Source organism: Salmo salar, chromosome 20, assembly GCF_965601325.2.
Source record: "Salmo salar chromosome 20, fSalSal1, whole genome shotgun sequence".
NCBI classification, from domain to species: domain Eukaryota; kingdom Metazoa; phylum Chordata; class Actinopteri; order Salmoniformes; family Salmonidae; genus Salmo; species Salmo salar.
The window spans coordinates 41,833,824-41,953,943 of record NC_138310.1 but is presented as its reverse complement, the minus strand read 5'-3'; the positions used below and the strand labels follow the sequence as shown (position 1 = coordinate 41,953,943).

General features: G+C 42.3%; 2 protein-coding genes and 1 pseudogene across 4 annotated transcripts; 2 read left to right on the top strand and 1 right to left on the bottom strand.

Moving 5' to 3' along the window:
* Positions 1–11,419: 11,419 nt before the first annotated feature.
* LOC106580628 (protein Niban 2) lies at positions 11,420–58,056 on the top strand. Of its 2 annotated transcripts, none has more exons than XM_082966426.1 (14): positions 11,420–11,885; positions 24,469–24,599; positions 26,001–26,129; positions 26,408–26,549; positions 27,144–27,311; positions 38,423–38,538; positions 39,194–39,298; positions 39,568–39,730; positions 40,878–41,065; positions 41,311–41,466; positions 42,443–42,556; positions 42,820–42,927; positions 43,650–43,761; positions 54,339–58,056. In XM_082966426.1, exons 1-14 carry the CDS (start codon positions 11,858–11,860, stop codon positions 55,562–55,564), a joined length of 2,886 nt encoding a protein of 961 aa, XP_082822552.1. In that variant the 5' UTR covers positions 11,420–11,857; the 3' UTR covers positions 55,565–58,056. The 2 variants fall into 2 exon arrangements, with proteins under 2 accessions (XP_082822552.1, XP_082822553.1); XM_082966427.1 differs by having other exon boundaries at positions 11,423–11,885; positions 26,408–26,513.
* A 3,881-nt stretch (positions 58,057–61,937) lies between these two features.
* LOC106580627 (neural proliferation differentiation and control protein 1) lies at positions 61,938–101,820 on the top strand. Of its 2 annotated transcripts, XM_045703332.2 has the most exons (9): positions 61,938–62,384; positions 89,098–89,259; positions 96,994–97,089; positions 97,288–97,512; positions 99,629–99,695; positions 99,891–99,975; positions 100,265–100,344; positions 100,735–100,834; positions 101,106–101,820. In XM_045703332.2, exons 1-9 carry the CDS (start codon positions 62,282–62,284, stop codon positions 101,175–101,177), a joined length of 990 nt encoding a protein of 329 aa, XP_045559288.2. In that variant the 5' UTR covers positions 61,938–62,281; the 3' UTR covers positions 101,178–101,820. The 2 variants fall into 2 exon arrangements, with proteins under 2 accessions (XP_045559288.2, XP_045559290.2); XM_045703334.2 differs by lacking the exon at positions 99,629–99,695.
* A 2,335-nt stretch (positions 101,821–104,155) lies between these two features.
* On the bottom strand, positions 104,156–106,837 carry LOC106580710 (alpha-(1,3)-fucosyltransferase 7 pseudogene; annotated as a pseudogene).
* Between the last annotated feature and the right edge of the window lie 13,283 nt (positions 106,838–120,120).

The window sequence follows — 120,120 nt, the reverse complement described above, 5'->3', positions numbered from 1 at the left end:
TAATTCAATGTATAAATATTAACTACATTATCAAACTACCTTGAGATGTCCACAGCGGGGCAGTAACGTCTAAGTAGACAAAGGTCTAGGTCTCATTTTGTGCTCGTGGCATTCAAACAGGTATGGGCACAGACTATCCATTATATTGACCAGATACTCAAGTGGCCAATTTAACAATGAAAATAAATGTATTCAAAAATGGAAAGCAGTCGGGAGGAGGCAAGATCAGGTGGGACCATTCTAGCTAATGAGAGGGCAGATACTCGTGAAGAACAGGCACAAAGTTGCCGGGATGTCACGTGGTCCTACTTATATCAGTACACTCCTAACAAGCTAAGGATTACGAAATGTATATTTGATCAGATTTTGGGTCCTGTTATCCCTTTCCCTTCGCCTCTTCCTCTCTTGTATGGTGTACCAAAGATTTTCTATTATAGTGACAAGATAGTCAAATGACCACTCTAAAAAATGTAAATACGTCCTCAAAGATGGAAGGCAGGCGAAATCAGGTGGGACCCAGTAGAGGCTGCTGAGGGGAGGACGGATCATATTAATTGCTTGAATGGAGCGAATGGAATGACTTCTATTCCATTCTATTATACCATTCCGCTCCAGCCATTACCAGGAGCCCGTTCTCCCCGATTTAGGTGCCACCAACCTCCTCTGGTGGGACCATACTAGCCAATGAGAGGGCAGGTATGCGTGTGAACAACCTGGTTAAAGCGTCGGGCCAGTAAGCAAAAGGTTGCTAGACCGAATCCCCGAGCTGACAAGGTAAAAATCTGTCATTCTACCCCTGGACAAGGCTGTTAACCCACTGTTCCTAGGCCGACATTGTAAATAAGAATTTGTTCTTTACTGACTTGCCTGGTTAAATAAATAAAAATTAAGATAGAGGACTTATCTTTGTATCTGTGCCATTATATTGCCTGTGACAGCATCTCCATTTTAAAGTAGTACATTTTCTTCTTCATTGTCTGATTGCACCTAACTCATAGGAATCCCCACCCAGTTGACTACTTTAAAATGGTGGAAGCGCTCAATGACAATGTCCATACTAAAATGGGTAATATCCATGTTGAGTCCTATCTCTATGAAAAAACAGGCAACTCCGATATGAAGTCAATTTTTTCAAAGTTGCTAAAATGCCACGTGTCTCCACTTAAAATCAGTGCACTCATAACAACCTAACCATTACAGGGAATGACAAACAGCTAGCTAGTCGTAGCTAGCTTCAGGGAAACAATGTTGCAAAGTAGGTGCGATGAAAGTGTAAGAATGGCGCTAAATTCAGACCTTCGTCTCCTGAATACAAACCAAGTAATCTTACCTTTAGGTTTTCTTGCTCTTTTCAGAATCTTGAGGATCTCGAAATGTAGTCAGTGGCAATGGCGAGACTGAGAACACCCTGTCACAGGAAGTTGGTGGAACCTTAATTGGGGAGTACAGCCTCATAGTAATGGCTGGAACGAAATAGATGGAATGGTATCAAACTCAAACACACGGTTGCCATGTTTTTGATACCATTCCATTCACTCCATTCTAGCCATTATTATGAGCTATCCTCCTCTCAGCAGCCTCCTGTGCTGTTTGTCTTATTGAGCTTTGACACAGAGTTTCTACCTGATAAGGTCAGGTTAGGTTATATTTGCTATTACGTGAGGGCCTATGTTCCCAAACCCGATACGGTGCTTTAGATGCCAAGGATTCTGACATGTTGTAGCAGTGTGTAGAAGGGAGATCCCATGATGTGAGAAATGCACAGGAGAGCATAGTCAGAGGGAGTGTACAGTTGGGATAGAGAAAGCACTGTGTGTCCCATGCAGACGGGGATCCAGAATCCCTGTGAGAGAGAGACAGGTTGAGATTGCCAGAGTTCAAGTGGGGCAGAAAGTTTCCTATGCTGAGACAGTCATGAGAGTAGAGGATAGCCCAAGGGTGAGTGATTCGACTGGGAGCCCCCCAGTGAGAAAGCCACACGAAGAAGAAGAACCTAACCAAAGAACCTTGACCAAATTTGACACTCACAAAATTGCTCAATTACACTGCTCAAAAAAATAAAGGGAACACTTAAACAACACAATGTAGCTCCAAGTCAATCACACTTCTGTGAAATCAAACTGTCCACTTAGGAAGCAACACTGATTGACAATACATTTCACATGCTGATGTGCAAATGGAATAGACAACAGGTGGAAATTATAGGCAATTAGCAAGACACCCCCAATAAAGGAGTGGTTCTGCAGGTGGGGACCACAGACCACTTCTCAGTTCCTATGCTTCCTGGCTGATGTTTTGGTCACTTTTGAATGCTGGCGGTGCTTTCACTCTAGTGGTAGCATGAGACAGAGTCTACAACCCACACAAGTGGCTCAGGTAGTGCAGCTCATCCAGGATGGCACATCAATGCGAGCTGTGGCAAGAAGCTTTGCTGTGTCTGTCAGCGTAGTGTCCAGAGCATGGAGGCGCTACCAGGAGACAAGCCAGTACATCAGGAGACGTGAAGGAGGCCGTAGGAGGGCAACAACCCAGCAGCAGGACCGCTACCTCCGCCTTTGTGCAAGGAGGAGCAGGAGGAGCACTGCCAGAGCCCTGCAAAATGACTTCCAGCAGGCCACAAATGTGCATGTGTCTTCTCAAACGGTCAGAAACAGACTCCATGAGGGTGGTATGAGGGCCCGACGTCCACAGGTGGGGGTTGTGCTTACAGCCCAACACCGTGCAGGACGTTTGGCATTTGCCAGAGAACACCAAGATTGGCAAATTCGCCACTGGCGCCCTGTGCTCTTCACAGATGAAAGCAGGTTCACACTGAGCACGTGACAGACGTGACAGAGTCTGGAGACGCCGTGGAGAACGTTCTGCTGCCTGCAACATCCTCCAGCATGACCGGTTTGGCGGTGGGTCAGTCATGGTGTGGGGTGGCATTTCTTTGGGGGGCCGCACAGCCCTCCATGTGCTCGCCAGAGGTAGCCTGACTGCCATTAGGTACCGAGATGAGATCCTCAGACCCCTTGTGAGACCATATGCTGGTGCGGTTGGCCCTGGGTTCCTCCTAATGCAAGACAATGCTAGACCTCATGTGGCTGGAGCGTGTCAGCAGTTCCTGCAAGAGGAAGGCATTGATGCTATGGACTGGCCCGCCCGTTCCCCAGACCTGAATCCAATTGAGCACATCTGGGACATCATGTCTCGCTCCATCCACCAACGCCACGTTGCACCACAGACTGTCCAGGAGTTGGCGGATGCTTTAGTCCAGGTCTGGGAGGAGATCCCTCAGGAGACCGTCCGCCACCTCATCAGGAGCATGCCCAGGCATTGTTGAGAGGTCATACAGGCACGTGGAGGCCACACACACTACTGAGCCTCATTTTGACTTGTTTTAAGGACATTACATCAAAGTTGGATCAGCCTGTAGTGTGGTTTTCCACTTTAATTTTGAGTGTGACTCCAAATCCAGACCTCCATGGGTTGATCAATTGGATTTCCATTGATTCTTTTTGTGTGATTTAGTTGTCAGCACATTCAACTATGTAAAGAAAAAAGTATTTAATAAGATTATTTTTTTCATTCAGATCTAGGATGTGTTGTTTAAGTGTTCCCTTTATTTTTTTTGAGCAGTATATTTTTGTGAACAGATTTTGGGCGGAGTAAAACCTCTCCCTTCGCCTCTTCCTCTCTGGGTTAACTGCATAGGTGGAGTGTCTGAAAGTGGGCGTTGTGATGTAACGGGGAGGATCAACACAAGTGGGTGTATAGAAACCAGTGGTGTAAAGTACTTAAGTAAAAATACTTTGAAGTACTACTTTTTTGGGGTATCTGTACTTTACTATTTATATTTGAGAACTTTTACTTCACTACATTCCTAAGGAAAATAGGTACTTTTTAATCCCATACAGACCCAAAAGTAGTCGTTACATTTGGAATACTCAGGAAGGACAGCAATATTGGCCAATTCACACCCATATCAATATAAACACATTGTCATCCCTACTGCCTCCGATCTGGCGGACTCACTAAACGCAAATACCGTGTTTGTAAATTATGTCTTGAGTGTTGGAGTGATCCCTTTTTCTGGCAGTAAATTTAAAAGCAAGAACATTTTGCCATTTGGTTTGCTTAATATAAGGAATTTGATGTATAACATTTACTTTTACTGAAGTATGACAATTGAGTACTTTTTTCACCACTGTACTTAAGTACATTTAAAACCAGATCATTTTATACTCTTACTCCAGTAGTGTTTCACTGGCTGACTTTTACTTGAGTCATTTTGTACTAAGGTATATTTAATTTTACTCAAGTATGACAATTGAGTACTTTTTCCACCACTGATGGAACAGCTAATTGGGCAGATTGGTTGCCACTCAAGACCGTTTTGTGTGGCTGCTTCCTTGTAGCATTTTAGCTAAGCAGGTTAGAAAGGTTAGGATAATTAACGTGGGAGGTTAGGAGAATTAACGCGGCAGGGTAGGAGCATTAACGCGGCAGGTTAGGAGCATTAACGCGGCAGGTTAGGAGCATTAACACGGCAGGTTAGGAGCATTAACGCGGCAGGTTAGGAGCATTAACTCGGCAGGTTAGGAGCATTAACGCTGCAGGTTAGGAGCATTAACGCTGCAGGTTAGGAGCATTAATCTCAGGGATCCGATCCCGTTAGCAGGATCAAAATTGACAACATCCGGTGAAGTTGGCGCCGCCAAATTCAAATGATAAAATAGTAGTATTTGTCACGATCGTCGTAGTAAATGGACCAAGGTGCAGCAGGTCGAGTGCTCATCTTAACTTTCTTAGTGAACACTTAAATAAACAAAACAAGAACCGAACTAACAGTCTTGCAGGCTAAATACAGCAGTGCTAAGAACAACCTCCCACAATACCCATAACAAACATACTCCTAAATGTAGGACCTTCAATCAGAGGCAACGATAACCAGCTGCCTCCAATTGAAGGCCCCAATCCCAATTACCTAAACATAGATCTAAATACCCTAGAACAGACATAGAACTATACAACATAGAACTAAACCAAAAACCCCGGAATACATAAATCAAACGCCCCTCTACATAAACACACACTCAAAACCATATAAAACAAATACCCCCTGCCACGTCCTGACCAAACTATAATAACAAATAACCCCTTTACTGGTCAGGACGTGACAGTATTAAACATTCATGAACAAACAAGTGTCCTACATCATTTAAAAGCTTAACTTCCTGTTAATCCAACCGCGTTGTCAGATTTCAAAAAGGCTTTACGGCGAAAGCATACCATGCAATTATCTGAGGAAAGCGCCCCACATCAAAATACTTTTTCAAACCAGCACAGGCGTCACAAAAATCACAAATAGCGATTAACTAAATCACTTACCTTTGAAGATCTTCCTCCGTTTGCAATCCCAAGGGTCCCAGATACACAATGAATGGTCATTTTGTTTGATAAAGTCCTTCTTTATATCCAAGAAAGTCTGTTTAGTTGGAACCATTGATTTCAGTAATCCACTCGTTCAACATGCATACAAACAAATCCAAAAGGTTACCAGTGAAGTTCGTCCACACAAGTCAAACGATGTTTCGAATTAATCCTCAAGTACTCTAATATCTAAATAAACAATAACATTTAAGATGGAGAATAGTATGTTCAATAGGGAAGATAAATAACAAAGAGACTACTTTTCTAATGAGGGACACCTTGGAAAAACTACAACTACTTGTTAATTTTTCAAGAAACAAGCCTGAAACACTTTCTAAAGACTGTTGACATCTAGTGGAAGCCATAGGAACTGCAATCTGGGTCCTTTTTATTTGTATATCCCATAGGCTAGCATTGAAATGGCCTGTGACCTCAAACAAATTTACGGATGGATTTTTCTCGGGTTTTCGCCTGCAATATCAGTTCTGTTATACTCACAGACATTATTTTAACCGTTTGAGTGTTTTCTATCCAATGCTACCAATTATATGCATATCCCAGCTTCTGGGCCTGAGTAACAGGCAGTTTACTTTGGGCACATCAGTCATCCGAACTTCCGAACACTGCCCCCTAGCCCTATGGCAGGTTAGGAGAATTACATGGAAGGTTAAGAGAACTAACGTGCTGCGTTAATGATCTTAACCTCCCCTCCCCAGACAACCCCGCAGGTAAAGAAGCCGGATGTGGAGGTCCTGGGATGGCATGGTTACATGTGGTCTGCAGTTATGAGGCAGGTTGGACATACTGCCGAATTCTTTAAAACAAAATTAGTGTCACGTCCTGACCAGCAGGTGGAGTAGGTGTATAAGTTTTGGTCAGGGCGTGGCAGAAGGAGTTGTGTTTTGTATGTTCTGTCTAGGTTGGGTTGTTCTATGTATAGTTAATTGGGGGTGGACTTCCAATTGAAGGCAGGTGTGTGGTGTTGCCTTTGATTGGGAGTCCTATGTTAGTTGGGTGTGTTTGTCTGTGTGTTTGTGGGGAATTGTTTGTGAGCACCTCGTTTATTGAGCCTGCTACACTGTCTAGTCGTGAGTACTGTTTATTGTTTTGTTTTTTCCCTGTGGATGCTTCGATTATTTTCATTAAAAGAATGAGTATCCACATACCCGCTGCATTTTGGTCTTCCCTTCAACACCACGACGAAATCCGTGACAGAATTCCCCACCAAACCAGGACCAAGCAGCGGAAGAATTCTGGCGAGGACTGGGGAAAACGACTGGGAAGGGAGCCGAGAGGCTCCCCCAATCATTTTTTAGGGGGGGGCACAAGGGCTGTTTGACGGGGCAAGACTGGAGACCCAGGCCAGCGCCCCGTACCCTTTTTAGAGGTAAACAGACTGGACAGGTCCCGTGCTTTGGGGTAGGTGCTATGATAAGGCCTGGTATTTTCAGGCCAGTATGCTCAGTACCAGCCCCCCGCATGTGCCAGGGGAAAGTGGGCATCGAGCCAGCAGGGGTGATGCCAACCCTGCGCTTTAGACCGCCAGTGCGCCTCTACGGTCCGGTGTTTCCCGTTACACGCACTAGCTTTGAGGTGCGTGTCTCCGGGCTGGCACGTCCAGTACCAGCTCCACGCACAAGGCTTCTAGTGCATCAGTCGCCAGAACAGTCCGTCAGTCAAGAGTCGCCAGAGCTGTCCGTCAGTCAAGAGTCGCCAGAGCCGCCCGTCAGTCAAGAGTCGCCAGAGCCGCCCGTCAGTCAAGAGTCGCCAGAGCCGCCCGTCAGTCAAGAGTCGCCAGAGCCGCCCGTCAGTCAAGAGTCGCCAGAGCCGCCCGTCAGTCAAGAGTCGCCAGAGCCGCCCGTCAGTCCTGAGTCGCCAGAGCCGCCCGTCAGTCAGGAGTCGCCAGAGCCGCCCGTCAGTCAGGAGCCGCCAGAGCCGCCCGCCAGTCAGGAGCCGCCAGTGCCGCCCTCTAGTCAGGAGCCGCCAGAGACAGTCTGCCCGGAGATGCCAGAGTGGCCAGTCTGCCCAGAGATGCCAGAGAGGCCAGTCTGCCCGGAGATGCCAGAGTGGCCAGTCTGCCCGGAGATGCCAGAGTGGCCAGTCTGCCCGGAGCTGCCAGAGTGGCCCGACTGCCCGGAGCTGCCAGAGGGGCCCGACTGCCCGGAGCTGCCAGAGGGGCCCGACTGCCCGGAGCTGCCAGAGGGGCCCGACTGCCCGGAGCTGCCAGAGGGTACCGTCGGCCAGGATCAGCCAGAGTGGCCCGTCGGCCAGGATCAGCCAGAGTGACCCGCCGGCCACAGTCAGAGACACCCGCCAGCCAGTCACGGCAAGAGTCGCCCGCCAGTCGGGCGAAGTCAGGTGCGCCTACTAGTCTTCCGGAGCAGCCAGGGGCGCTACCGAAGTGGGCAATGACGAGGGTGGAGCGAGGTCCACGTACCGCACCTGAGCCGCCTCCAACATAGGTGGGTTGGGGAGGGGGGGTGTAGCCCAGTGCCGTCAACGACGGCAGCCACCCTCCCTTCCCTCCCTGTAGTTAGGGGGAGTTAAGCACAGTTCCCGCTCAGCCCAGTCAAAACTGTTCGCTGCCCTGGCACCCCAATGGTGGAACAAGCTCCCTCACGACGCCAGGACAGCGGAGTCAATCACCACCTTCCGGAGACACCTGAAACCCCACCTCTTTAAGGAATACCTGGGATAGGATATAGTAATCCTTCTAACCCCCCCACAAAAAAAAAGATATAGATGTACTATTGTAAAGTGGTTGTTCCACAGGATATCATAAGGTGAATGCACCAATTTGTAAGTCGCTCTGGATAAGAGCGTCTGCTAAATGACGTAAATGTAAATGTAAATGTAGTGTTGTCTCTCTTGTCATGATGTGTGTTTTGTCATATATATATATATATATATATATACTGCTCAAACAAATAAAGGGAACACTTAAACAACACATCCTAGATCTGAATGAAAGAAATAATCTTATTAAATACTTTTTTCTTTACATATTTTAATGTGCTGACAACAAAATCACACAAAAATAATCAATGGAAATCCAATTTATCAACCCATGGAGGTCTGGATTTGGAGTCACTCTCAAAATTAAAGTGGAAAACCACACTACAGGCTGATCCAACTTTGATGTAATGTCCTTAAAACAAGTCAAAATGAGGCTCAGTAGTGTGTGTGGCCTCCAGGTGCCTGTATGACCTCCCTACAATGCCTGGGCATGCTCCTGATGAGGTGGCGGATGGTCTCCTGAGGGATCTCCTCCCAGACCTGGACTAAAGCATCCGCCAACTCCTGGACAGTCTGTGGTGCAACGTGGCGTTGGTGGATGGAGCGAGACATGATGTCCCAGATGTGCTCAATTGGATTCAGGTCTGGGGAACGGCGGGCCAGTCCATAGCATCAATGCCTTCCTCTTGCAGGAACTGCTGACACACTCCAGCCACATGAGGTCTAGCATTGTCTTGCATTAGGAGGAACCCAGGGCCAACCGCACCAGCATATGGTCTCACAGGGGGTCTGAGGATCTCATCTCGGTACCTAATGGCAGTCAGGCTACCTCTGGCGAGCACATGGAGGGCTGTGCGGCCCCCCAAAGAAATGCCACCCCACACCACAACTGACCCACCGCCAAACCGGTCATGCTGGAGGATGTTGCAGGCAGCAGAATGTTCTCCACGGCGTCTCCAGACTCTGTCACGTCTGTCACGTGCTCAGTGTGAACCTGCTTTCATCTGTGAAGAGCACAGGGCGCCAGTGGCGAATTTGCCAATCTTGGTGTTCTCTGGCAAATGCCAAACGTCCTGCACGGTGTTGGGCTGTAAGCACAACCCCCACCTGTGGACGTCAGGCCCTCATACCATCCTGCTGGAGGTCATTTTGCAGGGCTCTGGCAGTGCTTCTCCTGCTCCTCCTTGCACAACGGCGGAGGTAGCGGTCCTGCTGCTGGGTTGTTGCCCTCCTACGGCCTACTCCACATCTCCTGATGTACTGGCCTGTCTCCTGGTAGCACCTCCATGCTCTGGACACTACGCTGACAGACACAGCAAACCTTCTTGCCTCAGCTCGCATTGATGTGCCATCCTGGATGAGCTGCACTACCTGAGCCACTTGTGTGGGTTGTAGACTCCGTCTCATGCTACCACTAGAGTGAAAGCACCGCCAGCATTCAAAAGTGACCAAAACATCAGCCAGGATGCATAGGAACCGAGATGTGGTCTGTGGTCCCCACCTGCAGAACCACTCTTTTATTGGGGGTGTCTTGCTAATTGCCTATAATTTCCACCTGTTGTCTATTCCATTTGCACAACAGCATGTGCAATTTATTGTCAATCAGTGTTGCTTCCTAAGTGGACAGTTTGATTTCACAGAAGTGTGATTGACTTGGAGTTACATTGTGTTGTTTAAGTGTTCCCTTTATTTTTTTGAGCAGTGTATATATATACACACACATACATATAGTTATTTTTTTAATCCTGTCCCCGCAGGAGGCCTTTTGCCTTTTGGTAGGCCGTCATTGTAAATAAGAATTTATTATTAACTGACTTGCCTAGTTAAATAAAGGTTAAATAAAAAATAAATAAAAAGTATACATCCAAATAATTTTACTCATAAACTACAGTGTTGTGTGTGTACTTATATATATGTCCTATTTCAAGTAGGCAATTATACGCATGTGTGAATTGTCAATGTGTTTTTTTGTATATCCCATCTCCCCCTGCAGGGCCACGGTCAGCCATTGAGGAAATTCTATTAAACTGTCCCGAGCACCCGGGTAGGCGTGTTTTGCAGCGGGTGAAAGTTGATCGCATTTTTTTTGGAACTGAGCTGTCTCCCGGGCGTGAGCCATGTGCCCTATTCAAACCCATAGTGAAGTTGTCTCAAAACAAAAGGGACGTAATTAAGCACGTGGAGTTATGTAGCAGTCTGTGTTTTAACATAAAAAAGTGATTGCTTTTGATAAACACGCTTTATATGCCTTCTCAATGAAAACAAGTCAGACAATTCAAACATAGCCTATATTTAATGGTAAAGATAACTAACCGGCTATTTGGCAGGCAAACTCCAAAAATGTCGCGTTCAAAACAAATAGAAACTCGGAAATCTCCGACTTCCGAGTGTTCAAGACAACTGGGAACACGGAAAAAACGAGCTCCGACCTAGAAAAAAATATGTTTTAAACTGTTATCCAACTCGGAATCAAATGTTTTTGTATTAAAATAAGTGTAGGATTAATGTTAACTACAAATTTAGTAATGAATTTCACACAATGTAACACTTGTAAGAGGCTCAGCATAATGGAATCCCCCCATTATCGATGCCTAACTTGGAGCAGTTAGGGTTAAGTGCCTTGCTCAAAGGGCACATCGACCGATTGTTCACCTTGTCGGCTCGGGGATTCGAACCACCGACCTTTTCGTTAGCGGCCCAATCTAACCGCTAGGCTAAATTTGTGGTCATTTCTAATGTAGCATAATAACTAAGCACAGCAGTGTGGCTTATAGTTCAAACGCAGTTTAATTTCATACAAGCACTTTACATATCGTAAAACTATTATGGAAACTCTTTAGCTCCCTCTTCCAGCTAGAAATTCTGGAATAGGCGCTCGGCAAAGTTAAACAGATCATAGCGCGATCTCTTGACGCACCCTTGATAGTAACGAATTGACTCTATCAGTCATAGCTCTGTCGAAGCCACACCTTTGCTTGCCGAAAGAAATGAGACTGAGGGAGTTTGATTAAGTGTAGTAGGCTTTTTCCCGTGACGTGAACAAGAAAAATCGGCGAGGGAGGAGCGCCCCTCTCAAATTGAACAGCAGCGTATGCGCTACTGCTCGTCGTGTCTACAAGGCAGCAAGATGCATAGTTCAGAAATATACATCTCGTTTCCAAAAATATAGGCCTATGTTTGCATTATCAAACTAGTTTTAATTGGAAAGACTGATAAAGCCTTTTTATCTAAATAAAAAACTGAAAACAGAATCCTACCAATGATTTACATAATGTTATACTGACGTTACTCATTACTCTACGTGCTTAACCTAGCCATCACGCCCGGGAGGCAGAACTGTTCCAAAACGAATGGAATCAACGCTAACTCGGTTCACCCGGGGCATTAATCAAATCCCCTCACTGGCATATGAACTCACATTGAGGGTGTCTCCTTTACTCTCTCAATGCGAAATAATAGACGGCAGCCTTGTGCTCAGCTCAACGCTGCTCTTTCCCGCACGCACTCCAATCTCACTAATCACGTTATGTTGGCGGTTTAGGTAAGGGTGAGAAGGGGGCACCAGAGTTCAAAGTTGTTGCTGTATTCATTTGTTTCTGTGTTGGTAGATTTGTGTTTTCTATTTGCCTTTGAAACGAACGGGAGAGTTGTCATTGGATTAAGTTGTATTTGTCGCTATGGGAGCCGTGATTTCGAGCCACCTGGCATGAGGGCAAACGGGGAGATCATTACAGGTGAGTGGGTGGGTTGGGGGTTTTGTCAATGTTTGCCTTTACCACAGTAACGCGTGTGCGCGCGCGTGTGTGTGTTGGTGACGGATCCTAAATGGGTGAAACTGAACAGTAACCTTCAACGTCAATGTTGCCAACAATTTAATGTTGCACTGAAGGGAACACTAGTTCCCTGGTGTGCCCTCATGAAGAGCCAAAGGTAGCCTACACCACATTACTTTCTGTCATCTAGGATCATCTAGGAACTAATTCCATCTATTCAATTTCCAGTCCAGTTCCCACTATTTAGTATTATCACATATAGCCTATTCATAGTCCTGAACTGAACATTATTGGGGTAAAACAGAGGCATGGCTTAAAAGTTGTTACTTTTTTTCAAAAACGTTTTTGTTGTATTTGTCACATGCTTTGTAAACAACAGGTGTGGACTAACAGTAATAGTATTACGGGTCCTTCCCAACAATGCAGAGAGAGAGGAAATAGAGAAATAATAGAAAAGTAAAACGCATAATAATGAGTAACAATAACTTGGCTATATACAAAGGGTACCAGTACTGAGTTGATGTGCAGGGGTATGAGGTATTAACATGGCTATATACAAGGGTTACCAGTACTGAGTTGATGTGGAGGGGTATGAGGTATTAACATGGCTATATACAAGGGTTACCAGTACTGAGTTAATGTGCAGGGGTACGAGGTAATTGAGGTAGATATGTACATATAACTAGGGATAAAGAGACAGATAATAAACAGAAGAACAGTGTATACGGGGTACCAGTACTGAGTTGATGTGCAGGGGTATGAGGTAATTGAGGTAGATATGTACATATAACTAGGAATAAAGTGACAATGATGAACTGTAGCAGCAGTGTATTTGATGACTCCAAAAAGTGAGTTAAATAGTTAGCTAACTATTTAGCAATCTTATGGCTTAAGGGTAGAAGCTGTTCGGTGTCCTGTTGGTTTGAGACTTGGTGCATTGGTACCGTATGCCATGCGGTAGCAGAGATAACGGTCTATGACTTGGGTGGCTGGAATCTTTGACAATTTTTAGGGCCTTCCTATGACACTGCCTGGTATAGAGGTCCTGGATGGCAGGGAGCTCTGCCCTAGTGATGTACTGGGCCATACGCACTACCCATTGTAACGCCTTGCGGTCGGATGCCAAGCAGTTGCCATGCCAAGTGGTGATGCAGCCAGTCAGGATGCTTTCAATGGTGCAGCTGCTGAACTTTTTTGAGAATCTGATTGCCCATGACAAATCTTTTCAGGCTCCTGAGGGGGAAGAGATGTTGTGCCTTCTTCATGACTGTGTTGGTGTGTGTGGACCATGATGGATCCTTAGTGAGGTGGACACTGAGGAACTTGAAGATCTTTTTGTGACTTTAAAGGAGTTGTTCTTTAGCTGTGTGAAAACCATAGGCCAGGCTGTGGCCAGGATGAGCATAAGAACTGAGTTTTATCTGACTGTCTGATTAGGCTCTTGTGCAGCAGGCTGTATGACAGTTTCATGGATGTGCCTGTAGAAACGTGTCCAGTCTGGCAGCTGAGAGGATGGGCCTTGATCATAGTGGAATAAGACTTAGGGATTTAGGAGGGCGTGGTGGGCTATATGAGTGAATGTATGCTCCCAACATTGACATTCAGTATCATTGCTTAGCTTAACACATCAATGCGTATGTTTTTCATTGAGTATTTAAAGCATCTTCACCCTAAGAAGAACTTCACTGGTTTCAGGCACAGAGCATTTTACTGTCCGGTATCAAAATCAGTTCCAGCATTCCCATTCTTTGGACATTGCATAAACAAAGCTGCAGACAATATAAATCAATATGAAGATCTACCAGTGAAAATCTGAAGGATGGGGAAACCTTTGACTGAAGATGAAAGTCTTCCCCTATGCCTTGATCAGGGAAGCATATGAGGGAGTGGTCCTTGCCGATAAGAGGGAAACCAGGCAGCAATCTTCTAGGATTTGGAGTGATGCTTTTAATGTCTTGGCCAGCCAATCCAGAGACCTGTGTATCATAAGTGGAATTCCAGGAATGCATGAAAAAACGCATGTGTGCCTGTGACTGGGGAAACTCTGACTGGGCCTTGGGAAACTCTGACCTTGGGCTGCATGTAGTCTCCTAGGCTCTAAAGTACTGGGTGTCAAAAGCCTGAAGACGCCAAGGTATTCTTTCAAGCCCTGAAGTGTTCATTATGTGCCGTGTGTGTGTCTCTCCTGTCCTCTCTCTCTATATCCATGGCCCTGTTCAAGACTGAATGTCATGACTATTGTTGTCTTCAGTAGTCTCTCGAAAGAGGTCACCACTAACCATTCCTTTCCGGTTTTAGATTGGGTTCACTTTGTTTAGTTGGTGTCATGGTCAAGAGTATGTCCTTGTAAGTAACTTGTGAATCACCGGTCAGTGGGTGTGGGCTAGAATACCAGAAATGCTAATGTGCAATGTTTCCTTGTGGCAGAAAGAGGCAGGGTTGTTGTAGGGTTTCACTGTGGGGAGTGGTGGGCTGCTAAAAGGGTGGTTTTGCGTGGCCTGGCAAGGCGGGGCTCTCTCTCTCTCTCTCTCTCTCTCTCTCTAACTCTCTCTAACCCACACCCTTTTGAGGACAGAGGTCTGTTTGAAAGAACAGGTAGCAGAAACACCCATGGGTTAGCGATTATCTCGCTGGCAACATGGTCCAACACATCTAGGCTAATCCCATTAGGGCCCATTTACCCTGTTTATGCCATTACACACATTAAATCAAACATTAAAACACACTCTCTGCTTTGATGGCAGCAGAGCAGGGTGTAAGTGTGTGAGTCAGTCTATGGGACTATCCCATTGGAATGTTTTTCTAAAGCTCTGTGGTGACCTGAGAAAGATGGGATTCTATTTGTCTGGAAGACAAGAGTTCAAATTGTTATTTTTTTTTACTTGAATTCAATATTTCCCCACAGTTAGCTACATTACCGGTCAAAAGTTTTGGAACACCTACTCACTCAAGGGTTTTTATTTATTTTTCCTATTTTCTATGTTGTAGAATAATAGTGAAGACATCAAAACTATGAATAACGCATATGGAATCATGTAGTAACCAAAAAAGTGTTAAAAAAATCTATATTTGAGATTCTTTAAATAGCCATCCTTTGCCTTGATGACAGTTTTGCACACTCTTGGCATTGGCCCTTTTTGGTAAAAGACCAAGTCCATATTATGGCATGAACAGCTCAAATAAATGAAGAAAAACAAAAGTCCATCATTACTGTAAGACATGAAGGTCAGTCAATATGGAACATTTCAACAACTTTGACAGTTTCTTCAAGTGCAGTTGCAAAAACCATCAAGCGCTATGATGAAACTATCTCTCATGAGGACAGCCACAGGAAAGGATGACCCAGAGTTACCTCTGTTGCAGAGGATAAGTTCATTAGAGTTACCAGCCTCAGAAATTGCAGCCCAAATAAATGCTTCTCAAAGTTCAAGTAACAGGCACATCTCAACATCAACTGTTCAGAGGAGACAGTGTGAATCTGGCCTTCATTGTCAAATTGCTGTTTAGAAACCACTACTAAAGGACACCAATAAGAAGAAGAGACTTACTTGGACCAAGAAACACGAGCAATGGATATTAGACCGGTGGAATTTTGTCCTTTGGTCTGGAGTCCAAATTGAAGATTTTTGGTTCCATCCGCCGTGTCTTTGTGAGACGGGGTGTGGGTGAACGGATGATCTCTGCATGTGTATTTCCCACTGTAAAGCATGGAGGAGGAGGTGTTATGGTGTGGGGGTGCTTTGCTGGTGACACTGTCTGTGATTTATTTAGAATTTAAGGCACACTTAACCAGCATGGCTACCACAGAATTCTGCAGCGATACACCATCCCATCTGGTTTGCGCTTAGTGGGACTATCGTTTGTTTTTCAACAGGACAATTATACAACACACCTCCAGGCTGTGTAAGGGCTATTTGACCAAGAAGAGTGGAGGAGTTCTGCATCAGATGACCTGGCCTCCACAATCACCCGACCTCAAACAAATTGAGATGGTTTCGGATGAGTTGGACCACAGCGCGAAGGAAAAGCAGCCAACAAGTGCTCAGCATATGTGGTAACTCCTTCAAGACTGTTGGAAAAGCATTCCAGATGAAGTTGGTTGAGAGAGTGCCATGAGTGTGCAAAGCTGTCATCAAGGCAAAGGGTGGCGATTTGAAGAATTTCAAATATAACACATTTTGATATGTTTAACTATTTTGCTTACTATATGATTCCATATGTTATTTCATAGTTTTGATGTCTATATTATCACTCTACAATGTAGAAAATAGTAAAAATAAAGAACCTTTGAATGAGTAGGTGTTCTAAAACTTTTGACAGGTAGTGTGTAGAATTTTTCAACATGCACTTAACTAAAGAAGTTAGTGGATTTTATGTAAAGCTGTGGTTGCTAAAGAATTGTTCTGGTCTAAAGCAGTGTGGTGTGGGTGTGTGTCTATATATAGGGAACAGTGTCATTAGAGACAGCCTTCTCCAGTGAGGCATTGGAACAGGACAGGATGGTATGCAGAAACCCTTCTGTTAACCAGACTCAGCACTGTTGAGGCCCCCAAGACAATTATCCTAGGCTGGGACATGACAACACTCCAAATGAATGAACACCACAACACGGCGTCAGCTAGACTCACAGTAACGCAGCTTTGGCCCTATTCGGATGGGATACTTCCTAAGCAAATTACCTCAGACTCCTGTATCCTAAGTGAAAAAAATGATATTTGTGATGCTTTTAATGAGCATTTCATCTCTGCTGGTTTTTTATTTGAAAGGAAAAGTGGCCATTGTGGTACTGGCCAGTTAGTTGATTTTTCGTCTTGCTTTTCAACCGTTACTCTGTAAAATGGTAACCCTGTTTTTAGTTTCCAGAAAATAACCGAAGCAGAGGTTTTAGCTGCCCTGTGTGCCATTGATACTAAGACAATTTAGACCCGTACTTACTTAAGTGTGTGGCACCTATCATTGCTGGTTCAGTGACACACATTTTTTATCTAACATTAAGCACAGGAAATATCCCTAAGGTGTGGAAAGCAGCTTTTGTTCTGCCATTACATAAGGGAGGTGACGGTAGTGATTTGGATAACTATCGACCCATCTCTAGGCTCCCTTGTCTGGCAAAGATCCTAGAATCTACAGTTACATTCTTTTCTTTCTGCTAACAGTATTCTTAGCACCAATCAATCTGGTTTTAGATCTAAACACAGTACCACATCGGCCACTATTCTTGTTGTAAATGATATTGCAAATGCCTTAGATGATAGAAAGCACTGTGCTGCGTTGTTTGTAGATTTGTCAAAAGCTTTTGACACTGTAGACCATGCTATTCTTTTGAGTAAGCTGTCATCTATAGGACTGGGCATTGATGCCTGCCGATAGTCATAAAACCATCTTAAAGATAGAACTCAGGCCGTCATGGTCGACGGGGTAAAGTCTGACCCCTTACAGTTACTTAAAGGGGTCCCTCAGGGTTCAATAATTGGCCCACTATTGTTCTCACTTTATATAAACAACATTGGTGATGATGTCAGATATTGTAAATTCCATTTTATATGCAGATGACACAGTGATGTACTCTATTGCTCCAACAGCGGACCAAGCTTTAATGCAGTTGGAATCTGATTTTAGGAAACTACAGGGGTCTCTTTTACAGCTTAAACTTGTTTTAAATGCTAAGAAAACAAATGTCATGTTTTTTTTCTAGGTCTAAACTCTCAGTTAGAAACACTTTTGTAATCACTAGCTTGGATGGTACTGAAATCAAACAGGTCTCTGCATATACATACTTAGGGGTATGGTTAGGTGATAGGCTTTCTTTTAAAAAACATGTTACTGAATTGGGAAAAAAGCTCATTCAAGATAGGGTTCCTTTTACAGAAACAGAGCTTGTCTGTCCTCTGCAAATAGAAAACAAATTGTGCAGGCTACTTTTATGTCCGTTTTAGATTATGGTGATATTATCTATATGCATGCATCGGCAAACACATTAAAACCACTGGATGCTATTTACCATTGTGCACTCAGGTTTATCACGGGTGATAGTTACAAAACTCATCACTGTATCCTATATCAACATGTGGGTTGGGCCTCTCTATCTGTGAGGCAAGAGCAACATGCTCTCTTGTTTATTTATAAAGCACTTCTTTTAAAACTACCTCTATATATCATTCATTTCTACTAGATATACTAATTTTAAAACCAGATCACAGATGTGGATTACATTAGAGACTCCTGCGGTCTCCACAGAGTTGGGTAGGACTGCCTTTAGTTCCTTTGCACCTTATTTATGGAACAAACTGCAGATCCAACTTAAGTTAGACACTCTGGTGTCCCTTGCCCATTTCAAAAATGTTATGGAGGATCAATATGATGTTGTCTGTGATTGTTTCTGTTGAATTGTCTTTTGTTTTGTATGTTTGCAATGTTCTTGTCTGTATGCCTAAAACTGTACATGTCAACATGTTTACACAGGGCACAGCCGTAAAAGAGATCCAGGTCTCAGTCTGTTTTCCCTGTTAAAATAAAGATTAAAAAAAAAGTTTTACTGGGGGATAATCTGATAATACTTAACCTGTGTGAATAGTCATCCCTGTGTTTTTGAGTGACATTACATTTGGACAGGTGCTGCACTTAGTTTGGGTAAGAACATGTGAACAAATTGATGCTTAAACAAAGTGCTATGCACATAGCCTACAGATGAATGATCTGTTCTGTAATAGATCAACCTTCCTAGTGCCATTCTTCTCTTTTTAAAAGATGAAGTGGACCATATTGTGTCAATGAATTGATACATTGACAAATATGTCAGTTAATTAGATGTCTGCGTAGGTTACAGTTCACGGTTCTTATTGATATGCATTATTATTTGGACTTTCTCCGAACTGAAGGCCAATATTAGGATGTCCCTAGACATTAAATATCTTCACACCTAGAAGAGTTCCAGGCTTCTGTCATAATGGCCAATTGTGAATGAGGGAAAAAACGAATAATGGGCAGTTTGGTAAAACTTATTCTGTTGGAATCATCCACTGGAAAAACAGACCTGCTGGGGTAATAATGACATGACCGACATTCTATAGTAATGCTGGTGTCCTGTGCAGATAGAGCTTCAGATACTCACCTGTCTCTTCAGCTCTTCTATCAGTTCTTCTCCATCAAAGTGGAAGTAAGGGAACATAAAGGAGGCTAATAGGGCGATGACCTAATGACCCTCAGTGTTACTGCTTGACAGCGGTGTAGAGATCAATCTTGTAGTATACTATATACACAATATTGACATGGACTTCCTACCTAAAACAGGAAATAATGTATCCCCATTAACTCCCTATAGTAGCCAGGCTGTACACTTGCACTGAAGGATGGATTCTCTTCAGTCTGTGCACTAAAGCATATTGTATCTAACTGAATTATGTGTGATTTGAATTAAGGCCCACTTGATCCACTTCAATTGGTATTTTGTGCCTCCTAATTTGGTTAGTCGACAGTCCTGTATAATGCCGTTACAGAACCATATACTAGCCCTTTATACATCAAAAGCATTATAGCAATGTATGCTGACACGTGTATGTCACTCAAGCCCAAGCATGTCTTAACTCAAGCCCATTTACTCAGTGTATATACAATAGAACGTAGAAGACCGTACATTTAGAAGTAATCCTTTTTTCTATCGCTCTACCATCTACATCAGTAATGATGACAGTGAGTAAATGGATGTCCTGTACTGCTTCTGGTAGACTGGATTAGCTGGGTCTGATGAATCATCTCCTGTCAAACGGGGGGTGGGATTATTTTTGAAACAATGTTATAGCAATTATTTTTGTTGTTGTTGATAGGCAGCGTTATCTAGTGCTAGTCGGCTGTACCTGCACCAAAACTCTGGTATTTTTCATCCTATAGCTTGTTCTATATCTTTTCTTTAAAATTGTCAGCAAAACATGTTTTCAGTACTTTTATTTCCCTGACTGAAACTCATTTTCTCATGCTTTGTCTCTCTGCAAAATACATATAGTGAGCAATAAGTTTGGGACAAATTGAAATAAATATAGAATTGTAATAAATATTGTATCGATACCTAATTATCGTGAGGTCCCTGGCAATTCCCCTCCCTACTATATAGTGCACTATAAAGGCAATAGGGTGCCATTTTAGGACACAAGCCTGGATCTAGTGTTTTTGTGCGTGCTCTTTCAGCTCATTTTGTTCTTCCCTCGGTTCTTGAGAGCTGTTGCTGTCTTCCCCCACATGGCCCCTCATGCCCAGTCAGCAGCACCTGCCTTCCTCCCCTTCACCACTCTGACAGAGAGACACTCCCTCAGCCCACAGTCCTAACTACATGAAGAAGGAACCCTCACCCATCCTCCCACTGCAGAGAGAACGCACACAAACCCATCTGAACTTCACGTTTCCCCCACTCATGCTCCAGACCTCTAGGACACAGTGGAGTTGGGGATTATGAGACCGGTCTTGTCAACTCTGAGGCCCATGATACTGTATGCTAGTTTTCACACAACATGAGGCTGGGAAGTTTATTTTCCATTTTTGATTCTGCTGAAGTTTGGGAACAGCGTCAACAGACACAAGGTCGGCGTGTTGGCTGCTTCGTCAGAGAAGTTCTCAGTTGAACCAGACGTTCCTTCACAGAACATGAGTTGCAGGGAAGTTTATTCAAGTGTAGCCTAAAAGGCAGTTGAGGCCAGTTGAACAGGGACTGTATTATCTGCCAGTTCAGCTCCTTCATGCTGTCTACTAAGCATAATGGACTGAGATGAATACATGTTTTTTCTTTGCTCAAGAGGTCCATTGGTTCCTGTCACCATGTGATCATGCCTCACTTCAAAACAACAGAGTAACTCAAAGGACAGTGTTGGGAGTATGTCAACTGTGTCATGCCGCCAAACCAACCACTCACACCTCACTGTGAATCTCTGTAGTGTTTATCAAGTCTGCCAAAGTCATACAGAGTGCTCTTTGTTACCTTGTTACAATCATAATAGTCGGGGTAAACACTGCCTGTCTGTTCGTCTGATTTCATCAGGATATCTATTCTTGTGTCATGTTTGAGAAGAGTGGCACGTCTGTGTGACTCAATCAAGTGACGTACAAACACTTATCTTGTGGTTTGTACTCCTCAGGCCTGTCACAAGCTCTCAAAAGTGACTCTTTTCCACACTCCCAACATAAGACGAGTTGGATTGTCACACTGTCAGTGAGTGAAGGGTTTGCTCAGCCAACTTGATTCTCCTAATAACTGCTGTAGACTACATTGAGACCCAGGCCCCCTCTCTCTCCTAGCTCCCACTGCCTGGTTAAGTTTTTCATCAGGAACAGTTCAAACATCGCTAACCCTTTAATGGGACCATAACCATTGAACTCATTTCCAGGTTTTGTTCAATTAGTAGCACTGTGATGGAGACACTGGACTTTCTCTTTCCTCCCTGACTGAGCTTTCTTATTAATGGTTACATTCCACAGAGACTTCCTTCCAAGTCGGCCAGCTGGCCAGGCCCACCACAGCCAAGACATTCCTCAGACTTTCATCTTATTTCTGTCCAATATTACCACCACTGGCTTTTCAAGCCTCACAGACCACTCGATGCTTAATTGAACAACCTGTATTGACCTGTCTGTTTTATTCTTAGACTTAATTTTACTGTAGAAAAGTTGGTGCAGTAGACTCGCTACATAAAGGAGGTGAACTACGTGAGACTGAATAGCTGTCACAAACACAGATGCTGCAGAATCTGTGGGTGTTGAGTTCAGGGAAATTCCATGGTCATGGAAATGCGCTGAGACTCTTTTTTTTTTTTTTTTTTTTCTCAATTAAAATGTATGCCAATCAAAAACCATTGATTTTCAAAGTTAAACAAACCATACAACTCTCTGCACAAGGACTACTTTTAACAATTTACACAGAATTTGACAAAAACACACTTATTGGAAGAATCCCCTAGACGCAAAGAACCCCCCAGAAATCAAAGCCTTTGCTTATTCCACATTTTTAGGATAGAAAATGGTTGGTTTTTTTATTTATTTTATTTTATTTTTTATAAATATGCCTTAAAAAATAAAAGACTTCATTTGACATGCTAGGCTTGAACTTCGCTTGTTGGTGCCCATGGTTCCTATCAGATGGAAATGACCTTGAGAAACCATCAGTCTGGTGACTGGATGGATTTGGGCTACCTGGGAGTGGTGCAGCAATGTGCAGTTCTGTACTCTGTTGTCAGTCAGGATGTTTGTTCTCTGCTAGATCCACTCTTGAGGCAGTGGGAGCACAAAGGATGGACTGAAAGTGGAAATGTAGAGTTGCACCTGCTAGATGTTATTGAAGGTCTATGTTTGAAGGCCATGGGGAGTGGCTCATGGTGGACTTTACTGTTCTCCTGTCTCTCCTACATGTTAATAATAGTGGACAACCCACGTTGGTGATCTGCCGCCTGTTATTCCTCCCCATGACTTGGTTCCTTAGCATAATTCTTTAGTTCAGTTCATAGAAATTGAATCAGCCATTAGATCCATTGAGTAATTTTATGTTTCTATGGTCCTATGACTCAAGCCCCCCCAGACCCTTTGACTGACTGCCTTATGGCTTTACCAGAGGCTTCAATTACAGTACAGTCTTTAGAAAGCTACTCTGATCTGCTATCTCTCATCATTTTTATTCCCCCCAACCACCTCTACTCTCTTCCAGTAAAATAAACATTTCATAACTGCAATGCAGAACAGATGGGATCAGAGGAAGATGATCTCTGCTCCAGTTATAATTACAACTGTCGAACATTAGAATATTTCCTGTAGAAGTGCTGTATCAAAAATGCATATTTTGCCGACTTTAATTATAGTTTGGCATGTTTGTACTGTAGATCACTGACCTATTCTCCCTTGTTTGTAAGCACTCTGGTATACTGAATAATTGTATCTCCACAGAGTGTGGATAAGGATGGTTTGCAGCTGGGTCCTGAAGGGTTATGGGTTGGTTTATGTGGTATTAGAATATGATTGGTCCACAGAGCAGTAGATGGGAGAACCCAAGCCATGGTTTGTATCCCAAATGGCACCCTGTTCCCTATGTTGACCAGAGTAAAAGTAGTGCGCTATTAAGGGAATAGAGTGCCATCTGGAATGCAGGTGCCGTTCTGTCCCCTACGCCTGGCCCGGTTCTAGCTATCCCTCCTGAGTCCCTCTCTGGAAGAGGGTGAACCACTGAGCCTCCCTCTACCCTGCCAGCAGGCCATTCCTCCCTACGCTACGTTTACAGTCTCCCTCTACCCTGCCAGCAGGCCATTCCTCCCTACGCTACGTTTACAGTCTCCCTCTACCCTGCCAGCAGGCCATTCCTCCCTACGCTACGTTTACAGTCTCCCTCTACCCTGCCAGCAGGCCATTCCTCCCTACGCTACGTTTACAGTCTCCCTCTACCCTGCCAGCAGGCCATTCCTCCCTACGCTACGTTTACAGTCTCCCTCTACCCTGCCAGCAGACCATTCCTCCCTACGCTACGTTTACAGTCTCCCTCTACCCTGCCAGCAGACCATTCCTCCCTACGCTACGTTTACAGTCTCCCTCTACCCTGCCAGCAGACCATTCCTCCCTACGCTACGTTTACAGTCTCCCTCTACCCTGCCAGCAGACCATTCCTCCCTACGCTACGTTTACAGTCTCCCTCTACCCTGCCAGCAGACCATTCCTCCCTACGCTACGTTTACAGTCTCCCTCTACCCTGCCAGCAGACCATTCCTCCCTACGCTACGTTTACAGTCTCCCTCTACCCTGCCAGCAGACCATTCCTCCCTACGCTACGTTTACAGTCTCCCTCTACCCTGCCAGCAGACCATTCCTCCCTACGCTACGTTTACAGTCTCCCTCTACCCTGCCAGCAGACCATTCCTCCCTACGCTACGTTTACAGTCTCCCTCTACCCTGCCAGCAGACCATTCCTCCCTACGCTACGTTTACAGTCTCCCTCTACCCTGCCAGCAGACCATTCCTCCCTACGCTACGTTTACAGTCAAATCAAATCAAAATCAAGATCAAGTCACACTAACAGAGCACTAAACTAGTTTGTTGATGGTCCAGGGGTGTAACTTTGAAGTCAGGCCTTTTCAGTTTCACAAACGGGTTGATGGTGTGCCAGGTTTGTTGCCATGCCAACTCCATTTTGGTAAAATATTGAAATGCTGAACTGAAGGCTAACTCTGTAATGCAAACACTGCTGTGTGGACATTCTGATAAAGGACCATGTGAAATGTGGTAATTATTTTTTTACAGCATGCTAAGCGTAGTAAATAGTGATCGAGGTAACAGGCACAAGGCGACTCTGCATTCAGACTGTTACATAACACATGAATGAAGAATACACTAATACATCACTATTGACAGGGGATGTCATCATACAACATTTGATTTGCAACAACTTGGGTCTGTTCAGGGAGTAGCATTACAGAACAATCAGAAGTGTAGAAATATTATGAATAGAGCTGAGTTGACTCCATATCTTCAACATTGAGTGTTTCATGTCCCCTAATACACCCCTGACCTGTCCTTCCTCCCGCAGCCAGGACAGGCGAGGTGATTGGAGAGTTTAGCCGTCTGTATGAGCAACAGTATGCAGTGGCCCTCTTCAACAAGGTCCGCTTTGACATCGAGGGAGGAGGTGGACCCCAGCCACAGCTACTGCACCGCAAGGTAACTAACACTTTCTCCTCCACTCCTCTTGTCCCCTGCTCCTGTCCTCTACTCTGTTTCTGCCCTGATAAGGTGACAGAATAACACCTGAAGTGCTGACATTTTGGAACACTTTGCCCACATTATGTTGAACCTGAAGAAACTCGCCTCACTATATCAAATTGATCTGAGTGGTACAGAACAGATATAAAACAGATTTACACTCACTTTGTTCTGAAGATTGAAGTGTGTTCAGATATAATAGTAGCTACAGCATGAGAAGTCCTTGCCACTCCCACTTAAGCCAGAGGAGTAAACAGTAGTTTAGAGTTCTGTGCTAGGCTACAGAGAATCATTCAAGGAACATTGAGAGATTTCCATCTCTGTGTAACAGATGTGAAGTAAAAGTTGCCATGGTGTGATGCCACTCTCCCTGAGGTATCAAGTCAACTTCTTGAGCCACCGCCACATTTGACTTTAGGGCGAGTGACGTCACTACAGAGGACCCTAGGGCTCGATTTAAATCCGTAGTGCTGAAGATCTGCTTTGTAGCACAATTTACATTTTAAAGGCAATGTTCCCGCCTTAGCAGAGACTGCATTCACCGTAAACGTTGTCATGTCGGCTCAATTGGTCATTACCTTTACATTTGAACCGCTCTATAAAGGCGATTTGCACATGGGCCACTGTAAATGGCAGTCGAACCACAATAATATTTGCCTACCGTGTGTAGAGACCAGCGGTCCCGGGTTGTCAGCTCGAATGTTGTCATAAAAAAATTGGTCAACCATGTGTTGCGCATGTTCAAGACTTCAGCTAATTTAAAATTTTGCCGCCTCTTGCGTTTTCCACCTGCCGGCCTACTCCCAGACCTTTTGATGCTTACTGCAGCCAGTCTGTAAGCACATTAATGCTGAACATTAGCGCTACGGTTTGAATCGAGCCCCTAGTCTAACTCTTTTATTAGGGTTCTCCTGAGGGTCCAGTGTTAAGCCTGTTGCCCTGTTTTTAAAGGCCTGTAACACTCTTGTAAAGAGAAACAGTTAGCTACATTCTGTCTGTCACTACAGCTGCACTGACAATGCTAACTACATGAGGCTGTGTAAGAGATTGCAGTTTTATTGTCAGTGAGGTTTTTGAGAAATGTCGGGTGTTTTCCTGAGAACAACAATACTGTCTTGATGGGCAAATGATTGGATAAATTAATCAACACTACCGTGTCTAGACTACATTTGAGACATCACACAGTAGCACCACATGGCAATGTAGTAAGTATGCCTGATGTTTCAAGAGGAACTCCAAGGCTTTAAATTGTAGGCCAGTCCTTGGTCCATGAAGTTGGACCAGTCCACCAAAGAGGTGATGTCCCTAGATGCCAGTCATCAGAAGGTTTTTACAGACTTCCCTGTCTGGCCCACTCAGGTTCCTCTGGAGAATAGATCCATCTTCTCTGGAGCTCTGTTCCAGTTTCTGGAGGAGAACAATAAATGGAGAAACCACTTTCTCTTCGTTCCTGACTCCTACACTATCAACTACTATGACAACAAAGCGGTAAGGGAAGATTTCATTCAAATGTCCCCCCCCCCCCCCCCCCCCACCACACACACACACACACCTTAGCTCAGTTTAACATTAAGATGGTGCATTTGTCAGTATTAGTGAATTGGCTAATAAAATGTGTAAATCCCTGTAGTGTACATGGAGTTCTAGATGTGTATTATATCTGCAAGGCTCATTCTCATAAATGTCATATTGTCAACAAGTTTCACGTTTGGGGATAAAGATGCAATAGAGCGTTAAATCTGCCTTGTCCTTGTGTTCCCCCTCAGTCTCATGAGAGAGGGCTTCACCCCAAGGGAAACATCAACTGTGCTGGGTATAAAGTGCTGACTTCAATGGATCAGTACCTGGAGCTGCTCAACAACAGCCTGCCTGGTGAGAACATGTTAGGACTGAGAACCAGCGATGGGGGTGAGGCACATGTTATGCAGGTTAACGTTTACTGTCATGAATCTTGCCCTGGCACCAAAACTGAGCGATTTCTGCTAGATCGGCCAGCTGAGAAGTCAAAATTGCCTATCATGAAAACAAACATTAGCTTTTTGGTCTTAATTAGGGTTAGCAGTGTGGTTAGGGTTAACATCAGACTGTGGCTGTGCCAGCTAGTGAACACTGCAGAGCTGCCTCCAGGGCAAGATTCAGGACAATAAATGCCAACCTACATATGTTAAGACTCCTCCCATAAATGTCATATGTCATCATTTTAAAGAGGAACGGAGACCTCCTATTGCACTTATTATGAACAGCTCACTGTTATTTGATGTAATGTGGGCATGTTCCTGTTTCTTAAGGGCTGTTTTTGTGCTACTGGATGGTTCACAACATGTGCAGAAAGGATCACTTCCCTACTGGTGCAGGACTGTTTGATGCAGTGTTGTATAGACTGTAAATTATTACGTCTGCATATTTGGTTTATTGTGAAGCATTGTCAACACCATTTCACCATATCAAAATTCCTGTTACATGTAAATGTACTTGGTGCATAAAGGTGATTGTGTGTTCCAGGTGTAAAGGCTAAAGTGGGTAACTCTCCCTTCCTGAAGTGTGCCACCCAGTTCCCTCTGATCCTGTGGCACCCGTACGCCCGCCACTACTACTTCTGTGTGGTAACGGAGAAAGAACAGCAGAAGTGGCATGCAGTCTTTCAGGACTGTGTAAGACATGCCAATGATGGTGCGTATTCCTGTCAAACCAACACAAACATTCAAGCCCAGACACACTGCATTACCCATAGAGAAGATCCTGTCATTCATTCTGTGGTCTATTTTATTCTGTGGTTGTGCCCATATTGAAACACAAGTGTCCATTTTTATGGTTCTGTGGAATGTTTGAAGGAACTTAATTGCCGTGTTCAAACACAGTGAGTGACAGAAGTGTCTACATTATTTAGTTCCCAGCCTTGGTCCCGAGGTGTTATGGTGAGGCAGTTATTGAGTAATACATGAAGGCAAGAGCACACTTGGCTAGAATCAATGACTTCAGAGTTTTGATATGTATAGCAAAGTTGTTGATTTAGAGCCCCATTCACAGTAGTGCATTGCTACTAGCGGTAGCATAATTACATGTTAGCTGTTCCCATAGACTTCCAGTCATTGAGCCAACGACTAATCATTTAAGTGTGTCTTGACAGAAACATATTTAAAAATATAATATATTTATTTATTTGTAAAAAATTGCAGCGGTGCAAACAATTTAGCAGCGGTGGGCCACCAATGCTTAATGAATATAGGTGAAACACTGGCTCAAGTATTTGAAAGACTTCAAATAGCATTTGAACCCAGGTCTGCTCACTAATACCAGACTAGATATAACTCAAACAGGGAGAGAGATTTGAGCAGTGGAGTGTAGCAGTGAAGTATACACTGAACTGACTGCTGATGAAGTGATTATGTCTGAACCCAGGAATTATGGCTTCCAGCTGACCATCTCCTAGCCAAACCCAGGCTGTGTTGTCCTCCCACCAGCCTCAGTCTCTTGATGGGTCCCATCATGTTTCTCATGCAACAGCCTATCTGCAGAAATGTAGATTGATCAACAGTGGTAGAAGTGTTATGTCTCCATACCTGTCTGTGTCAAATATAAGAGCATAGTAGGTTTACAATCAAGTACATTGATCCAATGGAGAAATGACTGTTAACTATTCTCCTAGGGACTTATTGATAGTGTTTTGAATTGGGCCACCCATGTTGGCTCTGTAGAGCTGCACAGCAACTATGCTGGCAGAGACTGACGTATAGCTACATAGTTTGTACATAGTTCTATGATTTTTGGCTTCATTTTCACATTAAGCATCTCCAATCCAAAATTAAATCTAGAATCGGCTTCCTATATCGCAACAAAGCATCCTTCACTCATGCTGCCAAACATATCCTCGTAAAACTGACCATCCTACCGATCCTCGACTTCGGTGATGTCATCTATAAAATGGCCTCCAACACTCTACTCAACAAACTGGATGCAGTCTATCACAGTGCCATCCGTTTTGTCACCAAAGCCCCATACACTACCCACCATTGCGACCTGTACGCTCTTGTTGGTTGGCCCTCGCTTCATACTCGTCGCCAAACCCACTGGCTACAGGTTATCTACAAGTCTCTGCTAGGTAAAGCCCTTCCTTATCTCAGCTCACTGGTCACCATAGCAGCACCCACTCGTCGCACGCGCTCCAGCCAATTCCCCCAAAGCCAATTCCTCCTTTGGTCGTCTTTCCTTCCAGTTCTCTGCTGCCAATGACTGGAACGAACTGCAAAAATCTCTGAAGCTGGAGACTCATATCTCCCTCACTAGCTTTAAGCACCAGCTGTCAGAGCAGCTCACAGATCACTGCACCTGTACACAGCCCATCTGTAAATGGCCCATCTATCTACCTACCTCATCCCCATACTGTATTTTATTTATTTATTTATCTTGCTCCATTGCACCCCAGTATCTCTACTTGCACATTCATCTTCTGCACATCTACCATTCCAGTGTTTAATTGCTATATTGTAATTACTTCGCCACCATGGCCTATTTATTGCCTTAACTTACCTCATTTGCACTCACTGTATATAGACTTTTTAATTTTTTTCAACTGTATTATTGACTATGTTTTGTTTATTCCATGTGTAACTCTGTTGTTGTATGTGTCGAATTGCTATGCTTTATCTTGGCCAGGTCGCAGTTGTAAATGAGAACTTGTTCTCAACTAGCCTACCTGGTTAAATAAAGGTTAAATGAATAATAAGATTCCTCTACAGCATGTGTCAAACTCATTCCACTGAGAGTCTGCGGGTTTTCGCTCCTCCCTTGTACTTGATTGTTGAATTAAGGTCACTAATAGTAAGGAACTCCCCTCACCTGGTTGTCTGTCTTAATTGAAAGGAAAAAACAAAAACCAGCAGACACTAGGCCCTTCATGGAATGAGTTTGACACCCCTGATCTACAGTATAATTAGCAGCCACAGCACTTGAGCATTGACATCTGTAGTAACATCCAGTTAGTTATAATGTCCAAGCAGACAGAAACTCGGGTGAATGTTGCATTGGAATAGCCTGCGTCCCAGTCTGTTTGTGCTATCATACCAACTCCCTGTCATGGTTTGACAATGGCAGCACCACCAGATCTGGGACCAGGCTGGTATTGGACAGATTTGGAGTCTGGGATAGACTATGTCCCCATAGCGACAGAGGAGACTGTCTCTGAGACTGTCTCTGGAGACTGTGTTTACTTTCCTCCATATATTTAAGTTTTAGAACTGGCGTCATGTAAACTTGGGTCCAACAGTTTCATCATTGACAGGAAGGAAATGATATCTGCTGATTCTGTCTGCACAGGGCCTGTTGTTTTAGTTATTGTGTGCAGACCAACATTTTACTTTAATTGCAGTGTGTCATGTTTTTATATACATGTATTATGAGTAGACCAGGAATACTTTTGGAGGTTTTTTATTTTTAGCAGGGTGAATGTGAGGACAGTGTTTTGGGATGAGATCTATGCTCCCTGAACTCAGAAAAAGAAATAGCTGTACTGTACTCCAGTCTCTTTAGCCTCTACGTGGCCACCAGAGAGTTATCTTTCATTGAGGAATAAATCAGATTAGAAAAGAAACAGTCTTGTCTGTAGAGAATCCCAAGAATGACAGCTGCCTCTTGCCTGGGGCCTTCCTTCATGCTTTCTCCCTCTCAACATTGAACATGTGGCCAGCTCATGCTAAATTCCCTGCAGACACTTACTTGTTATGTCACAAAACAAACTGTCCTCTAACTCCCAGATACTGTCAGCAGTACTTAGCATGTCTACTATACAACAGGAGACGACTCAATTAAGTCACATAACGACTCCAATTAAACCATCACAGAATGTGAACCGGAAGTGTTTAGTGAGGCAATCCTTCCCTGTGCTCGTTTTGTTTATTTGTTATTTAACCTTTTTAATTAACTAGGCAAGTCGGTTAAGAACAAATTCTTATTTACAATGACGGCCTACCCCAGCCAAACCTGGACAACGCTGGGCCAATTGTGCGCTGCCCTATGGGACTTCCAATCACGGACGGCTGTGATACAGCCTGGATTCGTACCAGGGACTGTAGATGCACTGAGATGCAGTGCCTTAGACCGCTGCACCACTCGGGAGCCCTATCACTACACAGCTGATTCAAATGATCAAAGCTTGATGGTTAGGTGTGTTTATTCTTTTGAGTAAGCTGTGTAGTGCTATGGCAAAAACCATATTGTGCACCCCTTGGGGTCCTGAGGACCAAGTTAGGGGAACCCTGGTTTAGGGTTTGACTATCCATCTGCTTTTCAGTCGTTTTAAGGATTAGCACTTCAAGTACTGTGATCTCTTTATTAGGGTTGCAAAAGGAGGGTATATTACTGGAAACTTTAGAAGTTTACCTGAGAACTACCAGAGTTTTGGTATCTTTCAAGGATTTTGTGTAATCCGTCACAAAACATCTAGTGGCCCTTTTGGGTACTTCAGATTCTAACAGGTGTCTAATGATCCTGGCCCTCTGGTAAAATAGATTTTAGAATAAAACATGTAATGACAAATCTGTAAAACATGATCCTAAATATAAACCCACTTAGTGCATACCATTTGGTGTTTAATATGAGGCTTTCAGCATGAAATATCCTTACATTTTTTAAACACTTACACAAAAAATATTTTTGGTGTCAAACTGGTGGCAGTTTTGGGAAAAAAGTCAATAGTTGGAAGAGTTTCAGAGGAAATGAGAAATAATGCTGTTTATTAGATGCTTTTTTTTATTTTTTATTACACTATTTTCTGGAACTATATGGTCTATGTACTAAACTCCTGGACATATGGACACAGATGTATAGATTTTTGAAGTTCTTCAAGTATAAATGACCAAAGTTACGATATATTTTCCAAAATGACTGAAGATTCCGGTAACTTTGGTAAATTACCGGTAGTTATTGACCGCTACTCCTTATAACAACGGTAGGTAGCCTTGTGGTTAGAGCATTGGGCCAGGAACTGAAAGGTTGCTGGATCGAATCATCCTTGAGCTGACAAGGTAAAATCTGTCGTTCTGCCCCTGAACAAGGCAGTTTAACCCACTGTTCCCCGGCAGGCTGTCATTGTAAATACGAATTTGTTCTTAACTGACTTGCCTAGTTAAATAAAGGTTACATTCTTTTTTTTTTTTTTGCCTTATGACCCAAGGCACAGACCAGCCTATACACAGCACATCACTAAATGTATACAATGTGTAGAAGCTCCTGTCTGATCCACCATCATAAAGAGGTGGACCACAATGTTATGGAACCAGTCTGTAGCATGCACAGCCCGTATGTCAGGGGTTCTCAAACCGCTCTTCGGGAACCCCAAGCCGTTCCATGCATTTTAACTATTCCAGAGTTAGCACACCTGATTTCAACTAATCATCAAGCCGTTGACGAGGGGAATCATATTAGCTAGTTTAGGGATACAACAAACGTGAAACGCCTGGGGGTCCCCGAGGAGAGGTTTCAGGAAAATTGCCAAATGGCACCCTATTCCCTATATAGTACAAATGTAGTCCCTGGTCAAAAGTAGTACACTATATAGTTAATAGGCTTCCATTTGGGATGCACACCAAGTGTTCATGTAGCCAGGCCCTGAGTGGACAGACAATGTGTCGTACTGCTGGCAGCATAGCTTCGTGTTTAGACTGCAGGCTCAGCAAACTCTGGTATGTGGTGGCAATTAATTTCCTCGGCTGGGCCGCCCCTCCTCTCTGGCTCTTCAATGGTATTATAATTTTTTTAATTTTTTTATTTTTATTTTTTTACTGTTATCACTTCGCTTTAGCAGCAGTGGATTTGTCATTCATGCTAATAAAGCTTATTTGAATCTGAAATACTCGTACGTACACGTGTCTGCTCTGGAGCTGGTCCCTCTGACAACAATGCAGACTATTTTAAATCTGAAAGGAAATAGCCTGACCAGTTCCTGATAAGGACATACCCCTACTAGCTAACATGCCCCAGCTGTGACCCAGGCTTGGGTAGTGTGTGTGTGTGTGTGTGAATGGCTCTGTATGGCAGTGTTCATTTTGGCACTTTTTTATTATTTAGTCTACTCTTAGTCATTTTGTCTAAAATATTAAGTCATAGTCACGTTGTCATTTTGAATAATGACTTGGTCTAGTTACAAAGTGAGCCATTTTAGTCGACTAAATACCCTTTAATTGTAGTCACACCACATTTGTATTGCCTCAGTAACCTATAGTAAACAAATCACTTACTTCCGTATGTGTATGTGTGTGTGTGTGTGTGTGTGTGTTAGCCTTGTCCTACCAAAATATTTGTCCTATTCTCTTCATAATAGCAGAAATATGACATGTATAAAAGTAGTATGTGTTGCAGCGATGTCATTGTTATCAGACCCTGCAGCCACATTGGTGTCCAAAGTAGAACTGGAGCTATTGACTTTCGCCCAGTGATGTAGTCAAGTCACTAAACCTAGAGCCCCAAGTCCCCTGTGCTCGAGTCGCAAGACCCTATGGCTAAAGTCTGAGTCCCAGTGCTCCAGTCCTGATCCAAGTGCTCAAGTCTGAGTCACTGGGTCCACATTAACTCAAAGCCACCAGTCGGCTGTATTGGTACTCCCCAGTAGGACCAGTCCTCCATAGGTATGAATGGCATTCTACAATATTTCAAGTCAATGTTTAAAGGACAAAATTGCATGTATTTTTGTTTGTTGTAATGGAGACTAACATTAGCAGCAAAAAAAATACTTTAAGAAATGTTAATTTTTGAGGTTTAGTTCACAAAATATCATTTTAAAGTATGCATTAGGTGTCTGTCATAGAATAAATGTGTCAAAAAACGAATGTAGACATTAATACGTTTCTATAGATTCCAAATCTTACAATGGAGGAGGTGTCAAGATGGCTGTGCAGGGGTTTCAATACAATGCCCCCTGTCAGTCATGGTTTACAGTGCCTTCAGATAGTATTCAGACCCCTTGACCTTTTCCACATATTGTTACGTTACAGCCTTATTCAAAAATGTATAAAATAGTTTTTTTCCCCTCATCAATCTACACACAATACCCCATAATGGTAAAGCAAAAATAGTTTTGTGGAAATATTTCAGACCCTTTACTTTGTTAAAGCACCTTCTGGCAGCGACTACAGCATCTATTCTTCTTGGGTATGACGCTACAAGCTTGGCACACCTGTATTTGGGGAGTTCTTTCCCGTTCTTCTCTGCAGATCCTCTCAAGCGCTGTCATGTTGAATGGGGAGCGTCGGCTGCACAGCTATTTTCAGGTCTCTCCAGAGATGTTCGATCGGGCTCTGACTGGGCCACTCCTGCGTTGTCTTGGCTGTGTGCTTAGGGTCGTTGTCCTGTTGGAAGGTGAACCTGTAGCAAAGGTTCTGAATACTTATGTAAATAAGGTATTCTGTTTTTTTGTTTTGTTTTTTGTTTTTTTTCCAATACATTTGCAAAAATTTCAACAAGAATTTGCTTTGTCATTATGGGGTATTATGTGTAGGTTGCTGAGTATGTAATTTTTAAAAATACATTTTTAGAATAAGGCTGTAACGTAACAAAATGTGGAAGAAGTCCAGGGGTCTGAATACTATCCGACGGCACTGTATACAGTCGTGGCCAAAGGTTTTGAGAACGACACATTAATTTTCACAGTCTGCTGCCTCAGTGTCTTTAGATATTTTTGTCAGATGTTACTATGGAATACAGAAGTATAATTACAAGCATTTCATAAGTGTCAAAGGCTTTTATTGACAATTACATGAAGTTGATGCAAAGAGTCAATATTTGCAGTGTTGACCCTTCTTTTTCAAGTCTCTGCAATCCGCCCTGGCATGCTGTCAATTAACTTCTGGGCCACATCCTGACTGATGGCAGCCCATTCTTACGTAACCCATGCTTGTAGTTTATCAGAATTTGTGGGTTTTTGTTTGTCCACCCGCCTCTTGAGGATGTACCACAAGTTCTCAATGGGATTAAGGTCTGGGGAGTTTCCTGGCCATGGACCCAAAATATCGATGTTTTGTTCCCCGAGCCACTTAGTTATCACTTTTGCCTTATGGCAAGGTGCTCCATCATGCTGGAAAAGGCATTGTTCGTCACCAAACTGTTCCTGGATGATTGGGAGAAGTTGCTCTTGAAGGATGTGTTGGTACCATTCTTTATTCATGGCTGTGTTCTTAGGCAAAATTGTGAGTGAGCCCACTCCCTTGGCTGAGAAGCAACCCCACACATGAATGGTCTCAGGATGCTTTACTGTTGGCATGACACAGGACTGATGGTAGCGCTCACCTTGTCTTCTCCGGACAAGCTTTTTTCCAGATGCCCCTAACAATCGGAAAGGGGATTCATCAGAGAAAATTACTTTACCCCAGTCCTCAGCAGTCCAATCCCTGTACCTTTTGCAGAATATCAGTCTGTCCCTGATGTTTTTCCTGGAGAGAAGTGACTTCTTTGCGGCCCTTCTTGACTCCAGGCCATCCTCAGTCTTTGCCTCAGTGTGCAGATACACTCACACCTGCCTGCTGCCATTCCTGAGCAAGCTCTGTACTGGTGGTGCCCCGATCCCACAGCTGAATCAACTTTAGGAGACGGTCCTGGCGCTTGCTGGACTTTCTTGGGCGCCCTGAAGCCCTCTTCACAACAATTGAACCGCTCTCCTTGAAGTTCTTGAGCACCTAAATCAACCATTTATCGGTTCAATCTTACTGGCAGCAATATCCTTGCCTGTGAAGCCCTTTTTGTGCAAAGCAATGATGATGGCATGTGTTTCCTTGCAGGTAACCATGGTTGACAGAGGAAGAACAATGATTCCAAGCACCACCCTCCTTTTGAATCTTCCAGTCTGTTATTCGAACTCAATCAGCATGACAGAGTGATCTCCGGCCTTGTCCTCGTCAACACTCACATCTGTGGTAACGAGAGAATCACTGACATGATGTCAGCTGGTCCTTTTGTGGCAGGGCTGAAATGCAGTGGAAATGTTTTTGTGCGATTCAGTTCATTTGCATGGCGAAGAGGGACTTTGCAATTAATTGCAATTCATCTGATCACTCTTTATAACATTCTGGAGTATATGCAAATTGCCATCATACAAACTGATGCAGCAGACGTTGTGAAAATTTATATTAGTCATTCTCAACTTTTGGTCATGACTGTACACATCATTGGTCATCCAACACTCATCGCTTGCGCTGCCCATCTGATCTGCTAATATTAGCTTATCACTTAAAAGTTATCAATTTCGTAAAACTCTTGTCCAGTCCACTTATTAGTCAGATTTTAGTCACACACAATTTTGTGTAGTCTCATTTTAGTCAACTGAAATGGGAGAAAAAAACATTTATCGTTTTTTCTGGGTCTATTTAGTCATCTAGTGTCGTCAATTCGCACAAATGTGTTTTGACAAATGATTTTAATCACTTTTTATTGACAAAGAACTGGTGTATGGTTGGCAGATGACCATGTACATACACACATTCATTAATATACAGTACTGGGATTTCAGCACAGGCTAGACTTTGTCTAGTTTAGCTTTTTTGGGGGCCCTTGAAGAAATTTCTCCTTGAGGCAGTGCCAAAATAAATGGCCTGGCCCCACCCTTAAACTCCTCACTCACTCACTCACTCACTCACTCACTCCTCCTCCCACTCCTCCTCCTCCTCCCACTCACTCCTCCTCCTCCTCACCACTCCTCCTCCTCCTCCCCACTCTCTCTCTCCCCCCCCACTCTCTCTCTCCCACTCCCTCTCTCCTCCCCCACTCTCTCTCTCACTCACTCGGAGAGAGAAAGGGGGGGTCTGGGCCTGTGGACTTCCTGCCTGTAGCAATGTGCTCTGGTAGATTATCTACCCCCCTCATAACGCTCCCAGGCCTCTCACACACACAGCCCCACCCTGCCCTGCACACATTCACTTCCTTCCTTTGTCATAGCTGGAGTCCACACACACACAGAATCGCATTGAATTCATTTCTAAATTCTCCCATTTTTATCATAACACAGGGTAGCTCTCTAGGGGCCTCCTGTAGAGTTGTTTGGATGGAGAGCCTGTGCATGCCATTCTAAATCTTGATTCCAAACACAGCTGGATGCGTTCATAAATTCTTCATTTTGATGCTTTCAGAAGAGGTGGAGAATCTCAGCAGGTGGTGTGATTTGAACTCTATCCATTAGGGGGAGCAGGTGGTATGATTCTGCCTCAAGAGAAGCTTTCACCATAACTGACTTGATGGTGGAAAGAAAACAGTACCTTACCAAACAAATGTCAAATCAGTTTATTTGTTGTCTACACAGATTTGCAGGTGTTATGACAGGTGCAGCAAAATGCTTATGTTACTAGCTCCAACCGTGCAATAGAATGAGCTATGTGGAGAATAAAGTGTGTGTATATACTGTGTATTCAGACCCTTTGACTTTAACACATTTTGTTACATTACAGCCTTGTTCTAAAATGGATGAAGTCGTTTTTTTTCCCCCTCAATCTACACACAATACCACAAAAAACTGTTTTTTAGAAATGTTTACAAATGTATTAAAAATAAACATCACATTTACATAAGTATTCAGACCCTTTACTCTATACTTTGTTGAAGCACCTTTTGGCAGCGATTACAGCCTTGAGTCTTCGGGTAAGATGCTACATGCTTGGCACACCTGTATTTGGGGAGTTTCTCCCATTCTTCTCTGCAGATCCTCTCAAGCTCTATCAGGTTGGATGGGGAGTGTTGCTGCACAGCTATTGTCAGATCTCTCCAGAGATGTTTGATCGGGTTCAAGTCCAGGCTCTGGCTGGGCCACTCAAGGACATTCAGAGACTTGTCCCAAAGCCACTCCTGCGTTGTCTTGGCTGTGTGCTTAGGGTCATTGTCCTGTTGGAAGGTGAACCTGTAGCAAAGGTTCTGAATACTTATGTAAATAAGTTATTTATTTTTAGCAAAAAAATCAATCCCGGTTTTTGATTTGTCATTATGGGGTGTTGTGTGTAGTTTTGATGAGGGGGGGTGGATTTCAATACATTTTAGAATAAGGCTATAACGTAACAAAATGTGGAAAAAGTCAAGACGTTTGAATATGTTCCGAATTTGCAGTATATACAGTGAGTTAACTGTATATAATCAGAATATGAGGTGACCAGCCTTCAGACTATATACTGTACATGGGGAATTAGTTTCAAGGTGCAGTGTACCGGGCAGGTAGCCGGCTAGTCATGGCTGTTCAACAGTCTGATGGCCTGGTGATAGAAGCTGTTTCACAATCATTAAGCCATTGCGGGTTGTTGCTATTTCAGTATTCGGGAATGATTGGGCGAATTTTAGGGAAGACAAAAGTTATTACTTCCTCTAAAATGGTTACTGTGGATTCTCCCTGGGTTGCCATGGCAATGCTCTGATAAATAACGCCAGGCTAGTCCCTGCTGCCACTAGAGGGTGACCTGTTCTGTGTGTGTGGTCACTCTGCAATCTCACTGTATTAGGCTCTGTTTCCTTTTAAGGAATAGCCTCTTACTCTGCTGTCCAGATTAAGACTGTGACCCTTGGTCTACATACACTTCTCTTTCTGGGCAAAGTGCAACAAACTAGGAATGGAACTCCTTTTTTAAGCATGTTTTAGCCACAAAAATATTTTAGAAAGCATTTTTCTATATACTTTGTGGAAAGTGTAACCAGTATTTTCTCTGAGGTTGTTGTGATTTAAATGATAAACTTGTACATTGTGAATTTAGAAAGCATTAAAATCAACCCTTACTATGTTGTTTCTCATCCACTAACAACACTGCTCCTCTGTGGTTATCCCATAGGTTTATCAGAGGAGAGCCAGGTGCAGACTCCGGCCTTCACAGACGCAGTGAGGCTCTACCGCCAAGCCCACGGGCAGTATGGCACCTGGGAGATGATGTGTGGGATCCCCTCACAGGTCAGCAATGCCACAGCAAATGACAGTCTGTGTCACGTGCTGGTCTGATCTGGATGTGTCTCACTGGTGTTGTTATAGGGTGCTATGAATGAATTCCACTGTTTGGTTATAGTGCGAACACACACAGTGACACCACTCTCTGCCCTGTCTGCCTCCCATTCTGCAGTCCAACAGAGGGTCAGGGCCCAGTGAGTTCATGCCTACAGGATTGTGTCACCAGGGCAGTGACCATAGTGACATTATCAACTCGTAGCTGGACTGTGCATCCCTAATGATACACTATTCCCTATGTAGTACGCTATGGGCCTTGGTCAAAAGTGGTGCACTATATAGGGTATAGGATACCATTTGGGATTCATCCCTGTACTCTTCCTGTTGCTGTTCACTCTGGGGTTGCTGTGTCATGCTGATGTTATTTTTCTGACCAGGCCAGGGCTCTGACTGTAGCTCATACAAATTGTGGCGCGTGCAGAGCAGAGCACCCACATTCTGGTGAATAAGACTAAGAATTTCGTATCACTATGGAAATATAGCTGTTGGGTCTCATACAAATACTTTTGGACAGCTGAAGCAAGCTTCAAGGAAATGGCCCTTTCTAGTTGTCATCTGTAACATGTGAATCCACCTCTGTATGTGCTGTATATCCCTCCTTTAGATTCTGGCCAACCTGGTGATGGAGACTCTTCTCCCTGAGCTCAGGGATCTGATCTCCCCTCGACTCAAAGGCAAAATGCACGACAGGCAGAGGAACTGGATGCTAGTAAGTCCCATCTCTCACCCAACAGTCCAAGTACACCTTTATAAATTATTACCAAGCAAGCATAGCTTGGGAAAATGTCTTACCCCTTAGCTTCTGTTTCCTGTTTTGACATGAGTCTCTGTTCCCCTGCGCTGTATGACACGATGGGTGTCCTCTTCTCCAACCTGTTTGTGTGTCTTTCAGAAGGGCTGGGATCAAGGCAGGAGATGAATTTATTTTGACTGCAAGGAGAATGGCTCAAAGTTTTCTTCTTGTGTGTCCCCATGCAGGTCTGTGATGCGGTGTATGGTCTGGTGGTGAAGCAGGCCCAGGCCCAGTACGAGGCTGTGGTGCAGAGCTGTGAGGCGCGACGCCCCCCTCTAGAGGCCTCCATACGCACAGACATGGACCAGATCATCACCTCCAAGGAGCACGTCGCCAACAAAATCAAAGGTGAGCCCTCGGTGACCTTGGCTTTTAGTTCTGTGGACGACTCTTCTCCCCTTTTCATTGTCCTTGTCCTATCTCTATCAAAATAATGAAATATCACACATATATTTAAGAGGATGTTTATATTTATGAGGCCCTCCACAGTAGAATGAAGTTGACCCTAGTCCTAGAAACTGACCCAAGGTCAGTTTTGCCTTCCACCTCGTGTGTGTGTGTGTGTGTGTGGGGGGGGGGACGTTTTTATAATCATTCCTGCACTGTAACAAAAGATAGTTACCCAGTAATTTATAATACAGGAATTTTCTTTTCATGCTACCCACAACCCCACCCAACTTCTCATCTACCTTCTCAGCCACAACCCTACCCACCCTCCCACCCAGACATCTCTTCCCTATGGCTGGGAGAAGAGCAGACACAATTTTGCAAACATTTATAAACAAATAATAACACAAGACATACAGACATGCAATGATATGCATACGGAAAAACAATTAAGTCATGAATTTTGTAAACTCATCCTACATCTCTGCCCCAATAAGGGCAACTTGGAACCCCATCAGTAACTGGTCAATTCCAGTGAATCATAGTCTTCCATGTCTGGTCTGCATGTTTACCTGTGAGTCCACAGGTATTTACCAACAGATTGACAGGTGATTTTCACAGCCACATATGGCTCGATTCAATCCGTAACGTGGAAAGCTCAGCGTGATTTGAAATTGAAAGGCAATGTTTTCGCATTAGCGGAGACTGCATTCACTTTAAACACAGCATATGTCGGCTCAATCAGAAAATACCTTTACGTTTCAAGCGTGCAATCTGTATACAATCTGTATAGCAGCGATGCAGATTCAGTAGAGCCCACTTAGACAGGTTAATGTTGTGTGACAGCACGTGTCCATCGAGTGGAATGCAGGAAGACTAGCAGCATTCCACAGTTATGAGGGTGACTAAGCCTTACCATTACAGTCTGACAGACAGACAAACCTGCTGTCAGAGCGATGGCTCTGTGGTCATGGACAGGAGCTGAATTCCTTTGGCTGACTCGTATCTTGAGAAAAGCATGTGCGTCACAGTAGGACTTGTGCCAGTTTATAAAGTTATCTAGCCTACTCTTTGTTGACATTCTCTCTACTCTGTCACCCCATCACAGCGGTGGTGCTGCCTAAGGCAGAGAAGCTGCTGACAGTCAGTATCCAGCCCTACATCAGCTCTATCCTGGAGGCCCTGATGGAGCCCACCAGCCGAGGCTTCTCTCAGGTCCGAGACGTCTTCTTCAGAGAGCTGGTGGACTTGAGCAAGAACACACTGAACGACGCCACCAAGGAGAAAGTGGGAGAGGTAAGAGGGCTCAGCTTCTGATTATAAGCCTAGTGAAACTGCATCTCAGGTTCACGGCTTACACTGTAGGTTTCCATAGAACAATGTAGTGATTTTACAATTTGAATTGTATTTTGGATACAGACATGTATGAAATGACTAGTTGTATCATTCTACCCTTTTGACATATTGTGTGTTCTGTAGGGACTATAGTAAGTATAGTAGGTCAATGCCCAGTGTCTCTTTTTATTTTCCCCCATCCTCAGCACATGGAGAAGATATCTATGCTGGCGTTCCACCCAGTGAAGATGCAGAGCTGCTATGAGAAAGTAGAGGACCTGAGTCTGGACGGCCTGCAGCAGAGGTTTGATGTCTCCAGCCCCTCTGTGTTTGTCCAAAGAGCACAGATCCTCATGAGAGAGGTAAAACTACTCCTACACATTATGAAGCCTTGTCCCACAGCCAGAATGGCCCATAGGGTAGTAGGTGATCGCATGTTTCTGTAACGTGGGGCATCTCGATGTGCAAGTACATCACCTGGACAGGATACTAGTCTGTCGCCCAACACCTTATTACATGCCGCAAAGTTTTTGATACGTTTTTCAATGAGCTGATGGTTAATAGAGTTATCACACACACAGTATTTTACAACTAGTCCTCAGAATATGGTACTGATTCAATAAGTGCTCAACTGTCTCCTTTTGATTTCCTGCTGGTGAGTGCTGAAAGGATGCAGTCTGCAGGTCTCTGTGGTGGGTGGTTGTGCTGTTTTGTCTGAGGTCCTCAGATCTACAGGGCGTTCTTCATTGTTGTGGTTGGAGAACAAGCACATTCTGGTCAGCGAGTGGTGGGGCTATGGTTGGCTGTCATTGGCTGGCTGGTCTCTATTGACAGGCTGTAGGTTTAGGGAGCGCGATCCTGGAGCCATGTGTTCACCACCCAGCGTGTCCCCCATTGTGAAACACGTAGTCTGCCCTCTTTGTAGGGGCCAGAAGCTGCTGGGAGTCAGACTTCTCAAGGTCGTAGCGTGTTAAAAAAATGGAGCGTTTAACTTTGCATCCAAGATTCTGTATATAATTTCGATGTACAGTAGCTCAAATCTTCCGTCAGTGTTTGGAGCATGCTTTGTGTAGAATGAAAGGAGGGGTTGTATTGGACAGTATTCCACTAGTATACAGTAGAAGGATATTATATTCTGTAACGTTACACTTATGAAGGAATTGTTGGGAAGATAGTGCCCCCTTGTGGTGAATATACAAAATTATGGACATTTTCTTGGCTAGATTTTTGGAAATTCTGCAAGTGTCTTGTGTGAATGTTGCTGTTATGTTTACTATATATATTATCCAACTTGCCACAAAGCTATTCCCTATTCTAAACAAATGTTTGTCTGTGCAGCAAATGGACGATGCAGTGTACACGTTTGAGCAGATCCTCCACCAAAGTCTGGAGGACCAGGGGCCAGAGGGGCTCTGTAAGAACATCCAACGCTGCCAGGACCGGGTCATCAAGGTAAGACACAGGAGAGGGTTGGCCCGGCTGCCCGTCATGGCACAGTGATGGGCAGAGGAAGGGTGGGGAAATAGGATTGATACTACACACATTTTCTCATTTTCCTGTAGTATGGAAAATCCTACTATAGGAAACCAAGAGGGGATTTAGTTGATTGTTTGTCGACGTTTTAGCTCTGAGGCCTTTCTCAGTGATGCCCTATATACTCTAGTGGTGATTCCCAACTTCTTCTGACTTTCGTTTCTGTCCCCCTCTCTCCTCAGAAATTTGACTATGACAGCAGCACAGTCCGGAAGAGGTTCTTCAGAGAGGCTCTTCTTCAGATCTTCATCCCTTACATGCTGAAGCAACTCACTCCCTCCATATCCTCTGTAAGTCTATCAGCTATATACCGGCTGTTGGAACACTGTTCACATCTCACACTGTCAAACTAGACAGTGTGACTAGACTGACACTGTTGGGTCAAATTCATACATTATGGGTGTGTTTGTAAATTCACTCTGGAGTGCTAGAGTGCACTCTGGGCGTTTTTGTAAATTCAGAGTTGTCAGATTGTCCATTAGTAGATTCATAGTGTTTCGCTCTCGGCGCGCACACTGGACGCTCTGTCCGAGGAGTAGGGTGGATCCGAGTGTTCTGACCTCACAACAGCAGTCAAGCACCCAAGCTAACTGGCTAACGTTGGCTAACTACTTCCAAACACAAATGTGAGAACACCTCACTCTGACCATTTTACTTGCACTAGCAGAGCTGGTTAGGCTGTTTTCATGCTACCTAGCGTGTTGGTAACTGTGCTGCTGGCAACAATTAAACATATATATTATTTTTACTGACACTGGTCATATTCAAAGGGTGCTGCGCATTCGTAAAATCATCAGTTATTCTGTGCTCTGGCACACAGGAGAGAGTGCTCTGAAATTGGAGTGAATTTACGAACGCACCCAATGTACTGTGTGAAACTGACATTACACTTCCATGCAATGGCATTCTCTTTGTCATTCATTGTGATAAGTTGTTATTTCTTTGCATGTCTCTCCTGAGTGAGTGATTCCTTTGGGTTCTCGGTTCTCATACTCTTTCCTCTGGTGGCCAGGAGCTGCCTCGTTTTCAGGAGCTGATCTTCGAGGACTTTTCTCGTTTCATCCTGGTGGAGAACATCTTTGAGGAGGTGGTGCTGCACTCTGTCATGAAGGACATCATGATGGGTGAGTCTCACAGCTTAAACAGTTGATGTGTCCTTAATGGCACGGTATTCCCTTTGTAGTGCATTACCATGGGCCCTGGTCAATAGTAGAAAAAGGCTATTTGGGACTCAGATGTATCCTTCTCTTATTAAACACAAAAACAAGGTTTTAATTGAGAAGCAGGCATTGGTCTGAATTCACATGAGCACCACACTGCCTACTTGACCCATGCTCTACCAAGGTTTTCCAGCACACCGCTTTGGCCTACTACAGTAGTTATGTTGGTCTACTGTACTTTAAACTATGTATAGGCAGGATTAGGATTCAAATCTTCTCAAACAGCTTAATTATTGCTCCCACAATAATGTGAATGTATACAAGGCAATGTATTACATTTCCCACCCCACACTAAGACCTTATCCCATTACGCTACCTTTTCAATATGAAAGTAGGCTTTGCTTTTATCCTTACAAGACATTAGGCTTGTTCGAGTGAGCATTTTTTGTCTTGTTGTAATGTATGTGGTGCCTGCCTGTAATTCTTTAAACCTTTTTATTTTAGCAATATATGTAATTGTGGAAAAATATATATTAACATCCTTTTTGGTCAGTAGGTACCCAACATAACACGGTGGTGTGTTGGACACAGTCACTCCTATAGTACCAGTCCAAAGTTTGGAAACACCTTCTCATTCAAGGGTTTTTCTTTTCTTTTTACTATTTTCATCATTGTAGAATAATAGTGACAACATTACTATGGAATCATGTAGTAACCCAAAAAGTTTTAAACAAATAAAAATATATTTGAGATTTTTCAAAGTAGCCACCCTTTGCCTTGATGACAGCTTTGCACACTCTTGGCATTCTCTCAACCAGCTTCATGAGGTAGTCACTTGGAATGCATTTTAATTAACAAGTGTGCCTTGTTAAAAATGTATTTGTGGAATTTCTTTCCACAATGCGTTTGAGCCAATCAGTTGTGTTGTGACAAGGTAGGGGGTATACAGAAGATTTGGTAAAAGACCAAGTCTTATGGCAAGAACAGCTCAAATAAGCAAAGAGAAACGAAGTCCATCATTACTTTAACCCATTTAATCCCACATTTTTTTTCCCCAGACATGAAAATATCCAAATCATGTGTCATTAGTAACCTTATTTCATGTAACATTAGGTGAAAAAGTGTGTGTTTTATGGTCAGTCACAATTGTGACCGGTGGGATAATGTGATGTATATTGAATTAACATATTTCTCCTATGCAGTCATCAAAATGTTTATACACTGCTCAAAAACATAAAGGGAACACTTAAACAACACAATGTAACTCCAAGTCAATCACACTTCTGTGAAATCAAACTGTCCACTTAGGAAGCAACACTGATTGACAATACATTTCACATGCTGTTGTGCAAATGGAATAGACAACAGGTGGAAATTATAGGCAATTAGCAAGACACCCCCAATAAAGGAGTGGTTCTGCAGGTGGGGACCACAGACCACTTCTCAGTTCCTATGCTTCTTGGCTGATGTTTTGGTCACTTTGGAATGCTGGCGGTGCTTTCACTCTAGTGGTAGCATGAGACGGAGTCTACAACCCACACAAGTGGCTCAGGTAGTGCAGCTCATCCAGGATGGCACATCAATGTGAGCTGTGGCAAGAAGGTTTGCTGTGTCTGTCAGCGTAGTGTCCAGAGCATGGAGGCGCTACCAGGAGACAGGCCAGTACATCAGGAGACGTGGAGGAGGCCGTAGGAGTGCAACAACCCAGCAGCAGGACCGCTACCTCCGCCTTTGTGCAAGGAGGAGCAGGAGAAGCAATGCCAGAGCCCTGCAAAATGACCTCCAGCAGGCCACAAATGTGCATGTGTCTGCTCAAATGGTCAGAAACAGACTCCATGATGAGGGACCGACGTCCACAGGTGGGGGTTGTGCTTACAGCCCAACACCGTGCAGGACGTTTGGCATTTGCCAGAGAACACCAAGATTGGCAAATTCGCCACTGGCGCCCTGTGCTCTTCACAGATGAAAGCAGGTTCACACTGAGCACGTGACAGAGTCTGGAGACGCCGTGGAGAACGTTCTGCTGCCTGCAACATCCTCCAGCATGACCGGTTTGGCAGTGGGTCAGTCATGGTGTGGGGTGGCATTTCTTTGGGGGGCCGCACAGCCCTCCATGTGCTCGCCAGAGGTAGCCTGACTGCCATTAGGTACCGAGATGAGATCCTCAGACCCCTTGTGAGACCATATGCTGGTGCGGTTGGCCCTGGGTTCCTCCTAATGCAAGACAATGCTAGACCTCATGTGGCTGGAGTGTGTCAGCAGTTCCTGCAAGAGGAAGGCATTGATGCTATGGACTGGCCGCCCGTTCCCCAGACCTGAATCCAATTGAGCACATCTGGAACATCATGTCTCGCTCCATCCACCAACGCCACGTTGCACCACAGCTGTCCAGGAGTTGGCGGATGCTTTAGTCCAGGTCTGGGAGGAGATCCCTCAGGAGACCATCCGCCACCTCATCAGGAGCATGCCCAGGCGTTGTAGGGAGGTCATACAGGCACGTGGAGGCCACACGCACTACTGAGCCTCATTTTGACTTGTTTTAAGGACATTACATCAAAGTTGGATCAGCCTGTAGTGTGGTTTTCCACTTTAATTCTGAGTGTGACTCCAAATCCAGTCCTCCATGGGTTGATAAATTGGATTTCCATTGATTATTTTTGTGTGATTTTGTTGTCAGCACATTCAACTATGTAAAGAAAAAAGTATTTAATAAGATTATTTCTTTCATTCAGATCTAGGATGTGTTGTTTAAGTGTTCCCTTTATTTTTTTGAGCAGTATATATTCCAGCCCAGTTATTAACACATGTAAAACTGTCACTGGCAGTCCCCACTATAATGCCCCATCACATTCTAGTGTGACTTTTTTACATATCAAAAACCCTTATGCACCACCGATACGAACACTGAGAGAAAAGACAAAAAAACAACAACCTTCAACATATTTCAACATTGTTACTTTAGTGCAACATGTATTGGATCATTAATATTGTAACATCTGAACTTGTACTTTAGTGCAATATTCATTGTAACATTGTCATTGACATTTTAGTGCAACTGAATCAATTTACCTTTTTTTCCAAAAACATTTCAGTCATTTTGATGTCTTTTTCGTCAACTTTTCTTTTCTTTCTAGAGTCTGTTGTACTGCTTCTCCTCACCCGTTGACTTTTCTATTTTTCTTTTATTGGCTTTTCCAACCCTTATCTCCTTTTCTATTGTCCATGGTATATCTTGAAGCACTCAATGTGCTGTGGTACTTTGCATTTCTCACATGCATAGGTAATGCATTTGTCACAATGATGACATTTCTGGAACCGGTGCATCGTGTTGATTGGCCAGTGAGAAGCTTTGTCATATCTTGCCTAATCTTCAACGGTAGCAGCCAGTAGAGTTCTCCTTCTGTGGCTCAGTGGTTTCCTGCCAAACCTTTTCATAGGAGACTGTGCCACTATCCGTGAGCAGGTCGATGGTCCCTCCCATAACGTCTCTGTAAAAGAAATGTCTGTTTACAAGTGCACTGTTGAGAGACCATGCAAAGATGGGCCACCACCACTTCTTAGACCTGATCGAGATATGGTATCTTGAAACCTGTAGGTCGTGAAGGTTAACACCTCCCATGTGCTCATTGTATCAGTTAATGCATTTTGGTTGTGGGAATTTGTCAAAGGCACGTCGCTCCTTGTTCCATCTCTTGACAGAGGTCTCATTGTATTTCTCCTCCATGTTTGTTGCCACTGTGACAATGTTATTGTCTTTCCAACAGACCAGCAACTTGCCTCCTTGGGTCAGAACCTCAGAGGTTCCCCGGGGTAACTTCATGAAGTCCTTCTGTGGCTTGAATGGGACATCAGAAGATTTTGCCTCACCGTTCCAGAGCTCCCATATCCTCTCTTTGTAATTTCATCGAGGAGTGCAAGCGAAGTGAAGAGGTTGTCATGAAGGAACATGCAACCTTGAGGCGCCTGAGATTGCTCTGCAAGACCGAGAACGACACTGGGTCCCTGACCCAACCCAGTCTCAGGGAGGAGAGTGTGGGATGCACCATATGGCTCCATGTGATACATGTAACCACTGGATGAGGCAAGGCAGTTGCTTGTCCTTGGTCTGGGTGGAGTAGAGGTTGGACATTTCAATGGTGATCTCTCTTAAGAGTTTACTAGGAAAACATCCATTGGGTTGGGGCAGCTTTGTTTGACACATTCTGCAGCATTTGGGCTGAATACTATGTGTTTTGGAATCACAGCAGTGGCAGGCCTCTTCGATTGTTTGAACACTCAATCTTTATTTTTGACCACCTGCAGCTTTGCTCTTGGCTCTTCTGACTGGACCCTCTGGCGGGTAGAGGCCGTTGGCTCTTCATTATCAACGGTGGAGGGGGGTGGCTAGGAGAGGGGGTGGTGAGGGGTATTTCATCACTGATAACGTTGTTCCTGTCATGATCTGTTTGCATATGCATTCAACAGCCTGGCTGGCAAATGGCCTGTCTCCCCCTCATAGTCCATATCTGGCCCATCGCTATCACAATCACTGAGGACAGCATCTTTCTCATTTTGAGGGATAACTGCAATGTTGCATGCCTCGTCTGGGCGGTCACCTAGATCCAACGTATCCAGAACTTGACTCAAAGTGTAACTAAAAGAAAGGAGTAGAAAGTTAGGTAGAACAAGAACTATGTATGTGTATACCTGGATGCACTGTGTTATCCCGCCGGTCACTATTGTTGCCGTCAACATGTTTACTGATTCTATGACCACACTGAACAAAGTTGAGTAATTGCAAATGCATATATCAATACTAGACACCTTAAAGATGTGTACCAAATATCTTTGTCCTAACATACTTTACTAACCTTTTGTTTGGGAGCTTTGATGCAGCCATTCCTCTCCTCATGGTGGAACCAGGAAGTAAACAGCTCTGGTCATGTGACAATTTACACTAAACATGTGACACTGCACATATTTCATTGAGACCCTTTATTATTTCAATATTTGCTGGAAATGTATTGATACATCATTCAGTAAAATTTTTAGAGCCTTATAACTGAATGTTTTTTACGGTCACTATTGTGACTGATGGGATTAAATGGGTTAAGACGTGAAGGTCAGTCAATCTGGAGAATTTTAAGAACTTTGAACGTTTTTTCAAGTGCAGTCGCAAAAACCATCAAGCGCTATGATAACTGATTCTCATGAGGACCACCACAGGAAAGGATGACCCAGAGTTACCTCTGCTGCAGAGGATAAGTTAATTAAAGATACCAGCCTCAGAAATTGCAACCCAAATAAATGTTTCACACTACAGTGAAAGACAGTCTTATTGTAAATATCTAAAAACAGCGTAATGGTATAATACATACATTTAAAAGCAGGACACTGACATTCATTATCCCTCTGAAGAGTATAAATTAGGCTGTTTGTTTGAGAAGGTTTGAATCCTAAGCAACCTGCCTATGCGTTGTTTTGAAGTACAATCGACCTATAGCTACTGTTGTAGCCCAAAGCTGTGTGCTTAACACTAAAGTAGAGCATGGGTGAAATAGGGTGATTTTATTTTTATTAATCTCTACCCGGCACAGCCAGAAGAGGACTGGCCACCACTCAGAGCCTGGTTCCTCTCTTGGTTTCTTCCTAGGTTCCTGCCTTTCTAGGGTATTTTTCCTAGCCACTGTTCTTCAACATCTGCATTGCTTGCTGTTTGGGGTTTCAGGCTGGGTTTCCGTATAGCACTTTGACATCGGCTGATGTAAAAAGGGATTTATAAATACATTTGATTGAAATAGGCAGTGTGGTGCTCATGTGAATTTTCTTTTTTGGCTCAAGACCAATGCCTACTTCTCACGTAACACACAAAAAAAATGTGTGTTACATTTCTATGGTTTTTACACCGAAAGGTGATTATACAACATTTCCACATAAAATTCTAGGTGCAAATTACACTTTTGTATTACAAATTTGTATTTTGTCTAAATTTATTGTCCATGGCCCAGTTCATTAGAAACTTTGAAGGAGCATCGTTAAATCTCAGCCGTTTCCCAAAACCATTGTTACTTAAGGTCAAATGCCAACCATTTTATCTCCAGAGTTCATCTGTTATCATCACTGCTGTCTACATCCCTCAGGCCAACACCTCCCTGGCACTCAATGATCTGTACTAGGCTCTAAACAAGCAGAAAACCGCGCACCCAGAAGCTGTACTTATTTTTGCCAGGGATGTTGCTAAGACACGTGCTGGTAAAAGTTGGGCATCATGTCTCCTTGGCCACGAGATGCGCTCAAGTTTTTATACTCTTGCTATTCGACACACAAGCGAGCCTACAAGGGCTGTAACATAACATTTGGAAAAAGTCAAGTGATCTGAATACATGTTTTCTCTGAATAAGCTTTGTAAGGAAAGGGGGATACCTAGTCAGTTGTACAACTTGAATGCCTTCAACTGAACCCAACCCCTCAATAAAGGTAAAATACACAGCATTTCAAACAGTCTGCAATAACTAGATGAATTCAGGCTGTGTGAAATAAGTCTAATTATAAGCCCCACTAATAATTTAATTATTTTATCAAAAAGTTTTACCTGCTTTTTGCAGTAATCACTGGTCTGGCTTTGAAGTCTATGGAAATGCATTTTTTGTAAATAAAATGTAAAATAAAAACAGAACCATGCACATTCACTAATAATGACTAACTTAATGTAGCAGCCATTTATACGTGGTACTGCAAACTGAGCGTTACTTTTCCAGAATCATTGTTCATTGATAGTTCTGTTTTAGTAGTGTCTGCTCTTCGTGCAATTTGAGTTGAGACACATATAAAGGTTAACTTTTCCTCTACAGTAAAATAATGTCTCTGTATTTCTGTGTCCATATGACCCATTCTGTTGGACCAAACCGCAAATGCAGATAGGGAGTTGAAACCACTTGTCAGAGAGGAAGAAGTGATCTCTCAACTTTGTTGCTGTGAGTGACGGGGAGAAGGGCTTGGTGTGTGTGAACAGAGAAGAGGCGACGCAAGAGGTTTCGCACTAAAATAAGACCAATGCGTTTCTATGTGCTTATTTTGGACCTAAGCTTGTCGCCCGCCTTTGAGACTACTCCCATTGTTAGGGTGGAGACATGATCATATTGTCATTATATTTAGATCTCTGTAAATAGGAAGGTGCACACAGCATAGAAGGAGAGAAGGAGTGAAGGAGTGAAGGAGATGAGACCAAAAAGACAGCATGAGAACAAGTGAACATAATCACTCTGAAAAACAGAAAATGCAAAAAAAAGTGATTATTGCAATACAGGCATTTGGAATTTTGCACAAAAACAAATTTGAATTAATCAAATTAATTTGATATCCCGTGACGTGCTCAATGGAGAAATGGTCAGATGAAGCAGAGGCTAGGCTACAAGATTGCTTTGCTAGTAAGGACTGAAATATGACTTCGCCAATAACATTGACAAGTTTACGACCTCCGTCACCGGCTTCATAAGGAAGTGCATCGACAACGTTTAAAGTTTGCTGCTTTCCCAAACAAAAGCCCTGGATTAACACTTAGATACGCTCCAAGCTAATGGACAGAGCCACCACATATGGGGCTTTAGCAGCTAACCCTGAGGCTAGGGTCATTGCTACGACTGCGTACAAGCAGTCCCGCTACGACCTCCACAGATTCATCAAACATGCGAAAGGACAATAAAAGAATAAGGTGAAATTCTTCTACACCGGTTCTGACACATGTCAAGGACTACAGTCTATTATGAATTATAAAAGAGGACCCAGCCCTGAACTGCCTAACGATGCCTCTACCAGACGAACTGAATGCTTTTTATGCAGGCTTTGACAAAAACAGTCTTGCAGGAGGGCCCCCACTGTCCTGGAGGACTGGATGATCTCGCTCTCCGAGGTCGACGTGAAATTATTATTATATATTTTTTTTAACTGATCAACAATCCTAAGGCTGTATTCCGGTGCGTGACCTCGGGGCATGCACAGACCAGCTAGCTGGCGTCTTCACTGACATTTCAGCCTCTCCCTATCTAAAATGCCGTAATGTTTCATGCAGACTACCATCATTCCTGTTCCCCAAAACTCTAAGGCAACTGAGCCGACCCCATGTGTTGAGGTTACGCAACACAGGGAGCCACTCCGAAGTGACTGCGTTCACAATATGCTTTCCTCAGCTGGACTTGATTACTGTTTTCCTACTGCACTGTTCTCATGAGAAGCATGAGGTTAAAGTTGCCGAATGTGGGACTTCAGTTCCTGTCTTGTTGAGTACTGACCAATTTTAGGTTTTTGCTTGGAGTAGAATTAATTTTCTACTTCTGTCTCCATCCACGATAATCGAGAATTTCAATAAGCATTTCTCTATGGATGGCCATGCTTTCCTCCTGGCTACCCCAACCCCGGCCAATAGCTCAGCACCCCCTGCAGCTACTTGCCCAAGCCTCCCCAGCTTCTCCTTCACCCAAATCCAGATACCATATGTTCTGAAAGCGCTGAAAAACCTGGACCCGTACAAATCAGCTGTGCTAGACAATCTGGACCCTCTCTTTCTAAAATTCTGCCGCCATTGTTGCAACCCCTATTACTAGTCTGTTCAACCTCTTTCGTGTCGTCCGAGATTCCTAAAGATTGGAAAGCTGCCACGGTCATCCCCCTCTTCAAAGGGGGTGACACTCTAGACCCAAACTGTTACAGACCTAAATCCATCCTGCCCTGCCTTTCTAAAGTCTTCGAAAGCCAAGTTAACAGCTCACTGACCATTTCGAATCCCACCGTACCTTCTCCGCTGTGCAATCCGGTTTCCGAGCTGGTCACGGGTGCACCTCAGCCACGATCAAGGTACTAAACGATATCATAACCGCCATCGATAAAAGACTGCTGTGCAGCTGTCTTCATCGACCTGGCCGAGGCTTTCGACTCTGTCAATCACCGTATTCTTATTGGCAGACTCAACAGCCTTGGTTTCTCAAATGACTGCCTCGCCAACTACTTCTCAGAGTTCAGTGTGTCAAATCGGAGGGCCTGTTGTCCGGACCTCTGGCAGTCTCTTTTGGGGGTACCACAGAGTTCAATTCTCGGGCCGACTCTTTTCTCTGTATATGTCAATGATGTTGCTTTTGATGCGGGTGATTCTTTGATCCAGCTCTACGCAGATGACACCATTCTATATACATCTGGCCCTTTGGACACTGTTAACAAACCTCAACAAGCTTAAATGCCATACAACACTCCTTCCGTGGCCTCCAACTGCTCTTAAACGCTAGTAAAACTAAATGCATGCTCTTCAACCAATCGCTGCCCGCACCCGCCTGCCCGACTAGCATCACTACTCTGGACGGTTTTGACTTAGAATATGTGAACAACTACAAATACCTAGGTGTCTGGCTAGACTGTAAACTCTCCTTCCAGACTCATATTAAGCATCTCCAATCCGATCCTCGACTTCGGTGATGTCATTTTACAAAATGGCCTCCAACACTCAGCAAATTGGATGCAGTCTATCACAGTGCCATCCGTTTTGTCACCAAAGCCCCATATACCACCCACCACTGCGACCTCTATGCTCTTGTCGGCTGTCCCTTGCTACATATTTGTCGCCAGACCCACTGGCTCCAGGTCGTCTAAGTCTTTGCTAGGTAAAGCTCCGCCTTATCTCAGCTCACTGGTCACCATAACACCCACCCGTAGCACGAGCTCCAGCAGGTATATCTCCCTGGTCATCCCCAAAGCCAACACCTCATTTGGCCGCCTTTCCTTCCAGTTCTCTGCTGCCAATGACTGGAACGAATTGCAAAAATCGCTTTAGTTGGACACTTATCTCCCTCAATAACTTTAAGCATCAGCTATCTGAGCAGCTCACCAATCGCTACAGCTGTGCACAACCCATCTGTAAATAGCCCATCCAACTACCTACCTCATCCATATTGTTTTTATTTACTTTTTTGCTCTTTTGCACACCAGTATTTCTACTTGCACATCTCACTCCAGTGTTAATTTGCTAAACTGTAATTACTTCGCTACTATGGCCTATTTGTCTTACCTCCTTACTCCATTTGCACACACTGTATAGATTTTTCAATTGTGTTATTGACTGTACTTTTGTTTATTGTCACACTGCTTTTATTTATCTTGGCCAGGTCGCAGTTGTATGAGAACTTGTTCTCAAGTGGCCTACCTGGTTAAATAAATGTGTAATTAAAAATAAAACGTCCTGTCTCACTCTATTCATAAAGGCAACTGGTTCACTTCCTTGTAACCCACCTCAGCGAGTTAGGGTTCAACATAAATCAGAAAAAGAGCTGTCTGGTGCCAACACAGAGAATAAAATACCTAGGCATGGAGCTAGATTCTCTCTTATCGTGCTACGCAATAGGGCAGCCGAATGACCAACATAACCAGTGCATGGAAGAGTACTCATGTGCTGTAGCTAGGGCCCAGAGTTCTTCCTTACCAAGTGACCTCAGTAGGGAACTCCAGTCTGTGTTAAGAGCTACTGCTCCTGTGGTCTGTGTACAATGTCTTAATGTCTCTTTTTTTCCCTCTTACTGTAGCTGTCAAGGAGGCAGCAGTCCAGAGAAGACACAACCTTTACAGGGACAGCATAGTACTGACCAGCAGTGATCCCAACCTCCACCTGCTGGGGGATAACCCTGCCATCGACTGGGCTGGGGAGTATGGGACAGGACAGGAAGAGGTGGACAGGGAGGAGACTGGGGACAGCACAGGAGGGGCGGCCCAGAGGAGGCGCAGGATGAAGCAGGTAGTCTCTATGATCCAGCTGGATGGATCTCCCATCCTGGTCAATGAGTCCTGTCTGGACATCCCCATGGTGGACAGCATCCCTGAGGAGGAGGGAGTGGACCAGGACAACGATGCTTCATCTCCAGAGAGTGTCCACCAGGAACCAGCCAAAGTTAATGGAACCAGTCTGAAAGGAAAGAGAAAGGCCCCTCCTCCTCCAGTCCAACCAGAGAACATTCCATCCCCTGCCCTAACCAATGGCTCTGTCCTAGAAGGTGAGCCGGCGACAATCTTGAGTGAGGCCCCAGAGGTACAGACCAAAATCTCAGAAGATGTACCCCAGGAAGCTGAGTGTGCGATGAAGTCCCCAGAGGCGAAGAGCTTTTTACATGACCCTGAGAGCACAGTGTCAGCCATTGAGAGTGCCATACGGGAGATTGAGAATGCAGTGCAGGGAGAGGACAGCGAGCCAGCTGTGGAGGTGGCTGTACTGGAGGCAGTGGCAGAAGTTTCACCCTCAAGCCAGAAGGATAGTGTACCCTTAAGCAAAGAGGAGGAATCTTTAAAACCAATTCAGCAGGAGGCACTGGCACCAACAGCTTTTAGCCAAGAGGAAAGCACTCCTTCCAGTTTAGAGGAGGTATCTTCCTCACTCTCTACTCAGACTGGGGTAGCAGCAACACCCGTAACAAAAGAGGAGATCCCCACACCAACAACCCTGGACAGCAAGCAGGTCCCTGCAGCCATACCAACAGAAATGCCTAAAGCCATACCAACAGCCCTGGAGACGGAGCAAGTCCCTGTCCCAGGACCAATGCCAGAGGAGCTAGAGAGCACTTCAGTAGTCAGTCCAGAGTTGGAACAGGCCACAGTGGATTTGGACTCCCTGTCCCCGCCACATGACAGTGGCTTCCAGTCTCTCACCAGTGAGGCGGTGAAGAAGGTGGAGGAGGATGCTGCCCCCAGTACAGAGGGGCCAGAGGCAGTAGAGGTGGTCCCTGAGGCAGGGGGTGATGGAGTGACTGTGGTCCAGTAGGGAGCAGCAGCACAGAACAATGACTCTGAGACCGGAAAGGAGGAGAAGGACTCCGGGAAGGCAGAGAGTCAGTGAGGAATTAGTCCTCGTTTAGGCTGTATGCTGGCATTGATTTAGATGTGGGGGTTTTTCTGAAGACAGGCATATTATACTACATAAACCTAATCTCACAAAAGCATAGACAATTTAATACATGGAAAATGGTTTGTATACAGTAGTTTTTCCATTAGATCAACTGATTGGTTTACACCTTCAAGATAATTCTAAGAACTTTTTTTTTTTGTATTAATATTATCCACCAATACTAAGGTGAGGCTCAAGTACAACTTGTCTTAATATTGTTTTCGTGTTTCTATATTTTGACAGACATTCCAACTGATAAAGCATGTGCAGTCCATTCAACCCACATTCCAATTGATAACATGTACATTGTAGCCCGAGTGCCAGATGTGTTTGTGCGCTCTTGCCAATTTGTCACTCATTGTCATGCCAAACATGGCTTGATAATGAATGGAATTGACAAGCACACAAACAGATTTGGGACCAGGCTATGTGTGTATTGCATTACATCCACACAAGGGGAAGTCATTCCATGATGCTTTTTTAGTATATATTCACTGTGTAGTGAATGATGAGGACGATTGAAGGACCCAGTTGTCCTCGTCATGGTGTTCTGTAAATATGAAATCGCACAATTCAGGTGCTGTTCTTGGTTGGGTATACAAAATCTTAGACACCTTCCTAATACTGAGTTGCACCCCCTTTCCCCTCAGAACTGCCTCAATTTGTTGGGGCATGGACTCTACATGGTGTCACGTGTTCCACAGGGATGCTAGCCCATGTTGACGCCAATGCTTCCCACAGTTGTCGAGTTGTTTTGATTCCCTTTGGGTGGTGGACCATTCTGGGTGGTGGACCATTCTTGATACACACAGGAAACTGTGTGTGGAAAAACCCAGCAGCGTTGCAGTTCTTGACACAAATCGGTGCGCCTGGCACCTACTACCACTTCCCGTTCCAAGACACTTAAATCTTGTCATGCTCATTCACCCTCTAAATGGCACACATCCACGTCTCAAGGCTTAAACATCCTTCTTTAACCTGTCTCCTCCCATTCAGCTATACTGATTTTGAAGAGGATTTATCAAGTGACATCAATAATTGATCATAGCTTTCACCTGGATTTATCTGGTCAGTCTGTCATGGAAAGGACCGGTGTCCTTAATGTTTTGTACACCGTGTATAATGTTCAGTGGCATCATTGATTTGTTTAAAGTTTGCTTAGTTGATTAACCCTCTGATCTGCACTACTGCTCAACCAGTTGGCTTAACCCTGAATCTACATGCTGTCAAGTGTGCGGCTTACCCACGGTGTTAAATTGTATTTGGATTGGACCACGGCAAGGTGTGCAAAGCTAGAGCTAGAGTATTTATTCCATAGATTCAACGACCAATATGTCCTTGTTATCTTATTGGTGTTTGTTTGTATGTCCCACTTCTTTCATACAGTTGCTCTCTGAAGTTTCCTGTCAGATTAAACTGTCTTTATTATCAGAGGATTTCAAATACTTTTTTAATCATGCATCAGTCTTCAATAATCTTCTGGGGTATTTGATGGATAGGTGCCTGGGAATCAAGCAATCCTGTAGTAATCGTGCCTTTTGGAATACTGGAAAACATTTGCGTTCAAAGTCCTTTTTTTTATTTTCTATTTCAAATTGAAATGACAATCTGTCAAACATAATGATGTGGATAACTGTTCTGTTATATAATGGCAAAATACGACATCAAATGAGTAATGCTATTTGATATGTTGTCCTTAATATTTTACAATGTATTATTGATATGACTGGGAATACCTCAGTTCTGACATTGAATGGTTCCTAACAGAAAAGGCCTCTGTATATACAGTATTAAATACATTGTTGGCCCTTTTCACCACCAAAGTCATTCTTTTTACAAAGACTATAGTACAAAATACATGTCTTCAGTGCCTTCATTGATATACATGTTTTTTTCCCCCCTATTTATTATGTATTGCACACTGCCTTATGTCCCTGTCCCCAACCCATCCCTGTTGAGCGTACTTTTAGATTTGTTTTACTCAATGTTATACAACAGACTGTTATTGATTCATAAATAATGATTGATTAAATATGTTGGTCTGTTGTGGTTTTCCTTTGGAACACACAGGTTTGTTAAAGGGGGCAATCTGGGATTTGAAAAACAACAGTGGGCATCCTGACAGTATTGTTGGTAAACAGGTGAGGGATGGGGTTGGAGAAATGTTACCACTCAAATTCCAAAATGGATGTGCCAATCAGATTGCCTTCTTTTTAAATGGTTGTTGGGTTCATGTGGAGCAGTATTTAAGCTTGCATTCACATTGACTGTCATAATTCCAAATGTATTTTACTCATTGTTTGTAAGCAATGCAATTGTAAACATGGTTAAAAGTATAAATAAAAACAAATCAATATGGTTAAAATGTATCATTGATGGTCATTCCTTGTGTCCATAGCCCTGTATATGAATGTGAGATTGGTTACATTTCTCCAGCCCCATCCCTCTGCATTTGTTCAAAACAGTGGTGGCGTGCCTGCTTTGTTTGAACTTCAGATTGCCTCGACGGTTTGCATTTTTCATAGTTCACCAGATATGCATGAACAAATCTGTCTGAAGGGAGACTTCAGAAGAGGGCAATGTAGTAGCCATTGATTGTCTGTTTTAGGAAATGCCAACTGTAGACTACAGGCCTACTACAAAGGTATAGTATGTATAACCTACATTAAATAGCGATCTTCCATGAACCAAATGAAAGATCCCTCTAAAAACGTTAGATAATATTTCAAGAGACCTTTGTTCAATGTTTTGGATCTCCTATTTTAGCCTTTTATTATGTAACCTTGGTGTCACGTCATATGCACTTGATGTATGAATCATCAATATGCACTAATAGAGATTATTTTCATCCTTGGAAAAAATAGCAAAGTGCTATTTATGAACACAATTTCTCTCAGAACTGGGGTAAGGCACTAGAACTGGGTTCCCCAACTGGTGGCCGGTGGGTTACAAAAATTGTTAGACATAAGACTGTAAAAACACCAGCAAATTAGCTCTAACAGATTTTAATTTTGGAAATCTGTTAAAGTATTCCCACGCATAGTAGAGCGACGTGATCGTATACAAATCAGTGGCAGTCAGCGACATTTTAAAATGAGGGAGGGCGATTTTTATTTCATAAGGACGGCCTTATTTCTATTACAGCATATTGGATGACTGTCATTCATATTCCATTCACCCAGCTCAAATGTAACATCGATGGGTTCAGGCTACTACATGATGACATTGCTACAACCTAGCCTATGAATTAAAGTACAACGTAGGTGCACAGGTCAAGAGACATTTTTGTACTCAAGGTGACCGACGGTGACACATTCAATACCGCCTTGCACACTTGCCTGCATCTAGCTGATCTAGGATGAAATCATTAGTCCAACATTTGCAAACGAGAGTTTCTGTTGAACAAATTCAGGTATCTTCGTTCCATTTTCAATCGAATCGGTGGAATGAATACAGCCCTAATCACATGCAAACACAGTTCAATTTCATAGCAGCCACATTCAAACAGCATGAACACATTGCTTATCGCATCTACTCGCTCTCCTCTCACCTTTTTCCTTCGCTTATGGACTTCGGTGCACAACACAGCTGTCTGACCAGGCAAAAAAACCTTTCCAAGCCAAACCATATAACCGCTACCCATAGCCTGCATTGTCATCATATTAGCTAACGACCTTATTAACGTCATACTCAACATGTCTACCATTTTATTTAACTTTTTTTTTTATCAGGGAGTCAATCTGAGATGAAGGCCTCTTTTACAGATGAGCCCTGAATTACAGAAAAAAACATCAAAATATAAACACAAAATGCAAGCAGAAAGAAACACTGTCATAAAAAACAAACCCATCAGTAATAAAAGGTCCTCAATCAGCTAGAACTAACGCATTCGTAAACCCGCTACAATCATGCAGTACAGTTTCAGTTGGTGGCAGTAAATTAAAACCAAAAGATTACCTTGACTTGGAAGAGTTCCAGTGTTGGAAAGCTGCAGCCAGCTAGCTAACATAGCATCCCTCTGTTTTGAGCCAGGTGTTTGAAAAGTGATAAAAATACAACTAAGTATAGTGCTCTCTCGCTTCACTGTTAAATAAATTTGTTCAAAACTGTCTTTCCCTACATTTTATCCACTGCAGTCCTAGCTAGCAGTAGCTTATGTTTTCAGTACTAGATTAATTCACTGATCCTTTGATTGGGTGGATAACATGTAAGTTCATGCTGCAAGAGCTCTGACAGGTTGGAGGACATCCTCCGAAAATTATCATTTATGTGTAAGTCTATACAATGGGGTGAGAACCATGAGCCTCCTAGGTTTTGTATTGAAGTCACTGAACCCAGAGGAGGACGGAAACTAGCTGTCCTCCGGCTACCACATGACGCTACCCTACAGAGTGCTGTTGAGGCTACTGTAGACCTTAATTGCAAAACAGTGTTTTAATCAATTATTTGGTGACGTTAATATATTTAGTATACTTTTGTCTAAAAATTATAACAAATGTTTCACTATATTTATGAGGTTTGAGGTTATTGTTTTAGTGTCTGCTTCTTGCGGTCAATTTTCAGTTCACAAACTATTTGTAATTATGTTCAGGCCCCCTAACCATCCGCTCAATTAAAAATTGTCCTGGGGCTAAATGTAGTTCATGATCCCTGCACCAGTGTTGCCAATTATTTAGCGAGTATTCAGACCCCTCTAGCGACACATTTTCAAAAAAGCGACTAGCGACAAATCTAGTGACTTTTTCTGGTGTTATTGGAGACTTTTGGAGACTCTGACATGAAAGCACGTATCGTTCTTACTCTTCTCAACAAGCAGCGGGTGCTGCCGTGGGCCCCACCCCGTCCCAAAGCACTCACAGGTGGCCCAGTCCTCGTGCTGCAGTCAGAGCAGGAGATGTTCACCCCTCCAGGTCCAGACTGCAAATGAATCGCGCATGCGGGAAGCCGCCACTGGCTGATCCCTCCCTGGCTTACATTTAAAAAAAACAATTAACCTGAATTAGGGCCAGACTAGTTACCATAATTTTATCACATTGCCAGTTTTTTCTATTGTCTCTTTTTGGTCCATTTAGATTGTTAATGTAGACTGTATACAAAAAAATGTAAAAAATGTTATGGTAAAAATGTTCCTGTTTTACTGTGACTTGTTGTAAGCTCCTAAGTGGACCATAAAGTTAAAAACCAAACCAAGAAAACTACATTAAAAAACAAAATTAAATAAAAAATTGAATAAAAAACTAAGTAACTCTGCCATAGTCTCTGTTTTGGGTCACTTTTGCCGGTCCCAAGCCCGGATAAAGGAGGAGGGTTGGAATTGCGACATAAAAAAAAAAAAAAAAAGAATCGACAGAAGAAAGTTCATTTGTAGTTAACATATTTAGGGTGTTTTTTACTCATTTTTTGTCTCTCCCATGACGTTATTCCTCTCTCCTACAGCGTCCATCACAATGACATGCACATGGCCAATTATGCAAATTAGGCGATGACATCATTTAGCGACTTCTAGCGACTTTTAGGACAGCCAATAGCTACTTTCCTTACTGAGGAGTTGGCAACACTGCCCTGCACTAGACACAATAGTCTAGTGTCTTATGAAAATGCACCTTTTTGTATTTTCCTCTTCTGTACTGTCTATTATATTGACTAGATAGCCAAGTGACTGCTCTAACAATGGAAATACATGTTCTCAAAGATGGAACGCAGGCGGTAGGAGGCGAGATCAGATGGGACCATCCTAGCCAAGGAGAGAGCAGGTACGCCATAGAGATAGAGGACTCATCTTTGTATCTGTGACATTATAGCGTCTATGACCGCATGGGCAGCACCATTAAGGCTATCTCCATTTTAATGTTGTCAGTTTTATTTGTCTTCATTGGTTGATTGCGCACAACTCATAGGAATCCCCACCCAGGTGACTACTTTAAAATAGTGGAAGCCCTCATTGGCAACGTCCATACTAAAACGGGTAATATCCATGATGAGTCCTCTATCTCTATGAAAAGAGGCACAACTCTGATAAAGTATTTTTTCAAAGTTGCCAAAATGCCACGTGCGTCCACTTATATCAGTGCATTTGTAACAACCTAACCATTACGAAACTTGTATTCGATCAAATAAACCTCACGTAGCAAATTAGCAATAAATGTTTTGGTGCCAAATTCGACACTCACAGACCTCCATACAAAGATTCCTCACTTCGTGGTATTATTTTCGTGGGCGGAGTAAAACCTCTGCCTGTAATTGCGGCTCTGCGTACGTTAAAACGGATTAGGAGAGCGTCCTGACGACATCGTCTACGTACCGCTCTCACCAAAGACCGACAGCTCAGCAATAACAGCCCTCACCGTCGTTTCTTCAAGCTTCACCCAATATAGCGCTCAACTCAATGGGATCCTGCGCAAAACACAGAGGAGACGACATCGTTCATCATCGCTCTATTACCGAATCTAATAACTGCAACTGAGCGCTACTCCGCATTCGGACTACATATTTACAGAAGCTGAACACATTTCCTGAGCTTCCTTCTGTAGTAAGGGGATGGGGGTATGACCGACCCCCAACTCTGTTCTATCAGTTGTAGGAGCGCTTTGCAGCATGCTATCGCCGAGAAGAGGGGTCGATCACAGGCCCGCCGCTACGCTTCTAACCCAGGTTGCTGTCATTGCAATCTTCGTTTCTATGAGTGCTTGCATGCCAGGTAAGAACAACACTTTTAATATGAAGTCGGCGCATGTTTTGCGCACATTTATTAAAGTTGATGTGGATGATGTCATATGCTGTCAATGAAAACATATTTGCAGATGTTACCGCGTTCCCTAATATATAGTAACATATGATAGGTCCACACCAACACATTAAAATATTACTGTTTTCTGACCATAGGCTATTTTAGAATTTAAAAGGGATATTTCAATTGGTGTGTATTCCCATTTGTGAATGTTCTGTGTTCAAGCACGCAACTTCAGAGCACCTGTGGTTTCTGTGAGGCTTGTTTTTAATTCCCCCTTCAGTTTTTTGGGGATATCTCAATTCATAGTGCATATCACAGACTACACATTATATATTTGGGTCATGTTTCAATAAATTCTATGTATCTGAAATGGTGTACCTCAAACACTGACATATTACCCCTGGGGGAGGGGGGTGACGCATCTGGCTGGGGATGACCTGATAAGATGTGACTTATGGAATGTCTGTGGACACTCACACTTAAACAGTAATTACCAGAGCCATATATAAATGGCCGTTACTGACTAGTGACTATATTGCATGATTACCAGAAGGCCGGGAACCTTTATTAGGTTACAAGCCTGGACTACACGACTGCAAAATGCATTACAATGATACCATGCATCATATCATCCATATGTAGACCCTTGGACGGACACACACACACTTGAGTATAGTGGAGGTCATGTATTGTCACCCGTGAAGTATCTTATCTTACTGGTGAAATGGAAACTGGCTCTCAGTAGGCAAGCTGTTCAGTGACACACTCCCCCTGTCAGCGAGACTACCCCCTATTCAAGTCATTGGTCAGAGGTACTATGTCCATTCCAGTGTCCTGTGACACGTTTCCCCTGTCAGAGAAACCAGCAGAGATCTTCTGTGTATAAAGGGCAAAAATGCATCTAATAGGGCACTTTTCTGTTCTACGACTGGTCTGAGGCAGTTGGGAAATAACAAGCGTTTTAAAGTGCAACTTTACTAATGATGGTTTTGGAAACCAGCTTGGAGATTTAACGATGCGCCTACGAAGGTTGTAACGGTGAGTTTAGTCTTAAGATGCTTTTGGGATACTGTGCCCTGTATATTTTTGCTCCAACCCTAATCTAGCACACCTGATTTTTAAAAAATGGGTTGATAAGCTGAATCAGGTTAGTTACAACTTGGGTTGGAGCGAAAACCCACAGGCGGGTAGCGCTCCAGAAATAGGATTGGATAACCCTGTTCTAGGCTGTCCTGTAACACATTCCCCCTGTCAGACAAACCACAGAAATAGATTCTGTGAATGGGCATCCCTATTCAAGTCAATGGTCAGAGTTTCCCGTGTGGCTCAGTTGGTAGAGCATGGTGCTTTAATGGCTAATTTCTCTGACGGGGGGGAAAAAACAGTCAAATTCCCTGAGAATACATTACATAATATGAATAAACAATACTCCAAGCTGCAGCTTCATACTACTTGTCAAACATAATGGATGTTTGGTCCAAATCAGATGTTGGGTATTATGTGAGTCCTTCTAAGTTGAAATGACTCAGATGTCAGTGTAAAACAAAAAAAAATTGATTTCAAAGTTAATAAATCATACAACTCTACGCACAAGGACGACTTTTAACAATTTACACTGATCATTTTACAAAAACACATTTACTGGAAGAACTGTGCAGATGCAGAGTTTAGTAAAATGATTTTGGTAAAATCTTCCTCATTTTTTTTTTTTTTTGTGTCCACGTTTTCAAAAAAGATTTGCACCGAATTAAGATTCAACGACATCTGCAGAAAGAATAGGGTGTCACCTATGACATGACACATTGACCTTAAAACACTTTTGGTTAATGAAATACAGTAAGTGATGTGGATTTACACCTGTTAACGGAATTGCGGTAACGGAATTTCATAATGTGTTCCTGATCTGTACTACACAGAAATGCATAATTATGGATATGAATGTCATTCTCCTCATGTTGATGTATCCTAAATAGGTACAAAGGTAGAAATATGCAATATCCTCCTTTGCATATTTGGTAATTATTCTACACGCTGGCTATTATTTTAATGAGCTCTGCAAGACTAAATTTGATTGGTCCGGGCAAGACCAAATCTGATCCAGTCATTGGCGTCTGTTTCACAAGTTTGTACATCAAAGTACAGCACAGTAGAGCTCAATAAAGTACTGTAATGTACTGAACTCTACTCTACTGTGCTGACCAACCTTGTGAATCCAACTGTTTGTGACTACTATGATATCCCATTGTAGCCAATTCAATTGCAGAAATTCCGTTACCATTTTTTTGGAATGTCGAGTTTTAATCACATAATTCATAAACACAATTGATATCAGTAAAAGCACTAATTCATAGGTCTACCTTTACTTGTTAGCTCTGTGAGCTTTCATTATCCTCCGTCCTCATGAGAGAAATTAGAAATGATCTTAAAGATATGTTTTTGTTTGGTAACAGAATTTCAAGGCATAAGGCAATGTTTCTTAAACTTACAGAAGGCAGAACAATTTATTCATATTAGCTGGCAGGGGTCTTCAATATTATTGTGTGTTGATGTATTTCTAATACCTTGAAGACTAATACTTTTTCTATCTGTTTGACCAGAAGCCTTTGCTAATTCTACATTTTTAGGATGGAAAATGGTTAAACTGTGTATGTATGTATGTATGTATGTATGTATGTATGTATGTGTGTATGTGTGTATATGTGTGTATGTATATGTGTGTATGCTAAACATGTAGCTTTCATTTGACACCCAATTTGACATGCTCATATGAACTTCACATGTTGGTGCTCATGGGTTATTTTACATGACCAATAGCCAATTTGGGTGCAATCAGTTAGGCTTAATGTCTTTTAACCTGTTTGGGATAGGGGGCAGTATTTTCACAGCCGGATAAAAAACGTACCCGATTTAATCTGGTTACTACTCCTGCCCAGAAACTAGAATTTGGATAGAAAACACTCTAAAGTTTCTAAAACTGTTTGAATGGTGTCTGTGAGTATAACAGAACTCATATGGCAGGCCAAAACCTGAGAAGATTCCATACAGGAAGTGCCCTGTCTGACAATTTGTTGTCCTTCTGTAGCATCTCTATCGAAAATACAGCATCTGTGCTGTAACATGACATTTTCTAAGGCTTCCATTGGCTCTCAGAAGGCGCCAGAAAGTGTAATGGGGTGTCTGCTGTCTCTGGGCGAAGAACAGCAGGATAATTTGTTAGTGGTCAGCCTGGGAACAGTGACACTGGAGATGCGCGTCCATGAGAGTACTCCATTTTTTTCTTTCAGCCTTTGAATGAATACAATGTCGCCCGGTTGGAATATTATCGCTATTTTACGAGAAAAATAGTATAAAAATAGATTTTAAACAGCGTTTGACATGCTTCGAAGTACGGTAATGGAATATTTTGAATTTTTCTCACGAAATGCGCTTGCGCGTCACCCTTCGGGTAGTGACCTGAACGCACGAACAAAACGGAGCTATTTCAATATAACTATGGATTATTTGGAACCAAAACAACATGTGTTGTTGAAGTAGAAGTCCTGGGAGTGCATTCTGACGAAGAACAGCAAAGGTAATCCAATTTTTCTTATAGTAATTCTGAGTTTAGTGAGCACCAAACTTGGTGTGTCAAATTAGCTAGCCTGTGATGGCTGAGCTATCTACTCAGAATATTGCAAAATGTGCTTTCGCCGAAAAGCTATTTTAAAATCTGACACCGCGATTGCATAAAGGAGTTCTGTATCTATAATTATTAAAATAATTATGTTTTTTGTGAACGTTTATCATGAGTAATTTAGTAAATTCACCGGAAGTTTGCGGTGGGTATGCTAGTTCTGAACATCACATGCTAATGTAAAAAGCTGGTTTTTGATATAAATATGAACTAGATTGAACAAAACATGCATGTGTTGTATAACATAATGTCCTAGGGTTGTCATCTGATGAAGATCATCGAAGGTTAGTGCTGCATTTAGCTGTGATTTTGGTTTTTGTGACATATGCTTGCTTTGAAAATGGCTGTGATTATTTTTAGCAGGGTACTCTCCTGATATAATCTAATGTTTTGCTTTCGCTGTAAAGCCTTTTTGAAATCGGACAATGTGGTTAGATTAACGAGAGTCTTGTCTTTTAAAATGGTGTAAAATAGTCATATGTTTAAGAAATTGAAGTTATAGCATTTTTGAGGTATTTGTATTTCGCGCCACGCTCTACCATTGGATATTGGTGAGGCGTTCCGCTAGCGGAATGTCTGTCCCTAAAAGGTTAACAAGATAATGTTGCAGGAATTCTTATGTTTCTAACTACAGAAACCCTTTTCAGAACAGTCTGAGAGGGTGTGTGTCATGGCTTGCTGAAATGAAATGGAACGACCCTGTTGTAAGCTCTTAAGCACAGGTAGCAATGACAGACTGGGGTGTCCTAATTTGCACCCCTTTCCATTTTACAGTCCACTACTTTCGACCAGAGCTCAAAGGGTGGTCGGAAGTAGTTTGCTATATAGTGAAAAGGGTGTCATTTGGGACTCAACCTGGGTCTGTGAGCTCTGTGCTGCTGTGGATAGAATGACTGAGAGGCGAGCGCAGGCTTCCATTAAGGCTGTAAAATGGAGATTATAACCTGATTATAGTGCCGTAGAAGAGAGCACTACAGCTGTATAGTATTCTGCTCCTTAAAAGAGATGTGCTGGGCTTGCACTGCTGTCCTGCACATACTCTCACCTTATGGCTATATGTCCAAAAAATACTGTTTTTACAGAGAAATAGTTTCTGGCATTATGTTTTAGAGTGAAGCAGTTTCAGACCATTGGGTGACTTTTTGTCCCTGTGCCAGAGGGAGGCTCCGTTGTTAAAATTCAGATATATGTGGGTTTGTTTCTCCAGTAATTTGGGTAGGAATAGGATGCAACCTCTGACTGTTCAAGGAAACCAGGCTTTGTCCAGCTTTTCTTGGAAGAGATGCCACTTGGAATACCAGAAGCACAATTAAAAGGCTATCAATGATCATTGAGAATAAGGGGATTGACATTTAGTGTTGAGAGAAGAGAACGTTTCTGGGAGAAATCGATTGCTTTGTCGCTGTGGAGATTTGTTGTTTTGCTGATACCCCAAGAGGAGGAGAGGTGGATGAAAGGGGGGAGAAGAGATAAGAGGTAGGAGAGATGGATGAATGAAAAGGTTAGCTGCCAAGGTTTATTAGATGCTGTGGAGCGTAACCGGGGCAACACGACCAGAGCAGTTCTGTTTCTTTCCCCGAAGGCGTTGGTTTTGGGAGCGAGACCGAATTTGGTTTCTTCATCTCACCTGCCTCTTGTCGTACAGAGGTCTTGGCTTTAGCCTCAAAAGGAAGTGCATGGACTTGCTGTTAGACTGGCAGTCTTAGGGCTTTTTTTACACAAAAAAATATTTGAAGTAAGATCTGATTTAAACATTAAGAAACCTTAATATGTTTTTTCATGTATTTCCTGGCCCAGTGTTTTGTTGTATGGAAGTGAATGGAAAATGTCAATCGACTGACGTCACACATGGTGAACTAACTGGCCTGCTTGCTGCCTGTCAGCAGCTTTCAGATCTTATCGTGTCACAAAAGAATGACCAAATGTTAGATTTAGAGGTTCCAAAACTTGTCTGCTGTGCTGTGTGCGTCTTGCATAGCTGCGTGCCCCCAAGTAGTCAGAGTAGCGCTGGCTTGAAGATGAAATCCTGTTGACATGTCAGTAAGATGTTTTAGGCTATCTGATGATGTGGTGTGCTGCTGGCACTGGGAGGACCAGCTTTATTCACTGTGTTTGACTGACTCTCTCGCGCTCTTTCTGTCTCTTTCTCTCTAGCATATTTCTTTCTCGCTCTTTCTTTCTTTCTGTCTCTCAATCTCTCTGCTCCATCTCTCTCTCAGCTGTTGTTGTGAATAACACCTCTGGTGTCGTAGGTATACTGTATGTTCAATAACTCACTTCACTCTCACAGCTCATCACAGTACTCTCTCTCAAACCATGGTTACGCTTGAACCATCTAGGATGTCATGCATGTCCTGTTTCTAATATTAGATTTTAAAAAAGTAAGGTAACGTAAGAGGACGCTGATAGACTACTTGACATGTCTGAAACCATCTTTGCTCTTCTTGAATCCTCCTATTCTGAAGAGAGAATTTGAATGATAGGTTACTATTTTTGAGAGACTTATATTTTCCATTGCAGAGTTCTGTTCCCAGGGACGCTTATATCCTATGAAGATCATTTCAACCACATCCTCAAATGAAGATTTAAATGTATTTAACTAGGCAAGTCAGGGGACCAATAATTTAGTTACTCAGGCACTGGAATAGAAGCCTAACTGATTCCCGGCCGCTGTCACACAACCCTGATCAATGGGAATCATTTGAATCAATTCTATTTAAGTCTTCATGATTTACTGATATCAGGGATATTAGTGTGTATTATCAATCATTCATTAGGCTGTACTCTGTAATGCATGAATCTGTTTGACTTAACATTTTAATGTTGATCGGTAAATCAACATTCCAGTAACCAGATGGAAATAACATTATATTTGGGCTTTTAATACATACCAAAAACATAAAAGGACACAACTACTACTACTACTACTACTCTGTTTATGAATACTAATTCATCTTATGTCATTTTCCCATCATGACTAGGGATTATGCCCAATCTGGATGAACAGAGGTGAAATCATGTGAAGTGCATTAAGAATAGAATGGGAAAAATAAAGTATATTGTAGAGGGAACATTCTTTGTCATATCTTTTTTACATTTATGCCTTAAAGCATTTTAATATCTCTTCTCTCATGTCACTGTGACATTCTGCATGGCTAAACAAGGACACGAAGTCCTCCTTGCATATGGCAGATTAAGTACATAAATCAAACCAGTCCATCTCTTGCCATATTTAAGGTGGACTTTTTGTGTCCTTGTTTAGCTTTGCAGAATGCCACAGTGACTCACAGGAGCGAAGATACAGTATGAATAGGTAGTGTGAAAATAAATATCAGGCAGGCAGCTGGGGCTATCTGTGTTATTATACAATACACTCTGGAGGGTGGCTCAATGACTTTCAATGGTTCACATGGACTCACGCCTGTAGGTTGTCTCAGGTGAGATCAGATCGCACTCACTACTAGACATTGAATATTCCCAGAACAATGTCATTACCCTAGAAATAGATTCGATTTCAATGTTCAATACTGCAGACCAAATCACGTCCCCAGTCGACTTTCCCTCCATATGCAGTAGCGATTGAGCCTGGCCACGTGGTTACTTCTTAGCCTGCAGTATAGCTCGCTCACTGACAAAATACCTGGAACAATTCTACGTAATAGACTTGAGACCATGACCACTAGACCCATACAGTGAGGGAAAAAAGTATTTGATCCCCTGCTGATTTTGTACATTTGCCCACTGACAAAGAAATGATCAGTCTATCATTTTAATGGTAGGTTTATTTGAACAGTGAGCGACAGAATAACAACAAAAAAATCCAGAAAAACACATGTCAAAAATGTTATAAATTGATTTGCATTTTAATGAGGGAAATAAGTTTTTGAGAGGGGGTCAATCAGAGATTTCTGGCTCCCAGGTGTCTTTTATACAGGTAAAGAGCTGAGATTAGGAACACACTCTTAAAGGGAGTGCTACTAATCTCAGCTTGTTACCTGTATAAAAGACACCTGCCCACAGAAGCAATCAATCAATCAGATTCCAAACTCTCCACCATGGCCAAGACCAAATAGCTCTCCAAGGATGTCAGGGACAAGATTGTAGAACTACACAAGGCTGGAATGGGCTACAAGACCATCGCCAAGCAGCTTGGTGAGAAGGTGACAACGGTGCGATTATTCGCAAATGGAAGAAACACAAAAGAACTGTCAATCTCCCTCGGCCTGGGGCTCCATGCAAGATCTCACCTCGTGGAGTTGCAATGATCATGAGAACGGTGAGGAATCAGCCCAGAACTACACGGGAGGATCTTGTCAATGATCTCAAGGCAGCTGGGACCATAGTCACCAAGAAAACAATTGGTAACACACTACGCCATGAAGGACTGAAATCCTGCAGCGCCCGCAAGGTCTCCCTGCTCAAGAAAGCACATATACATGCCTGTCTGAAGTTTACCAATGAACATCTGAATAATTCAAAGGACAACTGGGTGAAAGTGTTGTGGTCAGATGAGACCAAAATGGAGCTCTTTGGCATCAACTCAACTCGCCGTGTTTGGAGGAGGAAGAAGGCTGCCTATGACCCCAAGAAAACCATCCCCACCGTCAAACATGGAGGTGGAAACATTATGCTTTGGGGGTGTTTTTCTTCTAAGGGGACAGGACAACTTCACCGCATCAAAGGGATGATGGACGGGGCCATGTACCGTCAAATCTTGGGTGAGAACCTCCTTCCTTCAGCCAGGGCATTGAAAATGGGTCGTGGATGGGTATTCCAGCATGACAATGACCCAAAACACACGGCCAAGACAACAAAGGAGTGGCTCAAGAAGAAGCACATTAAGGTCCTGGAGTGGCCTAGACAATCTCCAGACCTTAATCCCATTATCTGAGAACAGAGCCCAGCAGACACATCATTAAACAGTAACCAGCCAAGTAGACGAGGAACAAAAGTCAGAAATAGCAATAAAATTAATCACTTACCTTTTATCTTAATATGGTTACACTCACAAGTCTCCCAGTTACCCAATAAATGTTTGTTTTGTTCAATAAAGTCCCTCTTTATATCCAAAAACCTGCGTTTTGTTCAGTAATCCACTGTCTCAAACAACATCCGGTGAAATTGCAGAGCGTAAAACTCAACAAAACAGAAATTCTCATAATAAACATACATAAAAGATACAAATGTTATACACCAGCTTAAAGATAAACTTCTTGTTAATCCAACCGCTGTGTCAGATTTCAAAAAGGCTTTACGGCGAAAGCAAACCATGCGATTATCTGAGAACAGCGCCCAGCAGACAAATCATTACAAACAGTTAGCAGCCAAGAAGAGGAGTAACAAAAGTCAGAATTAGCGAAAAAATGTATCATTTACCTTTGATCTTCATATGGTTGCACTCCCAAGACTCCATGTTACACAATAAATGTTCATTTTGTTTGATAAAGTCCCTCTTTATATTCAGAAACCTCCGTTTTTGTTGGTGCGTTTTGTTCAGTAATCCATTGGAACAAAGCACGGTCACAACGGACACAAAATCAAAAAAGTAACATAAAAGTTCGTAGAAACATGTCAAACGATGTTTATAATCAATCCTCAGGGTGTTTTTGTCATAAATAATCGATCATATTTCAACTGGACAATAGCTTCGTCAATAGAAAAGGAAAAACAAGAATGGCACGCTCCCGGTCACACGCAGGACTCATGTCTGGAAATTTCCACTGTCCTCTCATTGAAAGTGGTGTTTCTCCCTCATTTTTTTCAGAGTAAAAGCCTGAAACGATGCCTAAAGACTGGCCACGTGTAGTGGAAGCCATAGGGATCGTGAACTGGGTCATAAGTCTTTGTATGGTGGATAGGCTTTCAAGGGAAAAACAGGCATTTCAAAATAATAGCACTTCCGGGATGGATTTTCCTCAGGTTTTCGCCTGCCATATCAGTTCTGTTATACTCACTGACATTTTAACAGTTTTGGAAACTTTAGTGTTTTCTATCCAAATCTACCAATTATATGCATATCCTAGCTTCTGGACCTGAGTAGCAGGCAGTTTACTTTGGGCACGCTTTTCATCTAAAATTCTGAATGCTGCCCCCTACCCTAGTGAGGTTAACAAACCTCCAGACGAGCTTCAATGCCATACAACACTCCTTCCGTGGCCTCCAACTGCTCTTCAATGCAAGTAAAACTAAATGCATGCTCTTCAACCGATCGCTAGTCTGGACAGTTCTGACTTAGAATATGTGAACAACTACAAATATCTAGGTGTCTGGCTAGACTGTAAACTCTCCTTCCAGACTCATATTAAGCATCTCCAATCCAAAATTAAATCTAGAATCGGCTACCTATTTTGCAACAAAGCATCCTTCACTCATGCTGCCAAACGTACCCTCGTAAAACTGACTATACTACCGATCCTTGACTTCGGCAATGTCATTTACAAAATAGCCTCCAACATTCTACTCAGCAAATTGGATGTAGTCTATCACAGTGCCATCCGTTTTGTCACAATAGTCCCATATACTACCCACCACTGTAACCTGTATGCTCTCGTTGGTTGGCCCTCGCTTCATATTCGTCGCCAAACACACTGGCTCCAGGTCATCTATAAGTCTTTTCTAGGTAAAGCCCCGCCTTATTTCAGCTCACTAGTCACCATAGCAGCACCCACCCATACCACGCGCTCCAGCAGGTATATTTCACTGGTCACCCCCAAAGCCAACTCCTCTTTGGCCGCCTTTCCTTCCAGTTCACTGCTGCCAATGATGGGGAAAAAATGCAAAAATCACTGAAGCTGGAGACTCATATCTCCCTCAATAACTTTAAGCATCAGTTGTCAGAGCAGCTTACCGATCATTGCATCTGTACATAGCCCATCTGTAAATAGCCCACCCAACTACCTCATCTCCATGTGGGGTACGTCATAGTGGCAGAATACTAACTACAGAGACAGAGAGTCATGTGGGGTACGTCAAAGATGGTTATTTATTTTTTTGCTCATTTGCACCCCAGTATCTCTACTAGCACCATTCATCTTCTGCACAAGAGGTCGACCGATTAATCGGAATGGCCGATTTAATTAGTTTTTTATTTTTTTTTTTTGTATTTTTTAAAAAAATTATTATTATTATTATTATTTTTTTATTTTTTTATTTTTTTCCCAAGTTTTCATAACAAATCGGTAATTGCCATTTTTGGACACCGATCATGGCCGATTTACATTGCACTCCACGAGGAGACTGCGTGGCAGACTGACTACCTGTTATGCGAGTGCAGCCAAGGTAAAGTGCTAGCTAGCATTAAACGTATCTTTATAAAAACAATCTTAACATAACTAGTGATTAACTACACATGGTTGATGATATTACTAGTTTATCTAGCTTGTCCTGCGTTGCATATAATCGATGCGGTGCCTGTTAATTTAACATTGAATCACAGCCTACTTCGACAAACGGGTGTTGATTTTAACAAGCGCATTTGCGAAAAAAGCACAATTGTTGCACGAATGTACCTAACCATAAACATCAATGCCTTTCTTAAAATCAATTCACAGAAGTGTATTTTTTTTTAAATCTGCATATTTAGTTAAAAGAAATTCATGTTAGCAGGCAATATTAAACTAGGGAAATTGTGTCACACACTTGCGTTCATTGCACGCAGAGTCAGGGTATATGCAACAGTTTGGGCCACCTGGCTCGTTGCGAACTAATTTGCCAGAATTTTACATAATTATGACATTGAAGGTTGTGCAATGTAACAGCAATATTTAGACTTATGGATGGAACGATTCCGTATTTCACTGAAAGAACAAACGTTTTGTTTTTGAAATTATAGTTTACGGATTTGACCATATTAATGACCTATTTCTGTGTGTTATTATATTATAATTAAGTCTATGATTTGATAGAGCAGTCTGACTGAGCAGTGGTAGGCACCAGCAGGCTCATAAGCATTCATTCAAACAGCACTTTACTGCGTTTGCCAGCAGCTCTTCGCAATGCTTCAATCTTAGGCTTGTGTGTGTGGCTGCTCAGCCGTGGAAACCCATTTCATGAAGCTCCAGACGAATAGTTATTGTGCTGACGTTGCTTCAAGAGGCAGTTTTGAACTCGGTAGTGAGTGTTGCAACCGCGGACAGACAATTTTTACATGCTACGTGCTTCAGCACTCGGCAGTACCGTTCTGTGAGCTTGTGTGGCCTACCACTTCGCGGCTGAGCCGTTGTTGCTTCTTGACATTTCCATTTCACAATAACAGCACTTAGTTGACCAGGGCAGCAATTTGATGAACAGACTTGTTGGAAAGGTGGCATCCTATGACGGTGCCACGTTGAAAGTCACTGACCTCTGCAGTAAGGCCATTCTTCTGCCATTTGTTTCTCTTCACTAATTTGAAGTGGTGTCCACATACTATTGTGTGTGTATATATAGTGTACATGTCGGGCCAAAAGCAGCCTATTCGGAGACCGTGGCTGCTAGACACACAGGGCCAACAGTAGCCCATTTCAGGCCATTTCCAAAACCAAGGCAATATTAGCAGAGATAACATGTTCAAACAAGACATTGCTCTTTTGAAGCCCCAACCAGAAACTCGACAAACAAAGAACATTTTTAGAAAATGTGACAGAATAATTACATTACAGCACTGAGCTACATTATGACTCATATTTGTGTTGCCTTTGTGTCCTGGGTACATCCCAAACGGCACTGGTCTGAAGTAGTGCAGTATACAGGGAATAGGGTGCCATTTGGGACGCATGTTAGTTTCAGATGGGATTAAGGGGAGGAGGAGGAGGAGAGCAGGGGAGGAGGAGGAGGAGAGCGGAGGGGAGGAGGGGAGGAGGAGGAGGGGCAGGGGAGGAGGAGGAGGAGAGCAGGGGAGGAGGAGGAGGAGAGCAGGGGAGGAGGAGGAGGAGAGCAGGGGAGGAGGAGGAGAGAGCAGGGGAGGAGGAGGAGAGAGCAGGGGAGGAGGAGGAGAGAGCAGTACCCGGTATCTTATTCTGCCGCAATACAACTTTGTATGCGTTGTTTTTTGGCAACCTTGTTATTTACGAAGTTTTTGGAGTAGATTCCTGTTGGAATGTTCCACAAATTATACCCACCCGGGTTGAAGTCATAAACAGCGCAATGCTTGAAGCACAGCGAAGGGCTACTGGCAAAACGCACGAAAGTGCTGTTTGAATGAATGCTTACGAGCCTGCTGTTGCCTACCACCGCTCAGTCAGACTGCTCTATCAAATCATAGACTTAATTATAATATAATAAACACACAAATACGAGCCTTAGGTCATTTAATATGGTCGAATCCGGAAACTATCATCTCGAAAACAAACGTTTTTTCTTTCAGTGAAATACGGAACCGTTCCGTATTTTATCTAACGGGTGGCATCCCTAAGTCTAAATATTCCTGTTACATTACACAACCTTCAATGTTATGTCATAATTATGTAAAATTCTGGCAAATTAGTTTGCCACGAGCCAGGCGGCCCAAACTGTTGCATATACCCTGACTCTGCGTGCAATGAACGCTAGAAATGTGACACAATTTCATGTTAGCAGGCAATATTAACTAAATATGCAGGTTTAAAAATATATACTTGTGTATTGATTTTAAAGAAGGGCATTGATGTTTATGGTTAGGTACATTGGTGCAACGACAGTGCTTTTTTTCGCAAATGCGCTTGTTAAATCAACACCCATTTGTCGAAGTAGGCTGTGATTCAATGAGAAATTAACAGGCACCGCATCGATTATATGCAACGCAGGACACGTTAGATAACTACACATGGTTGATGATATTACTAGTTTAACTAGTGATTATGTTAATATTGATAGTTTTTTATAAGATAAGTTTAATGCTAGCTAGCAATTTACCTTGGCTTCTTGCTGCCCTCGCGTAACAGGTAGTCAGCCTGCCATGCAGGCTCCTCGTGGAGTGCAATGTAAGGCAGGTGGTTAGAGCGTTGGACTAGTAACCGAAGGTTGCAAAAACAAATCCCCCCCCCCCTGAACAAGGCAGTTAACCCCCGTTCCTAGGCCGTCATTGAAAATAAGAATGTGTTCTTAATCTGACTTGCCTAGTTAAATAAAGGTGTAAAAAAAAAATATATTAATTCAAAAATTGTTTTAAATAATCGGCAGCCAAAAATACCGATTGTTATGAAAACTCGAAATCGGCCCTAATTTATCGGCCATTCTGATTAATCGGTCGACCTCTAGTAGATAGACACTACAGAATGGAGAGAGCAGCTCAGCTGGCACTGAGGAAGGAAACACTGAGGCTTGCAGGGTTTAAATCATTCACATTGGCAATGTCACTGACTATAAATTGAGTGAGAGGTGGAGGGGACCGACAACTATAAAAAGCTTTTTCTTTGGGTTTTCATATTAATACTGTTCCAGTTCCCGATTGCTTTGATAATCCCCAAGCAGTGGTTTAATTTCAGTTTGAGTTAGTTAAATTAGAATTCTGATCATGAATTCATTGGAGAGTTCTCCAGAAAACGATTGGCATTGTTCTAAATCAAAGGTCTGCGGTAGTTTTGAATGTAATTGACTCTGGCAGACAGTTCATAGGCATAAAACACTCATGTCAGAATGCAGGAGACAGTCTTGACCCACTGTGGGTTGGGCTCAGTAGGAGATATCGTACTATTGCATTCCCCTCTTCTGTCAGAGTAGATTTGCATTCAGTAGATGAGCTGAAAATGTGAACCTGGGTTCAAATACTATTTGACATTTAAAAACTTTAGGGCTGATCCCAGTTAGTTGAATGGTCGATTGTTTGGTCAATAGGCTGTTGGTCGACCGAGAATTTTGTACTCGATCAGTTGCAACAAAATAAGTAATGTTTTATTGCATGTCTTGATTGATGCCTGTCTCAGTAGACTAATCCATTGCATAGGCCGCAGGGATGCCTCACCAGTAGTACATTTACCGTTAATTACCATAACTTCTAATCTACAATGTTTGTTTGGTTACTGTAATTTCTGTTAATGCATTCAATAATAATATTATTTATTATCTTACATCTAGACGTTCCGCTAGCGGAACACCTGCTCCAATATCCAATGATAGGCGTGGCGCGAATTACAAATTCGTCAAAAATTACAAAAACTTCAATTTTTCAAACATATGACTATTTCACAGCATTTTAAAGATAAGACTCTCCTTTATCTAACCACACTGTCCGATTTCAAAAAGGCTTTACAACAAAAGCAAAACATTAGATTATGTCAGCAGAGTACCAAGCCAGAAATAATCAGACACCCATTTTTCAAGCTAGCATATAATGTCACAAAAACCCAGAAGACAGCTAAATGCAGCACTAACCTTTGATGATCTTCATCAGATGACAACCCTAGGACATTATGTTATACAATACATGCATGTTTTGTTCAATCAAGTTCATATTTATATCAAAAACCAGCTTTTTACATTAGCATGTGACGTTCAGAACTAGCATACCCCCCGCAAACTTCCAGCGAATTCACTAAGAATTTACCAAATTACTCACGATAAACGTTCACAAAAAGCATAACAATTATTTTAAGAATTATAGATACAGAACTCCTCTATGCACTCGATATGTCCGATTTTAAAATAGCTTTTTGGTGAAAGCACATTTTGCAATATTCTAAGTACATAGCCCAGGCATCACGGGCTAGCTATTTAGACACCAGGCAAGTTTAGCACTCACCAATATCAGGTTTACTATTATAAAAGTTTGATTACCTTTTGTTGTCTTCGTCAGAATGCACTCCCAGGACTGCTACTTCAATAACAAATGTTGGTTTGGTCCAAAATAATCCATCGTTATATCCGAATAGCGGCGTTTTGTTCGTGCGTCCCAGACACTATCTGAAATGGTAAATCAGGATCGCGCGCATGGCGCAATTCGTGACAAAAAAAATCGAAATATTCCATTACCGTACTTCGAAGCATGTCAACCGCTGTTTAAAATCCATTTTTATGCAATTTTTCTCGTAAAAAAGCGATAATATTCCGACCGGGAATCTCCTTTTAGCTAAACAGAGGAAAGTAAACAAAGCTTTCGGTCGACGCGGGCACGAGCCTGAGTCTCACAGTACTGTAACCAGCCACTACCCAAACGCGCTACTTTTTTTCAGCCAGAGCCTGCAAAGCCACGATTCAGCTTTTTACCGCCTTCTGAGACCCTATGGCAGCCGTAGGAAGTGTCACGGGACAGCTAATATCCTCACTCTTCAATAAACAGAGACAAGAAGAACGACACCTTGTCAGACAGGCCACTTCCTGCCTGAAACCTTGTCAGGTTTTTGCCTGCCAAATGAGTTCTGTTATACTCACAGACACCATTCAAACAGTTTTAGAACCTTTAGGGTGTTTTCTATCCATATGTAATAAGTATATGCATATTCTAGTTACTGGGTAGGAGTGGTAACCAGATTAAATCGGGTACGTTTTTTATCCAGCCGTGAAAATACTGCCCCCTAGCCATAACAGGTTAACATCTCGTGAATGCAACCGCATTGCCAGATTTAAAAATAACTTTACTGGGAAATCGCACTTTGCAATAAACGACGTGGTATGCTCAGAAAAATAGGCAAGGCGATACATGTTAGCGATATCTTGGAACCATCTAAAATCAAATATACTATTGTAAATATTCCCTTACCTTTGATTATCTTCATCAGAAGGCACTTCCAGGAATCCCAGGTCCACAACGAATGTAGTTTTGTTCGAAAAAGTTAATAATTTATGTCCCAATAGCTCCTTCTTGTTAGCGCGTTCCGAAGGCTACTCATAATGTACTGAAGCGCGCGGGACTTGTCGTCACGAATGTGCAAAAAATATATATTTACGTTCGTTCAAACATGTCAAATGTTGTATAACATAAATCTTTAGGGCCTTTTTCAACCAGAGCTTCAATAATATTCAAAGCGGACGATTGCATTGTCTTACTAAACGTTTCGGAACAAAAGGGTTCCCATGGGCGCCCGCGTCATAGTAGTAATGGCCTTCCCCCTGTTACCAACTTCCCAAGCCTCTCTTTGGGTCAGTTTCTACCATAGAAGACCCAAACCACTTTGTAAAGACTGTTGACATCTAGTGGAAGCCTTAGGAAGTGCTAAATGATTATTAAGTCCCTGTGTGTTTCAATGGCAAAGCTTGAAAGTGATTCCACACATCAGATTTCCACTTCCTGTTAGGATTTGTCTCAGGGTTTTGACTGCCATATGAGTTCTGTTATACTCACAGACACCATTGAAACAGTTTTAGAAATTTTAGAGTGTTTTCTATCCAAATCTGCTAATTATATGCATATTCTAGTTACTGGGCAGGAGTAGTAACCAGATTAAATCGGGTACGTTTTTTATCCGGCCGTGCAAATACTGCCCCCTATCCCCAACAGGTTAATGTTCTCATTGTCGGAGTGGGCATGTTGTTTGCAGAGCGCACAACCTAGGCTACACTTGTGAGAAATAAGTTTATATTTATTTCATTCTGTTTACGAGTTGTCAATTTATTCATTGTGTTTTGTTTGGAGCGCTCCTGTCAATGTTAAGTAAGGACACGCACCTGATTACGCATAGAAGTAGGCCTAGGCTACCTGGCCTGCGAGCAAATGCAGGCTTATAAATGTTCCCATTTGGGGGATCTGATAGTATTTCTGATTGTCTAAACTCACCACCACTAATGAGCTGTGGAGCTTCTCTAAGAAATGTTTTCTTCAACACAAACAGCAAGTAAACAAAGTCTGTTTTTTACATCCATTGAGAATGACAATAGTTCCTCAATGTAGCCTATTTAAAAAATCTTTCCAGGTTTCTCCCTTTCGATAACCACTCATTATGAAAGGGAGAAAAAAATGTTGTACTCTGATCCGGTGGTAACATCATAAAATAGGCCTACCTGATTACTACTTATCCTTGGATCAAATAGCCTACAACTGTGTCTGTCCAGAGCTCACTGGCACAGAACTCTGAGGGGACAGAATATTTTATACAATGTTGCAAGTTTATTAGCATGAGCTTCTGGCTGGACCGAGTTGATACAGTGTTTCAAGTTCCTTGCATACAGGCCATGTGTAGCCAATGTGATTTATTTTTATCATGATATTTTCTACCTGCATGCAGGCTGCAATGTTTTTATTTGTTGGCTTTATGTAGTCTACTTTTGGTATTGTATATAATCAAAAGTTTGGACACCGACTCATTCAAGGGTTTTTCTTTATTTTTATTATTTTCTACATTGTGGAATAATAGAAGAATGTTGTGGTAGCCATGCTGGTTAAGTGTGCCTTGAATTCTAAATACCAGCAAAACACCCCCACACCATCACACCACCTCCTCCATGCTTCACGGTGGGAACAACACATGCGTAGATCATCCGTTCACCTACTCTGCGTCTCACGAAGACAGTGGTTGGAACCAAAAATCTCACATTTGTACTCATCAGACCAAAGCACAGATTTCTACCGATCTAATGTCCATGTCTTGTGTTTCTTGGCCCAAGCAAGTCTCTTCTTCTTGTTGGGGTCCTGTAGTTTTTTTTTGTGCAGCAATTCAACCATGAAGGCCTGATTCACGCACTCTCCTCTGAATAGTTGATTTTGAGATGTCTGTTACTTGATCTCTGTGAAGCATTTATTTGGGCTGATTTACGGATTTACTGACCTTCATGTCTTTTTTGTGACGGGGCAGTATTTGGAAATTCGGATGAATGACGTGCCCAAAGTAAACTGCCTGTTACTCAGGCCCAGAAGCTAGGATATGCATATTCTTGGTATAATTGGATAGAAAACACTCTGACGTTTCTAAAACTGTTAGAATAATGTCTGTGAGTATAACAGAACTGATATGGCAGGCAAAAACCCGAAGAAATTCCATTCAGGAAGTGGGATTTTTTTGATGTCAGTGGTTTTCCATTGAATGCCTATTGACTATATAATTGGTTAGGGCCCAGATTGCAGTTCCTATGGCTTCCACTAGATGTAAACAGTCTTTAGACATGGTTTCAGGCTTGTTTTCTGAAAAAAGACAAAGAAAAATACCTTTTTGGTTAGGGGACTGGGGAAGCATGCAGTACTGGTTTGCTTCGTTCTTTTTTCTTTCTTTTGAATACGCTATTGTCCGGTTGAAATATTATCGATAATTTAGATAATTGACACTCTCAGGATAAGTTATAAACATTGTTTGACATGTTTCGACAAACTTTACCGATACTATTAGGATGTATATATTAGGAGTTTTTGGGATATAAAGATGGACTTTATCGAACAAAACGACCATTTATTGTGTAACTGGGACCCTTCTGATTGCAACCATATGAAGATCTTCAAAGGTAAGTGATTCATTTTATTGCTATTTCTGACTTTCATGACTCATCTGCTTGGTTGGAAAATGTTTGTATGCGGGGCACTGTCCTCAGATAATCGCATGTTATGCTTTCGCCGTAAAGCCTTTTTGAAATCTGACAAAGTGGCTGGATTAACAAGAAGTTAATATTTTTAACTGATGTATAAACACTTGTTTTTTCATGAATGTTTATTATTACTATTTTTGTAATTTGATTTTGGCGCTAGCGACCCGCCTGTGCCAGAAAGGTTAAAGTAATGATGGACTGTCATTTCTCTTTGCTTATTTGAGCTGTTCTTGCCATAATATGGACTTAGCCCTATTTGGTAAAAGACCATCTTCTGTATACTGTACCAACCCTACCTTGTTACAACACAACTGATTGGCTCAAACGCATTAAGAAGAAAATAAATTCCACAAATTAACTTTTAAGAAGACACACCTGTTAATTGAAATGCATTCCAGGTGACTACCTCATGAAGCTGGTTGAGAGAATGCCAAGTGTGAAAGCTGTCAACGAGGCTTTTATTTTTTTTTTTAGAGAAGAAGAATCTCTAATGTAAAAGATTTTTTGTTTAACACTTTTTTTTGGTTACTACATGATTCAATATGTGTTATTTCATAGTGTTGATGTCTTCACTTTTATTCTACAATGTAGAAAATTGTAAAAATAAAGAGAAACCCTGGAATGAGTAGGTGTGTCAATTGTTGACTGGTAATGTAGTTGGGAATGGCAATAAAGTTACTTAATTTTTATTTAAATAAAATAATTTCTGATGAATGAAAATTAGAAGCTACCAAGGCTTTATTATAAAATAAATGAAATTGTTGTGGAGCAATGTACATATGAATATCATAACTGGCACGCAGATCGGTAGAAATGATAAGATAAATTGGCACTCCAAATGGAAAAGGTTGCCAACCCCTGGTGTAGCCTATTACTGGCAACTTTGGGAGCATAATGGCAGAAGTGGGAGGAGGAAGGCCGGGAACAGTTTTTTTTATTTTTTATTAAAATGATTTTATTTTATTAAAACACCGAGGGTGTGCCTATATTTATGGAAAAATACACGTTTTAGAATTTCGACCAGTCAATTGGTCGAAAAAAGACTACTTGTAAAATACGTTGAGCATTTACTCTAGCCTGCCTTGAGTGACAGGTGGACAAGATTTGCCATTTTGGGACAATTCATTTGGTCCATTTAAGCCAGGCAAGCTCAACCAAGCCCAGATAGGTATTTAGAAATTAATTAAAATAGTATTTGAACCCAGGTCTGTCTGCTAAATGGACCAGGTAACCTCCAAAGAGTAGAGGATTTCTTGACCGTCAGATAAGGTTAGAAAACGATAGTCTGCCGCTCTTGAATGGCTTATAGTCAGATATGTGCATGCTTGGCTTAGCCTAGACAGTAAGCAGCTGGATGCTGCCTAAAGACCATCACAAGTGGATAAGGATCTTGTTAGGTGTTCATACCACTCACCACATAATTCAATGGAATTTGTAGGATTAGAAATGTTAGAAGTGATAGAAACCAGAAATGATAGGATCTCAATGCCACTCACACACTGCAGAGGAAAACTATTCCTTTCTCTAGGCTGGGTCTAGGCGACACTAGCTGATTTGTAGACAGACTGTGCTCTCTGGGGAACTTAGCCGGGGTGATTTATACCCTGCTGCTGCTGAATGAAGATTATAGGAGATCTGCTCTCTGTCAGGACCAATTGAGAGGGCTGATTTGTCAAATGCAAAAGTAGCAATTTGGGTCAGAAATGTTGTTAGTCAGATCAGGAAAACTGAGTCTGTGTCCCAAATTGCACCCTAATCCCTACATAGTGCATTACTTTTGACCACAACCTTAAAGGGAATATGGTGCCATTTGGGATGCGGACTATAACAGGCCTGGGCAATTATTTTCCATGGAGGGCCACATTAGAATACATTTTTGCCATCATGGGCAAGAATCATATTACAGGATTATGCATAATGTTTATGACTGTGTTGACAGATATATCTACTGTAAATCACATCCAGATATGCTACTTATTTTACTTTTTAACATGCACAGAAATAAACCACATCCATGTTCTCCTTTTGGTATATATTTTCATTATGAAACATGCAATGAACTAAACGGAGGGAAAAGCACACTGTGCATTCAGCACAATGGACAGAACTCTTGTTAATGGGGATGCACAAAAACAGAGAGCTCAACATTACATTTAAACTACTCAGTGTGAGGAGTGAAGTCTCTGATGGGCATTGACTAGAGCAGGGAAGTCAGTTTCTGACGTCGCTATGCGCAGGATTGCTGAGAGGTGAGAGTCAGTAAGAGAAGATCTGTGCCTTGACGTGTTGTTATATTTCATCACTGAATATGTCTGTTCACATACATAGGTTGACCCAAACAGTACAAACCTCTTCTGAGCATGACTCCTAATCTTTGGAAAGTTTTGTTCATCGAGTGATGCGTAGAACCTCGTCAGTGACATTGTTTTGAATAGTTCTCCAATCACTGCATCAGACTGAAGATCGATAAGCTCAAGTTGCAGGTCAGTGGGAGCGTTATTTACATTGAAGGTGAAAGGAGAGGAAACCAACAGCATGTCATTTTCCAACACTTTGAAATCCTCAAAATGAGGAGAAAACTTACCGTTCAAAGCACGCAGCAGCGATGTATACTTCTCCCGCTGGTCATCTGATGGGGAACAGACTAGTAGTGTAGGAAGGTGGGTGAGATTAATGGCTTCTACTTGGCAGGTCAGGAGGAGTCATTTTCCCTTGAAGGCTTTGACAAGGCTGTACATCTGATGTGCAAAAAGGCCCTTCCTTGTAGTTTGGAATTTAGTTAATTCGAGGGTCATGATGTCCACAGTGAAGGCAAAATCAGCCAACCATTCTTCATCTTGCAGTTGAGGGGAAATCCACATATTCCTTTCATTTGCAAAAACTCAGCAATCTCCGACTTCAGGTCCCACACCCTTTTTAAGCATCTTCCCCACACTCAGCCATCTCCCGTTTGCGTGGTGGGGGAGATCTGCATGACCTGACTCTGTCTCTTCCAACAGTGAGACAAACTGCCTGTGGTTTAAAGATTTTGATCTTATGAAGTTTACCACTTTAGTGACTGTATCCACAACATGGCTCATTTTCAGAACACATTTACAGAGCATCTCCTGATGAATAATGCAATGCAGGAAAATCATTTTCTGATCTGGGTTCAGCTCTGCTACTTGATCTTGTATTCTTTTCAAAAGGCCAACGTTTTTTCCTGTCAAGTTTGGGCACCCATCAGTGGTCACACTGGATAACTTTTCAAAACTCTTTAAATCTTTCCCTGTGGTTGTGCTCTTCATTGACTGCACTGAAGCAAACTCCTCTGTAATTTCAAAGTCTGGGGTTCATGGGGATCTGGGGTTCATGGGGTTATGGGGTTTTGCCTCGGAAGAATATCAACAACTGCGCCGTGTCACGTGCATCACTGCTCTGATCCATGGCCAAGGAGAAATAGGTGAAATCCTTCACCTTGTCTTTCTACTGTCGTTCCATATTCTCTGTGATGTCCTCAACACGCCGTGTTACTGTTCGTCTTGACAGGGAAACATTCTCAAACAGCTGCAGAGTCAATTAAACATTCTTTAATGAATTCTCCTTCAGCGAATGGCTTGCTATGTTTATACATTTTGTGGGACAGTACATAGCTAGCGCTCGCAATTCCGTCGTTTGCTGAATGCAGTTTGGTGAAAATATGTCAATGTCTACTCTTGCTGCAACACCCTACATTCATTATCTACTTTCCTTTGAAATCTTTGGAAAAACTACTTTTTGCGCAATTTCTAGCTAGTTACTATTTGTAACAGTGACCTGTGTGCCAGCCACTGTCTGTCCTCGTGCAGTTGTTATTTATATGTGCCTTCAAAATAAATGTCCCACAAGCGGTGGGAGTTAAATCATTACACAAAGGCTTTTAATTTGAATAACGAATACATTTTTCAAACCTTTACTATCGCAAATCCTTTGATCTGAGCATGATTCCGCGGGTCGGTTTGAATCAGGTCGCGGGACACACATGTCCCCCGTGCCGGCCTTTGCTCAGGCCTGGACTATAAGAACGAGGGCAAATAAATAAAAAAATACATCGCTATATGGTTTAGCTACTGTACAATTACATTTAGATGGGATTCATGAAGATCTGGTTGCTAACATTTATCAGAAACAGAAGGGGACATATCCTACTTAAAATAAACACTGTCCTTGGTCTTTTAAACCTCCCCAGCCAATTTAAAATAAATGTTCCCCTCTCCTTATCGTTTGTCTTAATCTTAGCTTGCTCATCCCCATTTGTTTCTCTTGACAGCTCCGGTCGAGACCCCCCTCCCCCCTTCTCCATCCTGACTTCTGCATTCACAGTGTGACTCACACCTGATGATGTCACGCCGTCTCAGTTGCCATGGCAGTCGTTATGGCAACCGCAGCAGCCTTTCAGAGTTTCAGTTGCGTAGCCCTCCAAAGGGATGTAATGTCAGTCAAGGGTTAGTATTGATAGGTTTACTTTAATGAGTTGCTTCCCTTCAATATGCAGGGTATTGTGGACACTTATTACTCAGTGGTGGAAAAAATACCCAATTGTCATACTTGAGTAAAAGTAAAGATAACTTAAGAAAAAATGCTTCAAGTGAAAGTCACCCAGTAAAATACTACTTGAGTAAAAGTCTTAAAGTATTTGTTTTAAAATATACTTTAGTATTAAGGGTAAATGTAATTGCTAAAATATACTTAAATATCAAAAGTAAAAGTATAAATCATTTCAAATTCATTATGTTAAGCAAATCATTTTTTTATTATGAGTAGCCTCCACACTCCAGCACTCAGACATAATTTACAAATAAAGTATTTGTTTCGTGAGTCCTCCAGATCAGAAGCAGTAAGGATGACCAGGGATATTCTCTTAAGTGTGTGAATTGGACCATTTTCCTGTCCTGCTAAGCACGTATGGTGTAAAAAGTACATTTATTTTCTTTAGGGATGTAGTGGAGTAAAAGTTATGAAAAATATAAATAGTAATGTACAGATACCCAAAACACTACTGAATTAGTATTTTTACATAAAATACTTTACTCCACTGTTAATAGTATTCAATTATTAATGGGCCACCAGTCCAGTTATTGGACAAAATGGTCTTCCAAGAAGACCTGACTTCTGAGTTATTAACTCTAGAAGACTACAATTAGAGTAATACATGTATTAATCTGAAGATGTGGATCCATTGGAGTTCTTTATCAGTATATCTAGACAAACACAATGTGTTTATTCAATCAACATTTAATAACTCATCAAAATATTTACAAACATGATGAAAATGATCATGAAATAGAATGAAAGATAAGAAGGGAAGGCCTGGATATCCTGAACATGACGTTTCATTAAACTCAGTCTGTAATCAAAATCTTTTCAGGCTACATGGAGGATAACAATGGAAAAAAATGGATGTGTGTGCTTTCTGGTTGTGTTGGGTGGTTCCTCCTTCAGGTTGCTCCTGAGTTATTGTCCTTATGCTTGTTGCTCTTCTCTGTTGACTCCTTGCTTGAGTTACAGAGGCTGTGCTCTAAATGTCAACCTTCTACAAGGAAAGAAAGAGTAATCTTAAGTGTACCGTTCAGCTCTAGCTCTTAAGTCTTCTGTTTTCTTCTGAGACTGTTTAGTACCAATTTCTGTAAGGTCAGTTCAATCGTATTGTTCAACATATGACATTCAAACAACACATCGCTACAAATGCTGACCAGTCCCTCCAGGATTCTACGATCGCATTTTTGTTGTTGCAAAATCCCAAATTCCCCACATATATTACTGCACAATAAAACACATAAAACTGCCTCATTACCACAGTACAAAAAGAGGGGTAGCAATTTAAATCAATCACCGCACATTTACTGCATAATATGGTTCAATCGAGCCACACGTCAACAAACGTTTTCCCTCGGCAGTGCATTTTCAAGACAAATTGGACAAACATCTCATGTTGCCATGCAAAATGTAATAATTGCCGCTGGAAAATTCAAGCATTTTTGCCCTCAAATATCACAGAAAATCCCAGCAAAATCCTGGAGGGACTGGTTTTACAGACCATTGGTAGGCGGAGACAGAAAGGGCAGTGGCTGGTTGTAAGCATTCCTCTAACATCCCTTATAAGTCTAGCCCAGGTGACGCCTGTCACACACACAAAGACTAGTCTTGCGTCCCAAATAGCACACTATTCCCTATATAAAAAGTAGGGCACTATATAGGGAATAGGGTGCCATTCGGCACACAGCTTAACACTCTGGGGAAAGCATTATTCAGTTGGTTAAGGGTTTGGCCAGGTGTTTACTCTGTTAGGCAGGCTTACTCGGCATGATAACAGACACACAACGCAGCAGGACTCAGGAGCCTTGGGCAGACTGACTCACTCACTATTTTGGTCTGTCATTTAAGGGGTATTATTCCATGTGAAAGTGACCTAGCTGACAGCTCTCACCCCGTCTGCTCTCTCCCTTAACGCATCCCACCTTCACCCCACTGCACACAGCCATATATCAGACAGCTGTTCACAACCTTGGCCCAACTCCGGCTCCAAAACATTATCAAACGGCAGCGTAAAAGTAGGTTAGTCTTCCGGGCTTCATCTGTTCATGTCAGAATGAAGGATTTCCACCTGGAACAGCGTGCTCGTCCATGGGAGCCTAAACCTGCTTTATTATTTCAAACTTCAGATAACAATCTAAAGACTTTGAAGTCAGGAGGTTGGTTTCTATGACAACCATAGACTTGGTACAGTGAGGAATTAAAGTGACTGAGATCCCTGATTTTCAGTTAGAGGCAGTGAAGTAGATATTGTCTTCTGAAACTAGGGCTCTTAAATGACACCCCTATTCCCTATTTAGTCCTCCGTTTTTGACCAGGGGGAAGGGGATGCCTAGTCAGTTGTACAACTGAACGCCTTCAACTGAAATGTGTCTTCCGCATTTAACCCAATCCCTCTGAATTAGAGAGGTGCGGGGGGCTGCCTTAATCGACATCTTCGGCACCCGGGGAACAGTGGGTTAATTGCTTTGCTCAGGGGCATAATGACATATTTTTACCTTGTCAGCTCGGGGATTTGATCTAGCAACCTTTCGGTTACTAGCCCAACCACTGGGCTACCTGCCGCCCTAGGGCCCATATCTAGTCTGATTTAGCTGTAGCTTGGTGTGTGGTAGAGCTGGTGACTATATTAGATGTACATTCAGGTGACTATGATGATTTATTATGATATTTTCTCCCTTTTCTCACTCGCTCTTCCGTTGTCACCTCAGGCTCCCTGATAATAGCTAGGCTGTACGACTTACTGCCTGCGTAATGAGATGAGTTCTCTGGTGTCACGTCCAATTTGTGTGGAAGCCTCAATGGTTATTATTATCTTAGAGACCAGTGCTTTGATTTTAAATTTACATTTGATTTGCATTTTTACATTTTAAAGGATATCACGATGAAAGTAATGTGTCTGCTGATGTTGATATTAACACTGACGGTCAGGAAGAGAGAGGCTTGCCTTTTTTCACTTTTGGTGGAGGGGTACTGGAGTTCAAATCCAAACGGTGTGAAGTCCTGTAATGGATGTGAAAACTAATGTTAGTCTGTGTTTGTCTGTTTTCACAGGGTCTTCTTCAGTATGCCCACGTAGCCTGGACTGTGCTCGAGCGAGGAGGCATTTCTGCCAGCCGGGCAGCTCACACTGTGGCCCCTGCCTTACCCCGCTGGTAGAGAACTCACATGGCAGATGCATAGTGAAGAGGAGGCCCAGTCACGCCCCTCATTTTGGTAAGTTTACTTACCCTTACTAATGTATTGCTGTTGGTTTTCTACTGCTAGTGTAGGAACATTAAAGCCACACATGTTCAATGTAATCTCGACAACCCAAACCAAATGTTGTGTGAGCTACTCATTTAGGTTCTGGGTGGAGGATGGGGAGGAGTTGTACTAGTGCAGAACCAGGGTGCATCCTCTTCGGCAGCCCCAGTGACACAAAACCAGCGCACAGAAAGAATTGTTCCATTTTAGTTGTCATATCCCACCATCTCCCAACAGATGTAACATTTTAATGTTCTCGTTGTCACAGGAGACTAGTTTAATGTGAAAAGGAGTTTACGGTGCTCCATTTTAATGGCAGGATGCTATTAGGTTTAGTCTCTCCCTTCCAGTCCCCAACAGCCTCTGACTTTAACGAGTGTTAATTATGCTGCTAGGTGATGCGTCATCAGGGAAATGAGAGATGATCACTCAGGAAAAAGGTCAGTTTCGAGAGCGTTAGAGAAATGGAATAGATTCATGTAGTTTTGGCCAAAATGAGAATGGAGTCGTTTCATAAAGTGGTACCGATACAAAACAATTGTCACTAAAATCCTAAAGAGATATCTTAGATTTAGTCATAGATCTACCACTGGAGGGGACACACCATCAAGACCATACATAAAGAAAGAAAGATTAGTGTTGGAATGAAATCCAGTACCCTATTGATGAAAGACTGAAACGGAAATAGATTTAGATTAGGGATCATTTCACCTGATTCACCATCTGTGTGAGATGCATGGCTGTCTGGCCTGAACCCAGTTTCCTAAAAGTATCTTAAGGCTTCGTTCATCGTTAGAACCTTCAGAATGAATGTGACAGTGCCTACAAATACTGAATTGCCCATTTCTTTGCATAACAATCCAAGGACATAAAACCACAGGATTCAAATGAAAACTGAGACGACTGTATTAAAATATATAAATACAGTGTAGACCTATATATTTGAATGATATTGAAATCAATTTCATGTTAATTCAATTGAGTTTTATTTCACAATTTGTCCGCTACTGTTTCAATATATTTCATAATGTGTAGCCTAACTTGCAATGATGTGCCAAATCTTGATTTTAGGGTATTATTATAGGGTAAACATTAGAATAAGCCACCACAATATTTGTAGCCTTTAGGTGATAGGCTAAAATCTCTCTATGAGCTGATCTGTCGTCATTCTAATGTTAAGGTAAGATTGGAAAGGGAGAACGCTGATCCGAGAGCAGTGCTTCCTTTCTTTTGATCCTATCCATATTGTAACGTGCCTCAATGACTCACTTAGCAAACATTCTCTCTGCGTGGTGTTTTGGTAAACTCATGTTACATCTTCGGCCGTTGTAGGAAAGATGCATCGTTAAAACACTCTTAAGCCTAAGTTCCATTGCTATCGGGAAACTGGTCTGTAGTAAGAGAGAGATACCGGCTTCTAGTGTTAAGTGCTGAGCAGCCCACTGGCCTGTATTAGATCCCACTCAGCTCTGAAGTCAGCTCTGACTCACTCACCGCCTACCCACTGGGTACAAACTGGTCAATTCAACGTTGTTTCAACGTCATTTGTCAACGTATTGTGATGTGGATTCTACTTTGTAAATACATTGGATCGGAAAAAAGTCATCAACATCAACTATTTTGAGGGTGAAATTTCAACCACAAGATTATGTCATCATGGTAACCAAATTTCAACAGACAAACCTTGTGTAAAATATGTTGAATTTGTACATTTAAAAAGTCTGATTTCAACATATCCACTATCAGAAGAAATAAACAATAGGCTGGGCAGCGCCTCCTACTGAGAATTGATCGATCTACAGCTACACTATCCTTTCGGTCTCCCATCCAGGGTTTTAACCAAGCCCAGCTTAGCTATGATATTTGTCAGTGACTACTACCAATGTGCTATCGTGAGAATGATTATTGAGTGATCTCCACTTAAAAACAAAATACATCCACTGTTGCTATCGAAGTCATTCCAAAGGGTAGGTTTAACAGAGAAAATAAAATGTGATCATACTTTATCACTCACCAACGGTGCTATTTAGGCCTATATTCTTTCATTTAACGTTTATTTAACTAGACAAGTCAGTTAAGAACAAATTCTTATTTACAATGACGGCCTAGGAACAGTGGGTTAACTGCCTTGTTCAGGGGCAGAACAACATATTTTTACCTTGTCAGCTTGGGGATTCGATCTAGCAACCTTCCGGTTATTAGTCCAACGCTCTAACCACTAGGCTACTTATAGCATTTGATATGTCATCAACAGCAGTTGTTTGAATTCAAGCCAGAATTCAACTAAAATAGACAATACAAGAGGGTTTCAAGCTCTGGTTTCAAGCTCTGGTTGATTTCAAATGTAATGATATTTAGTGATATTAAATTTGATTGTCAACGCAACCAAATATCAACATTTGAATGAGATTCATCTGCTTGGATAGTTATATATGTGCCACTGACTTAGTCTCGCTTTAATTCCAGTTTGTCTATAAATGAATAATTGATATGTTGGATTCACATCTCCATTTCAACCAGAAATCAGAGTTAAAGAATAGAACTCAATCAAATCAAACTGTATTTAAAGTTTATGCTATAACTTGAATTTTTGGTTGAGATGGAGACATGAATCCAACGTATAGGTTGTAATCTCATTGATCAACGTCTCAACCAAATATTATCCACATGGAAATGACGTAGTGTTCCAAGTTGGTAGTTACAACAGCTCTAACTACCTCATGAGGCTGGTTGAGAGAATGCCAAGAGTGTGCAAAGCTGTCATCAAGGCTAAGGGTGGCTACTTTGAAGAATCTCAAATATTAAATATATTTTGATTTAACACTTTTTTGGTTACTACATTATTATTATTATTTCTATATGATTCCATATGTGTAGTTTTGATGTCTTCACTATTATTCTACAATGTAGAAAATAGTAAAAAATAAAGACAAATTGATCAGAAATAAGGTGTAGACATTGTTAATGTTGTAAATGACTATTGTAGCTGGAAACATCAGATAAAAAAAAAAAAAGTAAAACAAATGTAATATCTACATAGGCGTACAGAGGCCCATTATCAGCAATCATCACTCCTGTGTTCCAATGGCACATTGTGGTAGCTAATCCAAGTTTATCATTTTAAAAGGCTAATTGATCATTAGAAAACCCTTTTGCAATTATGTTAGCACAGCTGAAAACTGTTGTGCTGATTTAAAGAAGCAAAAAAACTAGCCTTCTTTAGACTAGTTGAGTATCTGGAGCATCAGCATTTGTGGGTTAGATTACAGGCTCAAAATGGCCAGACACAAAACTTTCTTCTGAAACTCGTCAGTCTATTCTTGTTCTGAGAAATGAAGGCTATATTCCATGTGATAAATTGCCTAGAAACTGAAGATGTCGTACAACGCTGTGTACTATTCCCTTCACAGAACAGCGCAAACTGGCTCTAACCAGAATAGAAAGAGTCGGAGGCCCCGGTGCACAACTGAGCAAGATGACAAGTACATTGGAGTGTCTAGTTTGAGAAAGACGCCTTATAACTCTTCAACTGGCAGCTTCATTAAATAGTACCCGCAAAACACCAGTCTCAACATCAACAGTGACGAGGCAACTCCGGGATACTTGCCTTCTAGGCAGAGTTCCAAAGAAAAAGCCATATCTCAGACTGGCCAATACAAGAAAAGATTAAGAGGGGTAAAAGACCACAGACACTGGACAGAGGAACTCTGCCTAGAAGGCCAGCATCCCGGAGTTGCCTCTTCACACTCACTCACTCACTCACTCACTCACTCACTCACTCACTCACTCACTCACTCACTCACTCACTCACTCACTCACTCACTCACTCACACACACACACACACACACACACACACAAAGGATGTCCTCTGTTTTTCACAGTGTTTGCTAAGCTACTAGATGATATACGCCTATGATTTTCTTTATCCAAAGAACACAAAATAATTTTAGTCATCTGTGGTCTGCTGAATACAATAGTCGCATTGGACTGAATAGGAAGGCTTGATTACAGGGTTCCCAGCAGATGGATCTATACTAATGTATTATTCAGATCTTAGAAGCCACAGGTGAACCCATCTGTATTGTATAACATTAGATGACTGGGCACTTTGCTTCGCTGACCTGTATGCAGAGCTCCAGAACACCAACAGTGTAGTTGGTTGACACAGAAGCTAGGGAGTGATCGAACACTTGAAATGGCGACCTTTTTTCAACCTTTTTGAGTGCAATGTTTACTGTTAATCTCTAATAATTTTTTTGTTCATTTCATTTTTTTCTCACTTTTGTCTTTTCTCAGTATTGTTTGCCAAAGCAAGTAAAATAAACAATGTAAACATACAGTATGTTTACCATGCCAATAAAGGAAAGCACCTTTTGAATTGAATTGACATTTTATGTGACAGATATCTCTCTCTGTATCTCTCTCTTTCTGTTTCTCTCTCTGTTTCTCTCTCTGTTCCCTCCTCTCTTTATTTCTGTACTTCTCTCTACAGTATTTTTCTCTTCCTCTCTCTGTTTCTTTCTCCCTCTCATTATCTCTGTATCTCTCTCTCCCCCCCAATCTCCCTCCCACCCTCTGTACCCTTCACTCACATACTCAGAGCAGCACTGCATGACAGAGAGGCTGACCTATCCACCCACGTCCTGCACCACACTTATTCACCCACTCTCACCAATACCCACACACTTTCTCACATACACACTGCACCACTCTCCCTCACACACTCACTCACTCACTCTCTGATTCAGCCAGCATTACAGTATCACTGGCTTACTCAGTCTAAAATACGCAGGCACACACACTACAGAACCACACGCTGCACCATGCATCAGTCAGAACTGTCTGTCTCCCTGGCACACAGAGCCTCATAACTTTATGATGGATCACACACCAATCCAATGTAAACATGCAGTGTGTTCTCTCCGCCAACACAAAGCACTTTGATGCTTGTACTAGGCTACAGTTTGTTTGCGCAAGGCTTTTGTACTTGATGAGCGATTTGTCGATTCACTTGTTGTTTTTAGGTGTTTTTTCACACTTGCCACATGGGAGCAGCATGGAGCAGTTCCTTCTGTCTGGCATTCCTCCCTGTCCTGAGTACCAGTATGTGGTATATGGATGGAGTCACGGAGATACATACATTACATTTATATACATTATGAAATATTATAAACTGCATTGTTTAAGCCCTGAATGCTGATTTGTCTAACAGCCGTGGTATTTGACACTGTCTTCCCATGCTCATAGCCTAGCATTTGGTTTGCAACAGTTGGGGTTGGTTCGATCCCGGGCTGTATCACAACCGGCCGTGATCGGGAGTCCTATAGGACAACGCAATTTGGCCCAGCGTTGTCCGGGTTAGGGGAGGGTTTGGCCGGGGTAGGGAGTGGGTTTGGCCGGGGTAGGCCGCCATTGTAGATAATAATTTGTTCTAAACTGACTTGCCTAGTTAAATAAAACTTTAAAAACCTTGCTGCCTGACACTCATACCTGTGCAGCATTGTTGCAGCTTTTTTCTTGGCTTGGCTTCGGTCCTAAGAACAGCCCTTAGTCGGGTGTTATTCTCATGATAATCCGGGTTCTCATGCCTTATTGCTTAATAGTGCATTTACATGACACTATGTAATTCTATATGGCAGCCATGTTAGGTCCCTATTAAAATGTATTTCTCTGGAGTCAAGTAGCAGAGACTCTTTCCTTTGGTCAGCAGTGCTGTGGTTTTCCTGTTGATCTCCTGACCCACAGCATTTCTACTAACAAGATCATACCATGCATTCGGTAAAGTATTCAGACCCCTTAACTTTTTTCACATTTTGTTACGCTACAGCCTTTTTATAAAATTGATTCAATTGTTTTTTTTTCCCCCTCATCAATCTACACACAATACCCCATAACGACAAGACAAAGCAAAAACATGTTAGACATTTTTGCTAACTTATAAAAAATGTTAAACATAAATACCTTATTTACTTAAGTATTCAGACCCTTTGAATCAAAATTGTGCTCGGGTGCATCCTGTTTCCATTGATCATCCTTGAGATGTTTCTCCAACTTGGAGTCCACCTGTTGTAAATTCAATTGATTGGACATGATTTGGAAAGGCACACACCTGTCTATTTAAGGTCAGAGCAAAAACCAAGCCATAAGGTTGAAGGAATTATCTGTAGAGCTCTGAGACAGGATTGTGTCGAGGCACAGATCTTGGGAAGGGTACCAAAACATTTCTGCATCGTTGATGGTCCCCAACAACACAGTGGCCTCCATCATTCTTAAATGGAAGAAGTTTGGGACCACCAAGACTCTTCCTAGAGCTGGCTGCCTGGCCAAATTGAGCAATCGGGGGAGAAGGGCCATGGTCAGGGAGGTGACCAAGAACCTGATGGTCACACTGACACAGCTTCAGAGTTCCTCTGTGGAGATGGGAGAACCTTCCAGAAGGACAACCGTCTACGCAGCGCTCCACCTATCTGGCCTTTATGGTAGAGTGGCCAGACGGAAGCCACTCCTCAGTAAAAGGCACATGACAGCCCACTTGGAGTTTGCCAAAAGGCACCTAAAGGACTCTCAGACCATGAGAAACAACATTCTCTGGTCTGATGACACCAAGATTAAATTCTTTGGCATGAATGCCAAGCGTCATGTTTGGAGGAGTCCTGGCACCATCCCTATGGTGAAGCATGGTGGTGGCAGCATCCTGTGGGGATGTATTTCAGCGGCAGGGACTGGGAGACTAGTCAGGATCAAGGGAAAGATGAACAGAACAAAGTAGAAATCCTTGATGGAAACCTGCTCCAGAGCGCACAGGACCTCAAACTGGGGTGAAGGTTCACCTTCCAACAGGACAAGAACCCTAAGCACACAGCCAAGACAACGCAGGAGTGTCTGAGTGGCCCAAACAGAGCCCGTACTTGAACCCGATCGAACATCTCTGGGGAGACCTGAAAATAGCTGTGCAGTGACGCTCCCCATCCAACCTGACAGAGCTTGAGAGGATCTGCAGAGAAGAATTGGAGAAACTCCCCAAATACAGGTGTGCCATGCTTGTAGTGTTGTACCCAAGAAGACTCAATGATGTAATCGCTGCCAAACGTGCTTCAACAAAGTACTGAGTAAAGTGTCTGAATACTTATGTATATGTGATATTTCCATTTTTCAAAAGTTTCTAAAAACCTGTTTTTGCTTTTTCATTATGGGGTATTGTGTGTAGATTTGATGAAGGGGGGGGGGGGGGAACGATTTCATCCATTTTAGAATAAGGCTGGAACGTAACAAAATGTGGAAAAAGTCAAGGGGTCTGAATACTTTCCGAATCCACTGTATAGGATGAATAGACGCTGGATCTATACAGTACAGTGGCTTTGACTGTATTTCATAGTGTTTCATTCTGTATGGATATCAGTAGTTGATTAGGTGTGTGTTGTCAGCATCTGATGACTGATTTGTTGTGGACAAACAGTCCCCATAGGCACTCTGTATGGTGTAGTATGAGGTCATCATTGGTAATTGTAGATCTGAGTCAAACCTGGAATCATTGGTATGGTTGAGGACGATTCATTATCTCTCTCCTTTCCTCCTCTCTTCTCCCATCCTCTCCTCTCCTTCACTCACATGGAAAATGTGAAATTCCATTAGAAATGCTGCCTCATCGTTGTGTAATCATTGAAACCCAATGACCAACATCTTCTGTCTCCTTTTTGATGCAGGCAAAGTGACCACTTTCCCTGAAGTGGACGAGGAGATAGACTTCCTGTCCACCATCATCAGCCAACAGGAGACTGAATCAGGTTTCAAACATCCAGGTGAGAAGACAAACCTTTGGCCTGTCCCAAAGGGTGCCACTTCAGAAGCTTTGATTGACTAAGATTTTACTAATTGCATATAGTATTAACTTAATGTGACCAGTAATACCATACCATTTGCTAAGTTAGTAGTAGATGTCGTTTTGCCTTGCTATCAATTACCATTCAATTATATTTTATTTTTGTATCTCCTCCTAGCTTCTTCCTTTCAGGATGTTCCTAAAGTCAAGGAAGAGGAGGATGACAGATCAATGATCCTCACCCAACGGCCTACCACAGAGCAGCCTACGACACACCGCGCCACTACAGCCCCTCCACCCACCTCTATCACTACAGCCAACACCACCACCTCCAGCCACACCCCAGCAGTACGCTTCGGTCCCCATATCATCCCTTACCCCTCCCACAGCCAAGTGTTTATCAGTATGTAACCTTAATCCTTGTTAATGATTTTCAGTCCCAGTTGAGCCATTTTTTGAATAAGAGAACCATGATTCCCTGATCTGTGTTGAGAATTAATTTCTCCGCACCCTGCTGCTCTTGTGAATGCTGCACTGACTGTCACTGCTCTTGTGAATGCTGCTCTGACTGTCACTGCTCTTGTGAATGCTGCTCTGACTGTCACTGCTCTTGTGAATGCTGCTCTGACTGTCACTGCTCTTGTGAATGCTGCACTGACTGTCACTGCTCTTGTGAATGCTGCTCTGACTGTCACTGCTCTTGCCTATTAATATTGACAATTTGCGGATGGACTCTTTCCTGTCCTCCCTTCTCGTACATGGGTGAATCTTAATTGTATTTCCTTGTTTCATCACATTCTCCCTCCTCGTCTCCCTCTCAAAGCACGTTGAAGTAGAATATCGGAGGTTCCAAGGAGAAAGGATGCGAGGAATCAAGGAAATAAACTCAGCAAAAAAAGAAACGTCTTCTCACTGTCAACTGCGTTTATTTTAAGCAAACTTAATATGTGTAAATATTTGTATTAACATAACAAGATTCAACAACTGAGACATAAGCTGAACAAGTTCCACAGACATGTGACTAACAGAAATTGAATAATGTGTCCCTGAATAAAGTGGGGGGGTCAAAATCCAAAGTAACAGTCAGTATCTGGTGTGACCACCAGCTGCATTAGGTACTGCAGTGCATCTCCTCCTCATGGACTGCACCAGATTTGCCAGTTATTGCTGTGAGATGTTACCCCACTCTTCCATCAAGGCACCTGCAAGTTCCCGGACATTTCTGGGGGCATTGGCCCTAGCCCTCACCCTCCGATCCAACAGGTCCCAGACGTGCTCAATGGGATTGAGATCCTGGCTCTTCGCTGCCATGGCAGAACACTGACATTCCTGTCTTGCAGGAAATCATGCACAGAATGAGCAGTATGGCTGGTGGCATTGTCATGCTGGAGGGTCATGTCAGGATGAGCCTGCAGGAAGGGTACCACATGAGGGAGGAGGATGTCTTCCCTGTAACGCACAGTGTTGAGATTGCCTGCAATGACAACAAGCTCAGTCCGATGATGCTGTGACACACCACCCCAGACCATGACTGACTCTCCACCTCCAAATCGATCCCGCTCCAGAGTACAGAACTCGGTGTAACGCTCATTCCTTCGACTATAAACGCAAATCCAACCATCACCCCTGGTGAGACAAAACCGCGACTCGTCAATGAAGAGCACTTTTTGCCAGTCCTGTCTGGTCTAGTGACGGTGGGTTTGTGCCCTTAGGTGACGCTGTTGCCAGTGATAACTGGTGAGGACCTGCCTTACAACAGGCTTACGGGCCCTCAGTCCAGCCTCTCTCAGCCTATTGCGGACAGTTGGCACTGATGGAGGGATTTTGCGTTCCTGGTGTAACTCGGGCAGTTGTTGCCATCCTGTACCTGTCCCGCAGGTGTGATGTTGGGATGTACTGATCCTGTGCAGGTGTTGTTACACATGGTCTGCCACTGCGAGGATGATCATCTGTTCGTCCTGTCTCCCTGTTGCGCTGTCTTAGGCATCTCACAGTACGGACATTGCAATTTATTGCCCTGGCCACATCTGCAGTCCTCATGCCTCCTTGCAGCATGCCTAAGGCACGTTCACGCAGATGAGCAGGGACCCTGGGCATCTTTCTTTTGGTGTTTTTCAGAGTTAGTAGAAACGCCTCTTTAGTGTCCTAAGTTTTAATAACTGTGACCTTAATTGCCTACCGTCTGTAAGCTGTTAGTGTCTTAACAACCCTACCATAGGTGCATGTTCATTAATTGTTTATGGTTCATTGAACAAGCATGGGAAACACTGTTTAAACCCTTTACAATGAAGATCTGTGAAGTTATTAGGATTTTTACGAATTATCTTTGAAAGACAGGGTCCTGAAAAAGGGGCGTTTCTTATTTTTGCTGAGTTTACAATTGAGATGCACCCCACAAAGACCCATTTCCTTACTCTGTCTCCCCACCTGATCTGTTCCTGGTATTCTGGGTAATATGTCTTCCTCTGCCAGATGTTTCTATCCTCTTCTCCTGACAGCCTTTCTCTATCTCTTCACAGTCATGACCAGTGTGTTTTTGGTTGTGGGATCTGTTGCCTTGCTCTTGGCTGGTGTCTGTTGGATCAGGTAAAACTCTACATCTGTTTTGCACTGATTTAGCTGATACCAGCTATGTGGAAGAATGGTCTGCGATAACTGTGATATGTGGTTGTTGTTTCCTACTTAACTTAGTTAAATGTACTGACTCATTTTAATAATTGTCATGTAGTTTAATAATATGGTTATGGGAAACTAACCATGATGCCCCCCATCTTATCCCAGGTTGCAGAGAGGTGTGCGACTGGCTCAGAAGGTCGACTACCCAGCTTATGGGGGGATGGGGCCCCATTCCTATGACAACGATTTGGTAAGTACAGCAGAACACACACAGATTATATTCATGTCAGTGAAGAATATATATTTTTTTGTTTCATGTTATTTTATACATTTCATTAATTTCCATCTGTTTATTTTATCTCCTTAATTGTATTGTTTTACTGTAACACAAATGTTTATTTTCAATACATCTAAAGTTGGATTTGATAACATACTAATCACATGGGAACAAACACATCTTCTGTACAATAAATGTTATACTGAAACGTCTGGTTGAGAGCTATGTCATCTTGGGCCCTCCCTCTGTGTCCTGCCTGCAGCTTGGGGATAGGAGGCTGGCTCAGAGTGCCCAGATGTACCACTACCAACACCAGAAACAGCAGATGCTCTGCCTGGAGAAGTGAGTCATACCCCCCATGGCCTTCTGTCTGTCTGTCTGTCTTTTAACCAGACATATCTGTCTGCCAGTTTAGTCTGCCCTCTGACCCTGGCTGTCTAAAAATGTTACTAGCTGTCCATTTCTTGCTTCCTGATTTTCCTTCAATTCCTTTCAAAGCTAATTGGTGGAGGTCCAAGGTCCAGTGTTTTTTAAGGGGATTTGAGAGGGTATGGAGGAAGTAAACTATAAATGTTTCCAGACACTGCCCTTATCTCCCTTCTCTTCCCTCCCTTCTCCTTCCCTGTCCTCCTGTCAGTCTGTATTGGTGTTCTCCTCTGTGAATGGTGGGTTGGGATGTTATGTGATGTGGTTGGATACCTCCATGACTCTGTGTTTTTCCTTTTTCTCCAGACACAGGGATGAACCCAAGGTGCCTGACTCCGGGGCCACGTCAGATGAGGAGAATGAGGATGGGGATTTCACGGTGTACGAGTGCCCTGGACTGGCCCCGGTAAGAGACAGACATACCTGATGCACATACAGTGTACTGCACAGCCATGCAGTACAATAGAAGACATGGAGAGGCAGCGATAGCTGATATCCAATATATATTTACCTTTAGTTAAATACTGTACATTTAGTTTACATACATTTGTACTTACAACAGGCTACAGATACACACATTTTATTGTTTTAGCTGTGTAATAACTTACTCTTCTCTCTCCTTTCTTTCGCTCTCTCTTTTTCTATCTTTCTTTCTCATTCTCTCTTTTGCTCTCTAGACGGGAGAGATGGAGGTGAAGAATCCTTTGTTTGATGACTCCACCCTTTACCTTCAGAGGAGCCACAAGTAACCCTGACAACTCGGGACATTCTGATATGCACCTAAAAAACATATCATCCTACATGTACAGGAAGATCAAATCATACTCACTCCCTTGCACACCTACAAACACCCATCAGGTTTCTCTGTCTGACCTTTTGACCTGTCCCACATGATACACTACATACACTGCAGAGCTTGTGAGGAGGAGGAGGACTGTATGAACATTATATCTGAATGACCGACTGACATGAATCTCCTCTTGAAACAGACTGATATCTGGGACCAATGACGTCTCACACTCTCAGAAACCTACATGATCTTTAAGCTTTCCGTCTGGCCTATCATAACCATGCCTTGTTTTGTTGTATGTTATCTCTTGTGGATTTGATTCTGTAATATCCTCTCTGTTTTTTCTGTCAAACATGTGCACAACCAACTAATTGACTGAGAGATTAGCGTGTATGATGATGGATAAGATTCTCCACGTTCTGCAAGATTCTATACCTGAACTTTTCCAACAACAAATTGTCTTTTGTGTGTTCTATTGCAAAATGTTATGCTACGGTGTGCACTAATGAATACTACCCTGCTTCATACGACAGATACTGACAGAAAGGCTCAGGAAGAGAGCAGAGAAGAACTACAGTGAAAAAATAAATATGTTATGAGTCTGTGGGTGTATGATTTATTACATTACACAATCTGTGGAGACTAACTTTGATACTTGCATCATACTTTTGAATGTTACCCAGACCATGATTTACAGTGAAATATACAGGCCAATGTCCAAACCACAAACCTTTTAAATAGTAGTGAACAGGGAGATTGTGTTGGAGGCACACACTGTGCAGAATGTGAAATTGAATAACCAATCCAGATACAAGTTTCCTAAATCATAGACTGCAGTATGACCCAGACTCCTGGACTGAAAAGCATGGATAATCTCAGTTGAAAATTCAGTTGAGGAATAGGCTTAATCTGGCTCTGGGAACTGGTCCTATAAATCATTCTGGAACTGCAGATGTTAGGCCATATGCCTTTCAAACAGAGATGGAGCATAGTGGGAATATGCCAATTTATCAAGCTGTCAATAGCAATCATTGGCAGACTAAATAACTGTGTCCCAAATAACACCCTATTCCCTACATGGTGCCCTACTTTTGCCAGCGCCTTATCGACCCTGGTCGAAAGTAGTGCACTATGGTATGTGGAGAATATGGTGCCATTAATGACGCATTCTGAAGATCTGGATCAACTCATCTTTGACTTTCTTCATTACCAAAAATGTCTTCTTTTTTTTACATACAAACGTGATTTTAATATGTTTCATAAATGTACACATGCAGTATGTATGGTAAACCTTTACACTTTGTTATGTAGCCATTATATTCTCAGTATCAATGGTCCCTCTATGCATGACTTGATGCTGTGCTCTGCTGAAAAAGGGATACAATTCAATATGCATTTATGATCCTTACAAGTTTCTTGTGTAAACTTGCTTATGATGATATTTAAATAACTTGAATGATTTCAAAGGAATTTGGAACTTCTTTACAGAACTCTGAAACAGAGCAACCCCATTATGTACATACATATACACAGTGCTTGACTTGGGCAGGAGCTCACCGGAGCTGAGTACCGGCACCTCAAATGTTCAACTGCTTGAGCTCCTGTTCCTCTTATATAGAATATTAGCTCAAAAGTATTGTGGAGCTCCTGCACCTAAACAGTACCGGCACCCAGAATGAGTACTGGAAGCTATTTCAGTCCAAGTCAAGCACTGAATATACCGTATCAAACAAACACATGGCTTGTCCCATGATTTGTGATGTTATTTATGTAAATAACCACTGATGTGTACTGTACAGAGAGATGGCAACCTGGCTCTAATGATGTATTTGTACACATTATTATTCTATATTTCTGATTGCTGTGTCAAATAAACCTTTTTTTCTTTAGCCTAGTGTGCCTCTAAAATGGCACCCTATTCTGTATATAGGGCATTGCTTTTGACGAAAGCCCTATAGTTTTTGGTCAAATGTAGTGCACTATATAGGGAATAGGGTGCCATTTTGGATGCACAATAGAGTCTGTTCAGAAGTTGCCTATTACGGTTATCTCTCAGGAAAACGTGTTATTAGCTCTTTTATTTACTTAGGACAACTCCACACAAAAACTATATTTTGGTATTTGTTGCATTAGTCCATTGTTGATATAGTCCCAAAATATTTTGCATTTCAGCAATCAATTTTCAAAATGCATAAATACAGCTGGTATGATGCATCGAGCATCATATGATGCTGCGTTTTGGATCATGATGCAAAATGCATCACACTGGCTATATTTCTGTATTTTGAAAGTTGTATATCTTCATTGCTGACATACAAAACATTTTGGGACTATATCAACCGTGGACTAATGAAAAAAATGAGTTTTTGGGTGGAATTTTCATTTAACTTTTCCCCTAACTCTCTGCCTCCACTCTCTCTGAAGAACAGTGGAGTGGTCAGACACATACAGTAATGGGATGCTCTTTGGGTGCAGATGATTTGATTTGCCTTTTTGGTCCTCAAGAACAATGTATGTGAGACAGAAAGAGTATTGGACTCGTAGAATGGACCCATTCATTGATGTAGGCCTAGATTACTGGTAAAGATGAACATCAAACTTAAACCTTCTTTGGCTGTTACCATATAGTTACCATATACCTACATCAATATTGTCCCCTAGGGTTGCAAAATGCAAATAACTGTCCAAAAATTCCCAGGTTTTCCAGAAATTTTAGTTTGATGGATTGAAAGTTGCTCTTTGTTTTCTCCCATGAATGTGGATGGTTATACATCTCCAGGACTCCCCTTTTATACAGTAAAACCACCCTCTCTAAATAACGACACACCAGATGAATTAACACACCAACCCTGAGAGATGACCGACCTCTTTTACTACTACTGGAATTGCTGGACATGATGCATGTAGACATTTCAGAGATGAACATGGAAAATAAATATTTATATTATCTTCACTGCAACATGGTCTGCTGTGCTGTTTTCTTTAATGATATGATAGACATTCTTGTTGCAAGCTGATCAACTGTCTTGGATCTCATGAGAGAGAAGCAAAAATATGTTAATAGCTGATCTAGCCTTTAAAACAAGTAATGAGGTAAAAACCATGTTATCAGTTCAAGTTATTTCAGTTTTTAGGTAATCATGAGTCATGACCTCTGGTGGCCAGAGCTATAATTGCATGTTGATCTGTTATTGGTGGATTGTTCCCTGAATCCATAGACATTGAGATGATAAAGCAACATCCCCTCAGTATCTATACCAGAAACTTTTTTTTTGCATCCGAAATGGCAACCTATTCCCTATAAAATGTACTATGTAGGGAACAGGGCACCGCCTTGGTGTGTAATCTGCATTGACACTAGAAATTAAATCATATGCATCACAATTAGTCGTAAAGTTACATTAGGATACAGAGGAGTATGGTTAAAATTGAGTGATATACAGAACTTTCAACACACAGTAATTTCTCTGAGACGGGTTGTTTAGATTTAGTATTTGTACAGGAATTTTGTTTGTGGTTTGTGGTCGACCCAGAAACACTTAGAGGAGAGAGATCCAGGCAGAAATTACTGAGAGCGGCCTCAAATGGTGTGACCTGGAAAAACTTGCCCCGGACCGAGTGAGATGGAGGACATTCATCAACTGCCTATGAAGGGTATGAACTGTACTGTAGAGTATTATGAGTAGCCAAATACTGAGAGAAAAAAAATCATTGAAAGCTTACTGCTGGGAAAGACATTTCCTTGTGCTATTTAAATAGCATTATGAGCCAGCCTACATGGTTGTGTAATGGTTTTATTTGTGGCAATTCTTGGTCTTGTAAAGGCTGGAATGTAGTCAATGGGACCTTACACGTGATTGGACACTGTTGGTACACATTCATACTACCTCTTCTCTTTTTTAACTGAAGTTACGATTTTTCTGTGGTGTTTCTGCATTGGGGACCAAAATGCAATGTTGTACTGTCATCAGGCTGTTATGGATGTTAAAGTCACACACAATCACAACAATGCATAAATTAATGTATTTCACGTTTTACCTGTGACATTTTGTGTGTGAACGAACTGGCCCTGTTTTAAGTACAGCCCAGCAAAGGTTGTTGAACATGTCTTTTCACTGTTGTTTTTTTTATTTCTTAACTTATCTATTGTTCACCTATTACCTATGTTTTACTTAAAATTGCACTGTTGGTTAGGGCCTGTAAGTAAGCATATCACTGTAAGGTATACTCCTGTTGTATTCGGCGCACGTGACAAAAACACTTTGATTTGATTTGAATTAGGCTAAAACAAAGATACCAAATAACTTGCAGTAAAAGCAGCTTTTGCCTGTTATCTATTGGCCCATCCATCCAGATCATAGTACACCTTTTTAGCTGGCAGTCTGTGATAGTTGATACAGATATTACAGAGCCTCTCTCTCCAGTCTGTGTATGTCTTTATTTCATGGGTCTGACGCCACTTGAAGTAAGCCTCATAGCGCCCTCTGTCTGTGGCCAGCTGCTGTAAGAAGGCAGCCAGCCGCTCTGTGCTGCTGAAGTCACTGACATGGATGAATGAGCCTGAGGGCACCAAGGCCTCATAGTTAGACCGAGAGGGCCCCAGAACCACAGGTACTGCCCCTGCTTGGTAGGCATTCCTCCACAGCTTCTCAGTAATGTAGTCTATGGCCACTGAATTCTCAAAGGCCAGGTAGAAGTTACAGCGGCCAATGGTGGGTATCAGACTTTGGTCGGTCAGTGGCCTCTTTAGCCAGCGGCCATACACCTCTATAGGAATGTACTTCCTTAGGCTCTGGTAGACTTGACTCCTGGCATGGTCAGGGCTGTAGTTGCTGACCACCCAGCTGGCCAGGCAAGCCCCTTTCTTAGGGATCACATAGCTGCTGCTGTTTGGTGGAACAAGAACTTCCACCGTCTTCCCATAGGGCATTGGTACGTCAGCGTCCGCTCGGTAGCTCATGGTCCAGTTGAACAGTCCTTTGTACTGGGTCAGGTTGCCGTTGTTCACCGGGGGCTCCAGGGAGAGCCAGAGCCAGCGCTGGGAGGCCGGCCGTGGGAGATGGAGAGGCAGGGCGGAGCGACCCGTCCTCAGCTCATGGTGGTGGAAGACCACCACGTCTGCCTGTGGGTACAGGGAGGTGTTGTCACTGAGGAGGCAGCCTGGGATACCGTACTCATTGCTGCAAACGTCTCCCTCCAGGCTGTAGGGGCGGCTGAAGGGCCAGTGCCACAGCAGAATGGTGAGGTTCCTGAGTTGGTGTTGATGAGTGGTCCCCATCTCAGCCTGCAGCCTCTTGTGGAGCAAGTACAAGGAGATGCTGAAGATCATGATGCCGGAGAGGAACAGGGGCATGGAGGCAGCCATCTCTGACCCAGGGGGTGACAGGCAAGCAACACACTGACTGGTACAATTGCGGCGTACTTTAGTTTAGTCCACGATCACACAATCTCCTTGGAATTTTAACTGTAGTAGTGTGGTATTTCCTCCCTGGTAAGAAATATAAATTAGTATCCAATCAGAGGTGTAGTGGAGGGTACACACAAATAAACACAGTTTACCCACCTTTTGTGGAAAAACAAATTGAAAAGCGTTACTTTTTTCACCGTGACCGGTGATCACAGTTTACTCACCTACTGGTTTTAACACTACATCACTGTATAATGCAGAAGATTTAAGGCCTGATCAAAAAGCTTAGGAAATGCATAACTTTCATAAATCTGAATCAGGCCCTTAAAGAAAAATACAATAATAGTTGGATGAAGCTCTTTGAATTTCTTATGAATGCAGACATGGACAATACAGGAATAGATTATCTAGTGAATGAAAACACTTTTAGAAGACTGCACCAGATTTACATTAATCACTTCTTCATTTCATCACTTCTTCATTTCATCACTTCTTCATTTCATCACTTCCTCATTTCATCATTTCATCACCTCTTCATTTCATCACCTCTTCATTTCATCACTTCTTCATTTCATCACTTCCTTTCCGATATTGACACTCCTATTTGCAACATCTTCAATTTAAGCCTCAAAGTGTGTGCCCTGAGACTTGGAGGGAAGCAAAGTCACTCTGCTACCTAAGAATAGTAACACCCCCTTTACTGGCTCAAATAGCCAACCAATCAGCCTGTTACCAACCCTTAGTAAACTTTTGGAAAAAATTGTGTTTGACCAGATACAATGCTATTTTACAGTAAACAAATTGACAACAAACTTTCAGCATGCTTATAGAGAAGTGTTACGAACCGGCTCAGAGTTCGCAACAAAAGGGAGACAACGTGGAGACAAGGAATATCAAAATATATATCAGACCGATGTCCCAACAGCAAGTAGAACAAGCATTTCCAGGCTGGGCAGGGGCCTGGAAACTAACCAAGGTACACTCTCCAACACAGCACACATATCACACAAACAAAGGCAACCAGTACTGAGCACCAAACTTAAACTAACAACATATACAAACAAAGCACCTACAGAATTTAACATTACCTCCACGTTTTCTCCCAAACACAATCCGTTCAAAATCCCGGACGAGCACCCACTTGTTACGAACCGGCTCAGAGTTCGCAACAAAAGGGAGACAACGTGGAGACAAGGAATATCAAAATATATATTTATTAACTAAAGTAAACTAAGAACAATAAACAATGTTGTGTGTAGTCAGTAGTGTAAGTGAGTGTTTTGCATGCCTGAATGTAATAGTGCAGGGTGTTGAAGGATGCCAAAGCAAATAACCAAAAAGCCACAAAACTGCCACAACAGAAATCAAATAAAGGTGTCTGCATGGAGAGAGTCTCCCCCAATGAATGTGGAAGAGGTCTATTTATCATGGGACACACCCGGGCCCAGGTGTTTCCCATGTAGCTGACGACCCTCCCAACTCCACCCACCGAGATCCTAATAAGGAAACAAGAGCAAAGAGAGAGAATACGGCAGACAGAGCGGGAGGGTCGTCACAGAAGTACATTCAACAAACACAGCACTTACACAAATGACTGATGATTGGCTGAGAGAAATTGATGATAAAGATATTGTGGGGGCTGTTTTGTTATACTTCAGTGCTGCATTTGACGTTATTGATCATAGTCTGCTGCTGGCAAAACATATGTGTTATGGCTTTACACACCCTGCTATATTGTGGATAAAGAGTTACCTGTCTAACAGAACACAGAATGTGTTCTTTAATGGAAGCCTCGCCAACATATTCCAGGTAGAATCAGGAATTCCTCAAGGCAGCTGTCAAGGCCCTTACCTTTTTTCAATCTTTACTAATGAATTGCCACTGGCTTTGAGGAAAGCCAGCGTGTCTATGTATGAGGATGACTCAACACTATACATGTCAGCTACTACAGCGACTGAAATGACTGCAACACGTAACAAAGAGTTGCAGTTAGTTTCAGAGTGGGTGGCAAGGAATAAGTTAGCCCTAAATATTTCTAAAACTAAAAGCATTGTATTTGGGACAAATCATTCACTAAACCCTAAACCTCAACTAAATTGTGTAATAAATAATGTGGAAATTGAGCAAGTTGAGGTGACTAAACTGCTTGGAGTTTCCCTGGATTGTAAACTGTCATGGTCAAAACACATTGATACAACAGTAGCTAAGATGGGGGAGAAGTATGTCCATGATAAGGCGCTGCTCTACCTTCTTGACAGCACTGTCAACAAGGCAGGTTCTACAGGCCCTAGTTTTGTCGCACCTGGACTACTGTTCAGTCGTGTGGTCAGGTGCCACAAATAAGGACTTAGGAAAATGTCAATTGGTTCAGAACAGGGCAGCACGGCTGGCCCTTGGATGTACACAGAGAGCTAATAATAATATGCATGTCAATCTCTCTGGCTCAAAGTGGGGGAGAGATTGACTTCATCACTGCTTGTATTTGTTAGAGTTATTGACATGTTGAATGCACCAAGCTGTCTGTTTGAACTACTGGCGCACAGCTCGGACACCCATGCATACCCCACAAGACTTGGCATAAGAGGTCTCTTCACAGTCCCCAAGTCAGAACAGACTATGGGAGGCACACAGTACTACATAGAGCCATGACTACATGGAACTCTATTCCACATCAAGTAACACATGCCAGCAGTAAAATTAGATTTAAAAAAAGATTTAAAAAAGATAAAAAACACCTTACGGAACAGCGTCGACTGTGACGCAACACAAACATTGGCACAGACACATGCATACCCACACACGATAACATACGCACTATACACACATGTACACATGGATTTTGTACTGTATATACAGTTGAAGTCGGAAGTTTACATACACCTTAGCCAAATATATTTAAACTCAGTGTACACAAGTCCTGACATTTAATCCTAATAAAAATCCCCTGTCTTAGGTCAGTTAGGATCAGCACTTTATTTTAAGAATGTGAAATGTCAGAATAATAGTAGAGAGAATAATTTATTTCAGCTTTTATTTCTTTCATCATATTCCCAGTGGGTTAGAAGTTTACATACACTCAATTAGTATTTGGTATAATTGCCTTTAAATTGTTTAACTTGGGTCAAACGTTTCGGGTAGCATTCCACAATCTTCCCACAATAAATTGGGTGAATTTTGGCCCATTCCTCCTGACAGAGCTGGTGTAACTGAGTCAGGTTTGTAGGCCTCCTTGCTTGCACACGCTTTTTCAGTTCTGCCCACACGTTTTCTATAGGATTGAGGTCAGGGCTTTCTGATGGACACTCCAATACCTTGACTTTGTTGTCCTTCAACCATTTTGCCACAACTTTGGAAGTATGCTTGGGGTCATTGTCCGTTTGGAAGACCCATTTGCTACCAAGCTTTAACTTCTTGACTGATGTCTTGAGATGTTGCTTCAAGGTTATCCGCATAGTTTTCCTTCCTCGTGATGCCATCTATTTTGTGAAGTGCACCAGTCCCTCCTGCAGCAAAGCACCCCCACAACATGATGCTGCCACCCCCGTGTTTCATGGTTGGGATGGTGTTCTTCGGCTTGCAAGCATCCCCCTATTTCATCCAAACATAACAATTGTCATTATGGCCAAACAGTTCTATTTTTGTTTCATCAGACCAGAGGACATTTCTCCAAAAAGTACGATCTTTGTCCCCATGTCCAGTTGCAAACCGTAGTCTGGCTTTTTTTATGGCGGTTTTAGAGCAGTGGCTTCTTCCTTGCTAAGCGGCCTTTCAGGTTATGTCGATATAGGACTCGTTTTACTGTGGATATAGATACTTTGTACCTGTTTCCTCCAGCATCTTCACAAGGTCCTTTGCTGTTGTTCTGGAATTGAAGGTGGTACCTTCCGGCATTTGGAAATTACTCCCAAGGATGAACCAGACTTGTGGAGGTCTTGGCTGATTTATTTTTATTTTCCCATGTCAAGCAAAGAGGCACTGAGTTTGAAAGTAGGCCTTGAAATACATCCACAGGTACACCTCCAATTGACTCAAATGATGTCAATTAGCCTATCAGAAGCTTTTAAAGCCATGACATCATTTTCTGGAATTTTCCAAGCTGTTTAAATGCACAGTCAACTTAGTGTAAACTTCTGACCCACTGGAATTGTGATACGGTGAATTATAAGTGAAATAATCTGTCTTTAAACAATTGTTGGAAAAATTACTTGTGTCATGCACAAAGTAGATGTCCTAACCGACTTGCCAAAACTATAGATTAAACAAGTTTTAATGACTCCAACTTAAGTGTATGCAAACTTCCGACTTCAACTGTATGTGATAGTGGTGGAGTAGGGGCCTGAAGGCACACAGTGTGTTGTGAAATCTGTGAATGTATTGTAATGTTCTTTAAATTGTATAAACTGCCTTAATTTTGCTGGACCCCAGGAGGAGTAGCTCCTGCGAAGGCAGCAGCAAATGGGGATCAATAATAAATACAAATACTTCCTCCTTTCTTCACTTTTTTAAGATAAGCGTCACATTAGCCCTCACAATCACTGTAACAGTCAAATACATTTAGTACTGCGTATGAAGGAAAAGAATGAAGGATTTGCTTGGTTATTAGCCTTTCAGAAAATGGAATACATCTATGGACTGATTAATTGATTCAATTAATTCGAAAATATTCATAGCCCATGTGCATAAAGGCAGGTTTTCTTCCGCTCTGGGTGCGAGCATCTGCTGATCCCTGGAATGTGATGTAAATGTTAAGGGGCTTCACTGCAGGTAGATTGTAGTTTTAAAACACTGTGAATAAATTATATTATAATACTGTGAATATATATATATATATATATATGCACTACCGGTCCAAAGTTTTAGATCACCTACTCATTCCAGGGTTTTTCTTTATTTTGACTATTTTCTACATTGTAGAATAATAGTGAAGACATCAAAACGATTAAATAACACATATGGGATCATGTAGTAACTAAAAATGTGTTAAACAAATCAAAATACATTTTATATACTGCTCAAAAAAATAAAGGGAACACTTAAACAACACATCCTAGATCTGAATGAAAGAAATAATCTTATTAAATACTTTTTTCTTTACATAGTTGAATGTGCTGACAACAAAATCACACAAAAATAATCAATGGAAATCCAATTTATCAACCCATGGAGGTCTGGATTTGGAGTCACACTCAAAATTAAAGAGGAAATCTACACTACAGGCTGATCCAACTTTGATGTAATGTCCTTAAAACTAGTCAAAATGAGGCTCAGTAGTGTGTGTGGCCTCCACGTGCCTGTATGACCGCCCTACAACGCCTGGGCATGCTCCTGATGAGGTGGCGGATGGTCTCCTGAGGGATCTCCTCCCAGACCTGGACTAAAGCATCCGCCAAATCCTGGACAGTCTGTGGTGCAACGTGGCGTTGGTGGATGGAGCGAGACATGATGTCCCAGATGTGCTCAATTGGATTCAGGTCTGGGGAACGGGCGGGCCAGTCCATAGCATCAATGCCTTCCTCTTGCAGGAACTGCTGACACACTCCAGCTACATGAGGTCTAGCATTGTCTTGCATTAGGAGGAACCCAGGGCCAACCACACCAGCATATGGTCTCACAAGGGGTCTGAGGATCTCATCTCGGTACCTAATGGCAGTCAGGCTACCTCTGGTGAGCACATGGAGGGCTGTGCGGCCCACCAAAGAAATGCCACCCCACACCATGACTGACCCACCGCCAAACCGGTCATGCTGGAGGATGTTGCAGGCAGCAGAATGTTCTCCACGGCATCTCCAGACTCTGTCACGTCTGTCACGTGCTCAGTGTGAACCTGCTTTCATCTGTGAAGAGCACAGGGGGCCAGTGGCGAATTTGCCAATCTTGGTCTTCTCTGGCAAATGCCAAACGTCCTGCACGGTGTTGGGCTGTAAGCACAACCCCCACCTGTAGACGTCGGGCCCTCATACCACCCTCATGGAGTCTGTTTCTGACCGTTTGAGCAGACACATGCACATTTGTGGCCTGCTGGAGGTCATTTTGCAGGGCTCTGGCAGTGCTTCTCCTGCTCCTCCTTGCACAAAGGCGGAGGTAGCGGTCCTGCTGCTGGGTTGTTGCCCTCCTACGGCCTCCTCCACGTCTCCTGATGTACTGGCCTGTCTCCTGGTAGCGCCTCCATGCTCTGGACACTACGCTGACAGACACAGCAAACCTTCTTGCCACAGCTCGCATTGATGTGCCATCCTGGATGAGTTGCACTACCTGAGCCACTTGTTTGGGTTGTAGACTCCGTCTCATGCTACCACTAGAGTGAAAGCACCGCCAGCATTCAAAAGTGACCAAAACATCAGCCAAGAAGCATAGGAACTGAGAAGTGCTCTGTAGTCTCCACCTGAAGAACCACTCCTTTATTGGGGGTGTCTTGCTAATTGCCTATAATTTCCACCTGTTGTCTATTTCATTTGCACAACAGCATGTGAAATGTATTGTCAATCAGTGTTGCTTCCTAAGTGGACAGTTTGATTTCACAGAAGTGTGATTGACTTGGAGTTCCATTGTGTTGTTTAAGTGTTCCCTTTATTTTTTTGAGCAGTGTATTTGTCTTGATAACAGCTTTGCACACTCTTGGCTTTCTCTCAACACGCTTCACCTGGAGTGCTTACCAAGTCTTGTCGGAGTTCCCACAATTGCTTTTCCTTCACTTTCCGGTCATCCCAAACTATCTCAATTTGGTTGAGGTCGGGGGATTGTGGAGGCCAGGTCATCTGATGCAGCACTCCATCACTATCATTCTTGGTAAAATAGCCTGTACACAGCCTGGAGGTGTATTGGCTTATTGTCCTGTTGAAAAAAAAATGATAGTCCCACTAAGCCCAAACCAGATGGGATTGCATATTGTTGCAGAATGCTATGGTAGCCATGCAGGTGTCATGACGTTGGCCTGTGGGTAAGGTTTATGACCCCCCCCCCCCCCATAAATACCTTTCTCCCTTCCCCTCTCTGAATCTACTGAAGGACTTGAATAGCCTGTGTTAAATATAGAGAGTCTGGGATCATCAAACAAATGCGGAAAGGTACCACATATTTTGTTAATAAAACCAGTTGGAAATATGCTTGGGAACGTAATGAGTATGTATGTCAGTTCGGTTGTCATCTGAGACATTATGACTGATGACAGGACGACATAAACTGTACCTGAGAAAGTATATGCCCTCTAGTTATCAGAGTCACATGGAATTGTTATGCAATTGAAATGTTTGATATTGAAAATGTTTGTTAGGAGATGAAATGTAATTTTAGCTTCCGAATGAGAGATTTGGATTTTTATAAGGAAAGTGCCCTGCTCGATCAGTGGCCCAACCCTGTGAAGAGACAGGGGTTATAAACGATGAAACACCTCCCTCCCCCTCTCCACTATATAAGCCTTTGACGAAAAGATAACCAGGGGTTCCAGTACGGGAGGTCTGCAGCCTCTACGTTAGAAGGACACACATGTCAAGGACAGAACTAAGCCAACCTCGGCATGAGCTTTGGTGGCGAATGGTATGAACTTTGAGCTTATTCACTACAGAAGTGCTACTTCCTAGCCGTTGAGTTAGCAGCGGCCGCTGCTTACGTGGGCTAGGAAAGGACGGACGACGGATCCAGTCTAACAACCAGACGAAGATACCACCACGTATCCAATTGACCCCCATTGACATTCTTCCGAAAACAGGGAGATCTGTTGGCCAACCCGGCCAGCATCTACGACCAATCTACCGAAGCGCAGCTCAGAGTAAATATTTATTGCATTTTCCTTTTCCAAATGGGCGGTAATTTAGAATGCATAAGATAATGTATTTACGATAGCATAGCTGCTGTTTCTGTGTTCCTAAATCTCCCCGCTCTTTCATTCAAGCCCAACCCCCTTTCCTTTGTGTAACCAGCTTTCATACAGGTTCCGTCCACCAGAACGTTTTCTGTATGACATCATTGTATTCTGTGTATTTGTAATTCTGTGTGATTAGTTAGGTATTTAGTAAATAAATAATTAAACCCAATTTTGTATTGCTGATTCAACTTGTTAGCCAGGGTTCGTGAAGATAACCAAGAATTTACAACTTTCATTATGAGACTGAAAATAAAACAAGGGTTAATATTGACTGCTATCGATGTAAAATATTACAAAGTATTTTAAGAGTTTATTCGGAAGATAACGGCTCTATAAACGTTCTTCCTTGGTGCCCCGACTTTCTAGTTAATTACATTTACATGATTAGCTTAATCAGGTAATATTAATTACAGAGAAATCATTTTATAAGTTAGCATGTCATATCACTTAATCCGGCATAGCCAAAGACACGACACAGGTTAAGTGTGCTTTGAATTCTAAATAAATTACAGTGTCACCAGCAAAGCACCCACACCATAACACCTCCACCTACATGCTTTCCGGTGTGAAATACAAATGCGAAGATCATCCGTTCACCCACACCGCATCTCACAAAGACACATGCGGTCGGAACCAAAAATTGGCAATTTGGACTCCAGACCAAAGGACAGATTTCCACCAGTCTAATGTCCATTGCTCGTGTTTCTTGGCCCAAGCAAGTCTCTTCTTACTATTGGTGTCCTATAGTAGTGGTTTCTTTGCAGCAATTCGACCATGAAGGCTGATTCACGCAGTCTCCTCTGAACAGTTGATGTTGAGATGTGTCTGTTACTTGAACTCTGTGAGTTCTTGAAATGTTCAGTATTGACTGACCTTCATGTCTTAAAGTAATGATAGACTGTCATTTCTCTTTGCTTATTTGAGCTGTTCTTGCCGTAATATGGACTTTGTATTTTACCAAATAGGGCTATCTTCTGTATACCACCCCTACATTGTCACAACACAACGGATTGGCTCAAACTCAATAAGAAGGAAAGAAATTCAACAAATTCACTTTTAACAAGGCACACCTGTTAATTGAAATGCATTCCAGGTGACCACCTCATGAAGCTGGTTGAGAGAATCTCAAATATAAAATATATTTTTTGGTTACTACATGATTCCATATGTGTTATTTCATGGTTTTGATGTCTTCACTATTATTCTACAATGTAGAAAATAGTTAAAATAAAGAAAACCCTTGAATGAGTAGATGTGTCCAAACTTTTGACTCGTACTGTATATTTCCGCAAATTTGTAACATATAGTATGTTTTTCAAATTCGTAACATATTGTATGTTTTGCAATTTCATAACATATAATACAAATCACAATTCATAACATATCATACAAAATGAGTGATGGACATCCACAAGTTAATACATAGTGTTTTACGTAGAGAATAATACAAAATGCTCTGAGACCAGGTTGAAACTCTACATGTCACAGAGATGACCTTTCTCATGACATCAGGGCTCAGGCAACCTACCAGTTAAGAGTGTTGGGCAAGTAACCGAAAGGTTGCTTGTTCCAATCCCTGAACCGGCAAGGTGGAAAAATCTGCCGTTCTTCCTTTGAGTAAGGTAGATAACCCCCAACAACAACTGCTACCTGGGCACTGATGATGTCGATTAAGGCAGCACCCCACACCTCTCCGCTTCAGAGACACATTTCAGTTGAATGCATTTAGTTATACAACTTACTAGGTATTCCCTTTCCCAATGGTACTCCCCTGGGTGAGGTCCGAGGAAGATGTCTCAGTGTTCTGTCTTTTGGAGGTAAGACTCACTAAAACTGACTTCCTCCTCGAAGATGATTTAGGCAGTGGCACATATCAGTGGGTAGGAAATCCTGTCTTGGCCTTTATTTTCACTCCTTTTTCACATCCTCTCTCTGTTCTCTCACAACACGCACACATGCCACAACCACACCCCTGTAACTTTTTGACAGTCATATGGACACTACTGTCACAGGCGTCGTAAGGATTGGACCAAGGCGCAGCGGGTAAAGTGCTCATCTTCTTAATTTATTAAAGAACACTCAAAACAAAATAAACAAACGATGATAACAGTTCCATAAGGCTCCCAGGCTATACAGAAAATAACCACCCACAAAACACAAGTGAAAACAAACCCAACTAAATATGGCCTCCAATTAGAGACAACGACAACCAGCTGACTCTAACTGGAGGTCATTGCCAAAAACCCAACATAGAAATAGAAAACTAGATATCCACATAGAAATAGAAAATATAGAACATAAACCAAAAACACCGAACCACACAAAACAAACACCCCCTGCCACGCCCTGACCAAACTACAATGACAAATAACCCCCTTTACTGGTCAGGACGTGACAACTACTATGAGCCTATAGGGCACTATTGTAGCTAGTCTAGAATGAGAATAAATGTAGCTGTTTACATTGTAGCCACTTACAGATCCAATTCCTGGAACTTGTTTTACAGAGATATAGCTCATACGTTAGCCTATGAACCACCAAACAACTACAATAATGTAAGAATATCAGAATATTTGCATCCAAATTTTTTTATCTTTTAATCTTTGGATAGTAGCACAATGTCAGAGTCAGTTGTTCTGGTTTTGTGGTTTCATCTGTTCTGCATTCATTTCATATGTTCAAACTTTCCTTTTTTGACGGTATTGGATTTTAGTTAGAACATTTTTCCCCAGTCGTAATCTGAGCCGTGTTCTCAGAAGAATGACTTCAGATGGCACCAAGGGCGTGACTTTCAGATCACTAAACCACAATGTTTTCCTGTTATTGGTACATATGGAGATTAAAGAGGTACCACAGTATAACCATAATATAATGGCGGAAGGTAGCCTAGCTGTTAAATGTAATTTTTTTTAAATGTTGTTTTTCCTTTGCAAATATTCCTTTAAATGTTGTTTTTCCTTTCCAAATATTTCCAAAAAATGTTTACTCATGGACTCACATGTCACGCTATGAGTGTGTGTATGTGTGTGCATGTGTGTGAGAGAGAGAGAGATTTTACAGAGATGTAGATGGACAGTCACGTATGCAGTGATTAAAAAAAAATGTAAATAGGGATCTGGAATGTCCAAAATAAGATTCCTAGTCATGCATAATCACAGAATGAGCCACGCCGACAGTTAATTCCCTGTCCAGGTAGCCAGTATCTAGCTACTGTGGTCCTGGTTCCACATGGCCAGATGTTGCGTGCTTATTTGGGTAGATTTATAGAGCTTTGTGAAATTCTAAGCCAAGCAGAGAGATTTGCATGTGACATCACTCCAGGATTGGAAAGTCATAACTGTTTCCAAGTTAAGCTTATCTTCTGTGATCTCTACTGAAGCCTACTGTTTAATATATTTTACACAGTTAATGAAGCAATAATAAACCAAAGAGCGTTGAAGACAGATACATTTACAGGGTTTATTTATGATAATTAGCAACCTATGATGTTTGAGAAAGAAAGTACTATGCTATCTACGTATCTACTCACATCAGATCATTCCCACTGGGCACACAGTGTTTGAATCAACGTTGTTTCCACATCATTTCAATGACATTATGTTGAACCAATGTGGAATAGACTCAAAAGTAATGTTTAATGAGTCTCCCATATTGTCATATAATACTGAGTAATAGTGGTACCAACATAGAGATGTTCAGGTCTTTAATGAATTATTAATTCAATTAATGAAACAATACAAAATCTTGTCTTCATATGAACTATCTTCTACCACTTCAGTATTTCTACCTGTTCCCAGGCTTGTCCAAAGCAAATTCTTAACTACTGCTGTCATCCTAGTGGTCTTTTTGTACATTTGTACATTTTATAAAATTGTACTGCTACAATTGTTAAGCCTTTTCTCTTTATGTAGAGCGGCACTGCCTATGGAATAAAGCACCATTTGGGATATGACCAAAGTAGTGCTCTACTTGCTAGCAAGGGAAAGCAGGGGTAAAAAACAATAAAAGCTTAGAGAAATGCCGCTCAATGGTTTATTTTGAAGCAATGAGTAAACATGAATCTTGTTTTATTAGTATATTTATTGGATAAAAACAAAGTTTAAATGTTGGTCCTTTTGAAGCCTTGAATTAAAAAAAAAATTACATTTAAAAGTATTATCAGACAGCTCTTTCACTTTAGAAAGCCTGAGGTTAAGGGTCACAGGCCTGACTTGCACACTGGGTACAGATGTCAGTTCAACTATTTGTTTGAGTTGTCAACTAACGTGAAATCAACGTGAAATCAACAAAACATTTCACTATATCATTGGATTTATGTTAAAAGTTGGGTGAATAAAATATTAAATCCCCTTACCTTGTTGACTTTTTGCAAATTCAATCAGTTTTCCACGTTAATTCAACTTCATCACATTGAATTTATTTATTGAAATGATGTGGAAACAATTTTTGCCCAGTGGGGGGTTTCCAACAGGAAAGACCAACGTCTTGACCGTTTGACAAGGGTGACACTGATTTTGAAGTCGCAGGCAGGGCTAACTCATCACTAGACTGTAAACCCGACTCACGTCTGTTACATATGGGCAAAGAAAAATACATGAGTTTGAAACTCTGTTTTTTGGGGTGTGGATGGTACTGTGCCACTATTACTGGCATATACAGTGCCTTCAGAATGTATTCACACCCCTTGACCTTTTCCACATTTTATTGTGTTACAGACTGAATTTAAAATGGACTAAATTGAGATTTTAGGTCACTGGCCTACACACAATACCCTATAATGTCAAAATAGAATGGTCTTTTTATAAATCTTTACAAATAAATAGAAAATTAAAAGCTGAAATGACTTGAGTCAATAAGTATTGAACCCCTTTGTTATGGCATGCCTAAATAATTCAGGATCAAACATTTGCTTAACAAGTCACATAATACGTTGCAGGGACTCTGTGTGCCTTAATGATTTTTGAATGACTACCTCATTTCTGTACCCCACACATACAATTACAGGGTGTTCAGACAGTATTTATACCCCTTGACTTATAGCACATTTAGTTGTTACAGCCTGAATTCAAAATGGATTCAATATTTTTTTTCTCACCCTTTCTACACACAATACCCAATAATGACAATGTGAAAACATGTTTCTAGAATTTTTGCAAATTTATTGAGAATGAAATACAGAAATATCTCATAAAAAATGTACCGAATACAACAATGCAGTTAACCAACAATGCAGTGTTAAGAAAAAGAAGTGTTAAGTAAAAAATAGAAAAGTAAAAAATAGCAAATAACAAATAATTAAAGAGTAGCAGTAAAATAACAGAAGCGAGGCTATATACACGGGGTACCGGTACAGAGTCAATGTGCAGGGATACCGGTTAGTCGAGGTAATTGAGGTAATATGTACATGCAGGTAGAGTTAAAGTGACTATGCATAGATAATAAAATAAGCTGTTAAGAAGCCTTTTGGACCTAGACTTGGCGCTCCGGTACCGCTTGCCATGCGGTCGCAGAGAGAACAGTCTATGACTAGAGTGGCTGGAGTCTTTGACAATTTGTCGTGCCTTCCTCTGACATCGCCTGGTATAGAGGTCCTGGATGGCAAGAAGCTTGGCCCCAGTGATGTACTGGGCAGTA

What these genes read in the sequence shown, in the direction of transcription:
- LOC106580628 (XM_082966426.1), top strand. Translation starts at nt 11,858, where the DNA reads ATGAGGGCAAACGGGGAGATCATTACAG. An exon ending in TGTAAGACATGCCAATGATG is followed by an intron (nt 27,312 to 38,422) that starts GTGCGTATTCCT and finishes GTTATCCCATAG; the next exon opens with GTTTATCAGAGGAGAGCCAG. An exon ending in CGTCGCCAACAAAATCAAAG is followed by an intron (nt 39,731 to 40,877) that starts GTGAGCCCTCGG and finishes ACCCCATCACAG; the next exon opens with CGGTGGTGCTGCCTAAGGCA.
- LOC106580627 (XM_045703332.2), top strand. Translation starts at nt 62,282, where the DNA reads ATGCTATCGCCGAGAAGAGGGGTCGATCACAGGCCCGCCGCTACGCTT. An exon ending in ATCAGGTTTCAAACATCCAG is followed by an intron (nt 97,090 to 97,287) that starts GTGAGAAGACAA and finishes ATCTCCTCCTAG; the next exon opens with CTTCTTCCTTTCAGGATGTT. An exon ending in CAGATGCTCTGCCTGGAGAA is followed by an intron (nt 100,345 to 100,734) that starts GTGAGTCATACC and finishes CTTTTTCTCCAG; the next exon opens with ACACAGGGATGAACCCAAGG.